Source organism: Rhinatrema bivittatum, chromosome 19 (assembly GCF_901001135.1).
Source record: "Rhinatrema bivittatum chromosome 19, aRhiBiv1.1, whole genome shotgun sequence".
Lineage (NCBI taxonomy): Eukaryota > Metazoa > Chordata > Amphibia > Gymnophiona > Rhinatrematidae > Rhinatrema > Rhinatrema bivittatum.
Genome location: NC_042633.1, coordinates 25,008,138 through 25,110,308, shown reverse-complemented (window position 1 = coordinate 25,110,308; position 102,171 = coordinate 25,008,138). Strand labels below are relative to the sequence as shown.

At 49.2% G+C, this 102,171-nt stretch overlaps 2 protein-coding genes across 11 annotated transcripts; both read left to right on the top strand.

Annotated features, from left to right (window-relative positions):
• Positions 1–28,162: 28,162 nt before the first annotated feature.
• On the top strand, positions 28,163–33,817 carry LOC115080977 (ADM-like). The gene is made up of 4 exons (XM_029585472.1): positions 28,163–28,291; positions 30,633–30,731; positions 32,037–32,171; positions 32,560–33,817. Exons 2-4 carry the CDS (start codon positions 30,646–30,648, stop codon positions 32,813–32,815), a joined length of 477 nt encoding a protein of 158 aa, XP_029441332.1. The 5' UTR covers positions 28,163–28,291; positions 30,633–30,645; the 3' UTR covers positions 32,816–33,817.
• Positions 33,818–38,389: 4,572 nt separating this feature from the next.
• On the top strand, positions 38,390–95,902 carry CPT1C (carnitine palmitoyltransferase 1C). Of its 10 annotated transcripts, none has more exons than XM_029584183.1 (20): positions 38,390–38,573; positions 41,896–41,970; positions 56,674–56,855; positions 57,174–57,313; positions 57,420–57,591; positions 57,731–57,832; positions 58,094–58,231; positions 58,497–58,574; positions 59,960–60,067; positions 60,745–60,832; positions 77,094–77,289; positions 77,581–77,769; positions 79,546–79,651; positions 79,827–79,943; positions 80,780–80,944; positions 82,704–82,838; positions 89,127–89,279; positions 90,396–90,509; positions 92,516–92,608; positions 92,782–95,902. In XM_029584183.1, the coding sequence occupies exons 3-20, from the start codon at positions 56,715–56,717 to the stop codon at positions 92,869–92,871; spliced, it is 2,325 nt and encodes a 774-aa protein (XP_029440043.1). In that variant the 5' UTR covers positions 38,390–38,573; positions 41,896–41,970; positions 56,674–56,714; the 3' UTR covers positions 92,872–95,902. The 10 variants fall into 10 exon arrangements, with proteins under 10 accessions (XP_029440043.1, XP_029440051.1, XP_029440050.1 ...); XM_029584190.1 differs by lacking the exon at positions 60,745–60,832 and adding an exon at positions 61,438–61,522 and having other exon boundaries at positions 38,391–38,573; XM_029584184.1 differs by lacking the exon at positions 38,390–38,573 and adding an exon at positions 38,725–38,804.
• Positions 95,903–102,171: the final 6,269 nt, after the last annotated feature.

Here is a 102,171-nt window from a genome sequence, read left to right as displayed (position 1 = left end):
GGGAGCCGAACCGTAACATACACTGCCCAGCAATGCCTCTTGTATATGCCCTGTTATCTCACACATCTCACCTGCAGGATCATGTTATAACACCCTGTAATTACACTGCCCAGTGATGCCCTCTTCTATATACCCGGTTATCTCACACATCTCACCTGCAGGATCTTGATATACACCCTGTAATTACACTGCCCAGTGATGCCTCTTGTATATACCACTGTTATCTCACACTTCTCACCTGCAGGATCATGATATATATCCTGTAATTACACTGCCCAGTGATGCCTCTTGTATATACCCTGTTATCTCACACATCTCACCTGCGGGATCATGTTATACACCCTGTAATTACACTGCCCAGTGACATCTCTTGTATATACCCTGTTATTTATTTATTTATTTTAGATTTTTATATACCCGGTGTTCCTATATGAAATAAAGATCACATCGGTTTACATTGAAACAGAACATGAAAATTGCCAAAAGGCATTACATAGAACAAGGTTATGAAACTTGGAACAGAGTACATAAGTTCAAAATTTAACAATAACGTTGTAACATTGATGACCAAAAGATAAAGGAAAGAAAAGAAAAAGACTTAAACAATTAAGTTGACAGGTCTTATTAAGCATAAAAATTATAACGTATAAGTGAGAAAGTCTCAAGTGTCCTGCAGCAAGAGATTAGATACCGAAGTAGGTAGTGGTATGGAAAATGGGGGTTTGTGAAGAAGATATGCTCTTGCTGGTTGGAGGGGAAAAAATGATGATCATGGTCCTAGAAAAGCTTGGCTAAAGAGCCAGGTTTTAAGTTTTTTTTTGAATGAAGAGTGGCAGAGCTCAAGCCGAATGTCTGGTGGGAGCGCATTCCATTGAATGGGGTCTGCTGTAGATATGGCACGTTTATAATGCGAGGATTTTGTTGAAGGTACATAGAGTGTGCCTTTATATGCTCCTCTGATGGGTCTAGAGGAGGAGTGAGGGCGTAGTTGGTTACATAATTGAAGAGGAGAGATATTGTGAATGGATTTATGAATTACGGTGAGTACTTTATATAGGATCCTTTGCTTATAGGCAGCCAGTGGAGGAGCTTGAGAATGGGGGTGATGTGATCTCTTTTATTCGTATTGGTAAGGATTCTGGCTGCAGAGTTCTGTAGCATTTGGAGGGGTTTGATGGATGAATATGGAAGGCCAAAGAGAAGCGAATTGCAATAGTCGACTTTTGATAGAATAATGGCTTGTAGGACCATCCGAAAATCATTGAAATAAAGAAGAGGCTTCAATTTTTTTAAGACTTGTAACTTATAAAAACAGTCTTTGGTGGTTGTGCTTATGAATTTTTTAAAATTGAGCTGATTGTCTAGCATGATACCTAGATCTCGAACATGTGGTGAGTGATTTAATATGGGAGTGGATGAGTTGAGTAGGTCAGCTGGGTTTAGAAGTTTGATGTTGATGTCTTGATTGATGATTAGGATCTCAGTTTTGTTATTGTTAAGAATGAGGCAAAGGCTGGAGAGAAGATGATTGATCTGTTGCAAACAATTGTTCCAGTGAGTCAAGGTTTTTTGTAAGGATTCTGAGATTGGGATGAGTATCTGGATGTCATCCGCGTAGAGATAGTGAGTTAGGTTTAGTTTAGTAAGTAGATGACATAGAGGTAAGAGGTAAATGTTGAAGAGGGTAGGGGAAAGGGAGGAACCCTGAGGGACCCCCCGGTTTGGAAGGGATCGGTTGTGATTCTTTGTTGTTAATCTTTACTTTGAATTGTCTATTTGCTAGGAAGGATTTGAACCAGCTGAAGACTGTTCCTTTAATGCCTATATCTGCCAGACATTTTAATAGAGATGAATGATTGACAGTGTCAAAGGTTATTTTATAACAACTACAATTGCTGTTATCTAACAGCAATTGTAGTTGTTAGTGTGTGTTTGTATTATCTGTACTAGGTATCACTTATATAGTGCAAAGCCCGCATGTTCTGCAGGTGTGGTATATCTAAATCTCTAGTGCCTCTGTGTACTGACCAGTAAAGGCCAGCAGGGGGTTTCCACCACCTTCTTTTTTTCTAGTTCCATCTGAGATGTGGCTGAAAGAACTCAGGTTATTGTGATCTTAGCTTCCAACATCCAGTACCTGTGAGACCAGGCACAGGCAGAAACCCTGTGCACCCCTGAGGAAGGCACTTAGCCTCTGCTCCAGGCTTCAGAACCGTATGAAAATGGGCCTAGAACAATAACATGCCCAGTGGTACAGAAGAGATTTGGCCTTTCTTTAAGTGCATTGGGCTAATGCTCAGACAGACAAAAGCAGTCGGTGTGGCTATGGGAAGGTCTACCCCAGGGAGGGGAGGGGGAGTAGTGAAGGTGTGTCTGGGCTGTGTCAGGGTGTTACTGTCCTTGGATACTGTCTCTCTGTTTCCCTGTGTTTATGATGATACCTGTGCAGTTGGGTTCAGCTCTGTCTTGTGGGTTTCAGCTTGGGTGTATTTTGAGTGTACCTGGGTGCCAGTGGTTGGAAGGCATGTGCTTTAGCTCATTTGTTTTTTGGGGGGTACCTGCCTGTCTGTGTTTAGGTGTGTACTTCACTCGTATGTATTTTGGGCGTATCTGGGTGCGAGTGTTTAGAAGCTGTGTGCTTCAGCTCGTATGTATTTTGGGTATATCTGGGTGCGAGTGTTTAGAAGCTGTGTGCTTCAGCTCGTATGTATTTTGGGTGTATCTGGGTGCGAGTGTTTAGAAGCTATGTGCTTCAGCTCGTATGTATTTTGGGTGTATCTGGGTGCGAGTGTTTAGAAGCTGTGTGCTTCAGCTCGTATGTATTTTGGGTGTATCTGGGTGCTAGTGTTTAGAAGCTGTGTGCTTCAGCTCATGTGTATTTTGCATGTACCTGGGTGTGAGTGTTTAGAAGCTATAAGCTTCATCTCATGTGTAAATTGGGTATATCTTGGTCCCAGTCTTTAGAAGCTGTGTGCTTCAGCTTGTGTGTATTTTGGGTGTACCTGGGTGCTAGTGTTTAGAAGTGTGTGCTTCAGCTTGTGTGTATTTTGGGTGTACCTGAGTGCTAGTGTTTAGAAGCTGTGTGCTTCAGCTTGTGTGTATTTTGGGTGTACCTGAGTGCTAGTGTTTAGAAGCTGTGTGCTTCAGCTTGTGTGTATTTTGGGTGTACCTGAGTGCTAGTATTTAGAAGCTGTGTGCTTCAGCTTGTGTGTATTTTGGGTGTACCTGAGTGCTAGTGTTTAGAAGTGTGTGCTTCAGCTTGTGTGTATTTTGGGTGTACCTGAGTGCTAGTGTTTAGAAGTGTGTGCTTCAGCTTGTGTGTATTTTGGGTGTACCTGAGTGCTAGTGTTTAGAAGTGTGTGCTTCAGCTTGTGTGTATTTTGGGTGTACCTGGGTGTTAGTGTTTAGAAGCTGTGTGCTTCAGCTCATGTGTATTTTGCATGTACCTGGGTGTGAGTGTTTAGAAGCTATAAGCTTCATCTCATGTGTAAATTGGGTATATCTTGGTCCCAGTCTTTAGAAGCTGTGTGCTTCAGCTTGTGTGTATTTTGGGTGTACCTGGGTGCTAGTGTTTAGAAGTGTGTGCTTCAGCTTGTGTGTATTTTGGGTGTACCTGAGTGCTAGTGTTTAGAAGCTGTGTGCTTCAGCTTGTGTGTATTTTGGGTGTACCTGAGTGCTAGTGTTTAGAAGCTGTGTGCTTCAGCTTGTGTGTATTTTGGGTGTACCTGAGTGCTAGTGTTTAGAAGCTGTGTGCTTCAGCTTGTGTGTATTTTGGGTGTACCTGAGTGCTAGTGTTTAGAAGCTGTGTGCTTCAGCTTGTGTGTATTTTGGGTGTACCTGAGTGCTAGTATTTAGAAGCTGTGTGCTTCAGCTTGTGTGTATTTTGGGTGTACCTGAGTGCTAGTGTTTAGAAGTGTGTGCTTCAGCTTGTGTGTATTTTGGGTGTACCTGAGTGCTAGTGTTTAGAAGTGTGTGCTTCAGCTTGTGTGTATTTTGGGTGTACCTGAGTGCTAGTGTTTAGAAGTGTGTGCTTCAGCTTGTGTGTATTTTGGGTGTACCTGGGTGTTAGTGTTTAGAAGCTGTGTGCTTCAGCTTGTGTGTATTTTGGGTGTACCTGAGTGCTAGTGTTTAGAAGTGTGTGCTTCAGTTTGTGTGTATTTTGGGTGTGCCTGGGTGCCATTGTTTAGAAGGCATGTGCTTCGACTTATTTGTATTTTGGGTGTACTTGCCTGCCGGTGTTTAGGTGTATGCTTCAGCTCATGTGTATTTTGGGTGTACCTGAGTGCTAGTGTTTAGAAGTGTGTGCTTCAGCTTGTGTGTACTTTGGGTGTACCTGGGTGTTAGTGTTTAGAAGCTGTGTGCTTCAGCTTGTGTGTATTTTGGGTGTACCTGAGTGCTAGTGTTTAGAAGTGTGTGCTTCAGCTTGTGTGTATTTTGGGTGTGCCTGGGTGCCATTGTTTAGAAGGCATGTGCTTCGACTTATTTGTATTTTGGGTGTACTTGCCTGCCGGTGTTTAGGTGTATGCTTCAGCTCATGTGTATTTTGGGTGTACCTGCGTGCCAGTTCTCATGTAATCTGCTGTTGCAGACAGCTCAGTGGAGCTGAGGGATTAGCCCTTGAGAAGCTTTTTCTTGGAATTCCTTTGTTGGGAATGCAAAGCACCTTTTGTGAGTGAATGCTTCATAGTAAGACCCTTTCAGAGTGAGCCTGCAGACAGTGGTGGCAGAGCTCAGCAGGTCAGGAGGGAGGTAGAACGTCTCGAGCTAGCTGTGGGTATCCGTGGCCATGCCTTGGTCGGCAGAGTTTATGACAGAGGTGATGTTTCTATTTCTGAATTAAACACAGCGAAGGCAGCTACCTTTTGATAGGTAGTAGTAAAGAGGAATGTCATAACACCAGGCTGTGACATCACACTTGGGTACCATAGAAACCTCAGTGATGTCAAAGAAGAGAAGAGAATTCAAGGCGTAGTGAGGGGCAAGAGTGGCAGGAAGCCACCCGGGGCATTGAGTGGCACGGTGCTTCCTCACAGCCAATAAATATTTGTATCAAACTCATCCCACATTGCAAACATATTATTTAAGGATGGATCGTTTCCCCTCCTGTTTATAGTCTACCAGGGGAACAGGATGACTGATTGCTCTCCAGCTCTGGGAAGCAGACCACCATTTTCCCAGAGCCCAAGACAAGGTTATTTGTCTCAAGAGAAACAAACTCCCCAGAAGCACAGGCCAGTGAAGCAAAGAGAGAACAGGACTCAAGGAGGAGATGGGCCGGTTCTTGGGTTAACGAATGGGGTCAGAGATGGGGGCTCTTGTTTAGGAAATAGGATCAGGGATGGGGCTTCTGGTTAGGGAATCAGGGCAGAGATGGGAGCCCCTGTTTATGGAATTGGGCGAAGATGGGGGCTCCTGGTTAGGAAATGAGGTCAGAGATGGGGGCCCCTGGGAAGCGAATGAGGGCAGAGATGGTTAGGGAACGGAGTCAGATATGGAGGCTCCTGGTTAGAGAATGGGGTCAGAGATGGAAGCCCCTGGGAAGCGAATGAGGGCAGAGATGGGAACCTCTTGATAGGGAATGGGGCTACTGATGGGGGCTCTTGGTTAGAGAATGAGGGCAGAGATGGGGGGGGGGGGGGGGTGCTCTTGGAAAGAGAATGGGGTAGAGATGGGAGCCTCTGGTTAGGGAATAAGGACAGAGATGAGGTTTCCTGGGAGGGGAATGAGGTGGTGGCAAAGCCGAGTTTGAGAAGGCGAAAGGAAGGAATTTAGCACAGAAGACCATCGCAGATGTGCGTTATCATCAGAATTGGACCCAACTAACTTCCATTCTGCAGTTCTTTAAAAAAGGACCTTCCAGAATCTGACAGCAGATGAAGATCATAAGCACCACCCTGCCGCTGCTTCAAAGTCCAAACCCTAGCTAACGTCCTGCTTTCCCCGCATAACTTCGCAAATCGCTTACTGGTAAATAAATAATCATCATCGGAAGAAGAGCTGGAATTTGGTTTTCTGCCGAGTAACCTTTCCTCTGGCTCTTCCTGGCTGATAGCACGCAGGTGTTTGATAGAAGGTCAACCCTTCAGAGCCTCTGGCTTCCTCTTGGCATCCTATGGACTTCCTCTATCTCAAGATTAGGGTTCTGGCTGGGACAAAGGCCTTCTTTGCTCCCAGAGGAAAAGTACCCTTCTCTAAAAAGGCAGCAGGGCTATGAATCACAACCGGAGACATGTGGATTTCCTTGCTACGAATTAACTCATGATTGTCCCTCGGTACGATCTGGGTACATCAGGCTTTATTCACTGCTTTTGGGGCTCTCCCCTCGCTGATTATACGAGTCCTGGATAGCCCTGGCACAGAGCCGGGCACACCGATGCTGGGGCTGCCACCTTCATGACTCCCTCCTAACTGAATACACAGGTCCTGGGACCCAGCGCACACAAGGGGGATGTTGTGCACTGTGCCTGCTGGGTCCCCTGAGACTCGGCCACTGTTTTCCCACCTGTGGAATGCCCCCTGCGCTCCCTCCCGCGTCAGCCTCCGGCCCAGTCGTTTCCTGCTCCTGCTCGCTTTGCTCATTGTTTGCAGTGCTGTGTGTATATTTGAGCCTCGCAATGTTTTTTCCTGCCTGCTCCTGCACAGCTGCCAGTAAGGAGGTGGCCCCCAAGGTCATAGAGTGAATGTCTTCAGGTAGGGCACAGCCAAGTCCCCGGGGCAGGCAGGTGGGATCCCCAGGAGACGTCTGCATACAGCCAGCCCTGTGCTTCAGACTTCACTTGGTAAAGAAGCAGGGTCCCTCAGTGTGGCCTGGCTTCTCTCCTTTTCAGGGACACCAAGTTCCAGTCTTAATTTGAATTACTTTTCTTTGCTCTAAAGCTGGGTTCCTTCAAAAGATATCCAGGAAAACTGAAGTGCAGCACTGAGAGTCAACAGCCTTCACCTTGTACATCGACAAATGTACCACAGTACCCCTTAAACCAGTTGTCCTTTCCCCTACAGACACGCATGGCACCGAATGTGCACATACACATAACGAATGCACACAAACAAGCCCTATCCTCACAACCCCACCTCACCCTGGAGGTGGCTAGAAGTCAAGGCATGGAATGGATCTGATTGGCTGCGATGTGGTTAGTCAGGATGTTAACCCCTTGAATGTCATTTTGGGGGGAGGGGGGGCAATTAAGACATGCTTCCTCCTTCATCACCGCACCTCTCTCATCACTGCATTCACCCAGGAGTGGTCCAGGAACCTCTGCCCACCTACCCCCCCCCCAGCTCCCTCTTATTTGCCCAAAGCGCGTCGCCATTTTCCAGTGCCGCCTTGATGGAGAGAGCGGCTGGGCTTGCAGGGGGGCTTTTGCAGCTTGTGAGGAGGCCCAACGAGAAGATGGCCCCCCATCCTAGGGGAGCGTGCATCCCTAGCAGGGGGAGGGTGGTCTATGAATAGCTGAGCCCTTGCTCTTCTCCTGCCGCCGTTTCCGTCAACAACCCGAGACCTTGAGCCAAAGGTGCAGGAAAGGATTTGCACAATTCAGGTCCTGTCTGTAACTGTTCGCCATTTCCTGTTGACTAAAACAAGCTGCATGGTACTAGAGAGACAAGCTGCAACCGAGATTACTCTGTGAGGGGGGCCAGGAAGTGGGGCACAGATCCTGGGGAACACTGCAGCCCACCCGAGGCAGGAAGGGGGCCCTCACAGATCCCGGGGCTGCCTGAGCTGGAACTGGGGGACGGCGCCTCAAACTCACACACAGCGGAGGCATGGAAGTGACCCTTCAACAGAGCAAAAGAGCTGAAAAGAAACGCGAAGTCTTGGCCGGGGGCTTTTTCCTGCCCCCCGCCCTAGAAGGGGACTTATTGTCGGCAGGCTGGGTTTTCCCCGATCCTGATTCCAGTTAAGTTGCCCGAGACCACGGGGAGAAGAAGGCGGCTTCCAGGCAGTGCACCTGGCGCTCTCAGGGGCCCCTGAGGTGAGCGATTCCAGTCAGTGACCGATGCTGTCACTAGCACTGCCCACACCGTAAGTGATGGAGTGTGACCAGGTGGCTCTGTGTTTCGGGGGCGGGGCGCAGAGGTTTAGCAATGGTGAATTCGGCCGGCTTGGTTGGGGTATTCCTTTCCTCGGCTTGACTCCTGGTGCTCCCCATCCAGGTCCTCACCAGGTGCAACCCTCCTCCGTCACAAAGAGCATGACCTAGGGGCGAACCAGAGTGCCATGGCAGTGCCTTCCATTGAGGCAGCGCTGGCACCTGGCCCTCAAGCAGCTTGCTGCTTCAAAGGGGCACCGCCAGGGCACTCTGATTTGTCCCTTCTCCCCCCCCCCCCCCTCTACGAACCCGCCCGTGGATGCCAAAATCTTAAATTTGACGCTGTCAGATAGCAGGGTTTTTTTTCTCTCCAAACCATTTGCTGCAGAGTCTGCTCAGGAGCAGGAAGCTGGCACTCAATGAGGACTGGAGGCCCAGGGACCTCCTGAGGGAGGGCCACCGCACAATGACTCTGTCCTAATGGAGCTGTGGGAACAGAAGGGTCAAACTGGCATGGGCCTCCTTCCCATCCAGGCCTTGAGAGCTGGGCAGACAACAAAGGGCAGTTTATTTCTGGCCAAGGGGCGGAGGAGTTCTCAAGCACAAGGGCACTTGAAGGAAGGCAGAAAAGAAAAAGCTCCGGACAATGAGCCCAAGAGCTGCACTCCAGCAGCTCCTTCCCTGCAGGGGCTTCACTTGCCGGCCCAGACAACCCCTTTTCTTCAGGCACCCTGTAATCTTGTTGCCCTTCATCCCATCTCCCTTGGTCCTGTAATCCCTTGCTCCCCTTTGCACTGGCCCTATAATCTCATTGCCCCTCACTCTTTTTCACTTGGCCCTGTAATCTCCTACTTCTCCTGGGCCCTTTAAGCCTCTGCTCCCTTTCACTGGCCTTGTAATCCCATTGTCCCTCATCCCTTTTCCTTTGGCCCTGTAAAGCACTTACCTGTAACAGGTGTTCTCTTAGGACAGCAGGATGGTAGTCCTCCCATGTGGGTGAATACCAAGCTACAGGCTGCTCCTCAATACAACAATGACCAACAGCCCCTAACTGGGTGCCAACGGGCACAAGAAACTACAGTGCTGTTGGTAACAGAGGGAGGTAGCCTGAACCCTAACAATGGGCCCTAGGAAGGGAGAGTTGGGTTTAAGGCTGGAAGAGATTGCGATGGACAAATTGGCTGAAGCTACTGTCATGCCGACCATCCTTGTCCAAGCAGTAGTGGGCAGCGAATGTGTATAAGGAACTCCACATCGCAGCCCTGCAGATTTCGCTGACGGGAACCTCCCACAAGTGGGCTACCGATACCGCCATAGCTCTCACAGAATGAACCTTGACACGGCCTCCGAGCTGAAGGCCCGCCTGCATATAGCATCAGGAGATACAATCCACTAGCCAGACAGAATTTGCTTGCCCACTGCAACTCCCAATCTATTCTTATCGAAAGATATGAAGAATTGTGTGGCCTGCCTGTGCATTCTAGGTAGAAAGCTGACGCCCTATGCAATCCAAACTGTGCAGTGACCGTTCACCCTGGTGTGAATGAGGCCTCGGAAAGAAGGTGGGCAGAATGATTGACCGATTGAGATGAAAATCAGTCATCACCTTAGGTAGGAACTTAGGATATGTACGCAGAATTACCCTATCATGAAAGTATTTCGTGTAGGGCGGATATGTAACCAGCGCCTGAAGCTCACTCACCCTGTGCACCGAAGTGACCGCCATCAGGAAGAGAACCTTCCAGGTCAGGAACTTCAGATTGAAGGAGCACAGAGGCTCGAAAGGATGTCGCATGAGCTGCGCCAATACCATGTTGAGGTCCCAGGACACAAGGGGAGGCTAGAGGGGAGGCTTCAGCTGAAGCAAACCCCGCATAAATCGCTCTACTAAGGCTGCACAGAGATAGACGTACCGGCAACACCCTGATGGTAAGCATTGATGGCACTCAGGTGTATCCTGACCAAATTTGTCTTCAATCCAGCCTCCATGAGGTGCCACAGATAGTACAGCAGATTTGGAGTGGGACGGGCGAATGGATTCAAGCCATGACCCACGCACCAGATTGAGAACCTCTTTCACTTCAGTCTGTAAGACTTCCTGGTGGAAGGCTTCCTAGAAGCAACCAGCACCTGAGACACATCGTCAGAAAGGTTGAGGGACTGCAGGACTAGCCTCTCAACATCCAGGCCATCAAAGCTAACGACCTGAGGTTCAGATGGTGCAGCCTGCCTCGATCCTGCGTGATCAGATCAGGGAAGGTTCCTAGACAGATGGGCTCTCTGACCGACAGGTCCCGCAGGAGCAAGAACCAGACTTGTCTTGGCCAATAGGAAGCCACCAGGATCATGGTCCCCTTGATCTACTGGAGCTTCATGAGAGTCTTCATTACCAGCGAAAGCAGAGGATATGCATAGAGAAGACCTTTGCCCCAATGGCAGGCGAAGGCACCCAAGGCTGGTAGTCCGTCTGCCCTGAACAGGGAGCAGAAATGGCTCACTTTGCTGTTGCAAGGGGAGGCAAAGAGGTCCACGTCCAGGGTTCCCCACAGGTGGAAGATCCGGTTCACTACTGTTTGATCCAGTGTCTGCTCGTGCGGTCGGCACACTCGACTCAGATGATCACAACCACATTCTCTGTCCCTGCTAGGTACACTGCTTGTAGGAGCATGCCTTGGGACAGAGCACAGGCCCATACCTGCACCGCCTCTTGACAAGAGGAGGAACGAACCAGTGCCCCCCCTGTTTGTTTATGTACCACATCGCCACCTGATTGTCTGTCTGGATCAGGATCGCTTTGTGGGACAAGCGATTCTGAAACGCACAAATAGCGTAGCAGATCACCCCAAGCTCCAGGAAGTTGATCTGGCATTGAGATTCTTTTTTTTTTTTTTTTTATTTAATCTTTATTAATTTTCAGCTTACATAAACAGCAAAAATTTTAAATGCATGCCAATGCAATAATTCGTATATTCATAATCAAACAAGTACTTTTCCAAATTGGATCAATTGACATAAAGAAATAATAGTGACTATGTAATATACATCTAATTTATAAAGCAATGGGAGATCCAAAATTCCACAAATTAGGCAGCAGGAAATATGTTTGTTTTAAGATAAAGAAGGAAGTATACATATTCATTGAATCTATTCCCGTGGGAAGCCTAGGTAGCATTATTTAAGGAATTATGTGAATCAAGAAAATTACGTAGGTCTTGAGGATCAAAGTACACAAATCTTTGAGTATTTAATTTAACAACACATTTACTAGGGTAACGGATCACCATATATGCGCCCAGGTTTTTAACTTCCTGAGCCATCTGTAGAAATTGTTTTCTACGGATTTGCGTTTCTCTCGTGATGTCCGGATAAACCCAAACTTTTCCACCAAGGTAAAGTTTATTCCTGTTACGGAGGAATAGCCTCAAAATAGTGTCTCTATCTGAGGAATAGACGAATCTTACACAAAGAGTTCCCCGGAATTCTATCTGTTCTTCCATAGACTGTTCGAGGGAACTCTGTTAGATTTCCCAGATCCTGTGCTTGTGCTTCTATATTTCCTTGTTCATTCCCTGGCTTTTCCCCAGATTTAATATAGAAGATCTTTTCTATAGAAGGTATAGCTTCTGAAGTAAATTGTAAATTTTCTTGTAGAAATCTTTTCAGTTGTTCCAGGGAGAGATCAGCTTTACTCGGGGAAAGTTCAAAATTCTCAAGTTTCTGTATCTAGCTTGATTCTCTATATTTTTCTGTTCTTCTTATATTATTCTTATCAGACTTTATCAATTCAGCCTGTACTTCTTTTATTTGAGTAATTTGTTCTTGTAAATTCTCAATTTTTTCAGTGTGTTGTTTCACTACCGGATCTAACTTGTACTTGATTCTGTGTGGTGAAATAATAGCTGACATGTTCACTATTGAGGTTTTCAACTCCAATAACACTGTCCATACATTCTCTAAGGTAATTTTTTGTCCTTGGTCCTCAAGAGAAGGTAAAATTATGCTTACCGGCATTTCTTGACGGCGTTGTTGCCTAACTTCTAAGGCCGCCGCCATTTCTCCCTGGCCGTCTGGCGTTGATGTTATCGGTAAGGCGCTAGATATTTTCCCTCCGTCCTCACTCAGCTGTTGTCGCCGAGGATTTTCGGAGGTCACCGTAACCAAGCCAGCCTCCACTACATTCTCCCCCTTTTCCACTCCGAAAGGCCTCCCGATACTTCCTCCGTAAGGTGAGCGTTCTGACCCAGGAGCTGGGGTTGTATGTGGGTTGGCGGTAAGGGAGCCACGGGAGCTCCGGGGCTTAAGGTGGTATTTAGGTCTAAGGCCGTTGGAATCCACTCCAGTCCAGCAGCAATCACAGACTTGCCTCCCGGAGGTCTACTTGCCAGCGTGAAGAAGCTTTCTATTGCAGGTTGAGAGAGGGCAGTAGTCGGGGTTGTCGGAGTTTCAGCTCGGACCCTGCCCTTCCTTTTCGTGTGAGGCATTCTTTGCGGAAAAACTTTCAGGAATCAAGAGCGCTTCCTCACACGACCTTCCTTCAAGACGCCATTTTGGATCTCTTTAGCCACTGCTATCTGGCATTGAGATTCTTGATTTGATCAACGACCTTGGGTATGGAGGCTGTCCACATGTGCCCCCTGGGGCGGGGGAACTTGAAATGGGACTCCTTGCTCCAGATTAGACAGGTCCTCCCACCAGGACAGGGAGACCTGGAGAAGCTGTGTAATGCAAATACGTGCACTGAGGTCCTGGGTCGCTTGCGTCCACTGAGACCGCAACGTCCACTGCACTCTGTGCATGCACAGACTGGCCAGGGGGTAGCATGGACCAATGCTGCCATGTGACCCAGAAGATTGCAGCAGAAGACGAGCCGAAACCTACCAGTGTCAGTGGACCAAACTCGCAAGGGACGATAGGGTGAGTGCTCGATCATGGGGCAGAAACACCTTGGCTTGAACTGTGTCCAGTCTAGCCCCGATGAATCCCAGGTGTGGCATTGGGATGAGATGGGATTTGGGGTAATTGATCACAAACCCCAGAGACTGCAACACTGCAATGGTCAGATTGAGAGCGCGTAGTGCACCTTGCTAAGAGGCATTCTTGACCAGCCAGTCTTCGAGGTAAGAACATAAGAACATAAGAAAATGCCATACTGGGTCAGACCAAGGGTCCATCAAGCCCAGCATCCTGTTTCCAACAGTGGCCAATCCAGGCCATAAGAACCTGGCAAGTACCCAAAAACTAAGTCTATTCCATGTAACCATTGCTAATGTTAGTGGCTATTCTCTAAGTGAACTTAATAGCAGGTAATGGACTTCTCCTCCAAGAACTTATCCAATCCTTTTTTAAACACAGCTATACTAACTGCACGAACCACATTCTCTGGCAACAAATTCCAGAGTTTAATTGTGCGTTGAGTAAAAAAGAACTTTCTCCGATTAGTTTTAAATGTGCCCCATGCTAACTTCATGGAGTGTCCCCTAGTCCTTCTACTATCCGAAAGAGTAAATAACCGATTCACATCTACCCGTTCTAGACCTCTCATGATTTTAAACACCTCTATCATATCCCCCCTCAGTCGTCTCTTCTCCAAGCTGAAAAGTCCTAACCTCTTTAGTCTTTCCTCATAGGGAGTTGTTCCATTCCCCTTATCATTTTGGTAGCCCTTCTCTGTACCTTCTCCATCGCAATTATATCTTTTTGAGATGCGGCGACCAGAATTGTACACAGTATTCAAGGTGCGGTCTCACCATGGAGCGATACAGAGGCATTATGACATTTCCGTTTTATTCATCATTCCTTTTCTAATAATTCCCAACATTCTGTTTGCTTTTTTGACTGCCGCTGCACACTGAACCGACGATTTCAATGTGTTATCCACTATGACACCTAGATCTCTTTCTTGGGTTGTAGCACCTAATATGGAACCCAACATCGTGTAAATTATAGCATGGGTTATTTTTCCCTATATGCATCGTGTACCCCCTGATGGCGGAGGTGCGCTCCCCACAACTGCCAGGCACTTGGTGAAAACACGAGGGGCTGACGCAAAGCCGAATGGCAACACTCTCTACTGGAAGTGTTCCTTGCCCATAACAAATTGGAGATACTTCCTGTGACCAGGGAAGATCTTGATGTAGGTGTAGGTGTCTTTTAAGCCGAGGGAGAAGAGCCAATCTCCTTTTTGCAGGAGTGGGATCAGGGGGCCCAAAGAGACCATCCTGAACTTTTCTCTTTGAAGAAACGTGTTCAAGGCTCTCAGGTCGAGAATAGGGTGGAGGCCCCCGTTTCTCTTTGGAATCAGGAAATACTGAGAGTAGAACCTGCATCCCTGCTGACGCAGAGGAACAGGCTCGACTGCTCCAGCTGTTAAAAGGGCGGAGAGCTCTATTGAAAGTATTTCCTGATGAGCGGACGAGGCCCACGATGGCCATGGGGGAGAGTCCACGGGGACATTGCTGAAATTTAGCCTGTACCCTTGGCGAACAATGGAGAGAACCCACTGGTCCAAGGTATCATGGGGCCAGTGTTCCGCAAAAAGACGAAGCCTGCCCCCAACTGGAGGGCAGGGCGCCGAGGGTACGGCAGTCTGGCTCATGCTCCCCCACTCCCAGACAAAACTCCATAGCAGAGCTCTGCTGGGGCGCTGGCTGAGACCTGGGGGCCCTCTGTTGCCTGGAGCGACCCCGGGAAGCCATGTGTGGCGTGGGTTGCCCTCGAAGCAGGAGGGTAATATTTCCTCTGGCGATAGAAGGACTTCCTAGAGCCCTATCACAAGGATTTTCTGACTGAGGACGGCAGGTCATAGGTACTGGCTGAAACGTGCTGAAGTGTCTCATGGTGGTCCTTCAGCTGGACCACTGTGTCCCTGATCTTATCCCTGAAGAGATTCTCTCCCGTGCAGGGAAGATCTGCCAGCTTCTCCTGGACCTCCGGCCGAAGGTCTGAGGCACGGAGCCAGGTCATCCTGCCGGCGCCAATGCCAGCTGCGGCCACCCTGGCTGCCGTCTCAAAAAACATCGTAGGTGGATCTCACCTCGTGTTTATCCACCTCCAGACACTGCTGTACCACCGTTGAAAGTGTGTCCTGCTGCTGCGGGCAATGAGCAAAGTGCCCTGTAGACCTTCTTACCCAGATCATCCAAAGCCCAATGCTCCTGACCTGGAGGAGCAGAGGCATGGGTGCGGGAGCACTTGGCTTTCTTGAGGGCAGACTCCACCACCACAAATTGATGCGGGAGGTGTCGCCTCTCAAACCCCAACACTTGTTTGCACTAAGTAAATTGCATCCCCTTCCAATGGTGATCCTGAGGAGTAGCTCCTTGAAAATGTCATGGACTGGGACCACCACTATTTCCTTTGGGGCATCCACAAACTGGTGGACTACCAGCATTTTGTGCCAGGCATCCTCCTCAGTGAGGAGCCGAAATGGGTCTAGCCTCCGCCATCGCCCAGACAAAGCCCGCAAAGGAAAGGTCTTTCGGTGGAGGGACCTAAGCCTCTCGTCTGGCGGAGATGGTTCTGAGAGAAGGTCGCCTGAGTCATCTGAAGATGACTCGGAGCTATCATCTCCCCTCCTCCTCGCTAAGGCCCTGGGGGCTGACTTGGAGGATCCCTGCCCAAGCCTTTTGGTTCAGGCATCGAGGGCACTGATGGCCTCACAGCCCCCGAAGACCCGGGGCCGGAATCGGGGAATTGCGACCACAGAACTAGCGCCCTTGCAGTCGTCGTTGGCTGCATCGATTCTTCCTCCTCGGTAGAGCCGATGATGGGAATCGCTCCAGAGGAGGGCTTCGGTAGCTGCTGGGGCACAGATGGTACCCCGGGCACCGGCTGCATCGGAAGTGCGGCCCAAAGGATGTCTAAACGCTTGAGCAGGGGCGCCAAGAGAGACGCATGCCCCATACCCCACAAGGCTCGTAGCACTGCTAGTTGAATCCTGCGATCCAACTCCTCTTGAGAGTCCGCTGAAGAAATAACGGGACTGAGGAGGAGGGAGGAGGAGGAGGCTTGGTGCCCAGCACTGACACTGGTGGGGAACGCCTGGGACTCCTGGGTCTGATAGAGGCCGAGGCTTCTTCTCCATGGGGGTCGCTTCGGTGTCCGGGACAAGACAGACGCCATTGCCGCACCTGACCCGGTGCCATGTAAAGACGGCAAACTGGTGACGATGCTTGCGGGACTTTCCCTCGGTGCTCGGCCCAGTCCTTCCCTGGCGCCGAGGAAGGCAAAGATCCCAATGTCTTGGAATGCGAGGACACCAGAGATGGCCTATCTCCGGCCCATCTCTCTCTCGAGAGGGTCCCGATGGAGGCGTGGAGAAGGACAGCGTATCTAGCGGCTCCCCGCGGCCTCCTGGTGTTGACACCCCTGAAGCCGGAATAGATGGGTCAGACTTTTTGTGCCAAAAATCTTTTCCATTTTGTCCAGCCGGGTGTGATGGCCTTTGGGGGTCATTTGATCGCAAAAAGCGCACCCCCCCAGACGTCGTGCGACGCTCCCAGGCAAAGGATACAAATCTCATGCGGATCAGTGACAGACATGGTCCGCGGGCACTGGGGGCATGGTCAAAAACTGGACAGCTGGCTAGTGGTCGATGGCTGGCGGCCACTGAGAAGCGACACGGAGAAAGGTTCATCCTACCACGCCGCCAGGAAGGACACCGACCGAGGAGAAGAGGGACCTGGCGTAGAAAACCGCCGGAAAAAAAAATGACAGAAAGATTTGAAAAAAGAAAGAAAGAGCAGAGCTCCGCTACTGCGAGGCAAACACTTCACGGAAAAAAAAGACTGAAAAGGGACCCAGCGTGGACATGCGGATAGTGGCATTCTGGGCATGCTCAGTGTGCCAGCCAAAGTTTCTGATGATGTCACTCACATGAGGACTACCATCCTGCTTGTCCTAGGAGAATCCCCTGCTCCCCTTCACCCCTCTGCACTTCATCCCCCTTCCCTTGGCCCTGGAAGCCCCTGCTTGCACCTCATGCGTCTCCCCTTGGCTCTGGTATTGCCTGTTTCCCATTCATCCCTCCCACTGGTCCTGTAATGCCTGCTGTCTTTGCCCTGAAATACTCTGATAGCCCTTGTTCCTTTCCTTTCTCATGGAGCTCTTTCCTCTAAGGCCTCTGGCCCCACCAAAAGGGGGTTTTGCCGAGCAGACCGTCAGCTCACCTCATCCAGGACCTGTCCCCAGCCTCTTCTGTTTGAGAAAGCCGTCGGGTGGATGGGAGAGGAAGCTGGAGGACAGGACAAAAGCCAGGTCATAATGAGCGATTCTGGGAAGTGGGGATTATTTTCCCTTACAATGGGCTAATTATAAAGTCCAAAAGTTCAAAACCTAAGCCAGGGACGTTTGGGCAAACATTTGGGCAGACAGCACCACAGCAAGTAAGAAGACGAGAACAAGGTCAGGCCGTGTAGGCGGTGTCCCAGTTACACAGGACAGACATGCGTGGGGGTGCATGCCAAGCACTTACAGATGTCCCTGGTACCTCAGGACTGTTACACAGGGGTGCAGTAAGCAAGAAGGGAGCAAAACAGCCCTCTGAGGAGTTTCAGTCACTCCTGCCCTGCCAATACACCTCACTGTCCCCGCTACCCCGAAGTACTGAGACCCTCACCTTCCAAAGCACAGGCACACAGCGCTCCTCTACTTTGATCCGATTTGGTTGTATGGAAGGTCGAGGCCCCCTTGCATGCTAGATCTGCTGCGGCAGCCGCCCAGGCTCCATCCCCACCCCCATCATAAATAGATGGGGGGGGGGGGGGAAAAGGCAAACACCGCTACAGGTGGAGGAAAGATTAGACAGCTGAGCGGAGTGTAATTGTATCCCTGCCTTTAAATTCTAATTATAGGGCCTCCTCCCCTTCAGGCCACATTCCAGCCCCTCTGACACAGGTTCCACCGTTTCTAAAGCAGATCTGTGAATTTATCGTTTGTTTAAGGTCAGAGGGAAGAAGAGCCCATCCCTCTCTGCTGGCACAGATCAGACTGTTGCAGTGCCCCGTCAGCTGCAGGCAAGAGAGTAGTCCAGGTCTGAAGCAAAGGTCAGTGGTAGGCAAGAGAGTAATCTAGGTCTGAAGCAAACGTCAGTGGTAGGCAAGAGGGTAGTCCAGGTCTGAAGCAAAGGTCAGTGGTAGGCAAGAGAGTAGTCTAGGTCTGAAGCAAAGGTTCAGTGGTAGGCAAGAGAGTAATTCTAGGTCTGAAGCAAACGTCAGTGGTAGGCAAGAGGGTAGTCCAGTGTCTGAAGCAAAGGTCAGTGGTAGGCAAGAGAGTAGTCTAGTGTCTGAAGCAAAGGTCAGTGGTAGGCAAGAGAGTAGTCCAGGTCTGAAGCAAAGGTCAGTGGTAGGCAAAGAGAGTAATCTAGGTCTGAAGCAAATGTCAGTGGTAGGCAAGAGGGTAGTCCAGGTCTAAAGCAAAGGTCAGTGGTAGGCAAGAGAGTAGTCTAGGTCTGAAGCAAAGGTCAGTGCTAGGCAAGAGAGTAGTCCAGGTCTGAAGCAAAGGTCAGTGGTAGGCAAGAGAGTAGTCCAGGTCTGAAGCAAAGGTCAGTGGTAGGCAAGAGGGTAGTCCAGGTCTGAAGTAAGAGTCAAATCCGAAAGAGCAAGCCAAGGCAAGGTAGGAGGCGAGGCAGGGAAGTCAGGGCAGGTCGAGGCTGGACAAGGCAAGGCAGACGTGGTCGAGCACCACGGCAAGGGTACAGGAACACAGCAGGAACAAGATCGGGATTAGAAAGACGCCAACACGCACTGCAAGACACGTAGGAAGAACCTGCTGCTGAGGCATCAACGGAGCGACGGGTTGGCACTTAAGCAGGGAAGCCACTGATGTCATTCGGGGAGAGGCGCTCCAGCAGGCTTTCCCCGTCGCGGAGCCATCTTATGCCGGCGCGCAGTGCATGCCCCACCTAGAGGCCAGCGCCGGCGGGGAAGGAGGGCAGCGACTGCGGGGAAGGAGGGCAGCGGACTGGCGGCATTCGAACCACCGAAGAGTTTACTTGGTGTCCGTGCCGCATCAGGGGGTCTGATGGCGCTGCAGGGTGAGTGCTTGCTGACCCCGCAACCAGCAAAACGTTGCAGATTGTGAGGAGTTACAGAAGGAGCTTGGGAGAGCAGGAGAGGGGGCTTTGAAATGGCAGAAAAAATTTAATATAGAAAAGTGCAAAATGATGCACATAGAGAAAATCGACTCCCAGCTCCAGGGACATGAGGCTGGGTGTTCTATTGGGGTGTCACCGCCTAAGAGAACGTTCCCAGAGTCCTGTAGGTATTGGACAATTTATTGGAAGCCTCGGCTCAGTGTGCAGTGGGAGGTTCAAAGAATGATCAGGAAAGGACTGGAGAAATAAAACATAATATTATGTTGCTTAGTATCGAGGCCATTGGTGCAAGCACACCATGGGGCGGATTTTAAAAGGCGCGCGAATAGCCTACTTTTGTTTGCGCTCCAGGCGCAAACAAAAGTACGCTGGTTTAGTAGATACGCGCGGAGCCCGCGCGTATCTGCTAAAAACCTAGATCGGCGCGCGCAAGGCTATCGATTTTGTATAGCCGGCGCGCGCCAAGCCGCGCAGCCTACCCCCGTTCCCTCCAAGGCCGCTCTGAAATCGGAGGCGGCCTTGTGAGGGAATCCTCTAACGCCCTCCCCCTCACCTTCCCCTCCCTTCCTCTACCTAACCCACCCCCGCCGGCCCTGTCTACACCCCCCCTTACCTTTCTCTGGGGATTTACGCCTCCCGGAGGGAGAAGTAAATCCCCGCGCGCGAGCGGGCCTCCTGCGCGCCGGGCCGCAACCTGGGGGCGGGTACGAAGGGCGTGGCCACACCCCCGGACCGCCCCGGGCCGTAGCCACGCCCCCGTACCCGCCCCCAAAACGCTGCCGACACGCCCCCGAAACGCCGCGACGACTGGGCCCCCCCCCCCCCGACACGCCCCCGGCACGCCCCCCTCGGAGAACCCCGGGACTTACGCGAGTCCCGGGGCTCTGCGCGCGCCGGGAGGCCTATGTAAAATAGGCTTCCCGGCGCGCAGGGCCCTGCTCGCGTAAATCCGCCCGGGTTTTGGGCGGATTTACGCGAGCAGGGCTTCTGAAAATCCGCCCCCTTGAGTATTGAGTGCAGTTCTGGTCGCCCATCTCAAAAAAGAGACACAGTGAGATAGAAAAGGTGCAGAGGAGGGCGACAGAAATGATAAAGGGTATGGAGCATCTCTCCTATGATGAGAGGCTACGCAGTTAAGGACTCTTCCGCTTGGAAAAGTGACGGCTGAGAGGGGACATGAGAGAAGTTTATAAAATCAGAAGGGGGGTGGAACAGGTTAATAAGGAAAGGTTATTTACCCTCTCAAATAATACACCCCATGAAACTAACAACCAGCAGATTTAAAACAAATCGTAAAGTACTTTTCACTCAGCGCACTATCAAGCTGTGGAATCTGCTGCCAGAGGATGTGATAAGGTGTCGAGCATAGCGGGCTTTAAAAGAGGTTTGGAGAAGTTCCCTGGAGGAAAAGTCCATAACACATTAGTAGCCAGGTAGATTCAAGAAAGCCATCGCTATCCCTGGGAGTGAGTAACAGGAATTAGATCTACTTTATGGGGTCTGCCAGGTACTTATGACTCGGACTGGTCACTGTCGGAGACAGGATGCTGGCCTTGATGGATGCAGTAGGGCCCTTTCCATGTTCTTGCTCTCCAGATATTTCATCTGCCAGGCCAATGCTGTATCCTGGCAGTTAATACCTGGCTGCAGTAAGTACATTTTATGTGCTGCGAATAAAATGTACTTACTGCTATTCCAGTCTTTTCCTGCTTCCTAGCACTGACTATTGCAGCACGGGTCTATCTGGGACTGCCAGAATTTTTTCTGCGAGAGCTTCAGTTCATCCCGAAGGCTGCAGCCTGGCTGATTAGGCAGTTGCGGTCTCTGGGATCTGATTATTCCAGACTTGCAGAGCCTCCACTAGCTACCGCAATTACATCTAAAAAAGCCACATTTGGTGTTCAAAGTAATGAAAGGAGAGAGCCCTGGCTATCTTAAAGACGTTTTGAAGCATCGTGCGGCCACGCACGTATGGCACTGCTCTGGGGAAATCGCCTGGTCCATACCTGGGATCGGGCCTTCTCACTTGAGGCATGGAGCTTCAGCTGAACGGGCTTACAGTTTTACAGTGTTTATTTATCTCTGTTTCTGTGTTTTTATTCTGTTTGATGGCTCTCTAGGTTTATCTTTTTATGTTAAGATGTAATTGGCTTAGGCCTTTCGTTTGGATGTGCGGAATATATAAATGCATGTGAATAATAAATAAATAGCAGAATGGCTCAGAAGCATGGCCTGCACAGGTTTACTGACTGCTCCTCAGGATGAGCTGGCCCTGATGGGGGTGGGGGAAAAGGAGGGGAGAAAAGTGGCGTGCAGCGGAACAAGGACAAACCATCCCATGAATGACCTTCCCATGGGCAGAGTACTTGATCTTGTTTCGGCAGTACCGCCTTCCCTCTCTCACATGACTCTGCATGAGTCAAGCCTCCGGCCCCATGCAAGCATCCAAACCGGCACGTCTCCAGTTCCCCCCCCCCCCCCCCATTGTCTTCTGCCTTTTCATGTGCCAGCGGTATTAATACATGGCCTTCTTTCCTTTTTTATCTCAGGGTTATTTCTGTCTGGTCCCTGTGAGGACCCTGACCAGGGGTGCAGCCATGGGATGAAGAGGTTTACTGTCCTTCTGCATATTTGGCAGGAAAAGTTTCCTACTGTACAAGCAAGGAGCATGTGTGGCCTCTGCTAGAGATTCATGGACTTGTACGAACTCACAGATGGCAGAAGTAAAAGAGATTGCAGGAAATAAAGAAAAGGTTTCTGCATGTTGGATCCCTGCCCCCAAACTCCATCCAGAACCAGAGGTTTACAAAAAAGGATTTAAACAAATAACCATTTTAAACAAGGTAGGGGTGCACAGAGAAAGGAACAGTGGACACAGGGCAGCATGTACACAGGAAGGTACAGTAGTCACAGTGTGGCATGTACAGAGAGGGATGGCGGTCACAGAGCAGCATGTTCACAGAAGTAAGCAGTCACAGCATGGCATGTACAGAGATTGGGACGAGGGTTACAGAGCAGCATGTACACAGAAGTACAGCAGTCACAGCATGGTGTGTACAGAGAGTGGGACAAAGGTCATAGCATGGCATGTACAGAGAAAGGGATGGCATGGACACAGAGAAAATACAGCAGTAATAGCATATTGTGAACAGAAAGACAAGGTGGTTACAGGGCAGGATATACACAGAGAAGTACATAATTCACAGCGTGGTGTGCACAGAGAGAAGGACAGCGGTCACAAGGCAGCATGTCCACATAGAAGTATAGCAGTGAAGGGAGATATAGCAATCACAGCATGGCATGTACAGAAAGGAATGGCAGTCACAGAGCAGCAGGTACACAGAAGTACAGCAGTCACAGCATGGCATGTACAGAGAGGAATGGCAGTCACAGAGCAGCAGGGTACACAGAAGTACAGCAGTCACAGTGTGGCATGTACAGAGATAGGGACGGTGGTCACAGCGCTGCATGTACACAGAATTATAGCAGTCTTAGTGTGGCGTGTACAGAGAGAGAGAGATTGGAGGCACAGCACTGCATGTACACAGAAGTACAACATTCTCAGCATGGCAGGTACAGAGAGAGGGACAGTGGTTGCAGGGCCGCATGTACACAGGAAGGTAGAGCAGTCACAGCTGGCAGCTACAAAGAGGTACAGCAGTCATAGCATGGCATATACAGAGAGGTACAGCAGTCACAGTGTGGCATGTACAGAGAGAGGGACAGTGGTCACAGGGCTGCATGTACACAGGGAGGTACAGCAGGCACAGCGTGGCACGTACAGAGAGAGGGACAGTGGTTGCAGGGCTGCATGTATACAGGGAGGTACAGCAGTTACAGCGTGGCATGTACAGAGAGGTACAGCAGTCACAGTGTGGCATGTACAGAGAGAGGGACAGTTGTCGCAGGGCTGCATGTACACAGGGAGGTACAGCAGTCACAGTGTGGCATGCACAGAGAGGAACAGCAGTCACAACTTTGCATGCACAGAGAGGGACGGCAGTCACAGCGTGGTATGATTAGAGGGTAGGATGACAGTGCTCACAGCGTAACATGTACTAGGGAAGGAATTGCGGTCACGCTGTTCTGTGTTGTGTCTTTCTCAGAAGACAAGCTAGTGCCTGTAGTCCGTGAGTCAGCACTCCTGTGTGAACCCCGCTTCCTTCTTGTGCGGGCTAGATAAAGAGGCCACTCGTTCGCGCTCTCTGTCAGAAGCGAGTCCAGCATCCCGTGGATGCTTCTGCCCTCTGATAACAATTGCTTCAGAACCAGAGCTGCCTCCTCTGCTCTGAATGGATTTGTACCATATAAGGCCTGACCCTCTGCTTAGACAGAAAAGTTTACGAGATGTAAAATCTTTTACATGCAACATCTGGCTTAAACATGGAAGATGCCCCATACTGCTGTTCACCAGAGACGCTCCTCTCCCAGTAATGCTGCTCCACACTGGGCACTCACTAGAAAGCCTCCTCACCTATGAACATAATCTAGGAACTGCCACTAGGTCAGCCCAAAGGTCCATCAAGCCCAATATCCTGCTTCCAACAGTGGCCAATTCAGGTCACAAGTACCCGGCAGGATCCGATATAGTACCAAGAGTAAGCAATGGCTTTCCCCAAGTCTACCTGGTTAATAAGTTTATGGACTTTTCCACCAAGAACTTGTTCAAACCTTTTTACATCCTAGCGCTGACTGCCTTTATCACATCCTCCAGCAATGAATTCTAGAGCTTAACTGTGTTTGAATGAAAAAGAATTGTCTCCACTTTCCTTTAAATGTGCTACTTCATAATTTCATGGAGCGTCTCCTAGTCTATTTATTTTTTGAAAGCGTGATTTTATAGACCTCTATCCTATCTCCCCTCAGCCGTCTCTTCTCCAAGCTGAAGAGTCCTAACCTCTTTAGCCTTTCTTCATAGGGGAATTGTTCCATCCCCTTTATCATCTTGGTCGCCCTTCTCTGTACCTTTTCTAATTCTGCTATATCTTCCATGAGATGTGGTGACCAGAACTGTACACAATACTCAAGATGAGGTCGCACCATGGAGCGCTACAGAGGCATTATGATATTCTCTGTTTTATTCTCCATTTCTTTCCTAATAATCCTGAGCATTCTGTCTGCTTTTTTGTCTGCTGTCACACAGGACCAGATTTAGGCATAGGCCACACAGACACATGCTTTGGGGACAAATTTTGAAGGCACCCAAAAACTTGGACTCCATTTGCTGCTGTCCAATTTCTGTAGGTAAAATCTCCTACCCCTGGTCCTGTGCCCAGAGCACCGTGATCTTAACTCCAGCCTTGCCACCACACACTAAGCAGAGGATTTTAACGTACTGTCCATGATGAAGCCCACGTCCCTTTCCTGCGTGGTGACTCTCAATATGGAACCTAACATCGTGTAACTACAGTGTGGATTACTTTTCCCTATGTGCATCACTTTGCACTTGTACAGATTAAGTTTCATCTGCCATTTGGATGCCCAATCTTCCAGTCTTGTAAGGTCCTCCTGCAATGTCTCACAATCCACTGCTGTTTTAACAACTTGGAATAATTTTGCGTCACCTGCAAATCTGATCACCTCACTCACGTTCCCATTTCCAGATCATTTATAAATGTATTAAAAAGCACCGGTCCAAGTACAGATCCCTGAGGCACTCCACTGTTTATCCCTTTCCACTAAGAAAATTGACCATTTAATCCTACTCTCTATTTCCTGCTTTTTAACCAGTTTGCAATCCACGAAAGGACAATGCCTCCTATCTCATGACTTTTTAGTTTTCTTAGAAGCCTCTCATGAGGGACTTTGTCAAACGCCTTCTTAAAATCCAAATACACCACATCTACAGGTTCACCTTTATCCACGTTTATTCACCACTTCAAAAAAATGTAGGAGATTTGTGAGGCAAGACTTCCCTTGGGTAAATCCATGCTGACTGTGTTCCATTAAACCATGGCTTTCTATATGCTCTGTGCTTTTGATCTTTAGAATAGTTTCCACTATTTTTCCCAGCACTGAAGTCAGGCTCACTGGTCTATAGTTTCCGAATTCCTTTTTTTACCACATATATTTAGTCAAAATATATGGAAATCTACACATATAGGGGCGGATTTTAAAAGGCGCGCGAATAGCCTACTTTTGTTTGCGCTCCAGGCGCAAACAAAAGTACGCTGGATTTTAGTAGATACGCGCGGAGCCGCGCGTATCCGCTAAAATCCTGGATCGGCGCGCGCAAGGCTATCGATTTCGTATAGCCGGCGCGCGCCGAGCCGCGCAGCCTACCCCCGTTCCCTCCAAGGCCGCTCCGAAATCGGAGCGGCCTCGGAGGGAACTTTCCTTTGCCCTCCCCTCACCTTCCCCTCCCTTCCCCTACCTAACCCACCCGCCCGGCCCTGTCTAAAACCCCCCCCTTACCTTTGTCGGGGGATTTACGCCTCCCTCTGGGAGGCGTAAATCCCCGCGCGTCAGCGGGCCTCCTGCGCGCCGGGACGCGACCTGGGGGCGGGTCCGGAGGGCGCGGCCACGCCCCCGGGCTGCCCCGGGCCGTAGCCACGCCCCCGGGCCCGCCCCCGGAACACTCCCGACACGCCCCGAAAACGCCGCGCGGTTCGGGCCCGCCCCCGACACGCCCCCTCCGAAAACCCCGGGACTTACGCGAGTCCCGGGGCTCTGCGCGCGCCGGTAGGCCTATGTAAAATAGGCTTCCCGGCGCGCAGGGCCCTGCTCGCGTAAATCCGCCCGGTTTTGGGCGGATTTACGCGAGCAGGGCTCTGAAAATCCGCCCCATATTGTACAAATAAATCTTCAGGAACAATACATGGCCACCTACCAATCTTCAGATACACAGACAATTTTAATGATAGGTTACAAATTACTATTAGTTATGGGTTTGACAGTTGCTAGGTTTTGATTGTAAATATTACTACCCTTAACATGGTTTACTAAAATTTATATACCGTAACATAAAATTTCACAGCGGTTTACAAAACAGAACAAACACACATAATAAAAAATAACAGCACAAATATATAAAATCAAATAACAATTAGGAGGAGTCAAAATCTACTCAATCAAAAATGACTTTCTTAAAAAGAAATGTTTGCAGAGCCCCTTTGTAAGCCTTAAAAGAAGGCTCAGGGGGTAACCTGCACGGAGTGGCAGTTACTACCCTTAACAGAAACATGGGGTAACCTGCACGGAGTGGCAGTTACTGCCCTTAACAGAAACATGGGGTAACCTGCACGGAGTGGCAGTTACTACCCTTAACAGAAACATGGGGTAACCTGCACGGAGTGGCAGTTACTACCCTTAACAGAAACATGGGGTAACCTGCACGGAGTGGCAGTTACTACCCTTAACAGAAACATGGGGTAACCTGCACGGAGTGGCAGTTACTACCCTTAACAGAAACATGGGGGTAACCTGCATGGAGCAGCAGTTATGACCCTTAACAGAAACATGGGGTAACCTGCACGGAGTGGCAGTTACTACCCTTAACAGAAACATGGGGGTAACCTACATGGAGCAGCAGTTATGACCCTTAACAGAAACATGGGGGTAACCTGCATGGAGCAGCAGTTATGACCCTTAACAGAAACATGGGGTAACCTGCACGGAGTGGCAGTTACTACCCTTAACAGAAACATGGGGGTAACCTGCATGGAGCAGCAGTTATGACCCTTAACAGAAACATGGGAGTAACCTGCACTGAGCGGCAGTTACTACCCTTAACAGAAACATGGGGGTAACCTGCATGGAGCAGCAGTTATGACCCTTAACAGAAACATGGGGTAGCCTGCATGGAGAGGCAGTTACTAACATAATAAACTTGCTGGGTAGATTGGATGGACCATTTGGTCTTTTTCTGCCATCATTGCTATGTTACTATGGATGTTATTAGTAATATGTCTGCAATTCCATATTTCAGTTCTTTCAGAACTCTCAGGGTTATACCATCTGGTCCAGGTGATTTGCGACTCTTTAGTTTGTCAATTTATCCTAGTATATCTTCTAGCTTCACTGTGATTTGTTTCACTTCCTTCAAATCATCATCAATAAATATCACTTCTAGCTTGGGTATCAAGCTAGTATCCTCTTCTGTAAACACCAAAGCAAAAATTCATTTAGTCTTTCCACTATGGCCTTGCCTTTCCTATGTGCTCCTTTTACCCCCTTGATTATCTTACTCCCTCACAGGCTTCCAGCTTTGGATGCATTTGAAAAAGCTTTTATTATTAGTTTTTGCCTCTACAACATTACAGCCCTCCTGCAGCCTCACCTGACACTTGTTTCCCACTGCATTTCCACCCTGAGCATCCCCAAGAGAGTCTGCTCACTCTCAACACCAAAAGCCTCTTCACCTGGCACTCCTCTCCCTTGCAGACCCAGGTCTACTGGCCTAACCCACACTGAGAAGTCACCAGAGAGCCTCCTGCCCCAGAACTGCTCTTCCTGCAGCCCTGCCTCCGTCACACCTCCGCACCCAACACTGCTCCCCCCCCCCCTGCTGCAGACCCACTTCCTAGGAGCCTCCTGCCAGCTCACACCGGGTGCTTGCTGGCATCCTCCTGGGAGAGAGTCTGGGCCTTTAGCTGGAGTGTTAGGCTAAAGTTTTCTGAGCAGCAGGGACCCTTGTCTTTCATCACGGGGGACTGCTATGGTGATCCCCAGCTCTGAGGGGGGTCAGGATAGTCCTGTTGATACACCTTGCTGTGAAAAAGCACGGACGCGCAGGCACGCACGCACACACACACACACACCCCTCCACTTTTCTTGGGTCCACTGTATTGTTTGCGCCAGAGAAGCATTTATTCTGGGTCACCTCTGCTGACAATATTCTCATTCTTGCCTCTGGTTTCCCAGCTGCACGGGGCGGGCTTTTCTCCTGACTCACCGCTCTTATTCTTCTGTTTTAGTTTTGTTTGGGTTGTTTTGTTTTTTTTTTTCTTCTGTGTGCTTTGATTAGGATTTGTAACCAGTGCTTACATCACCCCAGCAGTCACGCTTCTCCCCCCCCCCCCCCTCATCCCCCGCTCCACTCCCAACTCCTCCCTGGACAGACAGGATAAAAGGAGGCGCCCAGAGCTGCAGGCAAACCTGAGAGCAGCCCAAGCTGGAGACCTGCCACCACTTCTGAGGCAGCAGCAGCACCACCCACGCCTGCAGACAGGTAAGGACCTGGAGGATCTGGCAGAGACAACGCAGGTGGGGTTATTTCTGGTTTACAGAAATCGAGCATTGAGGGTGGGAAATCTGCAGTCTGGCATGGGGGTCTGTGGTCAAAAAAAAAAAATATTAGAAAGAGAAAGAGACAAGTGATCATTCCTCGATGACCCAAGAAGGCGGCAAGAAGAGAGTCCACTGATGAGCAGATTCTAGAAAGAGATTAGAGAGGGTCCATCACTGTATAGATACCAGGAGGGGAGGGGAGACAGATAAGGAAAAGTAGACTGTCCCTCAAAGGGGAGATACTGTCCAGCCATGAAAAGAGACTGGACGAGGAACTAGAAGGCGAGGCAAAACTTTTAACCAACCCATATCCGAGTGCAAGCATGCCAATCAATGAAAGAGGTTAGAAAAAAAAGACGAGCTTTGTAAAGAATGTCAGCCCATGAATAGCTCTTAGACCGTTCAGCTGTCATATTCTAAGACAGACAATGGACGAATAAATGGTAGCGAGAGAGCTGGATATTAGACACCACATGGATGAGCAGAGAGCTGCTAGAACCAGAGATGCTCCCCCTTGACCTCTCTAGGGAACCTGCTCGCTGGCTTCTCTGCGGCTGGTGGTGACCACTTGCTACCTACTGAGGATTTTCTGATGCAACGTGAGCCATGGCTTGCGGTGTCCTTGCATTGCTCCTGACACCGCTCTGGGCAGCCTCCATGAGTCAGCGAAGGCTTTGCAAGCCATGATGCTGGGAGTGGTATTTAGGGATTATGGCCCCCACCTCCAGCACTTCTATAAATAGTTACATACCCAGGCACGTTTCCTGGGTTACACACACACCTCCTCCAGCCCTACCCACACCTAGGTCTTCGTTTAGCGGACATTTTGGGATCTGATGTGTCCAGCACGGATACGGGCTCCTTCCTGACTATCTCACTCTTCCTTTATCTCTGGCATTCTAGTTGGGCTACCACGGGATCTTAAAGTGTTTTCCAAGCGGCCAACTCTTGTGACTGCTTCCAGCAGCTGCCATCCTGCAGGGACAGAGAGGGAGGCTCAGAGCTCTTTCCACTGGGAGTGCTCAGTGCAGGGAGGGGAAGGGGGCTCACAGGTCTCTCCTCTGGGAGTGCTCAGTGCAAGGAGGGGAAGGGAGCCCACAGGTCTCTCCTCTGGGAGTGCTCAGTGCAGGGAGGGGAAGGGGGCTCACAGGTCTCTCCTCTGGGAGTGCTCAGTGCAGGGAGGGGAAGGGGGCTCACAGGTCTCTCCTCTGGGAGTGCTCAGTGCAGGGAGGGGAAGGGGGCTCACAGGTCTCTCCTCTGGGAGTGCTCAGTGCAGGGAGTGGAAGGGAGCCCACAGGTCGCTCCTCTGGGAGTGCTCAGTGCAGGGAGGGGAAGGGGGCTCACAGGTCTGGGAGTGCTCAGTGCAGGGAGGGAAAGGGGGCTCACAGGTCTCTCCTCTGGGAGTGCTCAGTGCAGGGAGGGGAAGGGAGCCCACAGGTCTCTCCTCTGGGAGTGCTCAGTGCAGGGAGGGGAAGGGGGCTCACAGGTCTCTCCTCTGGGAGTGCTCAGTGCAAGGAGGGGAAGGGAGCCCACAGGTCTCTCCTCTGGGAGTGCTCAGTGCAGGGAGGGGAAGGGGGCTCACAGGTCTCTCCTCTGGGAGTGCTCAGTGCAGGGAGTGGAAGGGGGCTCACAGGTCTCTCTTCTGGGAGTGCTCAGTGCAGGGAGGGGAAGGGGGCTCACAGGTCTGGGAGTGCTCAGTGCAGGGAGGGGAAGGGAGCCCACAGGTCTCTCCTCTGGGAGTGCTCAGTGCAGGGAGGGGAACACAGGTTTCTCCCTTTCTCTGGATTTAAGGCGCGATTCTGCTGCTTATGGTGATGGGTCCTACCGCCAGCAGGGGAAGGGGATCCCAACACCGTTTTCCTTGTGACTCATTTTCCCAATTTATAAACAGTCTACCTCCTCTCAGGTACGGGGGACTTATCCCAAGGCAACGTTTTGGCTTCTACGGGGCCACAGTGAACTGTAGCTGAAACCCTTGTGGGTAGACAGGCTTTGGAAGCATTGCTTTTCTTTTGGTATTCCTGCTGCTGCTGCTGGCTCTTGTTATGTTCCTTGTTTTTGATAGCATTGTTGACATTTAATTTAGATTAATGTTTTATTTAATGGAAGTTTAGGAATGTGCCATTGTACATTGCCTAGCATGTCATGCTTAAGCAATTTTAATAAACAGAAAGACAGGGGCAGGTAGAGAATTTGATTAAGCTAGAGCCAGAGCCAGAAGGCAGGATAAGCTCTTTCCCAGTTCAGGTACAGGGTAATCTCATGCTCATTCCCTCTTCCAGGTGCTGTGAGACCATGACTCCCACGCAGCTGCTCCCTGTGCTGTTCTGTGTGCTGACAACAGCTCTCTGCAACTCTCCGAGAGAAAAGGACAAAGACAGGTGAGAAAACCAAACCCAGAGACAGACGGACTCTCGCTGGGCACAGCCCACCTCCTGCCAGAGACTGCCCCTCACGGGGAGCAGCCCACCTCCTGCCAGAGACTGCCCCTCACGGAGAGCAGCCCACCTCCTGCCAGAGACTGCCCCTCACGGGGAGCAGCCCACCTCCTGTCAGAGACTGCCCCTCACGGAGAGCAGCCCACCTCCTGCCAGAGACTGCCCCTCACGGGGAGCAGGCACCTCCTGTCAGAGACTGCCCCTCACGGGGAGCAGCCCACCTCCTGCCAGAGACTGCCCCTCACGGGGAGCAGCCCACCTCCTGTCAGAGACTGCCCCTCACGGGGAGCAGCCCACCTCCTGTCAGAGACTGCCCCTCACGGGGAGCAGCCCACCTCCTGTCAGAGACTGCCCCTCACGGGGAGCAGGCACCTCCTGTCAGAGACTGCCCCTCACAGGGAGCAGCCCACCTCCTGTCAGAGACTGCCCCTCACGGGGAGCAGCCCACCTCCTGCCAGAGACTGCCCCTCACGGGGAGCAGCCCACCTCCTGCCAGAGACTGCCCCTCACGGGGAGCAGCCCACCTCCTGCCAGAGACTGCCCCTCACGGAGAGCAGCCCACCTCCTGCCAGAGACTGCCCCTCACGGGGAGCAGGCACCTCCTGTCAGAGACTGCCCCTCACGGGGAGCAGCCCACCTCCTGCCAGAGACTGCCCCTCACGGGGAGCAGGCACCTCCTGTCAGAGACTGCCCCTCACGGGGAGCAGCCCACCTCCTGTCAGAGACTGCCCCTCACGGGGAGCAGCCCACCTCCTGTCAGAGACTGCTCCTCACGGGGAGCAGCCCACCTCCTGCCAGAGACTGCCCCTCACGGGGAGCAGGCACCTCCTGTCAGAGACTGCCCCTCACGGGGAGCAGCCCACCTCCTGTCAGAGACTGCCCCTCACGGAGAGCAGCCCACCTCCTGCCAGAGACTGCCCCTCACGGGGAGCAGGCACCTCCTGTCAGAGACTGCCCCTCACGGGGAGCAGCCCACCTCCTGTCAGAGACTGCCCCTCACAGGCAGATCACGACTTCCTCCCAGACTGCCCCTCATGGGGAGCTCACTACCCCTCCCAGAGACTGCCCGTCACAGGGAGATCACAGGGAGATTGCCCCTCATGTGGTGTCTGCCACCTCATCCCAGAGCCTGCCCTTTATTGGGAGGAAGGCAGGGAAGGGAAGTGGTGCAGGAGAAGCCCCAACACACCGACGAGCAGGCACCAGCTTGCAATGATGGCTAATCTTGGCTCCCTTTACTTGTTTTAGACCCTTGCCTCCTTCCACGGTTTCCTTTCTGGAGAGACTAAAGAGCCTGCGGTCACCCTCCGCCCTGCAGGAAGCAGGGAGTCTCCCCTATGTGAGGCCCGAGGAAGTCCAGGAACGCAGCGGTGCTCCCGCCAGGTAAGGTTAGCCTCCGGGCGCCCCGCAGCCTGAACTGGGGACAATAAAGAAAGGTGACTATCCAGGCATGAGGTTCCCAGCGGCGTGCTCTTTGCTCTCGAGGTTCACAATGTCACCAAAACCTCTTAGGTGCTGCGTGCAGCCTTATCATCATCCAGTTTTGGAAGGTACTGAGTAAAAGTGATAGTGTGTCTGGCTGACGCCAGCAGCTAAAAACGCAAATAGCCAAATTGATTCCCCCCCTCTGGTAAAAGCAGTGAAGACTCCGCCTGGTGCCATACCTGGTGTGGTGCTCTCCCCCGGCCTCCCCCCTCCCCCCCCCCCCCCTTCTTGCGCCGATGCAACAAGTCCCTTCCTGACTGTCTCTCTTCCTTCCTCTGCCCTGCAGGCCCCTGCCTCGCCGGAGGGAGAAGCGCCACGTCGCCCCGGGCATCGCCATGCGAGGGTGCCACCTGGGCACCTGCCAGCTCCAGAACCTTGCCAGCACGCTCTACCGCCTCGGCAACAACACCGGGAAAAATGGCTCCAACCGGAACACCAAGGACCCGAGGGGCTATGGCCGCAGGCGCCGCTCTTTGGCCAGGAAGAAACAGCACAGTCCTGCCCGGAGGATCGCTGTGGCTCAGCGACGGCTTGCCACCTAGGACCATGCCACCTCCTGTTCCGCCGCGCCCAACGCAAGAGAAGGGAGGCAACAGTTTTTCCGCACGTTGCGGACAACCCCTAGAGCTGAAGCCAGCACTCTTTGGCCTTCCTGTGGAGCAAGCCCAGAGACCTAGCTCAGAGTAGCTTCCAGCTGGGACCACCAGGCAAATACTGTCAGTGGCCATGAACCTAAAAGGGCCATGTCGAGCGAGGACTGATGCTTGCATACTGCTGGATTGGCCACAGCCAACAGAGAAAGGAAGGATGGGCATGCGTGTGTTTATGTTAACACTTGAGATCGATGTGCACAGGGCAGCTGGCTGCAGCACCGCAAGTACCTTCTACCCCCTCCAGCACTTATTCCCTGCATCCCTGGCCTGTCTGGGAGCTGCAGCAAGTACATCCAGGGCTGCTGGAGGGTGGAGGACAAGCAGCCCTGCAAATCAAGGCTTTTGAACCCCCCCCCCCCCCCCCCCCCCGTTTTTGCTGTAGCTCCCAGACAAGAAAGCACATTCCACAGCAGAGGAGACGTGAGGGGTGCACAACTGGCCAGATTCAACAAGGGCCTCAAAGAGGTCATTGGCCGGAGCTTGAGCTGCGCGGCGGGACACCAAGGGCAGGGAATGGGGCAGGGGCGGCAGAGTATGTCAGCAGGGCCAGGCAGGCGCTCGCCTTGGGAGTTCTAATCCCCGTTCCGAAGTTTCTAGTACGAAGGAATCTAGAACTGTAAACTCCAAACATGGTTATGATGGGAAGCAGAACTCAAGCTCATGTGAGTGAATGTCTGTGCAACCTCTCCCAACGCTCGGCCCTTAGATACACTGGGTCCCCCACCCCAACGCTCAGCCTCTCAGATACCGCACATCCCTGGGCCTCCTCCCCCTCTACATATTACTATATAAGAATCGAAACAATATATTTATAGTTTGTAATGTTTAATGTACACATTTTTATACTGGATCATATTTAAGTTAATGTAAATAAAGGACTGGATAACTCTCTGGCTTGAAGGCTGAAATGTTAAACCTGCTCGACCAATTTGCTTTCAGACCCTGCTATGTTTATTCTCAAAGCCCCAACCTGTAGCTCTTCCCTCCCAGGTAGGAACCCTGTCAGTCTCAGAGGTCTGGCCTCCCAGTGCAGGCTGGGTTTTGTAGTCTCCTGAGCAAGGATGACAGCCACAGCCCGAAGCCAGCCAAGCACTCACCACCATTCCCCTGCCAGCCATCACATTGCCCCTCTTTCGGCACCAGAATCCCCCCTCGGGCTAAGAGCAGCCGGCAGGGCTGGTGTTGGGTGCAATTGCCGGGGACCCCCTTGATGAGGCAGAGCTTCGGGGCGCCTGGCACTTTGTTTCTTCCTGAGGGCACTTGGTGAATCTGACTCCGACCCTGAGTTCCAACTTGAACCCCCGCCCCTGCTGACCTCATCATCTGTTCTGTTAGAAACGAAAGAAACAAAGCCCAAGGAGGAAACCAGCACTGGCCGAAGAGCTTACCCGTGGGTGCAGGGAATCCTTACGGACTGGGCCTCTGCTCTGGGATGGCAGAGCAACGTTCAGCCGGGGAACAAAGAGAGAATCCTGGAACCGCAAAAAAAAAAAAACAACCCAGGAAAAGGTCATCTCACGCCAGCCGACTAGAGCAAGAGCGGTGCCATTAGACTGGCTGAGAAAAACCCTAGCTAAAATCTAAACCTGCAAAATGCAGGAAAAGGTGGGCATGATGATGAACCTGGGCACCTTTCCTCAAAAAGCCCATTTGTGCAGCTAAAGCAGCATTATGGCCCGCGCCAGGCACGAGCGAAGTCTCAAGCGCAGCCACGAGATGGGGGCCCCCACATGGCTTCAGGCACGCTCGTCACTCCTTCAGCCGGCCTGACTGAAGGCCTGGAAATTAAGACAGCGCATAGGTTAGGAACGTGGCCCGTTATTATAGAGCATAAGATAACTGAACGGAGGAGGCAATATATTGGCGATACAAGCAACAGGGACGGGAAGCGGCCAGAGATTGGTCTCTTCAGGGAAACCCACTCTCCTGGCTGCCCACAGGGATGGGACGGAGGACGGTAAAAAGGTTAGGAACAGCTCAGGGCCTCGTGCTTCTGTTCCCAATGCTGGGGTGCGCTTCGTGGCTGGGACTTCGTAGTACAGGCACGCTGGCGGGCCTTACGTCGGCGCCCGGGATTTCAGAGAGCACGATTTAAGAGTTTTATCAGTTGCCTTCAAGGCACCGGGCAGGTGGAGCTCCAGAATGTTTTAAATCTGTTCTGATGCAAATACCTACAGTACCAGAATGTAATCCACTCGGCAGTGTCTAAAAGGCAGAATATAAAGCAAATTAAAGCAAACAAGCCAACCCAGGGACCTCTCTCTTCAGGTTTTTATTTGATTTTTTCCAGGGAATTTCAACATTATCCCAAAAAATTATCAGTGGAAAAATGACTTTTCCACTGATTTTTCTCCTATAACAAACCCATTTTTTGTTCACTGATAAATATTTTTCTTTTATTAGAACACTGAAATTCCCATGAAAAATGAAAGAAAAACTGATACCGGAGGTCCCTGCTGGTATCCCCAGTGATCCATGACTGCACGGGTTCATAACAGCTGCAATCCTTTAAAAAGCTTTCACGAGACGGGAACCAGAGCAATGGGCGTTCTCAGTAACTACACCGTCACTCCGGGATGTTCTGCCTCAGGAGCCACAGATGTCTTCCCTTCCCTAAGAACCTGCTTAGTCCTCGTAGAGGGCTTTCAACTCTTGATATCATTTCTATTTTTGATTGGTGTACCGTTTTATTTATTTAAGAGCATTTCTCACCCACCTCTCCAAAGATCGAGGTGAGTCACTGTATTTAAAGCTTACATCGCAATTTTGGTCACACAGAAACTGAAAATAAAATCACAACAATAAAATAACAGACAAGCAGTGTCTCCTGCTTGATATGTCTCAAACGTGCTGCTTAAGCTGCAGATATTCACATGGGATGCTCAGGATATCCTACAATCAGCTGGAAGAAGCCAGGTTTTTTAAAAATTCTTTTGTGTCAGCTTTCTTATGTTGTGCTCCCCTGAGATCTTATTTGGGCTGATGGAATATAAATAACAGTAAATAAGTAAATAAGGCTGACCTGCCAGAGACGGGAGGTTTCAGAGAAGAAATGGGACATTCCCAGGTCCCTGTCCCTCCTTCTGCGCCGGGCCTGATGAAGGAAGCATTGAAAAATGATTGCGAATGAGCCCAAGAAAACGGTCTCACTTACCGTTTGTCTACTGGCCCTTACTCCAATGTAGAGCAGTGCCTCCTCTCATTTATACATGTGCAGTAAAAACAAAAACGCCATCCCTAGAGGGCAAAAGTGAAACTGGCAGCAGGAAAGACAGACAGCGCATTCTTCAGAGAAGAAACTCCCAGTAAGTGAGGGGCAGGAGGGGATGGGGGATGAGTTGTCACATATTGAGGTGGGGGGTGAGGGGATGGGGGAATCAGTACCCACACTGAGATGGGGGGGTGAGGGGATAGAGGAATCAGTGCTCACACATTAAGGTGGGGGGTGAGGGGAATGAGTGTTCACACTGAGATTGGGGGTGAGGGGAGGAGGAAGGGATGGGGGAATCAGTGCTCACACTGAGATGGGGGGTGAGGGGAGGGAGGAATGAGTGCTCACACTGAGATTGGGGGTGAGGGGAGGAGGAAGGGATGGGGGAATCAGTGCTCACACTGAGATGGGGGGTGAGGGGAGGGAGGAATGAGTGCTCACACTGAGATTGGGGGTGAGGGGAGGAGGAAGGGATGGGGGAATCAGTGCTCACACAATACGATGGGGTGAGGAGCTAGAGGAATCAGTGCTCACAGATTGAGATGGGGGATGAGGGGAATCAGTGCTCACATTGAGGTGTGGGGGTGAGAGGAGGAGGAAGGGATGGGGGAATCAGTGCTTACATTGAGGTGTGGAGGTAAGGGGGGAGAAGGAGGGGATGGGAGAATCAGTGCTCACACTGAGGTCAGGGAGTAGGGGGAGAGGGAATCAGTGCTCACACAATATGGTGAGGAGAGGAGGAGATGGGGAAATTAGTGCTCACACATTGAGGTCTGGGGATGAGGGGAGGAGGAAGGGATGGGGGAATCAGTGCTCACACACAATAAGGTAGGGGCGAGGAGATAGAGGAATCAGTACTCACATTGAGATGAGGGATGGGGGAATCAGTTGTCACACAGGCCGATACAGTAAAATCGGCGGGAGAGCCGGCGCTCCGAGGCGAGCGCCCGCTCTCCCAACGTGCGCCCAGGCCACTCTTCTGGGCATGCGATCCAGTATTTAAATGAGGGCCTGCGGTGAAAAGAGGCGCTAGGGAGACTAGCTCGTCCCTAGCGCCTCCTTTTTTGACAGGAGCGGCAGCTGTCTGTTTGACAGCCAACGCTCAATTTTGCCGGCGTCGGTTCTCAAACCCGCTGATAGCCACAGGTTCGGAAAACGGACACCGGCATAATTGAGCGTCCGTCTTCCGACCTGCGGGCCGATTTTTAATTATTTTTTTTTTAATTTTTGATTTTTTTTATAATTTTGGGGCCTCCGACTTAATATCGCTATGATATTAAGTCGGAGGGTGTACAGAAAAGCAGTTTTTTCTGCTTTTCTGTACACTTTCCCGCTGCCGGCAGAAATTAACGCACTGTTAGCCCGGGTTTGGACGCGCGTTTGAGACAAGCTAGCTTTACCCCTTACACAGTAAGGCGCGCGCCGGGAGAGCAGGCGAATGCCCGCTCTCCCGGCGCGCGCACAGGCCACTCGCCTGTGTGCACGATACAGTATTTAAATGAGGCCCGGCGGTAGAAACGGGCAAACCCTCCTTTTTGTCAGGAGGGTTTGACAGCTGACGCTCAATTTTGCCGGCGTCGGTTCTCGAGCCCACTGACAGCCACGGGCTCGGAAACCAGACGCCGGCAAAACTGAGCGTCCGGTTTTCGACCCAACAGCCACCAGCCGACTTCAATTTTTTTTTTCTTTATTTTTACTTTTTTTACTCTTCGGGACCTCGGACTTAATATCGCCATGATATTAAGTCGGAGGGTGCACGGGAAAGCAGTTTTTCCTGCTTTTCTGTGCACTTTCCCGGTGCCGGAAGAAATTAGCCCTACTTTTGGGTAGGCGCTAATTTCTGAAAGTAACATGTGCGGCTTGGCTGCACATTTTACTTACTGAATCGCGCGCGAATTCCTAATAGGACCTTCAACATGCATTTGCATGAGCGCACTGTACTGTATCGGCCGGATATTGAGGTGGGAGAATGAAGAGAGCAGGAGGGGACAGGGGACGGGGGAAAGGGGAGGGATTGAGCACGTGTTGTCTCGCTTTCCCTAATCCCCTCCCCGCTGACTTCCCAGCCTTTCAGGGCTCACCTCCAGCGCTTCCGCCGTCTCCCAGACAACGTGTGGGCGGCTGCTGCGTCCTGGTCACGTGCCGGGGGCTGGGGCGGAGGCTCGCCTGGGGACTTGTTTCCGGCGCCAGGGACCTCGTGGCTGAGGCGGCGCGCAACGCAGGGAGGCGGAAAACGTAATCAGCGCTCTGCGCATGTGCGGCGGGCGTGGGCGGGCGCGCGGGTGTTACTGGTGGCGGTGTGGGTTACCGGCGCGTGAGGCAGGCCGAGACTCCTCCCCGAGGGGAGTTCCGCCGGGCTAGAAGACAGCGGTCCATGGGGGCGGGCAGAGCCGGCCGAGTCTGAGCCCGGGACTGCTATCTCTGCCGGTCTTCCAGGTGAGTCCGGGCCTGTTTTGAGGGAGGGGCCTTGGGATGGGGAGGAGCCCGGTTCTAGTTTTGGAGGAAGGGGATGGGCTCTGGTCTGTCTCTGGGGAAGGGGCGGTTCTGGTTCGGGAGGAAGGGGTTGAACCCTGGTCTGGTCTGGTTGTGGGAGTGGGGAAGGACCTCTGTTCTAGTTGAGGGGGCAGGGATTTTTCCTTGATGATTGGAGTTGTCTGGATGCTACAGGTAGGAAGGAGGGAGGCTCATTCGAGAGCTGGGTGGAAAGTGGGGATTGTCCCTTCCTCCTCTTCAGGTCTCTCTGCACAGGAGTGCTGCTGTCTTCCTCCCTCTGGTGCAAGGTAGAGATATTGTGCTAGGTACCCTAAATAGTTTACAGTATGTCTGATCATAGATTGCCGAGCCAGTGGGTGCGTGTATCTTTGAATTAGATTGGGGGGGGGGGATGCTGGACTCATTACTGACCCAGTGAAGATAATGTCACTGCGGGGCGGCTGTATTATCTCTGCGTACTTGCGTGAAGAGAGAGCTGCCTTTGGCAGGCTCAGGACCTCTTTCGACAAGGACTGCGTGCACTTTGCCAATTAGCAGCCTTAAAGCCGCGACTTTCCCTGAATACTTTTAAATGGAAGGTCATGAGTGAGCTCCCCTAGGACTCCGATTAATAGTGCTGTGGTGAGAGGCTGGCATCTAACTGGATAGAGGCTTTCTGTAATTAATGCCTTGCTTAGCACAAAGGCCTCCTTAAAAAAGAATGATCAGTGCCATTTTTGTTACTAATGTGTAAGGAACACTGTCAACAGTGGTCTAAAATTATAGTATGTTGACTAAGTACATCATCTTAATGAACAGGGAAAAGGAACACTGGTGTGCATAAACAAAACAGGATTTGTGTTCTGAGACTCCTTTCTGGTAAAGTAAGCAAAATTTGAAGTCTAGTTTCCAGAGGTAAAATGGAGAATGCCTTTTTTTTTTTGTCTGACCTTTCCTTGTGGGAGAAAGAAGCCTTTGCAGGAATAGGGGAGTACATCCAATCACCCTAGCAGTGCTTGGGATTCTTGATGAACATGTCTGTATGGGAAGATGGTAAGGGTGCAGACAGCAGCCCCATGGTGGCATGCTGTTCTGCTCACCTAGGTCACAGGAACAGGGCAAGTCAGAATAGCTTGCGTTCTCTCCTAGTTTGGCTTAGTAGCTGTAGTTGCTTGCTTCTTATGTTTATTCTCATGCATGTACACATGTGCTTTTGAGATCTGTGTACTGCACCATCTTCAAGGTACACAGTGGCCCTGATCACATGCATGTTGCTGCAGAAATTGCAATGGCAGGAAGCTGGTTCAGTTGTAGCAAGGACCATAGTAATGCACAGTTCATCTCCACAATCACCACAGAAGGCTCTTATTGAGCAGCAGTCTTTATGTACTATAAACTACTGTCACACAGTGTTTTCACTTTTTACCCATCTCTTTAGGGAGCAGAAATCTAGTGATAACTTGACTGCTGGCAACCATGAAATTAATTGGCCACCGATTTTGGTCAGGTAGTGTTTTTGGTGCTGTAGTCACTGTTTGAAAATTGTAAAGATAACATAGTAATGACGGCAGAAAAAAGACTAAATGGTCCATCTAGTCCCAGCAAGTTTCTTATTGCAGTAACTGCTGTTCTACTAGCAACGTTGTTATGGGCTGAGCAGCCTTAATTCAGTCAATGCTGCTTGAATGTGCTTTGCTTTTGGACTTGGTTTCCCTAATGTCTGCGTATCAGTACCCTGAACTGTAAAAGTCAGGGCCCAGTGTGGGCTGTTGTCTGAATCCAGTTCCTCAGCAAGATGTTGCGCAGGTAAATTATCCAGCTATAAATTAGTTGTATAACTTGCCCTGGATAGTCAATAGGATAAATGTCTTACTGAATATCCCTGATGAAAGTTATCTAGCTAACTGTAGCCGGATAGCTTTCAACCTAACCGGGCAGATTGTGAATATAACCAGTTATAAAGTTATCTAGCTATAATTAGCTGAATAACTTTTTGAATATAACCAGTTAAGACTAAAGCTATCCGGGAACATGTTCCCGGATAACTTTAGACCTGCTCTCGGGCATGTCTGTGTATAAGCAGATAACCTATCAGCCTAACTCCTAATATCGGAAATAGACGATTAAGTTCTTTGTCTAACTCTGCCTCTTTCCTGGAACGTCCTCAACCTGCTCCTTTCTTATTCGGCTAGTTCTGAGCCGGATACAGACTTATCCAGCTGTCTTCTAGCCGGATAAGAAACGGGAATATTAAAAACTAGCCATTTAAACGGATAACTCACAAGTTATCTGTGTAAATGGCTTTGAATACTGACCCCATTATGTTTGTTTATAATTTTTTAATATACCGCTTATTACAGAAAAACCGTGCTAGGCAGTTTACAATATTGCATAAAACTTAATATCAAATACAATAAACATGATAAAAACAAGCACAATATCAGTAATAACATAAGCATTATGCAAACAAGCATAAGTGAAAACTGCACATAAAAATTCAAGGAAATGCCAGCTGAAAGTAGTGTGCTTTTAACTTTTCCCTAAAGCACTTGTAGTCATTAATTTGCCTGCGTTCTGCAGGTAATGCATCCCACAAAGTAGGGAGATACTTCACTAGCTTATCGGCCGAGTAAGCAGGGGCACCTGCTGGAAGTCCCCAATGTAAACTGGATCCTATACGGAATGGGAAGCCAGGGGAGTTGCCGGAGCACAGGGGTAATATGGAACAGGACCCCGATGAGCCGCGCTGCTGCGTTGTGCAGCAATTGAAGGGCCCTTATCAGCTTCGTTGGGAGCCCACTGTAAAGAGAGCTGCGGTCGTTGAGCGTGGTTAAGATTATCGCCTGGACCACAGTAATAAAATCATAGGCAAGAGATGTTTTAAAGGACAAAGGGCTCAAAGTTTAAAAAAAGATTTAAAAAAAATTTTTTTTTATAACTGCTCGGAGTTGTGGCTTGAGACTGAAACTGGGATCAATTAAAAATCCCAAGTCACGAGTAACCTTGGTGAATGTAACAGGGGCACCTTCCCCAGTGATGTTTGGCAGCTCGGAGGGATATGGTTGCCTAGAGAGCCACATGTTGCATACAATTTCTTTTTAAAAGAGCCATATGTAGCTTAGGGTTCCTTTTGCTAGTCACATGGCGAAGTGTGACTGTGATTTATGATTCCTGCCCCCTGTTTGGGCCTTTCCCTTTTACCCACATAATGGGGTGGAATATGTTTCATTGTAATGGCCTGTCTGTAAGATTGTTCTCTTACACTACCTATTTTTCTTTTTTGTAGCTGATTATTGTATTGAAAAGCAGCCAACCCCTCAACCCTGCACCAGCAAAGAGCCAGAAGAATTGTTTGTTCAAGGTTGGTTCATTCTTTTCACAGATTAACTTTCTAGTTACCCATCAAGGAACTCGCCAAGCATTTTATTCCCAGAAAGGATGTTGCCTTTCTAAGAACCAGGTTTGCAGCTGTTATCCATGCTTGCTCGGGGATGCCAAAGACATCTAGGGCTCTTTCTGTGTGAGGCCACTGTGGTTAGATTTCCACAGTGGGGAGGGCAAGATGGAAGAACTCCCGAGACACAGATTTATCATGTAGCCACTATGCTCGGGGGAGAGGATGTAAGAGGGCCACTGGTGTCACCCCCAAACATGTTATACTGTGGACCTTTCAACGAAGGATGTAAGCAGGGAGAACAGCACAGTGGAGGACGTGAGAGGGTAAGGCAAGGGAAGGGGAGAGAGCAAAGGAAGGAGGAGGACTTATAGTGGAGAATGTGAGGGGAAGGGGAAAGCCCTTTATTCACAGTTTTTAAAGCTATGCATGCAGGTAAATAGTGATCTGAAGCTTGCCTTCTCTCAGCATGGCCACAGGTTATGTGCGTCGTTCCACATTTAGTGGAGGTGTTCCCAGCACACATTTCGGTCAGGCTGGATAACAGCACCCGCAGGTTACATTTTCAACCTTACAGGGGTTACTTTCCTTGCACAAAGAGCAGGTGCAAAGTTTGAGTGGGCTGTGTCCCAGGGCGGCGTGGACTTTCCCCAAATAAGTGCCTCCAGATGTCCGTCTGTATCCAGTTGCTGCCTGACGTTGTGTTTGCATTTTGAATGAGATTTCTTGGATGAAACGTCCGGTCAGGAAGATGCCATTAAATAGCACTGAAGGGGCTGCATTACTCCTAGCTCTCCCAGCAGCTGCAGTGCCCGCTCCCTGCTGGGACTGGGATGCCAGAACTCTCTCCTCACCTGTGCCTTTTACCCTCATTCCCTGCTTTTAGTGTTGCTCCCGCCAAGGCGTTCGCTGCGTTGTCCTAAACATGTTGGACCTGTTCAGAGGTATTGCAAAACTTGGCCTCTCCCTTGCAGCGCTGGGGGGGGGGGGGGGTAATAGAGAGCAGTGGTGTCTGCCCTCACAGCATTGCAGAGGAATGGTGCTGAAACCCAGAGGCACCTTCTGTCGTAAGGGAAGGGTATTTGGGCCCAGACTCTGTTAATTAAGCTGGGAGAACACTTCTGGGATCAGGCAGCCAGTTCTTTCCCTGCACGTACCCAGATCAGTCCAGACTCCTGGGTTTTGCCTGCCTTCCAGCAGATTGAGACAGAGCAAGTTTCACTGACACTGGCATATAACCACGTGTGCCGCCTGCAGTCCCTCAGTATTCCTCTGTCTCCAGCAGATGGAAGGTGGTACAAAACCTGCAGTCTGAAAATTAGTTTAAAAAAGAAAAAGTATAGTTAGGAATTAGGCGAGAAGAGTTCCTCCCAGAAGCTTGACAGGTCCTGGTGGGGCCATCCATGAAGTTAGCATGTAGCACATTTAAAGCTAATTGGAGAAAATACTTTTTCACTCAACGCACAATTATGTTCTGGAATTTGTTGCCAGAGGATGTGGTTAGTGCAGCTGGGTTTAAAAATGGTTTGGATAAATTCTTGGAGAAGTCCATTAACTGCTATTAATCGCTAACTTAGAAAATAGTTACTGCTATTACTGGCATCAGTAGCATGGGATAGACTTAGTTTTTGGGTACTTGCCAGGTTCTTATGGCCCGGATTGGCCTCTGTTGGAAACAGGATGCTGGGCTTGATGGACCCTTGGTCTGACCCAGTCTGGCATGTTGTTATGTTTCTTATGTATCCCTTCTGGTTTTGATGTGGACGAGCTGGGGTTGGAGACACTTTTTGGCTTGGTCCTTTTCGCCATCGGGGGTGGAAAACTGGTGGTGCCAGCTCTCTCCCCCCCCCCCCCCCCAAGGAGGATGCCCAGTACCTGTTGCCCGGCTTCAGGAAGTGCTCTAAAGTTTGAACGCTTTAAAAAAAGAAAAAAGTTTCTTTTCTTTTCTTGTAACGTCGTGTTCATTCCGCGGGACAGATCGCAGGCGGCCCGGCAAGCATCCTTGAAGCTGCGTCCAAGCTGCGTGCGAGCGTTCCGGCGGGAGCCATGCCGCTCGGCAGCCAGTGCTCAGCGTGTGGGGAGGTGCCACGTGCCTGTCTCAAACCGGCCTTTGTTCCCGCTACCTCTTCTGTGGTTAACCTTGGAAAGGTCCGTTCCCATTAGGGGGTTTTCCACGTGTTATGTGGGGATATATTAATTTTAGGTTCAGTGGTATCTTGGCTTGGGTACAGGTCGGTACTGAGGGACTGCAGGCGGCTCACCAGCTTTATATGCCAGTGTCAGCGAAACTCTCTCAGTTTCCATCTGCTGGAAGGGAGGCAAAACCCAGGCGTCTGGCCTGATCTGTGGTACTACAGGAACGAAAATCAGCAGGTAAGAGCCAATTTTCCTTTAGTGCCATGGTCTCTCTGGGCTATATCTATCAAGGAGTCAGTTTTTCAAAAGTATTTTAGGGTCTTGTACATGTGAAAAGAGGAGGTAAGCGTGTAAATTGTAAAGGGATTTACAGCCACCAAATTAGACGCCTGTCCGTTAATGGTGTGCACAAGTTTAGCTGCTGCGGAGTAAGGGCAGAAGAGAGTTGTAGTCACACTATGGATTTATGTGTGTAATTTTAATTTTGCTAAATTATGCACTTAAAACAGCATGCTATTGATGCTTTGCTACATATAAAGTTGCACATGTAAGTTTAACTCACTTTATGTGCGTATCTTATGTTGGAAAATCAGAATTTTTATGTGTTTCAAATTAACATATGTAACTTGGCAGTTAGATGCACTATAGAAAATGTACTCAGTATGTCCTGCTTCTGCCCAATTGCTTGTCTGTCTCTGCTGGTGTTTGCCCGTCTGGTTGTGTTTTGCTTTAGGATTTGCCCTTCTGGTATTTCATCTTTATCATGCTTAGCTGTACTCAAAGCTAGCTTAGGCATTCTCCTGCCTGTATTATTGCTATTGGCATTCTGCTCTGCAAGGTTGAATTTTTCTGGGCATCAGCAGTAGGTTTGAGGATTTCTGTATTTGATGGATTATCAGGCAGTCCCGTGCACCCCTGTGCTTCCTGCTCTTCCCTTTCACCTGCAATTTATGCAGTTCGCTGTGCTGCCAAAGATTGCGATCAGACTGTGTTCAGTTCTGATCATCACATCTCAAGAAAGATATAGCGGAATTAGAAAAGGTACAGAGAAGGGCTACCAAAATGAGAGAGGGGATGGAACGATTCCCCTATGAGCGAAGGCTAAAGAGGTTAGCATTCTTCAGGTTGGAGAAGAGACAGCTGAGGGGAGATAGGATAGAGGTCTATAAAGTAATGCGTGGAATGGAAGGAGTAAGCGTTAATCAGTTGTTTACTCTTTCAAAAAGTACAAAGACACATAATGAAGTTACTGGATAATACATATAAAACTAATAAGAGAAAATATTTTTTTTACTCAATGCATAATTAAGCTGTGGGTGGACCCAGGACCAATGGGTTATGCTCCCCTGCCAGCACATTATTATTATTATTTTTAGATTTTTATATACCGGTGTTCCTATATGAAATAAAGATCACATCGGTTTACATTGAAACAGAACATGAAAATTGCCAAAAGGCATTACATAGAACAAGGTTATGAAACTTGGAACAGTGTACATAAGTTCAAAATTTAACAATAACGTTGTAACATTGATGACCAAAAGATAAAGGAGAAAAAAAAAAAAAAAAGACTTAAACAATTAAGTTGACAGGTCTTATTGAGCATAAAAATTATAACGTATAAGTGAGAAAGTCTCAAGTGTCCTGCACATGGAGATGGAGTCGGATTTCAAAGCTGATATCACCCTGCAGTGATCTCAGCTCTTCGGTATTTCTCCGTCCCCAGTAGATAGATACATCCTGGACCTCAAGAGCATCAACTGACATCTACGAGTGAATCATTTCTGCATGGAAACCCTATGCTCTGTGATAATTGTCGTACAATCAGGAGAGTTCTTAACCTCCATGGACCTATCCAAGGCCTACCTACATCTATCTATCTATCTATTTATTTATTTATTTATTTGAGTTTTTTTCTTTACCGGCATTCGTGATAAGTATCACATCATGCCGGTTTACAATAAACAGGGGGGTGTGATAATAGGTTACAATAAAAAAGAACAAATAACAAGTGCTGAGCGAAAATAATTGCAGTTACAATAAAACAGGGAAATGTACAACTAGGAGCAGAGAAAGGCGATAGGAATTTAACAGAACACATTTTACCAAACTTTAACAAAAAACATTTACAGAATTTATGGCAATTGCTGGGTTGTGTCATTTGCAATGTTATAATTTTCTGCGTAAGGGTAATGACTGGAAATTGGTTAGTAGTGCGTTAAGATTCATTCATTGTCCGGAAAGGCTTTTTTAAATAGCCACGTTTTGAGTCTTTTCCTGAATGTTGGGAGGCAGGGTTCCTGTCATAGATCTGGTGGGATGGAGTTCCATTGAGGAGGTCCTGCTGTGGAGAATGCCCTGTCTCTGAAGGTTATATGATGGGAGGTTTTGGAGTGACATATTCCAGTCCATCAAGAACACCAGTGTTTCTTACGCTTTGCAGTACTGGGTCACCATTATCAGTTCCGGGTACTGCCCTTTGGCCTTGCCACTGCCCCAGAACATTTTCCAAGATTATGGTGGTCATAGAGGCAGCATTGAGAAAAGAGAGAATCCTGGCGCACCTGTACATAGACGACTGATTGATCTAGGCCAAGTCCGTGGAAGAGAGTCTCCGGGTGATCATCAGGGTGACCTCCTCCTTGCTTCAGGAACTCAGTTGGATAGTAAATCTGGACAAAAGCAGTCTCAAGCCCTCCCAGTCCTTGGAATATCTGGGAGTCTGGTTTGACACCAAGCAGGGCAAGGTCTTCCTTCCGACCATGCGGATAAGGAAGTTGATGTCCCAAGTGATTGTGTGGCGCTATCTCCACGTTCTCGGTTTGATGGTGGCAACCCTGGAGGTTGTGGACGAGGGCACACATGCGACCACTTCAGCGTGCACTATTGTCATGTTGGAACCCACAGTCTCGACTATTCGATTCGCCTCCGCTTACCAATGGGAGTATGCTCTCTGCTTCAGTGGTGGCTACAGGAAGCTCATTTGAGCAGGGGTGTACCCCTGTCCTCTCTGAACTAGCTGGTCCTCACAACAGACTCGAGCCTCCGGGGCTGGCGAGCTCACTGTCAAGAACTGAAGGCCCAGAGACATTGGACCGAGGAAGACGCCCTCTGGAACATCAACTGCCTGGAAGCCAGGCGGTCAGATTGGCGTGTCTACAATTCAGCCACAGACTCCAGGGTCAAGCAGTCTGTGTGATATCAGTCAACGCAACGACCATAGCCTACATCAACTGCTAGGGTGGAACCAAGAGCCAGCAAGTGCCACAGGAGATAGATCTCCTTATGGAATGGGTGGAAATACATCTGCAGATCTCAACCTCCCACATCATAGGAAACGACAACGTCCGAGCAGACTTTCTAAGCATGGAGAGTCTGGATCCAGAAGAGTGGGCATTGTTGGCCAAAGCCTTTCAGCTGACAGTAGATCACTGGGATCTCCCATCCATCGACCTGCTGGCCACATCTCACAATGCGAAGGCTCCCCGATTCTTCAGTCGCAGAAGAGATCAATGTTCCCTGGGGATTGACGCTCTCGTTCAGACCTGGCTGGAAGAAGAGTTGCTTTATGCCTTCCCTCTGTGGCCCCTGCTGGGCAGGTTTATTTGCAGAATTGAACACCACAGGGGATTAGTCCTACTAGTAGCTCCAGATTGGCCCAGGCGTCCGTGGTATGTGGACATGCGGAGACTCCTGGTGGAGACCCCCCTGTGCCTCCCACCGCACAGGGGCCTGCTACAGCAGGGACCTGTCCTTCACAAGGATCCAACTTGATTCTGTCTTGCGGTCTGGCACTTGAGAGGGCTCTCCTGATGAAGCGAGGATATTCTGCGGCAGTAATAGCCACCTTACTCCATGCTCGGAAGTTCTCTATGTCCCTAGCGTATGTGCGGGTCTGGAGAGTATTTATTTGAGGTCTGGTGCAAAGAGCACAGTGTCCCCCCCCCCCCTTGGGAGGTCAAAATCCCGCTAATTTTGTAATTTTTGCAGGGCGGCTTGAATAAAGGTTTGATCCTTAACTACTTGAAGGTCCAGGTAGCGGCTCTCTCCTATTTCAGGAGTGAGTTTACGGAACCCGCCTGTTGGCTCATCCAGATGTGGGGTTTTTTTCTGAACTGGCCCCTACGGTGGCCGGTTCCCTTGTAGAATCTTAATCTAGTATTAGAATTTTTGTCAGGGCCCTCCATTTGGCCCATGCGCAGTCTTTTCTTGCATTTATTAGCCTTGAAAATGGTGTTCCTGGCATATAGATGCTCAGCACATCGTATCTCTGAACTTCAGGCATTGTCGTGTCGGGTACCGTTCCTTTGGATGACTCAGGAGCGTTACATCTTCGTACTGTTCCATCCTTCTTGCCCAAGGTAGTCTCGGAGTTTCATTTGAATCGGTCCATTTCATTACCATCCCTAGATAAGCACAAGGATGCGAAAGAATGCTGCCTCCTCCGTCGTTTGAATGTCAGTAGACTTTTGGTGCGGTATCTGGAAGTTTCAGAACTGGTCCGAAAGACAGACCGCCTGTTTGTCCTTCACGGTGTAAGGAAGCAGGGCGAACCAGCTTCATGGGCTACCATAGCTCGCTGGATTGAGGAGGTGGTCACAGGAGCCCATGTGGAGGATGGAAAGCCATTACCCCTTCAGGTTAAAGCTCATTCCACCAGGGCTTAGGCGGTCTCATGGGCGGAAGTTAGACTGCTGTCTCCTGTCGCTATCTGCCGAGCGGTGACGAGGTCCTCCTTGTACACCTTCTCCAGGTTCTATCACCTGGACGTTCAGGCCCGAGAGGACGCAGCCTTTGCAAGGGCGGTGTTATCCTGACCGCGGGCAGCCTCCCACCCAGATCGGGAGTAGCTTTTGTACATCCCATTGGTCCTGAGTCCATCTGCTACACGCTAGGAAATGGAGAAATTACTTACCTGATAAATTCATTTTCCTTAATGTAGACAGATGGACTCGGCATCCCGCCAAGGATTCGCCCATGGAGTGGATATCGATTGCAAGAGATTACAGGTACACCATCATCCAATCCCTAGATCAGGGCATCTAAATTCTTACTGGGGTTCAGTGTTTGGTTGAGTAAAGTTATGGTTATCCATTTTTAATCATATTTTAATATGATTAGTATGTCCATAATGGTTTTTGAAGAGAATACAAGGGCTGAGGTCACTGCAGGGGTGTATCTAGGGTGAGGTCAGCTTTGAAATCTGCCTCCGTCTCCGTCTGCTGGCAGGGGAACATAACCCAATGATCCTGAGTCCATCTGTCTACACCAGTGTCGTGAGGTCCTGGGAGGTGTGTCGCAGGACCAGCAGACTGCTGCCTCCTTATCAGCCCGGGTGGGAGTTGGTTGACTTCTCTTATATTGGGCCTGATGGGAGGCTCCTCTCTCATCCTTCTCTTTTTTTCTGGCCCAGTGGGAGGCTGTTTCCTCCTTCACTTAGATCAGAGCGAGACCTTGCCAGCTCCTGCTGTTCTGGGCCTGATGGGACGCAAGCTTTACCTTCCCCTGCTGAGTCTGGGAGTGAAGCTGCTGCTGATCTGAGGTTGGGGATGCTGGAAAGATGAAGGTGGAACGGAGAGGGAGTGTGGGGGCTGCTGAGCAGGAAAGGGAGGGAAACGGGGTCAGGATAGCTGGGCAGGCAGGGAGATATGGGGGGGGGGGATGAAGGGGGGGGGTAGGGAAAGTCAAGCTGGGGAGAGGATATGGGGGGTCAGGAATGCTGGGCAGGGATATGAGTGTGAGGGGATGACTGAAAGGGAGTAATTGGGAAAAGTGAAGTATGATGGAGCCATGGAGGGGGAGTGACGGGATACGAGAGCCATAATGTGTCAGTTTTGGGAAGGTGCATTTCCTCTGCCTTTGTACTTTGCTTAGTGTAGGAGGAGATGTATTTCTGTTTCTAGCTCTCCAGCTTTGCACTGCATGCAGTGTGGCTTTTTGAGGTTTCCACATTTGTAATTTGTGGTCTTTTATTCTGTATTTGGTGACAGTCTGATCTGTATGTGTGACTGGGGTGAGGTGTTTTCCTAGTAGGTAGGGATTTGTATCAATCTTCGTTGCGTTTTCTCATTCTCAACAGGCCATGCATTGGTGCTGCACTGCTGCTATTGCTGTTTGAGTTCTTGGAATTAGTGTTGCAATGGTATGGAGGGTTTGCTACATATGTGCTAAGTGGGTTTCTTTTTGTATTTTTACAATGCGCCTGGTAGTAAGGGAGTTTGTGTTTCTGTTTATCTAGCGAGTGGTATTTGAAATATCCTAGTTCTGCTCTGCATCCATTGTTTGGGGATGGGTGGGTTCCTCTGGATGCAGAGCATATGTTTGCATTTAGCCCCGTGATGGTCAAGCGTTCGGCGTGTCCCGCCTGTAAGCATGATCTGCCAGGTGCGTCCCAATAGAAAAAAGGTTGAGAGCCACTGGTGTGCACCAAGGAAAAGCGAAATGATCGGCTTAAGTAATTTCTCCGCTGGACAAGCTCCTGGAGGAAAAGTCCATTAAGAATTAAAGAAATCCGCTGCCTATTCTCGGGATCTTCTCCGCCCCTTGGGATCCTGCCAGGTACTTGTGATCCTTGATTGATTGGCCACTGTGGGAAACAGGATCCTGGGCTCGATGGACCGTTTTGGTCTGACACCAAGTATGGCATGTTCTTACGACCGTTCGCGCCAAGCAGCCGCCCCACCTCAAGAGGATCACTGCGAAGGAATTGGATGTCCCAGGAGGTTAGCTGTGCAGGGAAGAGGGGCGGGGGGGTGCTTGCCTGGTAACTATTTTGCAGCATTCCTTGGAATTCAGCGGCAAACCTGTCCAACCTGTCCTGGCAGCCTTGGAAACAGGTTGGATCACTTCTGCTTTAGATAGCCTGCAGCACTCGGGCATCGTTGGCAGTGTAGCTTGGTAACATCCCACTTCACATGCATGAGCGCAGGGAAGGAGCAGCCGCCATCAGAAGAAGTCCCTGCTTCTTACAGAGACGCCTCTCGTCCATTGGTGCCGACCATCAAGCTTCAGGTACAGAGAGCAGAGGTTTCGCAGAGCAGTGTCGTCGGCCCTGTGCCCTTCCTGTGGGCAGGGCGCCAGCATTTACGTAGCTCCCTGCAGCTTTGGCTCTCATCTCTTGCTCTGACCTTTCCCCTAGATTCCCGATCACGTTGCTAGGAGTTTGGGCATTTTTGACGGCAGAATAAGCAACCTTTTCTAGGCCATCCGCATGCTCCTGGCCGTCTCACGTCCCCAGCCGTGTAGTGCTTTTGACACACAGGGTGGTGCTGCTGCCCCCTTTTTATATCACGTGGAAGGAGAGGGGTAGGGGTTGTGATTTGCCAGCTATGCCGCCACCGCAGTTTGCTGGTCGTTTGGCAGCCATTACCGGGTCAGCATGTCTTCTCCGTCAAGTCCTGTCTGTGCTTCCCGCTGCCCTCGGTACAGCCTTCTGATGAAGCACCTGGAAAATGGGTGCCTTCATGTCCAGACTTGGCCCGTGCCGGAACGACAGGCTTCAAGCCTTGAGTGGTAACTTGGGAGAGCAGGAAAGAAAATGCAGCAGTTTCTCGCGTGCTGCCAGCCACGTTGCCTCTTGGATCCTTACATAGCCGGGATGTGGAGGCACCAGACCGAGATCTAGTAACATCATTTTATTTTTTTTAAGGGTAGAAAACGCCACTCTGTGCAGGTTACCTCTTTTTTTCTTTCCATCCTTTAGCCACTAGGGATCCTCTGTGTTTGTCCCACACCCCTTTGAATTCCACCTTTTCCAGGAGGGCACTGTCCTGTCTGGGAAGAAATATCTCCTGATATTGTTCCTGATTCTACCCCTCACTTGGAGTTTCATGTCACGATCTTTCGTCCTACAGGTTCCTTTCCATCAGAAAAGGTTTGATTCTTGTGCATCTTAAAAACCTTTCAGGTCTTTAAAAGTCTATATCAGATCTCCCCTGCATTTCCTCTCCTCCAGGGGATGCATGTTCAGGACCTTCAGTCTCATCTGATACGGCCTTTGATGCAGACCCCACACCATTTTTTTTTGCCTTTCTCTGGACCACTTCCATTCTGTCCTTATCCTTTTTGAGAGAGAGATTCTCCAGAACTGAACACAGTACTGATAAGGCTTCGCCAAAGCCCTGTATGACTGCGTTGCTCATCGTCTTGCCCAGATCAATCCAGGCAAATGGGATTTGTCCCCCTACCAGCTGATGGAGGCAGAGAACAGGCTGATCTGACCTGGCGTTCCTCCCTATATATTCTGGTACAGCAGGGAAGGCTTCACTAGTTCTCTGCCTCCAGCAGATGCAGCAGGACGATGGCGCTTGGGGCAACAGCCTTAACGTCGGGCTGATTTCTGCAGTGGGAGCCTTGCTTGAGTCAGGACGGCACTCAGAAGGGTGGCTGCTCTTCCTCCCCCAGGGCAGTCTGGGGCAAGATCCCTGTATTTGTCTTTTCCTGCTCAAAGGCCCTGTTGTGCTCTAAGCCTTTATGAAGCTTGAAAACAAACAAACAAACAAAAAAACCAAACCACGCTGCAGGAGAGAAGGCACAGCCCAAGGCTGACTTGGCCTGTTGTGCATTCTCCCTTCCTCCAGAGCAGGTATGGAGTGGGGTTGGAAGTGTGTCAGATGCGGGACCTGGCGTGGGCCGTTTCGCAGGAGCTGCGACGGGGATGAAGCTAAATGCAGCACAAACAAGGGGGGGGGGGGGGGGGGGGGGGGGTGCAAGAAGAGCAGAGCGCCCGGAGCAGCACTTTCCTCCTCTTTTTGGGGGGACGAGTAAGACACTCCTCCACAGTTTCGGAGCCTTTGCTGGGTGGCCCGCAGGGCTCAGCGGAGAAGTAGGAATCAGTTTGTTTTGGTAATATGCAAAGCGTTCTGTCAGTTAAAAGGGAAGAACAGGCAAGAGGCTAGTAATGCCAGAAAGCCCCAAAGCAAGGAACCGGGACAGGAGGAAGCCCGCCTATCAGGTAAAGACGTGGAGGGGGAGGGGGAGAGGGAGAGCTGGCAGAGTTAGAGGATTCAGAACCGAATGAGGATCAGCCGGAGAAGGAAGGACCCAGAGGGCATCCGGTTCTCTCAAGCAAGAACTAGAGAAGTTGGTGAAGGGCCCGGGGGGGGGGGGGGGGGGGGAATCAAAAGCCACAGAATCTACCGGAGGGCAAAAGCAGATCTAGAGGAGGGCTGAGCAGGGCCAGCCAGAGGAGACTAGGGAGGCCACATGGCAATTTGCAACGTTCAGGCACTTCTCCGGATAAAAGCCGGCGTTCTGGCGCTGTTTCTTGTAGGAGTTTAGTTAGCCTTCACAGTAGGTCTAAAATGACCCTGCCTTATGTGGCTGGATACCTCGCTGCTGCTTCTCCGGCTTTCTTCTGGGTAATTAGCACTGTTTGAGGGGGGAGGGGGGAATGTAAAAGGGCCTCCTTCCCCCACAAAATGTCATATGCAGCCCCACCTATCGACCCCCTCTAAAGGAGTAAATACTGTCCCGGGACCTTTCCCCTATTGTCAGACATCAGCCTGGACCCCCCTCGCCACCCCAATACCTGCTGAAAGACTTTTTTTTTTTCATTTTGTTCCCGAGCCTCCTGTGTGGGACAGGTTCAGAACAAAACCCAGGCAATTCACCTCAAGGGCTTCATCCTCTCTCATTCTCTGGCCACCCAATCAGAAACACCCATTGGATTTGTTTGATCTGAGCCCTGGATGGTAGATCGTTCGCTCCTCTTTCCATTCAGCTTAACCGGCCTTTCCTTCTCACCCCACCGGACCAGTCCAGAGCACGTGGGTCTTACTCCTCCTACAGCGCGTGGCAGAGTTGTAAAGCTTGCAGCTCGCACTTTTCTGGACACTGGTGCCCTGCCGGCCTGTAGTTTTCAGCTATCGTTTTAGTGAGCACCGAGCTGGTTTACTATTTTTTGCTATTTCTTCATTTTTCTCCAGCTCTCGCTTCTTGTCTCCTTTCAGTACCACCTATGAGAGCCAGGTCTGTCAGTAGTTCACTGGCCAGATGGACTTTGGTTTCTCCACCTCTGACGTCTTGGAGAGAGCCACATAAAAACCCTGAGCTCGGTGGACCATTGGTCTGACCTAGCAGGGTCTGCCTTAGGTTCTGCTATCCCCCCCCCCCCCCCCCCCCCTGTCTCTGGCCTGATTCTGCCCAGGACTGCTACAAATGCTGGTTTCGGTGTTAATTGGGTGCGAGGACGCTGGAACCCAGGGGCCATCTGAGGACAGTCCCAGAGTATGACAGGCGTAGCTTGCCTGGGCAGGAAGGAGAATGCGCCCTGATGCAGTGAGAGTGTTTTTATTAAAAGCCTGCCACGGCTCTGAAACGGTGCTTGTGGGACAGGGCTGACTGCATGACAGGGCCTGTCCGCTCTTCCACGCGCCGCTGGCCTCTCTCGGAGAGAATGTGACCATGTGCCTTGAGGGACGCAGCTAGAAAACCGACTGGTAATTTTAGAAAGGGGCTCTTAATTTCATTTTGTAAGTTTGTATTTTATTGAGTTTGTCAGTGCGCGGTTATGAATCTTTACTGGATGGTTGGCGTGGAAGCCGTGGAACATAAGAATGTACAAATCAATAAAACACGGTTAATGGGACTTCCTCTTGTCCTGGCTGGCCAGAGACAGTCTGTGGCTAGTTATCAGAGTGGCACAAGGTACACGCTGTCCTTTTTTTTTTTTTTTTTTTTCTGAGAAGCTGTACAATGTCTGACAGAGAAGTGTAGAAAAAAACGCCATGTTCACAAACATGTTTGCTGAAAGCACAGAGGGAACAGTTCGGTTTGCTTTCTGGGTTTTGCACATGTGAAGAGGCTGAAAACGTGGGCTTCCCAGGTGTGTCGAATTTGAATTAGTGGGGGGGAAAAAACCCTTTCTGGTGCTGCCCTATTCTATTACCCCTCCCGGCACTTCTTTTACTGGTCTGGTGTGCCCTGGATGCCAGTCCAGTTGCTGCTAGGTGCCCCTCCCTCTCTCTCTCTCTCTCTCTCTCTCTCTCTCTCTCTCCAGTTGATCCTTCTTTGGGTTCAGCCTGGCTTTGCCTCCTTATCGGGGCAGGTGGGGTGGAGGCTAGGAACGTAGCGCCAGCACTTGCATCTGGCCCTTAGGGCCAGATGTCCTGGGCACTTTTCCCTTAGCCCTTTAGAGAGAGCTGAATGTGGCACTGGTAAGAAGTATTAAAAATCCCTTCTCGCCGTCGGAAGCTTTCCCATTCACTGTGCATCTGATTAGTCCATGTCTATGGTTTAAGGCAGCAGTTCTCAACAGGTGTGTCTGGAAATATTGGGGTGTCGCAAGGTCCTGGGCGGGAGTCGGCCAACTTCCTCTTCATCAGGCCCAACGGGCAGCTGCTCTCGCTTCCTTCTCCTCTTCCTGGCCCAGTGGAAGGCTGTTCCCCCCCCCCCCCCCTCCTCCCCCACCCAGCTCAGAGCGAGGCCTTGCCAACTCCTGCTCGCCTGGGCCTGGTGGGCCCACCAGCTTTCTCTTCCCCTGCTGGGCCTGGAAGTGATGCTGCTGCTGTTCTCTTCACCCCACGAGGCGCGGACGTGATAGAGACAGGAACATATGAGAGAGAGAGGCAAGTTCTCTACACGCACAGGGCCACTGCTGACGTTTGCTGCTACCTCTTCCTCCTCTCCCCAGTGCTTCTTGCCTTCATCTGCTGCTGATAAGGAGGGAGAACCTGAACTGGACTGGGAGCCAGGAGGAGGGTAAAATGTAGATGCTGCTAAGCAGTAGGAGTGGGGGAGAAGGTGTGGGGGCTGCTAGGCGTGGAGGGAGAGGGTGCGGGGGCTGCTAGGCGTGGAGGGAGAGGGTACGGGGGCTGCTAGGCAGGTAGGGGTGGGGGAGAAAGGGAATCAATTTCATGGATGGTGTGGGGGAAAGAGGATCAGGAGAGGAGGGGGGAGACGGGATTTAGGGGTTTAGGAGTCTGCTGGGCAGGAAGTTATGGGGAGATAGAGGGTTGGGGTTGCTGGGCAGGCAGTAGTGGAGGAGAGGGGGTGTGGGGAGAATGATGGGGATGTGAGAAGGGAGTTCATAGGGTTGTTGAGCAGGGAGACGTGGTGGGACATGCTGGGAGTGGGAGGCGATGACTGACTGACAGGGAGTAAGGAGGTGCAAGCACCATTTCCTGTGTTTCTGTTTCTAGTTCTCCAGCTGTGGGCTGCATGCTCCCTTTTTTGTCTCTGCATTTGTAATTGGTGGTCTTTCATTCTGTATTTGGTGAAGGTTCTGTCAGTGCGACCGAGGGGACGTAGGAATCTGCATCGGTTTCTCAGTCCCAGGTGCTCGTGCTGCTGTGGTATGGCAGGTTTACTACACGTGTGTGGAATGTGTTTGATTTTTTTTTCAGGTTTTGTATTATTTTACAGCGTGCTTAGTAGTAGAGAGAGTTTGTGTTAGACCCAGCAAATCCTTTTTTTTTTTGTGTAGCGGGATGTAAGGTGCAGCCGTTGTAAACCCAAAGTCCCCCGGCCTTCTCGTAAGCGTGACGGGCGCCACACACACCCCTTTCTCACCATTTGTCTCCATTTCTTTCTCAGGTCGAGTGCCAACATCTCAGGTCTGAGCAAAGTGTGCCAAGATGGCCGAAGCCCACCAAGCTGTGGCCTTTCAGTTTACAGTCACCCCGGATGGCATTGACCTCCAGCTTAGCCATGAGGCCCTCAAGCAAGTCTACCTGTCTGGACTGCGCTCCTGGAAGAAGAAGTTTGCCAGGATCAAGGTGAGCTTGGTTAGAGTGTACCGTTCCAGTGGCTCCCACGCTCCCTTTAGATGGTAAGGCCTGACTGGGGGCTGTGCATGCGCTCTCCATGCTTTTTCTTTTGCTGTATGTTTCTGAATGTCACCTGTGAAGCTGTAAAGTCACTTTTTTTTTAAAGCTTGAGCCACAGCCCACCCCCCCAAAGAAGTGCAAACTGTTGTATAACTGATGGCACTGTTTAAATGTATTGTGAGCTCATCAGTAGCCCCCCCCCCGGGGTCGGTCTGTCCTGAGAGATGAGCTCTGATAATGCTGACTCCCTGCTTGTCTTGTACACAGAATAGCTTTATTACCGGGGTGTACCCTGCCAGCCCCTCCAGCTGGCTCTTTGTTGTCATCGCCATCATAGGAACGATGTATACCCGGGTGGACCCGTCCATGGGCATGATCGGGAAGATTAAGGAGCATCTCCCTCTCAGGTATCTGGAGCCCTCTTTTTTTTCTCTGACTGAATGGCTTTCTCGCCCCCCCCCCTTCCTCGGTGTGCCAGTAATCCGCTCCCGCCGTCTCCTCTCTCTCCTGCAGCGGCTATCTCTCCCATCAAGCGCAGAGCATTGTCAGTGCTCTGCTCTTCTCCACGGTGCTCTGGCTCGCTCTCATTATGACCATGAGGTACATTCTGAAGCAGCTGCTTTCCTACCACGGCTGGATGTACGAGCAGCACGGAAAGATGTCTGCCTCCACCAAGATCTGGCTGGTATGTGCCTTCTGGTTAATGGGGAGACTGGCAGGGGGGCTCTGCTTCTGCTAATCCTCCCAGTCACAGCAGTGAACTGCAGTGGGGCCTGGTTCTTTTCTTTGTAGCACTGCACTGACATTTTGCTTTGTCCCTCCAGACTATGGTGAAGATTTTCTCAGGTCGGAAGCCCATGCTGTACAGTTACCAAGCATCCCTACCTCGCCTTCCTGTCCCAGCCATCAGTGACACAATGCGCAGGGTGAGTAGTGATCTGTTCACTTGAGGCCATGCCTTAATAGTGCACCACAAAGATGTTCTGCGGCTCCTTTTTTTATTTTTTTCTCCTCCCCTTCATGCTTGATTTGTGGTGTATGAAGTGAGTGAGTGTGTGTATGAGAGAGAGAGAGAGCATTGGGCCCTGGTGTGTGTGCTTGACAGCACTGCGCTCTTTGGTTCTGGCTCTGTGGCACCTGCCGAGCTCTGGGGTGGGCCCACTGAGATGCAGCTTCTTGTTTTCTAGTACTTGGACTCTGTGAGACCTCTGATGAATGATCAAGAATTCAAACGGATGACAGCCCTGGCCAAGGACTTCGAAGTGAACCTGGCACCACGGCTGCAGTGGTACCTGAAGCTTAAAGCTCTGTGGGCATCCAACTATGTAAGAAATCATGAAACCCACTCTGTTATTTATTGGCTTTCCCTGCTGCATCCGCATTCTGCTTTTCTCTGCATTCACTTCATTTTGCGTCTTCTCTCCTCTCCTGCCACCCGCCCTTTTTTCCTCGCTGTCCTCTCCCCTTTCCCTCTCTCTCTCTGTGTATTCTCCACTTTACTTTGTCCTCAGTTTCTTATCTGTGGTGTGTCTGAGACTGCTGCTGTAACTAATAGAGCCTTCACCCCCCCACCCTCCCCATCTGTCCCAGGTAAGCGACTGGTGGGAAGAGTATATCTATCTGCGAGGGCGGAGTCCCCTCATGGTGAACAGCAACTATTACGCCATGGTGAGTGCTGCTGTCTAGATCTTAGTCGGAGCCGCGGGTGATGGCCCTGGTCCTCAGCAGTGCAACCTGACCAGCTTTTCCAAGTACCAGTCTGTGGTTCTCAAAAGAAATACCTGCATTTATGCTTGATGGATATTAAGAATGTGCATTCGTTGCGCCATTTGTTTTGGTGATAACGTGCGTATCAGACAAATGGATAGTAGGTGCACCAAATCAGATGGTGTGCACGTATGTACACACCAACTACTTATGTACACGCCATTAGTTTTGGCGTGCCTACTATCCATTTGTCAGATACATGCACCGAAACGAATGAAACGAATGGAGCAACAAATGCACATCCCTAATGGATATTCCTGAACATACCCAGATCAGTCCAGATGAGTGGGTTTTGCCTCCCTATCAGCAGATGGAGTCGGAGAAACAAAACTTTGAGGCACTGCTACATAAGAGTGCCACCTGCAGTCTCCTCAGTATTGACCTGTACCCCAGCCAAGATGTACCCCCACAACCCCTTTTTCAGGCTAACAGGGAAAACTATAGGCTTGGAAATCCCCCAAAAACTGGAGCCCAAAACACTCCCAAAAACGAAATGTGAAAAACCCAAACCGTGATCAACAGCTGCCCAAATACCCTGAAAGGCAAACCAACCTGATCCACCAGTTGGCAAAAAACCATAGTCTTTCGGCAGTGACGGGATGGATCGCTGGACTGATCCGTGGTATTACAGGAACACAAATTAGCAGGCAAGAACCAGTTTTCCTTTCCTTGAGGATACCCTGAAAACTAGGTCTGTTTGCGGTAGTCTAGGACCGACGTTGTGCCCCTTTGGTAGAAGAGCCATTGCCTTGTACTGGATGACAATAAGGGAGTGACTTTTATTTTGTACCATAAGAATATCTTGATAAGCTCTAGGGAAATATGAGCCATGAACTGTTAATCCCCTCTGTCAAGGATCATCCCACAACCAGCAGGTAAGCAAGCCCACACTGTCCGTTCTAGGTCAGCTTTGACGACTGCAAAGTTCCTTTCACGTTTAGATGTGCTTTATTAGTTTGTTGCTTTGTTTGAAATTAAAGACCAAAAAGAAATGGAAATAATCTCTTCTTTAGGAGCCGAGTCCAGATACAGAGCAGGATGCAGAAGTCTCCACCCCCCCTCCCCCCCCCCCCCCCCCATGCACTAAGCATCTCACCCCAGTGCTTTGCAATGGTTCAGCCTTGGTCTGTGAGAGAGTTTGTGCCTTCCCCCCCCCCCCCCCCCCCCCCCCCCCCCCCCCCATGTACTAAGCATCTCTCCTCAGTGCTGTATAATGGTACGGGCTATGCATATGAAAGTCTTTGCCCCTTCACTGCTGTACACTAAGCACCTTTTTCACTTGCCAGGATTTTCTGTACGTTACTCCGACTCCCGTTCAGGCTGCACGGGCTGGCAACACTGTGCACGCCATCCTGCTATATCGCCGCAGGCTGAGCCGCGAGGAACTGAAGCCGGTAAGCAGTGCTGCCTCTGTGTTAAGTGGCTGAGGAGGGGCAGAGAGAGTGATTAGCAACCGTCACAAAATCAGTCCAGATAGGACTAGCACTAGCTCAGAGTTCTTCTTCACCAGGAGACAGGCGCGGGCATTCGGTTACGGATGCCGCATGTCCATTGCTCTGAATAGTCTCACGTTGCTTGTTTACTTTGAAAGAGTACTGTGCCCTAGAGATGCTGTTTATTCAGATATCCTCCTGGCAGACCCAGGAATTTTAAGTTGTGATCATGAGACTAGCAGAGCATCCAGGGAATAAAGCTATGACGCCATGACTTGTTGTCTAGAAATTGTTTCCTTATCACCTGCAATGTGAGATCCTGTAGATTAGATAGAGTGGCTGATCTGGTGGGATGCTGCACGGTGGAGGGGATCGTCTTTGTACCGGATGGAGGCATGGGGAAAGGAGACGCCCTGCAAATGGAAAGAGTAGTGTCTGACTGCTTTTGTTGTATGTGTGGCTGGGGGGGGGGGGGGGGGGAGGTGAAGGGGGGGGGGGGGGGGGGGGGGGTTGAATTTGAGCCACATATCAACTCTTGCGTTCTGTTGTTATCTCCCTTCCATGAAACCTCTCTGACCCTGTGGCACCCTGGCTGGTGCTCGCTCACGTGCCGCCTCCTCCCCTCTTTCTGAGCACAGAGCAGGGTCCCTGGATCCATTATCCCGCTGTGTTCATCCCAGTGGGAGCGAACCTTTAACACCACACGCATCCCTGGAATGGAGACGGGTGAGTTTCCTGGGTGAGCCAGAAATGGGCTCGAACGGTGACCGGGGGTCTGAAAAGAACCCAGCTTTCCTCTTCCTTCCTTCTCATCCCTTGTCTAAGGTTTGCTCACTTGCTCTGGGGCTTTTTCCATGGCCGCCTGAGGTCGCTCAGTTCGTGGTGGCTTTGCAGGAAGTACACAGCTGGATGCTTTCAGCTAAACTGTCACGGTGTCTCGTCTCCTTTCACTTGCGCCAGAATATCACAGCATCTGTTGAGGGCTTTTAAAAGAAACTCCACTGCCAGTGTGCAAACCTGAAGAAAAGGCCGTGGTAATGACCTCCTAAGCCAAGGTGAAGGGCTGCTTGTATGTGTGTGTGGGGGAGTCGTCTGGGATCTAACTTTCAGGTCTGATTGATCTCTTCCAGGCTGCTCTTACTGATCGTTATCCCTTTGCCTCCCTTTCTTCCCTTCTGCATCTTTACCTGTCTTTTTTTTTTTTGTTTTGTTTTGTTTTTTTCTTTCCTGGTTCTGTCTCTGTCTGGATTTGTTTTCTTGCTGGCCCTTCCTTCCTTTGTCCCTCTCTCTGTCCCCTTCCCCGTCCCTCTGCCCTTCTTCTCTTCTCACAGCTGATGATCCAGAGCACCTTACCCATGTGCTCCGCTCAGTACGAGCGCATGTTTAATACGAGTCGCATCCCAGGGTTGGACACAGGTAGGACATCGCCCTGTCCAGATCCCCCTTTAGGAGTAGTGCTCATGTTTCACCCTTTCAAGAGCAGAAAGCCATACATAGGGGGAGGGAAGAGATCAAACCTAGCACTTCTAGCACACAGGGAGTCTGAGACAGTGCAGAACAGGATGGCATCTGACCCCTGTGACATCCTTAGAGAGAGAGAGGGACTGAGAGACAGAGAAAGGGAAATCTGCAGGGAATACCCACAGGGAGTCTGAGACAGTGCAGAACAGGATGGCTTGTGACCCCTGTGACATCCTTAGAGAGAGAGAGGGACTGAGAGACACAGAAAGGGAAATCTGCTATAGAGAGAGAGAGAAACAGGGAACTCCTGCAGGGAATACGCACAGGGGGCTGAGATGAGAGCCCTGTAAAATCTTTATTGGGACTAAGGGGAGGCTGTAGAAGATGCAGTGACTTCTGCATCAGAGGACAGAGTAGCTGGTTAGCAGCAGGCATGGTTTCTTTTTTTTGACCCTAGACACAAAAGTGCACCACCTCCCCAATAAAACAGAGGTGTAAGGAACATCAATAATCTGTTTACCTGTAAAATTTCATTTTAATTTTGTATTATATATTCCTATTATATATTAATTTTTTTATTTATGTTTTACAATAATTTCAAGATAAACTTGAACAGAAAATTTCAAGAGTATATCACAAACAAAATTATATGAAACGTGTATTACAATCAGGAAACAAAACCTTTTAACCTACTCTCTCTACAAAGTCCTCAATTTGGGGGAGGGGGACGGATTTACTCCACCTAAAGAAATAATAGTATATTATCTATAGAGGAAATTTCCAGACTATTAAACAGCGACTAATTCAATCTATGAGAGACCTATATATTTATTTTTGTAGAGAGATGTGGTATCAGAGAATCAAGGTGTATAGATTTAATCCACTGTCTCTTGCCTGCAATGGGCTTCAGGCAGTATCAGCGTTGAAGCACCGGCAAATCAAATCATTTACTATAAACTCTATATTATTATCAAAAAAAAAAATCCTTTATTTTTATTACTCAATTGTTTTATTTTTACCAAATCCCAAATTCCTTTAAATTATAAGAACAAATCTTATATATCCTCACAAAATGGCTGCCGAAAAGTACTTAGCTTAACTTCCCTGAACGCCAGAAAGCCATATTTCCTGTTCATACTCGGATCAGTCCAGACAAGTGGGTTATGCACCCCTACCAGCAGATGGAGGCAGAGAACAAAACCTTTGAGGCACTGCTACATAACCTCGTGTGCCACCTGCAGTCCCTCAGTATTTCTCTGTCTCCAGCAGATGGTAGAGGTGCAAACCTGCAGTCTGACTAGTTTCAGTTTAAAAAAAAAAGAGAGGAATTTTGGATTTGTCTCGTCGCTCCCTGAGGTGTTAGGCACCTTGGTGGGCCATTAGAGTTGTGTGACTGGGGGGGGGTTAACCCCTGCCTGTTTGTAGCCCTTTGGTGCTGATGGCCCTGATAGCCAGGGGACTGGCTCCCTCCTGGCCTCTGAAGCCGCCTCCTGCTTGCCGTTGTCCCCACAAAGGGACGTAATCCTGTCTTTCCTAGCATGTAGCCAGATGGACTCAGGACCAGTGGGTTTTCTGCTCCCCTGCTAGCAGATGGAGACAGAGTCAGGTTTCAAAGCTGGAGAATATTTGAGGCCTGGTGCGAGGAACGCAGGGTGCCCCCTCGGATGACCAAGATCCCCATGATTCTGGAATTTTTACAGGACTATCCTGTAAGAAGGACTCCTTGAAGGTCCAGGTGGCGGCTCTCTCCTGTTTCAGAGGCGAGGTGAATGGAGCCTGCCTGTCGACACATCCGGACTTGGCCCATTTCCTAAAACGAGTTAAACACCTCCGACCACCCTTAAAGTGGGCAGTCCCCCTATGGAACCTCAATCTTGTATTGGACTTCTTAGCAGGGCCTTCCTTTCGGCCGCTGCGTGCTCTTGTCTCTACGCCTGTTAATGCTGAAGACTGTGTTCTTGGTGGCTATATGCTCGACTCGTTCCATCTCTGAACTACAGGCACTGTCATGTCGGGAGCCGTTCCTCTGGTTGACTCCAGGAATATTGCAGCTTCGCACCGTCCCTTCCTTCTTGCCAAAGGTAGTCTCGGAGTTTCACCTGAACAGTCCATTTCCTTACCGTCCCTAGATAGACACAAGGACTCTGAAGACTACCGCCTCCTACACCACGTAAATGTCAGGCTGTTAGTATGGTTTCTAGAATGTACGGAGCTGGTGCGCAAGATGGGCTGCTTCTTTGTTCTTCATGGGGGAAGAAAACAAGGCGAAGCAGCTTCGCGAGCTACCATAGCTCGCTGGATCAAGGAAGTGATCACAGGAGCTTATGTAGAGGCAGGTAAGCCTTTACCCATTCAGGTTAAAGCTCATTCCACTAGGGCCCAGGCAGTATCCTGGGCAGAAGCTAAGCTACTGTCTCCTGTCCACATCTGCCAAGCAGCGACGTGGTCTTCCTTGACACCTTCTCCAGGTTCTATCGCCTGGATGTCCAAGCCTGAGAAGACGTATCCTTTGTGAGGGCTGTGCTAACTGGACCATGGACAGCCTCCTGCCCCGTTCAGGAGTAGCTTTTGTACATCCCATTGGTCCTGAGTCCATCTGGCTACACTAAGAAAACAAAATTATCAGGTAAGTAATTTCTCCATTTTTGTGCTTTTGATTAAGTTTAAAACAAACAAAAAAAAAAGTAAAAGAGCAACAGAAAAACTAGGAGTTTCAGTTTGCAGGTTATCCGGCAGGGCGCCTTCCACAGCAGGGGCTGTCGGCGCCGGGTGCAGATAGGGAGGGGTAAGCCTGTTGCTATTTTCTCTGCCAGAGGATCCTAGCGGTTGGAGGGGCTTGTTCCTGTGTGCTATTCGCCATGGCTCGGCTGCATGTGAGGGCTGACTTCCAACCAAGTATGTGGCCTGTGTGTTCTGACATCTCTGCTCCTTCGCGAGTTTTTGGCGGCCGCGTGGGAATGGCGCCAAAACCACACATGGCAGCCTGCAAGACTTGCAGCCTTTGATCAGCCCGACTCAATTCCTGCTCCCTTTGCACTGGGTGTGCTGCAGGGGAGGAGGGAACCTCCTCTAGTGCAGTGGGAGACTGGAGGTTCTTGAGATCGTTGGGGGCCGTGGCTGTGGTCCCGGGGGGGGGGGGGGCGCAATTGCAGCAGCTGGATCGTCAGAGGATTGCGGGCAGTAGCCAGCGGGGCCTCAGGAGGCCAGTGATTCCCCTCGTCCGCTCTCCCCTATGACTCGGGTACCTGTAGAGGATCAGCATGGAGGAGGGGAATCCGAAGGTAACTTGTCTGATCATAGCACTGTGGATCCAGAGGAGTTTTCCCCAGAGTTTGTACTCCTCATCCATAAGGCCTTTCTGGCGAGAAATGGCGCAGGGGGGATGCGTCCCAGCGAGAAGGTTCCCGGTCGCTTGGCTAAAAAGCAGAAGGTGGGATCTTCTGGTGACTTGGGGGATCTTCTGAGGCGGTTGGGTCTCAGACGCACAAGGGTCGAGAAAGTTCCTGAAAATTGGGGGGACTCCTATGATATGCAGGAGGATTCTGCAGATCTTCCGTGAGCGGACCCAGATATGGCTGCTGATCTGGATCCAAATACCAATCCTGATGGGAATGTAGATGAATTGGATCTGGATGATTTTCCCATGACTGAGGGGGATGACCCCAGAGTAGATCGACTGTTCAAGAAGGAGGAGTTGCGGCACCTCATTCCCCAGGTTCTGGAGGAACTGGGGTGAAAGGTACCCCTGGAAGAGTCGGATAGCAAAGGGGTGAACCCAGTCCCGGATGGCCTGCGGGGGCCCCCTAGTGTCTTTCTACTGCCTAAGAAGATCCGTAAGCTGGTAAACCTGGAAACAGGCTTGAAGGTCGGTCGCGCAATGGCGAAGCTGTATCCATTGAATGAAGAGATTCTGGATCTTCTAACGGTTCCAAAGATGGATGCAGCAGTGTCCGCCGTTACCAAGAAGACGACGATTCCAGTGGTGGGGGCTGCCACTTTGAAGGATCTTCAGGACCGCAAATTGGATATCCATTTGAAGCTGATGTTGGAAGGCTCTGCCTTAAGCCTGAGGACGGTGATCTGTGGCAGTATGATGCAGAGGGCCTGTTTGTGCTGGGTCCAGAAAGCTCAGGAGCAGGCTTCGTCTGGGGCGTTTAGCACCATACGGTCTGCACGGCTAGAAGCTGGAGTGTGGCTTACGTGGCGGGTGTGCTCTATGACTTGATGCACACTGCAGCCAGGAGCATGGCCTGTAGGCTTTTGTGGTTGCGCAATTGGTCGGCAGACGTGGTCCAAGTCCCAGTTAGGTAATCCCCTTTTTAAGGGGAAGCTCTTGTTTGGGGAGGATTTGGATCAATTGATGATAACTTTGGGTGAGTCCAAAGGAAATAAGCTGCCAGAACATAAGAGTGGCAAGAAGGTTTTCCATCCCTGGTCCAGTTTTCGGAAATCAAGGCGGCTTCATTCTGGCAAAGAGTTACCTCTGTGCTGGGACCGAAGCAGAGTCTTGGCAGGCAGCAGTCCTTTTGAGGGGCCCGCAGATCCGCCGGGGACTGGTGGCAGCAAGTCGTCCCAATGATGCCAGAGGTACCCCTTCCTCCATGGAACCGGTAGGGGGCGGAATGGGCCAAGATTACCCCAGATCAGTGGAGGTGGTAAAAGACGGTTACACTTTAGAATTTTTGCACCCGATCAGGGAGGCCTTTCTAGAGTCCCACTGCGGGTCTCGAAGCAAGCGGGAAGCAGTAAAGAGGGCTCTGCAAAGGTTACTAATGCTGGATGCCATAGTTCTGGTCTCCTTCATCGAATGGGGTCAGTGGAGGTACTCCATTCGTTTATTTCATGGTTCCCAAGAAGGAGGGCTCCTGTCGGCCCTTTCTGGCCTTACAAAAGGTGAATGCATCCTTACGGCTTCCGTGTTTTCAGATGGAGACGTTGCGCGCAGTGATAGCAGCTGTTCGCAAAAGAGAGTTTTGGGCGTCATTGGACCTAACAGAGGCCTACCTCCATATTCCCGTTCGAAGGGACCATCAGAAGTTTCTTCAGTTCCTGGTGCTGGGTCAACATTTTCAGTTACAAGCTCTTCCCTTCAGTTTAGCCACGGCGTCACGCACCTTCACGAAAGTCGTGGTAGTAGTGGCAGTGGCTTTACAGCGAGAGGGGATTTTGGTACATCCATATCTGGACTATTTATTTTATTTATTTGAGTTTTTCTATACCGGCATTCACGGAGATTCGTATCATGTCGGTTTACATAAAACAGGGGTGATCAATACATTATAAACGTGTATAAATATAACATGAGTATACATTTTATATATTTACAAATTATAACAAGTTATAACAGTGCGCAGAAAAAATCAGTTACAATAAAACAAGGATGGTTCTAACTGGGAAAAGAAGAAGAATAAGACGATAGAAATTTAACAAGAATAAGAACGTGTAGTGTTTGGTATGTCCGTATCAGTTTAGTGGGAGATAGACCGTCTTTCTGTATTTGGTGAGATCATCAGTCAGAGTCCGGAAAGGCTTTCTTGAACAGCCATGTCTTAAGTCTCTTTCTAAAGGTTGGAAGACATGGTTCCTGTCGTAATTCTAAGGGGATTGAGTTCCATAGTGGGGGGGCCTGCTGTAGAGAAGGCCCTGTCTCTCAGGGTTATGTGTTGGGTGGTATTGGCGTGTGGTACCTGTAGAAGTTCTCTGTACACTTCTCTAGTGGGTCTGTTGGAGGAGTGTTTTTTAAGTGCTATTTGTAGATGGAGTGGAGCTAGTCCATGGATATTTTTGAAGATTGTGGTTAGGGATTTATGGATTATCCTGAAGTGGATTGGCAGCCAGTGAAGGTCTTTAAGGACCGGCGTGATGTGATCTCTTCTTTTCTTGTTAGTTAGGATTCTTGCTGCCGTGTTTTGAATCATTTGGAGAGGTTTGGTATGGGATGATGGGAGGCCTAGTAGTATAGCGTTGCAATAATCTATTTTCGCAAAGATTATTGCTTGGAGCACTGTTCTATAATCATGGAAATGAAATAGGGGTTTTATTCTTTTTAATGTGTGTAGTTTGTGGAAGCAGTCTTTAGTTGTTTGCTTAATAAATGCTTTTAGGTTTAGTCTGTTGTCTATGGATACTCCTAGATCTCTTACTTTTGATATTTGTAAGTTGGCTGGCGGGTTCGTAGTGATTTTGCAGTTATCCGGTGAGATTAGCAGGAATTCACTTTTTGATTGGTTTAGAATTAGGTTTAAGCTGGATAGGAGGTCATTAATTTCTTTGAAACAGTTTTCCCACAGTTTTAGAGTTTTATTAATGGATTCTTGGAGGGGGATCACAATCTGGACGTCGTCGGCATAAATAAAGTGTTTTAGATTCAATTTGTTTAGAAGTTGGCAAAGTGGGAGAAGGTATAGATTGAAGAGTGTAGGTGAGCGAGAGGAGCCCTGAGGAACTCCTTGTGATGATGGGTATCTATGGGATTCTTTGTTCAGGATTTTGACTTTGAAACCTCTGTTTTCTAGAAAAGTCTTAAACCAAGTCAGCGCTGATCCTGCAATACCGATGTTAGCCAGTTGGTTTAGTAATATGGCGTGGTTTACAGTGTCAAAAGCTGCAGATAGATCTAATAAAATCAAAAGGAAGGCCTGTCCTTTGTCAAGGCCCAAAGTCAGGTAGTCCGTCAGTGATATGAGTAGTGATTCGGTATTTGAGGCTTTTCTGAAACCGAATTGAGTAGGGAATAGAATTTTGAGTTCTTCTATGTAATCCGATAGTTGCGTATTTGCTAGTTTCTCCATCACCTTGGCAATGAAAGGAAGATTGGAAATTGGACGGTAACTATTAGGATCTTTGGGGTCCAAGTTTGGTTTCTTGAGAAGCGGTTTGATTGAAGCTAGTTTAAGGTCATCGGGGTAGTGACCCTGGGAGAATGAGCAATTTATGATGTCTGCAAGAGTTTTGTTTATGGTGTCCGGGATTAGAAGTAGTAGTTTAGATGGGATTTGGTCGAAGGGATGGGAAGAGGGTTTCATTTTCTTCAGAAGTGTTTGGATCTCTGCGGATGTGGCGAGTTCAAAAGATTGGAGGGTTATTTCCTTGTTGTGGAGTACGTATGTGCTGGCTGTTGTGCTTGTACTGGGCTTAAGTTATGTTAGAAGGTTCGTGATTTTATTACTAAAAAAGAGTGCTAGCTCATCCGCTCTTGATTGAGCTAGGTTAGATGGTATGTCCGGTGTATTTGCCTGAGTTAAATTGGAGACGAGAGTGAAAAGCGCTTTGGGGTCGTAGATGATGTCATGAATCTTGTGTGCGTAATAGTCTCTTTTTGTTTTTAAGGTGGAACTCTTTGTGGTAAATTTTGAATGGAAGTATTGAGGCTTCTACCCTTAGCAGAATTTAAAACCAGGGAATCCTGCCTGGATAAAATATCCCACTTCCACTTCTATTTCCCTACCCTTTCTGCCTTGAGACAAAAAGTTTACTTTCAGAGGTGTGTTCGAATCTACCACAGAAATTTTTTATTAACCTTTAATTCTTGCAGCACATCATGCATAAATAAACCAGTCAGTTTATTGTAAAAATATTTTCTTTATTTCACAGATACAGAAAGGCATAAATAAATATCTCTAAATGACTAAGAATCACTTTTATGTTCAAATCTTAACTTTACCAGAGTATATCCTACAATCAATGCAAGAGCCATTAATAAGGAAATTGAAATTATTAATATCAAATAAATGTCTATTAATGTCATCTTTTTAGAAATTAATACATTTCTAATACATCTGCCAATGTAGAAACAATAGCAATTTAAAGGTTCTCATATACTTGAATAAAAAATTATATTTACCAATTATCTGAAGCACCCCGCTTGTGTCTCTCTCAATCACGTGCGAAGAAAGTCTAAGTAGCACCTCTCCCTCTCCCTCAAACTGCCACTGTTTTATACACTTAAGACCCTTTGATCCAGGGTCGCTGTTACACTTCCATCAACACATCTATATTTTAGCCTTTGAAGAAGACCTTGACTATGGTTCAATCAATTTTTCATATCAGAACAGTAAAATATAGGATTTATTCTTATTCTGTTTATAGCTTCGCCCATTTTTGATTTTTAATTGGATTTCTTTTGTAGTTCTAAGAGAAAATCTTTTTCACTCCCTTCTGTCACAAGAGTCACGCTTAATTTATTGGCCATCTGTTTTTAGGGTGGTCAATCATGCCACCTGCGTTAGGATGCTCAATGTCATAAAATGCAGGTGTTTTCTTACTTGAGATAAGAGAAAGTGGTAAACAACTGTACTCTCAAAGTCTGAAAGTGGGACAAAGGTGAAATCTTGAGGTTTTAAGTAGGGGAAAGGTGAAAGCTATGTGCTGGAGCTTTTTCAGCACAGCCATGACCGATGTCATGGCTTTTAAAAGTAAAAGGCTTATGGGTATTAAATGCTAACATGTTTCTTTATGGCTAATTGATTACTGACTTCACTAAATATAAGTAATTATCAATAAAGCACAAAATATTAAGATATTTTCTGACATCTTGTATGAGTGGAGGGCGAGTTTGTAGATAGAGAGTGTAGCAGCGGAAGGGGCCTTACGCCATTTACTTTCTTTCTGACGTAAATTAAGTTTAAGGGTTTTTAGTTCGTTTGTAAACCAAGGCTGTCTTTTTGTCGCACCTTGTTTGACTTTTTTTGTTATCAGTGGACATAGTTTGTTTGCCACTGTTTCCGTTATGGTTGACCAGGAATTTATCGCTGAATTAGGTGTCGTATAGTCTATGCGTAAGAGATCTGTGATTAGATGATTGCTGAGTTCGTCAGATGAGCATACTTTTCTGTAGATAAATGAGTGTTGAGGTGGTTGTTTGTTGCTCGTTTGGGTCATCGACAAGGTTGTGGAGATTAGTAAATGGTCCGACCAGGGAACTGGTTTACATGTGTGGTGTGCTGAATTTGTTATACCTGAGTTCAGAAAGATAAGGTCCAGTGTGTGACCTGCCTTGTGTGTAGGTTCATTGATTATTTGTCTGAATCCCATTGCGGACATAGCGGTAAGGAATGTTTCGCAGCTGGTTGAGAGTGTGGGGTTGTCTACGTGTAAGTTAAAGTCTCCTAGGATTATCGTTGGGGAGTCTGGTTTGAGATAAGATGCTATAATTTCTAGGATAGGCGAAGCGTCTGCTTCTAGGAGGCCTGGAGGGGCGTATACTAGAAGGATTTGGAGAGTGTCTGATGTGAACAGGCCTGTTTCTAGTTTTGAGTCCGATTTAATTGGGTGGTGTGTGAGTCTAAAATCTTTTTTAGCTGCTAGGAGAATGCCCCCACCCCTTTTCTTCTGTCGGGGAATGGAGAAAAAGTCGTATGTTTCAGTTGGTAGCTGGTTAATCAAAGCTATATCTGTAGATTTAAGCCATGTTTCTGTTATAGCACAGAGGTCTGGATTTGAATCTAGGAGAAGGTCATTTAAGATCAGTGATTTCTTGGAAAGTGATTGTGCATTAAATAGCATCAGTGAGAAAAGAGCACATCCTAGAAGTTGGGTGATTGGGGTAATCATGATAGGTATAAGGGATTTGTAGGAGCGTTGATTGTAGAGTATTGTTGATGATTTATCTGTGAGTAGCGTTCGATGATGGAGAATCGGTATTGGGAGACCGTGGCAGATTGTTTGCATTATTCGAAGTGTTGGTGGTGTTTGTAAGTAGACGTTGGGTTGTCTGAGTTGTGGCGTCTGGAAGTTGTTGTCTGAGTTGTTGTCTAAGTTGTGGCGTCTGGAAGTTGTTGTCTGAGTTGTGGCGTCTGGAAGTTGTTGTCTGAGTTGTTGTCTGAATTGTGGCATCTGGAAGTTGTTGTCTGAGTTGTTGTCTGAGTTGTGGCGTCTGGGGGTTGTTGTCTGGAGGTTGTTGTTTGAGTTGATGTCTGAGTTGAGGGGTCTGGACGTTTCGTTTGGTTAGTTTAGTTGTCTATTTGTGCTGTACTGGTCATGTATATGATTAATGTTTGGTGTGGCTGTACTGTGTGTGCCAATTTGAGGTTGAACGTTGAAACTCGCTGGTGGGAGCTAGAGGACGGGCTGGAGTACTTTTGCTTAGCGCTGTGGAGGTCTACTCCGCTCTTAGGGGGCGCACGAAGGGGCGCACAAAGGGGCAGGCCCCTTTGTCGCGCTCCTTCGTGCGGCTCATCCGGGCACTTCTGGGTATAAACAGGAAAAGAAAATTGGTTCTTACCTGCTAAATTTCGTTCCTGTAATACCACGGATCAGTCCAGGGACCCACCTGTTGTGATTGCCGAAAGACTAAATATCCTGGTATGAGTTGCAGAAATTTACACATTGTAAATAAGTTGATTTGAGTATCTGTTTGTTTTTTTTCTGGAAGCATGGAGGGCTCCAGGTCAGGGATTCCCTGTTCGCCCTGAAAGCTAGGGTGATAGGCACTACTCTTTAGCTTGGGTACAGTTCAATACTGAGGGACTGCAGGTGACACTCTCCGTTATGTAGCAGTGCCTCAAAGTTTTGTTTTCTGCCTCCATCTGCTGGTAAGGAGGCAAAACCTCCTTACCAGCAGATGGAGGTTTTCATTCCTGGAATAGTACAGATCAGCCCTGGTCTGGGCTGATCTGTACTATTCCAGGAATGAAAATTAGCAGAAAAGAACCAATTTTCCTTTCACAATAAATAAATAAAATAAATAAATGTACACAACTCATTCAAGTAAATGATTTGCCGGTACTTCTACACTGATACTGCTGGACAGTGGCTTAAATCTATGCACCTTAATTCTCTGATACCACATCTCTGTACAAAAATAAATATATAATTAAAATGAAATTTTAAAGGTAAACTTGATTATTCATTTTCCTTTTTTGACTTGCATCTCTGCTGGTTTTTAGTCTCTGGCTTTTGTGTTTTGCAGTAGGTTTCTTGGAGGATTTGGCTCTCTGGCTGACATGATGCATTGTCACTAACCTGTGTATACCTGTGAATCTGCTTATGTTTGTCCCATATGTTGGGGAATCTTTATGCTGTATCCTGGGATTGCTTCCTGTGTTAGTGTTCTTTCTGCTGTCAGTTCCTTTCTGCCCAGCCATCTTGTGTGGCACCCAACTGATTCTGAGCCTTCTGCGCGTTCTGCTATGGTAGATGGTTTATGTATTGCCTGAACTGACTTTGGGAGGGCAGTTTACAAAAGCCATTCCTCTAAATCCAGTCAGACCAGTCCATCACGTGCAGGAAAAGTAGGTGGGCTCAAAGGCAGGGTAGGATTAGGGGAGGCAGCAATATGTGAAGTTTTATATTTTTAGAGCTACATGCGTTTTTTTTGGGTCTTTTTGTCGTTAAGCAGGCTGAATTATTCATTATATATGGGTGATGTCATCCAGTTGCGCCAAATGGACTCTATCTCCAAGATAGAAGGGCTGGTTCACATCAATCACGCCACAGCCCAAGGACTCGCACTCTGTGACATGCAAGGGATATGGGTTAGGGAAGAAGCATTATGAGCTGTTCTTTTTTTTTTTTTTTAAGAAGATGGTGCTTCCATTTACATTGGTGTGGTCTACAGGCCTCCATTTCATACAGAAGAACTGGACAGAGATCTGGTTGAAGACATCCAAAAGATGGGATTGAAGGGAGATGTGGTGTTCATTGGAGATTTTAATCTGCCGGATGTGGATTGGTGTATCCCTTCTGCAGAATCTACAAGAAGTAGAGAAACAGTGGATGCCCTTCAAGGGGCTCTGCTCAAACAAATGGCAATGGAACCCACAAGGGAGGATGTGATACTCAACACAATTGGTTTCATTCTTATCTTTCCTGACATACTCAACAAGTCATGATTGGTTCTCATCATTCTACATGGTATCCTCTTTCATCTGGTGTAACCCAAGGCTCAGCCTTGTCAGCCACCTTATTTAACATCTACCTTACTCCCCTTTGTCATCTACTTGCTAGCCTTGGGGTAAACTATCGACTATATTTAGATGATATTCAGTTTTTCTTTCCTCTGAAATCATCATGGGACCATACTCAAAAAAATTGCACCTCTTGTATCTCTTCAATCCAACACTGGCTTTGTTCTAATAAACTTTACTCAGGCTCAATAAAACTGAAATTCTTAGTTTCTCAAAGTTTCCATCTTCCTCTATCCCCCCCATTTATCACACTTGATGACTGTCAATACTTATTTCTAATACAGTGTGCAATCTTGTTATCTTGACTGACCCATCACTTTCCATGCAGGCTCATGTTGACTCATTGTCTCGTTCTGTTCTCTTTAAACTATGACTACTACCTGTAAAAGACACATGGGGGTAACCTGCATGAAGTATCAGTTATTGCCCTTAACATAAGGCATCAGGGGTAACCTGCCGTCCTTATGATACTATGTTATAAACTGCGGGAGATCGTAGTACAGATCAAAGATCAGAATGTCGCTTTACAATCCCTTTCAACAGGCCTCAAACAGCCATCAGTATCATGAAGGCCCTTCTATCTTTAGAAGTGGACATTTTCCCACAAATGTCCTTTCTGGGCCTATCATCAATACCATCCTCAGTCACTCCCAACTCAGCATCAGCAACCTCTTATCACAAGGCCTAAAGAAGGGTAACGCAGGCAGCAAAAATTGAGTCAGTCGGCCCAAGCTAGAGGAGCCTCATTTTGATTCCATCACTCAATCTACACCCTCTGTTCTGGTTGGGGGCAGGATCCAAATTTTTTCTGGAAAGGTGGTGCCTTGTCACCAATAACCTTCGGGTGCTGCTTGCATTTCTCACCTGCCATTTTTCCCACACTGTTCTGTGCTGCAGCTGGATCCGTCCCATCTCCTGCAACTGTGTCTGGAAGTTCAGACACTTATCATTGCAGCAGGTAATAGAACCTCTGCCTATGTTCCAATATGCCCAGAGGCTTTATTCCTCTTATTTCTTCATCCCCAAGAAATCGAGGTGTTTATGGCCTATTCTGGACCTGAGGCACCTGCTTCAAGAGAAATTCACAATAAACTCCCTCAACCCAATACTCTCCTAAATTCAGATGTGTGCATTGGACCTCAAGGATGCTTACTTGCACATACCCATTCACATTGACGCTACCTTCCATTCAAAGTGTATTCTACCCATTACCAATACAGGGTGCTTCCGTTTTGGCCTCTCAGCTGCCCGAGAGTGTCCATCAAGTTCTTATTGGCAGTAACAGCTTATCTATGACATCAGGGAATCCAAATTTTCTCTTACCTGGACATGGTATGCATATCTCATGCAACTTTCCAGCAATTCTCCCATCCTGTTAGATCAAATATGACACTGCTAACTCAAGAAAGCAGAACTTTTTTATCATCCCAATCTCATTGCCCTTAACAGCGTGGCGGTTGAACCCTTGATGATGGAAGATCTCGATCTACCTACAGAAATTGTCGATATCTTAATCTCATCTAGAAAACTATCAACTAGGTGCAGCTATACCTTCAAGTGAAATAGATATTCTAAGTAGTGTTTACAAAAAACATTTGACCCTTTCTCATGTCAGCTGCAGCATCTATTACAATACCTTCTTCATCTTTTGAACTCAGGTCTTGCTACATCTTCGGTGCAAGTGCGCTTCAGCATCATAGCAATCTACCATGACACATTGGACAGTAAATTGATATCTATTCATCCACTAATACCTCGATTCATGAAAGAACTGTTGTGTGTCAGAGCCCCAGTTCAAAAACCTCGTGTACCGTGAGATCTTAATGTTGTCCTTTCACAGCTGAGGGAGCCTCTGTGCCTATATAATCGGTTTTACTAAAATTTATGACTTAAATGATTTTTTTTGTTGCTATCATGTCATCAAGAAGGATCAGCGAATTCCAGGCTCTTGTTCACTGTCCTCTTTATCTGTAGTTCTTTCATAACAGGGTGGTTCTCTGAAATTACCCCAAGATTCTGCCAAAGATGGTCTCCACTTTTCATTAATCAATCCATTGTGCTGCTTACATTTTTCCCAAGGCCGCATGTTCATGATGGCAAGAAAGCCCTTCATACTTTTAGACTGCAAACGTACTTTGGCATACTACAAACGAAGAACTCTGCTCCATCATCAAACCAATCAGCTTTTCGTATTCTACAATCTGAATCATTTGGGAGCTGCAGTCGCCAAGCGAACCTTATGAATTTGGTTGGCTGAATGTATCCAACACTGATATCACTTAGCAGGATTACAACTCACAGATTCAGCTAAAGCTTATCAAGTAAGAGCTGTGGCCTTCTCTGTAGGTCATCTTTATAAATTGTCCATTGAGGATATCTGCAAAGCTGCAGCTTGGTCTTCTATTCATACCTTTTATGTCCAACTACTTTCTGGATAGCTTCTTGAGAGTTGACAGTAAATTTGGACAGTCAGCTTTGCGTAACCTATTGTCTCTATAGTCACTGTCCATGGTGGAGAACAGGTTGCTTACTAAATAAATACTCCATTGCAACCCTTAGCTTGGGATGCCCCACATACAATGGCTAATTTAACCTGCTTATGAATGAAAAAAGCAAGATTGCTTACGATAAATGGTGTTTTCCATAGATAGGATGAATTAGACAGTGGGTTCCTGGAGCTCTCTCGCCCTGAAGGGCAGTGCTCTTGTGACAACAGACAGGTGATCACATTTTCAGATGTCACACAATTATTCAGAGTTGTTAAGTCCCAAGCGAGTTGTGATAAATTGCAAGCAGACCTTGAGAGTCTGGAAGATTGGGCGTCCATATGGCAGATGAAATTTAATGTGGACAAGTGCAAAGTGATGCAGATAGGGAAAAATAATCCATGCTGTAGTTAAACAATGTTAGGAGTTACCACCCAAGAAAAAGATCTGGGTATCATAGTTGATATTAGATTTGAAATCGTCAGCTCAATGTGCTGTGGCGGTCAAAAAAGCAAACAAATTATCGGAAAGGGAATGGCGAATAAAATGGAGGATGTCATAATGCCTCTGTATCGCTCCATGGTTAGACTGCACCTTGAATACTGTGTGCAATTCTGGAATTCATTGCCAGAGGATGTGGTTAAGGCAGTTAGTGTAGCTGAGTTTAAAAAAGGTTCAGATAAGTTCCTGGAGAAGTCCATAAATTGCCATTAATCAATAGGGAATAGTCACTTTTTGTTGCCAGCATTAGTAGCATGGGATCTATTTAATGTTTGGGTACTTACCAGGTACTTGTGACTTGAATTGGCCACTGTTGGAGATAGGATACTGGGCTTGAAAGACCCTTGGTCTGATCCAGTATGGCATATCTTATATTAGTGTGTATTCTTGGGCTGGTCATTGGATCTCTGGGGCTCTGTCATCGAGAGGGTCAGTGTTGTTGGGCTGGTCAGTGGGTCTCTGGTGCTCTCGCCCTGAGGGGCAGTGTTCTTAGGCTGATCAAGTAGGTTTCTGGAGCTCTCTTGTCCTGAGGCGTAGTGCTCTCGGGACAGCAGACGTGTTCGTGGGCTGGTCTCTGGGGCTCTTAGAATGGCGTGCACATATTCTGCTTTTTCTTTCTATCTTTTGGCACAGATACCATCCAGCACTACCAAGATAGCAAACACATTGTGGTATACCACAAGGGGCGCTTTTTCCGGGTATGGGTTTACCACGGTGGCCGTCTGCTGAAGCCCAAGGAGCTGGAGCTGCAGTTTCAGCGCATCTTGGATGACGAATCCCCTCCGCTTCTGGGTGAGATGAAGCTAGCAGCTCTGACTGCAGGCAACAGGTAAGAGCAGAGAGGGGAGCCCTGCAAGCATTGGGCGATACTCGTCAGCAGAGTAAAATGTCTTTTTGGGGGGGCTGCACAAAGGACTTGCACGCTGCCCTTTTTGGGGTTTTTTTTTCATAGTCCCTGTTGGGTTTTTACAACATTGAATAAGAGAGCTCAGTTTATGGCTGGCATTTGGGATTATACAGAATTTAGAAATGAACGTAGGAAAGGCACAGCAGTCTCATCGGCACAGAGCAGACCATTTTCTGAGGAGACATGCATGCAGTGATGATCCTTTTGTTGCAGGACCGCCTGGGCCAAGGCACGAAAGGCCTTCTTCCGCAATGGGAAGAGTGGACAGTCCCTGGAGCTGGTGGAGAAAGCAGCTTTCTTTGTCACCCTTGACGACTGCGAGCAGGGGCTGAATCCCAAGGACCCTGTGAAATCCCTGGATGCTTATGCCAAGTCCTTGTTACATGGGAAGTGCTATGACAGGTTAGTGTGTACCACTTGAGTTCCTAGCCGCTTCTCAGTGCAAGCAGCAGCAGCAGCAAGGTGAACTCGGCCGTGCTTACCCTATCTCAGGGCCCAGTCACCACTTGGGGCAGAAGGTGCTGTGCATACCATATCCTGGGTCCCAGTCACTGCTCGGGGCAAAATGTGAGGTGCTGAGTTCATCCGTGTGTACCCTATCCTGAGCCCCAGTCACTCTCTGGGCAGAAGGTGACGTGCTCAGCTCAGCCAGGTGTACCCTATCCTGAGTCCCAGTCACTCTCGGGGCAGAAGGTGACGTGCTGAGCTCACCCAGGTGTACCCTATCCTGGGTCCCAGTCACTGCTCGGGGCAAAATGTGAGGTGCTGAGTTCATCCGTGTGTACCCTATCCTGAGTCCCAGTCACTCTCTGGGCAGAAGGTGAGGTGCTGAGCTCAGCCAGGTGTACCCTATCCTGAGCCCCAGTCACTCTCTGGGCAGAAGGTGACGTGCTGAGCTCACCCAGGTGTACCCTATCCTGAGTCCCAGTCACTCTCTGGGCAGAAGGTGACGTGCTGAGCTCAGCCAGGTGTACCCTATCCTGAGCCCCAGTCACTCTCTGGGCAGAAGGTGACGTGCTGAGCTCACCCAGGTGTACCCTATCCTGAGTCCCAGTCACTCTCTGGGCAGAAGGTGACGTGCTGAGCTCAGCCAGGTGTACCCTATCCTGAGTCCCAGTCACTCTCGGGGCAGAAGGTGACGTGCTGAGCTCACCCAGGTGTACCCTATCCTGAGTCCCAGTCACTCTCTGGGCAGAAGGTGAGGTGCTGAGCTCAGCCAGGTGTACCCTATCCTGAGCCCCAGTCACTCTCTGGGCAGAAGGTGAGGTGCTGAGCTCAGCCAGGTGTACCCTATCCTGAGCCCCAGTCACTCTCTGGGCAGAAGGTGACGTGCTGAGCTCACCCAGGTGTACCCTATCCTGAGTCCCAGTCACTCTCTGGGCAGAAGGTGACGTGCTGAGCTCAGCCAGGTGTACCCTATCCTGAGCCCCAGTCACTCTCGGGGCAGAAGGTGACGTGCTGAGCTCACCCAGGTGTACCCTATCCTGAGTCCCAGTCACTCTCTGGGCAGAAGGTGACGTGCTGAGCTCAGCCAGGTGTACCCTATCCTGAGTCCCAGTCACTCTCTGGGCAGAAGGTGACGTGCTGAGCTCAGCCAGGTGTACCCTATCCTGAGCCCCAGTCACTCTCTGGGCAGAAGGTGACGTGCTGAGCTCAGCCAGGTGTACCCTATCCTGAGTCCCAGTCACTCTCTGGGCAGAAGGTGACGTGCTGAGCTCACCCAGGTGTACCCTATCCTGAGCCCCAGTCACTGCTCAGAGCAGGAAGAGATGTGCTGAGCTCACCCAGGTGTACCCTATCCTGAGCCCCAGTCACTGCTCAGAGCAGGCAGAGATGTGCTGAGCTCACCCAGGTGTACCCTATCCTGAGTCCCAGTCACTCTCTGGGCAGAAGGTGACGTGCTGAGCTCACCCAGGTGTACCCTATCCTGAGTCCCAGTCACTCTCGGGGCAGAAGGTGACGTGCTGAGCTCACCCAGGTGTACCCTATCCTGAGTCCCAGTCACTCTCGGGGCAGAAGGTGACGTGCTGAGCTCACCCAGGTGTACCCTATCCTGAGCCCCAGTCACTACTCAGAGCAGGCAGAGATGTGCTGAGATAGCCATGTGTGGATGGAGACAATTGCCGCTTCTTTCCTGCCGTCCCTTAAGGTCTGTTTCTCTCCCCGCTTTTATTGTAGGTGGTTCGATAAGTCATTCACATTCATCGTATTCAAGAATGGGAAGATTGGGCTGAACGCCGAGCACTCGTGGGCCGACGCACCCATCGTTGGACATCTCTGGGAGGTAAGGAGAAAGGCAAAGTGCTGTTGCCTTTTCCTGTCCTGTGCCCGGGCAGCCTGGCGATGCCTTCTGTCCACAGCTAGTGCTCCTGGTACAGTGAGATTGCACGCCCCCCTCCCCTCCCAGCAAGCAACTTGTGTACCCATCTCATTCTCTGTTCTTTCCCTCCACTCATTAGTCTGTCCTCGCAACAGACTGTTTCCAGCTGGGATATAATGCGGAAGGGCACTGCAAAGGGGAAGCTGACCCCATGTTACCAGTACCACAGAGGATGCAGTGGGAGATATCCAAAGAGGTGAGTGTCACATGCCCGGCTCCAGAGAGAGTTTCTGCTCTTGTGTCGCGGGATTCTGAGATTGTTTGTTTGAGCCGCGATTCTGTATTTAAATGAGGCCCGGCGATAGAAATGGGCAAAAGGAGGCGCTAGGGACACTAGCGCGTCTCTAGTGCCTCCTTTTGGCCCGGAGCGGTGGCTGTCAGCGGGTTTGACAGCCGACGCTCAATTTTGGCGGCGTCTGTTCTCGGACCCGCTGACAGCCACGGGCTCGGAAACCGGACGCTGGCAAAATTAAGTGTCCGGTATTTGGCCCGACAGCCGCCAACCCAATTTAAATTTTTTTTTCTTTTTTTTGTTTTACTTTTTACACTCTTCGGGACCTCCGACTTAATATCGCTATGATATTAAGTCAGAGGGTGCACAGAAAATCAGTTTTTACTGCTTTTCTGTGCACTTTCCCGGTGCCTTTGGGTCGGCGCTAATTTCTGAAAGTAAAATGTGGGGCTTGGCTGCACATTTTGTTTTCTGTATCCCGCGCGCATACCTAATAGGGCCATCAACATGCATTTGCATGTTGAGGGCGCTATTAGGTGCCGCGGGTTGGACGCGCGTTTTCCGCCCCTTACTGAATAAGGGGAAAGGGAAAACGGGCGTCCAAGGGCAGGTTAACAGTGCGCTCTGTTAGCCTGAAGGAGTGGGAAGTCAGACAGCCAGCAACATCGCCTCCCATCTGCCAAGGTCAGTTCCAGCTGCAGGTGACCTGGTCTTGCTGCGGGGGGCCAGAATGAAATCTCCTGCAGGCTGATGTTTACCTGCCTCCTAAGCCCGGTGACTTTCTTCCTTTCCCCGTGTAGTGCCAGGAGATGATAGACAGCTCCCTCCAGGAGGCCCAGGCTCTGGCAGATGATGTTGACTTCCACTCCTTTCCTTTTAAAGACTTTGGCAAAGGTCTGATCAAGAAGTGTAGAACTAGTCCGGATGCATTTATCCAAATCGCTTTGCAGCTGGCACATTTCAGGGTAAGTCTCACTGCTCTCCTTCCGTCTCAGATTTCTCTCCTCTGCCCCCAGGTTTCGACTTCGTTCTCCATTTTTTGTCTTTGCATGTTGGGCAACAAAGAGGGGATGAGAGCAATGTTGCATGCAAATTAGGAATCCCTGATACCTGTGAGGCCTTCTGTTTCTGAGGCAGCCTTCCCCCCCCCCCCCCCCCCCCAGATATGACGAGGAGAAAAATCCAGATCACGTCAGGTCACCAGAATAAACTGCAAATCTCTGGGATTCCTTTTTTTTTTTGGCCCCCATAGTTTCTCCCAAGTCATTCAAAATCACAGCTGTGATCCTGGCCCCATGATTCTTTATTCATAACGCTGGTCATGGTGGTGGGCGGGGGTCCCTATTTTAACCCTCCCCTCTGTTCCGTCTGATCATTGCAGCAGTAGTCCTGATGCCGGGAACCATGTGGAGCGCTGCGTCATAAGTCTCTCTGGCTAACTGTAAGACAAGTCTATGGGATGATAACTTATCTGGCTCCTCCCAGTTGCACCCTTGCTCTGTCCACCACTTAGCAGGCTAACTATTTATCCAGAAAAGTAGCTAAGTGGCTGCTGCTGATCCCGGGCAGATGGACCTTTGTGATTCTATTTGTGAGGCCTCTTCCTGAGGACAAGGAGACGGTGATCTTGTAATTAATTTATCCATCACTCCCTAAAGGCCAAACATAAAAATTGCAAAGCATATCCTGTGACCATCACTCCACGGATGCGATGGTAATTGGAAATTGGTGTAGTAATCTCAGAATTATTGGGTCTCTGGTGCCATCTAACAGATTTGAATTTGTATTTATTGATATGTATATACTGCTAACGCACAGAGTCATGAATAATAACATCTTATATAAATAAAACAGCAGCAAACCAGAAAACCGAGCACAAAACACTGCCATCAGGATTGTAGTGTTTCAGGAGCGCAAAGAAATGCTTGTCTTTGCAAGGTAGGCTTTTAGCATTGTCTGAAAAGATTTTGTACATGAAAGCAGCCTTCATTCCTGTGGACGAGTTCCATAATTCTGGTGCTGCACGGAAAAAGCTCTCTCCCTTGTAATTGCCAAGCAAGCATGACGCATCTAAGGGGCATCCAGTAGACCTAGTTGTGGTGATCGTAGACTGTGAGCAGGCTGGTAAATCCGTAATATTTTGGTCAGTCCAAGGAAAGGACTCAAGCGACAGCAGATTAGGGATCAACACCGTAGTTTTATATTTCTGAACAGCAGTTGAAATAAAATTAAACATAGGGCTGAATCTAACTGGACACCTAGTGAAGGCCCTACTGATTTTAATGGAATAGGAGTTCCCGACATAATCGGAGGCATGTCCGGACCAGCACAGATGCTCATCTGTCTCCGTCTTCTGGCCATAACCCATTTGTCTGGGCTGGTCCGGACTCAAAAGAGAGGAAATTATCAGGTAAAATTAAGTCTCCTTTTCTCAGTTTGTCTCTTATTGCACCAGTCCGTTTCTTCCTTCCCTGGGTGGATCTGCAGAAATGTTCCTCTGATCAATAAAGGCTCTTATCTGGGCCATCCTTTGCCAGACTAAGAATTCACAAATCCCAGCCACTGCTTCACTGTAGGGAGGATCCCAATTTCTGCAATCCATGTCCCCAGTAATAGTTTTAGAGGGTATTTCTCATTGCACCTCGCTGCTCTCTGTCTCCAGGCTAATGTTTTTGTCTCCTCTATCCTCTGCTTCTAACTTGTATCTCCTTTCCTTGCTACCAGGACAAAGGCAAGTTCTGTTTAACTTACGAGGCATCCATGACCCGGCTATTCCGAGAGGGCAGAACCGAGACTGTTCGTTCCTGCACAGTGGAGAGCTTTAATTTCGTGAAGGCTATGGTGGATGGCAAGGAGACGGTGAGTTTCGGCAGGGGTCAGGGGCTACCGCATGCAGAGACTGTGCGGGTACCCTCTGCTTGGAGAGCTGTACAAGTCCACCACCTGCACTGCAACTTGGTGCTTGCCTTTCTAGTGTGCATAGGGTTCAACTCCCCCCCCCCCCCCTTCCCCCCCCCCCCAAACGTTCCACCTCACACTCTCCCTGAGAGAGGAGTGTAACATATCCTGACCCCCGCCTCCCTTTTATTCTCTGCCTCCATCTGCTGGTAGATGTCCAGACAAGTGGGTTTATGCATCCCTGCCAGCCGATGGATGAAGAGAACAAAAACCTTTCTGACACTGCTACATAAGCTAGAATGCCACCTGCAGACCCTCAGTACTGACCTGTACCCAGGCCAAGATCTCCACTCTGAAAACCAAACCCCCCCCCAACTAGGGCAAGCAGAGAAACCCAGTTGGAGCCCCCTAGCCTGGAGCCCCGTATATAGGAGGGACATGAAAACCTTCAACATATATACAAGACATCTAAAGATCAGCATACTCCGTATAGAGCAGCAACAAAGGTCGTTCGGACTCTAAGGGGATGGGCTTCTGAACTGATCTGTGGTATTCCAGGAACAAAAATGAGCAGGAAAGAACCCATTTTCCTCTCACATAAAGCCCTGCACAGACATCAGCTTGCCAGTATTCTCTGTCTCCAGCAGATGGTGGACATGCATTCTCATGTGGAAATGAGCCCGCCTGGTGTGATAGCAAGGTCTCCCTTCCTCAGTTGAGTAGCCAGAGGAAGCCCACTATATTTAAAAATAAAGACGAAGAGGATAGCAATACTGGGAGATTTGGTGAGGTGAAGGCTGGTGGCCCTCTCCCTCACTGTTTGCCGGCTGCAATTGCATAGGGTTAAGGAAGCCTTAGGCTCAGTCCTTTTCTCTCTTTCTCTTCCTTATCCTGGCTGTTTTTCCACCTCTTTTGTGAAGCTCACAAGCGTCGGACTCGTGGGGGAAGGCATTGGAGCTGCACGGCCGACTGAGAAAGTTTAGTTAAACAGAAGAAAGCACTGCATTCACATGCTTGGAGCAGAATAATTCCCAATGGCTGGGGAGGTCGGCAGCCTGTGAACAATCATTTTTTTTGGTGGCATTTGGAGGAGTTGAGCGCAGCGAGGCAGACACGTGGCAGGCACAATTACTGCAGCGGTACGCAGACCGCTTATAAGCAAGGCTCTCAAAAAATGGTGCCAAGCAGCCAGCGCGGGAAACGGCTCCCATTATGTGCTGCTTGTCACATGAGGGCAGTTAGTCCCAAAGTGTCCCTCAGCTTGGGCCATACGTGTTTGGAGGCACAGAGAGACGTGCCTGCAGGAGAGTTTACCCCTGTGTGGGGGGGGGGGTCCCAGGTGCGAGAGCAAGTCGGCCACTCAGGGGAGAAGGATTTAGCTGCTCCTCTGGTGGGAGAGGAGCTCACTCCTCCTCCACTACAGCCTTTTTCTCATATTCCCACAGGAAGGGGGTTTGGAAGAGGTTTTGCCTGTCTTCCCTGCTGCCGGGCATGGAACTGTCAGCCCTATCAAGGGTTACATTTTTTTAAGGGTCTGCAGTTGTTTTGCAAGGGGCAGGGCGATTCATGTTCGGGTGCCCGTGGGCGGTCTTGCGCCAAGTTGCCCTCGCACAGCGGCAAACAAACGGCCCTGGCTTCTTCTCCATCCAAGCTTACTAAGCGGAAGAAAGGATTGAGGGAGGACCAATGAGAAGATGAGGAGGAGGACAGAGATCTGTCTGAGGACATTTGGGAGGAGTCTGGTTCCTCTATGGCAGACGCCACGGAGGTGGCATTGGAGCAGGGTGAGATTCCCATGGACATGATGCCGCATTGAACTATGTTGTCACTCTTTCATCGGGAAGAGCTCTCCGGGCTGATTTCGCAGACGCTAAAGGCGTTGGGCTGCAATGGAACAGCTCCAGTTACAGGCAAGATGCAAAAAAAAGTTGGTCCACTTGCGGATGGCTTCTTGTTTTTTTTCCCCTCTGCACGAAGTGGTGCAAGAGCGGTGGAGTGCTCCCGAGGCAAATTTTAAAGGGGGATGATCTTTGGCAGGTATTTATCCCCTGGACCCTAAGGTGCGGGACCAGTTAAGTTTCCCGAAGGTGGATGCACTGGTGTACGCAATGACAAAAAGGACCACCATATTGGTAGAAGGTGGAGCAGCTTTGAAGAATGTCCAGGATTTGGAAGACTGAGACTATTCTGAAACGGGCCTAGGAAATGATGGTCATGAATTTGCGGATTTCTGCTTGCTGTTATATGGTAGCACAAGCCAGTTTGCATTTGACCCAGGAGGCTCAGGAAGTGTTGGGAGACAGTGGCCCTTACTTAGAACTAGGGGCTGCATTCCTGGCAGATGCTGGTTATGATTTGATGTATACAGTGGCTCGGGAAGTTGCTTCAGTAATAGTGGCTAGACGCCTACTTTAGCTGCGGAACTGGTCAGCTGATACCATTTCCAAATTGAATCTCACAAAGTTACCCTTCAAGGGTCACCTATTGTTTCTTGACAGGTTAGAAAAGAAGGCAAATCAGTGGGGAGATTCCAAGATTCCTCGGTTGCCAGAGAGGATAAGAAGCTGGATCCCCGCTTCTCCTACTCGAGGGGGTGGTTTCATGACTTGCATCGGATTCGACTGTCCAGAGGTTCTGGAAGCCATAGATCTTGATCTTTCTGATGGATCTAGTCCTTTCGATCAAAGAAGCCTGATAAAGACGGAAGCTCCAGTTTGGGGGCTGCCTGTTCTTTGTAATGAAGTTTTGGGGGTCCTTCCTTTGGTGCTGGAGATAGGCGACTGTCTGTTTTATCGACGCCGGGTCTAATTCACTCTCGACCAATGGGTGTTGGAGGTAGTGAGAGTCGGGTATGCATTGGAGCTTATCTGACCACTTAAACGCTTTTATGGTTTCCCCTTGCAACTCCCCCGATAAAAGAGCTTTGCAGCAGCTGATCATGTTGAAATCTGGTTCCAGAGGAACAGGAAGGTACAGGTCATTATTCCATTTTCTTCTTGGTTCCCAAAAAGGAGGGGTCATTTCGTCCCATTTTGGATCTGAAAGGGGTCAATTGGTTTCTTTGGGTGACTCACTCAGGATGGGGGACCTTGCGTTCAGTGATCATGGCGGTTCTGAAGGGAAAGTTTTTCTCATGTCAATCGATTCTGACAGAGGCCACAGCACCCAGACCCTTTTCCAAGATGATGGCAGGTGGTGGCCACAGCTCTTCACAAGGAAGGCATCTTAGTTCATCCATATCTAGATGACTAGCTAATTAGGGCAAAGTCAATAGCAGAGAGCCATTTAGTGTCTTGCGAAGTAGTCCAACTGATGCAGGAGCTGGCATGGGTGGTAAATTTAGCCAAGAACAGGCTGCACCCCTCTCAGGTTCTGGAGTATCTAGGTGTATGGCTTGATAGGGCTCAGGGCAAAGTATTTCTCCCGGAACAGCCTACCCAAAAGACTTGAGAGCAAGTTGGGGCTCTGTGGGCAACGCATTATCTGACAGTGTAGACATACCTACAGACGTTGTGCTAGATGACAGCAATGCTAGAGGTAGTCCCGTGGGTGAGGACATACATGTGCCCGCCTCCAAATGTCTTTGCTGGCCAGGTGAAGTTCTCAGTCTCAGGGGTATGGTATACGGCTTTCTGTGTCATCAGAGGTGAAACAGAAGTTGCTCTGATGGATGTAGAGGGTTCATCTCAGCAAAGGGGTGGACTTGGAAGTTCCCGATTTGGATAGTGGTCATGACAGATGCGAGCCTCCAGGGCTGGGTAGCTCACTGCCAGGAGTTAGTTACTCTGGGACAGTGGTCTCCCGAGGAGTTGGTGTGGTCCATCAGTTGACTGGAGGCTTGGGCAATTCAACTGGCATTCTTGAGGTATGCATATCGGCTGACCCGGAAAACAGTGCGAGTGATGTCGGATAACGCTATGGCGATAGCCTACATGAATCAAGGAGGGACACGGAGTCAACAGGTCTCTCTGTAGATGGATGTGCTGCCGCTTTGGGAAGAGTAGCATCTTCAGGCCCTGTCGACCTCCCATATTGCAGGGGTCAAAAATTTTGGGCAGACTATCTCAGCCGACATACATTAGACTCAGGAGAATGGGAGCTGGCTCATGAAGCATTTCAGCTCATAGTTTCTCAATGGGAACGGCCTTACCTGGATCTGATGGCAATTTGAGTGAATGCAAACATGGATCGTTTTACGATTGCAGGAGGGATGCTCTATGTGTTTCCTTCATGGCCCATGATAACCCAGTTGCTGCAGAAAGTGGCTCTGCATCCAGGCTTGGTGCTGATGGTGGCCCCGGATTGGCGTACCACAGCTTTCACAGCCGATCTTCAGCAGCTTCTGGAAGGCAAATTATTGATGCTGTCACGCAGGGCTCTTCTTCGGCAGGGTCCAATCCTTCACGAAGAACCGGCTCAGTTTTGTCTTCTGGTTTGGTTCTTGAGGGGGCTCATCTCTTGAAGCGAGGTTATTCGTTGGCCATAATAAGCACTTTGCTGCGAGCACGTAAATTTTCTTCTACTTTGGCTTACATTTGAGACTGGCGGATTTTTGAAAATTGGTGCCGAGTGGTCCTGTCTTCCCTTGAAAGCATCTATTCCATTAATATTGGAATTTCTTTAGGAAGGTCTGGATAAGGGACTGGCGTTGAATACGCTAAAACTGCAAATGGTGCCATTGGTGTGTTGGGGCCGTGTGCAAGAGAGACCTTTCTTCTTATCCAGATGTTGCTCGATTTTTGAGGGGAGTGAAGCATATTCAGTCGCCATTACAGTATTCCAGTACTCCTTTGGGATTTGAATCTGGTGCTGTATTTTTTGGCTGGTCCCATCTTTCACCCACTTCGGCGCCTTTCCTTACGATTACTGACCATGAAAACAGTGTTCCAGGTCGCGATTTGTTCGGAGCGGAAAGATTTTGGAACTGCAGGCTCTGTCATGTAGAGGTCCCTTCTTGGATCAAATGCAGATTGGAATTGTGCCTTCCTTCTTCCCGAAGGTGGTTAAGGATTTTCGCTTGAATCAGTCCATTTCCTTACCATCTTTGGATAGGGATTTGGATGCGCAGGAATTTCAGGTTCTGCATCCTTTGGATGTGCATCAGCATCTGTTGCAGTATCTTAAGGTTACTAACTATTTTTGTAAATCGGACCTGCTTTTTCTCCTTCATGGAGGCATTAAAAAGTGGCTTGTTGGGTTAAGGATGTGGTGACCGCAGCCTATGTGGATGCAGGGAAGCCTTTTCTGAAGCAAGTTAAGGCACATTCTACCCAAGCATAGGCTGTGTTTTGGGCAGAATTGAGGTTGGTCTCTCCGGCAGAGATCTGTCAGAACGATGCATCAGAACGATGGGAGCACAGGCAGCCTCCCACCTTTCTGGGGAGTAGCTTTGGTATAACCCACTTGTGTGGACTATCCTGCTTGTCTGAAGAGGAAGGTGAAATTACTTCTTACATGATGATTTCCTTTCCTCTAGGACAGGTAGGCCAGTCCACACTCCCTCCCGAGACTGCCTTGTTGTAGTCTGGTCTATTTTCTTTGGTAAGTCCTTAGAAGTATTCGTTAAGGCAGATTGAGGATCTATGAGACCTTTTAGTTCTCTGCGAGATCTGATAAGTGTATACCTTTGGCAGAGTTTAAAAAAAACGTTTTCTTCTTGTACTTTTCCTACTGAGACCAGCGCTTCCAGTCATCCTGGACAAAAAAAAGTTATATAACAGTTTGCATGAATGATATTTGAAGTTTGAGTTGTTCAGTTGTCCATAGTTGGCTTTTGCAGGAATACTGGCAGGCTGATGTGGTGCAGGGCTGTATGTAGGAGTGATGCCAGCGACTTGGTGTTCTCCGTCTCCATCTGCTGGTTGGAGTGTGTAACCCCATTTGTGTGGACTGGCCTGCCTATCCTAGAGGAAAGGAACTTATCAGGTAAGAAGTAATTTCAGCATCATAAACCGCTATGGAGAGAGCGTTATATAGAAACTTTGGGGGGGAGGGAAAGAAAAGCAGCTCTGTTACAACAGATGAATCCATTCTTAGGGGGCTGTTTCTGTCCGGTGCTCAGTTTAGTCCGCTCTCATCTCTGAGAGGACAAAAACTGAATCCCCGTTCCTCAAAAATGCCGGAGGAAGCATGAGGCTTGAATTAGGCTAATGCAAGAAGCCCTCTGCTATCTCGTAGTGCAGCATGCAGGAGACGGAAGACCCGTTGCTCGCCACCAGTGAAACTAACGGTCTGATATTCTTTCCGCAGGACGAGCAGCGGCTGAAGCTCTTTAAGATAGCAGCAGAGAAGCACCAGTTGCTCTACCGGAATGCCATGACTGGAGCGGGCATTGATCGGCACCTCTTCTGCCTCTACATCGTTTCCAAATATCTGGGGAAAGATTCCCCCTTCCTGAAGGAGGTACAGAAAAAAGGGCCATCCCTCTTTACTCGTGCAGGCAGTAAAGCCAAGCTCCATAGTTTGTCGCTCTGGTAGTCGCTAAGCACCCGAGGCCACCGAATCGTGGGGTGTGTGTGTCTGGGAGCCCGAGCTGCCATGCTATCTACTGGAATCTGAATGTCCCTACTTAAATGGCATTTTTCTCAAATTTCAGGGGGTCCACTTTTTAGCCGGCTAACTTTAGGACAGCCTGACCAAAGTTAGCCATACAAGTTAAGTGGCTTAACTCCGAATAACCACTTAACTTATGCGGCGTAACTCCGCTGCTCCTCGGAATCCCTCTTGCCTACCCACAAAATTCCCCCTTCTTATCCAGCTAAATTCTAGCTGAGTAACTAAACGGCTTTTGAATATGGACCTCTCCCTGTCTACAAAATGTGTGGAATTTTATTAAAAAAAAACAAACCCCAAACCACCTGACCTGGTTTTGCTAACAGATTATTATGGACAAAGAGTTCCTGTCTTCTGCAGGAATGGAAGAAATGTAGAGAATAGACTTGTAGCCTCTGTTAGCTGAAGACGGGCTGTGACTTCTTTTTTTTTTCTCTCTTGGGAATAGATGTGTAACATAGAAGTCTCTAATATGAAGATAGGTAAAGAATAACCTAAGGTTTGCCATACTGGGTCAGGCCAAAGGTCCATCAAACCCAGCATCCTATTTCCAGCAGTGGCCAACCCAGGTCACAAGTGCCTGGCAATGTCCCAGGCCCATCCATTCTTGGCTGGTTTTACTGCAGACCCTGTTTGATTTATAGCTTTACCCACTACTGTGGATCCTTTGCCATTCCAAGGTTTGCCCATCGCCCTACTGCTGTCCCAGGCACCTTTCTCCTCGAGTCTTTGCCTCTCTTTCCTCCATCGCTGAGGAAAGATCTATAGGCAATATGGGGGGATACATGGCACTAGGAACAAATAGACCCACCTCATTTGTTTGAAAGAGGCAGTCAAGTGAGGGGGGAAGGTTGTGCTGAAGTGGCTGGAAGTCCTCTCTGGAATTTAGCCTCACTCTGCATAAATCTGCCGTGATTACACTTTGATGTTTAACATTTTACTCCCTCGTTTTCATCTGTCTGACAGGTGCTGTCGGAGCCTTGGCGTCTGTCCACCAGCCAGACACCCATCCAGCAAGTGGAGCTGTTTGACTTAATGAACCATCCAGAGTATGTCTCGTGTGGAGGTGGCTTTGGACCAGTGAGTAAAGGTTCATCGCCTTCACCTCTTTGATCTGTAGGCTTTCTGCTGTTATTCAGTCTCCCTTTATGAATGATTAAAGTGTACCCATCTCCCAGGCTAATTCCATTCTAGGCGGGCCAGTTCACGTAAGTGGAATATGCAATCCCACCAGCAGATGGAGCTGGAGGTCACTAACTCGCTGACATCACTACTATATATAGTCCAGCAGATGGTGGACATAGACAGGCCTCTCAAGAGTGAGACAGGTTTCGGACAGCTCCTGAGGTCATAGTATGTCTCCCTTCCTGTCCTTGAGCCAGTTTTGGAGCTCAGTGGTAAAAGCTTTTAGCCCCTCTCCCTGTGGGCTCAGAAGTTGCTTCCAGCGCAGGTAGGAAGCTTTGGGCTCAGTCTTCTCTGTTCCTGTTCATACCCCAGATCAGTCCAGACTCCTGGGTTTTACTTCCCTGCCAGCAGATGGGAGACTGAGAAGAAAAGCTTTACTGATACTGCTATTTAACCTAGAGTGCCATCTACAGTTCCTCAGTATTTCTCTGTTTCCAGCAGATGGTTGAGGTGCAAAACCTGCAGTCTGGAGTATATTTAAAAAAAAAAAAAAGGAAGGAAAAGATAGTTTTGGAATCCTCCCAAGGAGTTGTTAGGTCCTGGTGGGGCCAACCGAATTGCAAGCTCTTTCATGTCAGGAGCCTTTTTGTGGTGATTACCAGGGACACGGTTCAAATTAGGACGATGCCTTCTTTTTTGCCAAAGGTGTTTTCAGACTTTCATTTAAATCAGTTCATTTCCTTACCATCATTGGACAGATCGTGCAATGAGCAAGATTATCATGTTTTGCGTCCCTTGGACGTTAGGAGACATGTTACGATATCTCAAGGTCACTAGCCCCTTCCGGACAACGGACCATTTATTTGTCCTGTATAGTGGGGATAAGAAAGGGGGAGCCGCTTCTCGGGCCACGGTTGCACGTTAGATTAAAGAGATCATAACAGTGGCCTATGTGGCAGAGGAGAAGTCTTTGCCCAGGCAAATTAGGGGGCATTCAACTAGAGAGCAGGCTGTTTCCTGGGAGTAAATAAAGTTGGTATCCCCATTTGGAGATTTGTAGAGCTGCGACATGGTCTTCCTTACATATCTTCTCCAGTCACTATCGTTTGGATGTTCAGGCACAGGAGGACGCGTCTTTTGCTGTTGGGAGCGCGGGCAGCCTCCCACCCCTCTGGGGAGTAGCTTTGGTACATCCCGCTTGGTGGACTGGCCTGCCTAGAAGATAAGGAAGGAGAAATTACTTCTTACCTGATAATTTCCCTCCCTTTAGGATAGGCAGACCAGTCCACACTCCGCCCAGGGCTGCAGCTACTCTTACTGTCTTGGGACAGCAGATATTTGGAAACCATTAAAGGTGCCGGATTATTGAAGTTTTCTGGGTAAATTACAAATTTGTACTCTGTTTTCTGTGGCTGTTAATGGATTTTCTTTTCTTGAGCCCAGTACGTTTGGTCTCCTGGAAGTGTTAAAAATAAATAAATAAATAAATAAATTTGGGTTCAGGATATATTGATTCTTTCTATTTAAGTGTTGTTTAGTTGTCCACAGTTGGCTTTTCCAGGAATACTGGCAGGCTGATGTGGTGCAGGACTATAAATAGGAGTGACGTCAGCAAGAGGGTGTTCTCTGTCTCCATCTGCTGGCAGGATTGCATGTCGCGCTTGTGTGGACTGGCCTGCCGGTCCTAGAGGAAAGGAAATTATCAGGTAAGAAGTAATTTCACCTTTATTGTGGGAAGAGAGGCAGGAAATGAAAGAAAAATATGGTTTTTGATCACAAGAGCCTTCTGCCGAAAGCACAGTGAGAAGTTTGGGGTGGGGGAACCTAGGGAGATTAGATGGGGGAGGTAAGAGGTGTGGTAACAGTGTTTCCATATTCCTTGTGTCTGTACTCAGTCTATGGAAGCAGGAAAGAGAAAGGGAGAAGTTCACTGACTCCATTACAACTTGATCCTCTTCCAGGTGGCTGACGATGGCTATGGAGTCTCTTATATCATTGTTGGAGAAAATCTCATCAACTTCCACGTGTCCTGCAAGCATTCCAGCCATGAAACAGTGAGTGAATGTAGAACCTTTCAACTCCCCTTCCTCTTTGTGTGCTATGCATGCCAAACATTTTCTGGGTCAGGCTGAACTGTCCCTCTATCCCTCCCTCTCAGCCCAGTTCAGCGATGGCTGCTTCTCGCCCTGTCCTTTTTCTAAGCCACTCCTCTCTGGGGTCTTCACAGGATGCTCATCGATTTGGTGCCCATATTCAACGTGCTCTCCTGGATATCTTGGCCTTGTTCAAGTTGGACAAGAAGGACGTCAAGAAGTAGGACCACTGCTGGCTGCCTGCTGTCTGCACTCAGGAGAGTCTGTTCCAAGGAAGAGCTAAGACATCCCAGGAAGGCCAGGGCTCACCACCTCATTTTCAGTACAGACAGAGCATGTACAATCTCTGCAGAGCAGCTGCACACACTGCACCACATGCAGTGCAGTTTTAATCAGGGAGCTGTGTGTGCCCACTCACTCTCTCACACATACACATATTGGACAATCCATGGAGCTGGTTGTGTACACACACACTCACACTCTCTCACTCCACAGAGCAGCTTTAACCAGGGAGCTGTGTGTGCCCACACACACACACTGCACAGAACAGATTCAGCTAGGGAACTGTGTGCCCACTCACTCTCTCTTACACACACACACTCTCACACACTGCATAATCCACTGAGCAGCTTTAAGCATGGAGCTGTGTGCCCACTCACTCACACTCTCCTCACATACACACACTGCACAATCCACAGAGCAGCTTTAACCAGGGAGCTGTGTGTGCCCACTCACTCACACTGCACAGAACAGATTCAGCTAGGGAACTGTGTGCCCACTCACTCTCTCTTATACACACACACACACACACACTCTCACACACTGCATAATCCACCAAGCAGCTTTAACCACGGAGCTGTGTGCCCACTCACTCTCTCTTATACACACACTCTCTCACACACTGCATAATCCACCGAGCAGCTTTAACCATGGAGCTGTGTGCCCACTCACTCACACTCTCTCTCACATACACACACTGCACAATCCACAGAGCAGCTTTAACCAGGGAGCTGCATGTGTGCTCTTTCTCTCTCACATACTACACAATCCACAGACAAGCTTTAACTGGGGAGCTGCATGTGCCCCACTCACTGTCTCACACGCTGCACAAACTAAGGGGCTGCATGTGTGCGCTGCCTTTCTCTCACACATTGTACATTCCACAGAGCAGCTTTAATCAGGGGGCTGTACATGTTCTCTCTCTCTCACGCACTCACTCACATTCACTCACGCACTCACATTCACTCACACACTCATTCACATTCACGCACACACACAGCACAATCCAGGGAACTGTACATGTGCGCTCACTCTCTCACATACACACACACACACACATTACACAATCCACAAAGCAGCTTTAAGCAGGCCTCTGCACATGCAGTCTCTCTCACACACACAATCCATAGAGTAGCTTTAATCAGGAGGCTGTATATGTGCACTCACTCTCTCTCACGTGCACATACATTGCACAATCCACAGAGCAGCTTTAAGCAGGGCACTGCACATGCACTCTCTCTCTCTTTCATATACACACCCATACTACAACACTGCACAGTCCACAGAGCAGCTTTAATCAGGGAGCTGTGCAATCACACTGTGACCCACACATACCCACGTATATTGTACAATCCACAGAGCAGCTTTAAGCAGGGAGACGACCACACAGAAGCTGCTGATTTATTTACACTTCCATGCACTGCCTAGTCTCCTTAACACTGTATCTCCTCTATGCAGTGAAGGAGCCGTTTACTTTGTCTCTCTCTCTCACACACACACACACACACACAGCATATTCTCTGCTTCGCCTTAGATTTTTAAACTGCATTGAATTAGGTCTCTGAAAAAGAAAATTCTCATTTTGACGTAGCCCCAGTGTGTACGCACACGCCCTCCAAGCCGCGCCTCTTCATACACATGCAGCTCGGCGTTACATACCTTGGAGTGTGTGTATGTAGAAGTAACGGAATCCTCAACAGGATGAAGCAGCTCGCTTGGCAGCTCTGCCTGGCTGCCATTAGTTTCCTTCCCTTTGTGGAGTGTGTGGGCATACAGGTGTAAATGCAATTTCAGCTAGCGCTTTTCCGTGCCTGGTGTCATCTGTCAGATCATGGCTGCTGGCTCTACATGTTTCAGGGACCAGGAGCTTCTGGGGCATCTGTTGGCCTGCTGTGGGTGGAGTTACTCCGTGCTGCTGTGCAGGAACCCTGGCCAAAAAACCCATTTGTTTCCCTTCTCTCTGGGCTCCCAGCTGGAATATGACATGTTGGTCCCATTTAGCTACTAGCATCTTGGGCACAAGTGCGGGAGAGCAAGGTGTGTCACTCTGGCAAGCCAAGGGGGGTGGGAGACTCTTACTCCAGAACATTCACCCAGCTCATGTTGTCCAGAGCGATGGCATCGCTCTCTCTGCCTGTCTGACTCCCATTGGTTGCTTAAATAGCGAGTGAGTTGTCACCTCTGAGGGGACTCTGGGGATGTGGTGGTAAAGGATGGGACAAAGACGCAGAGCCTTGTTGCTGAAGGACGAGTGCTGTAAAGACTGTTTCCGCTGCACCAGACTTCAGCAGTACTAGACACAAAGACGCTGGGCGGCACAGCCAAATGCTTTCAGACGGAAAACTGCAGCGGCTATCACCAGCTACCCAGGAAAGGGGTGGTTTGGCCTTTCAGCAGGATGTCTGCCCTTTGGGAGTGGAGAGCCGGAAACCAAAGTCCGCCAGATACAGCAAACACCAGGTTTGACCCACTCTTGAGCCCAGGCGAGGCAGTCTGATTTCATGCCTGCTCTGACCTAGGCCCTCCCTCTTCAGGCAGCGGGGCTCGCTCGTGCCATGCCTTGAAGATGCAGGACACCCAAGCGCGCGACATGGTCCTGTGCTGGATTTTTATGACCGAAAAGCCCTAGCATCTTGTGTTCATCCAGAGTTGTCCAATCCCTGTTTTCCTTTGTTGAAGGAAAGGTCCGTCCCGCACACAGCTGTGTAGAACCAGCTGTGCTATTGTCCAGTGGGAAGGAGGGCCCCGGTGCCACGCTCTGAGCAGTGTATTCCTTCTCTTTTATTGCTGTCCCGCAGAACGCACGGGGGGTGGGGGGGGGGGGACGGGACTTGCCTCATGGGCTTCCCTCCTGCTTCTGATATTTTGCCTTCTTTCCTTTGTTCAGTGTCTTTGATTACTATTCTTGCCGTTATCAATGCAATTTCTATATTGAGGAAAACTTGAGGGCCATTAAAAGCCATTATTTAAAACGTGCTGGGTGTCTGCTTTAAATTTGTTTTTTTTAAATTGTCTTATATAACTCAGACTAGGTGTCTTAAAATGTAAAATGGCTTAGAGGCATCACTTGAACTGAACTGCTAGGTATCCCTGGCATAGAGCCAGCACACTGCAGCTTGATACTGCTATCTTGGAAAAACTGAGCATCTGAATGGCAGATGCAACTTAATGGGGACAAATGCGAATCCCAACTCTGGGTATGTGCTTCTGGGTTCTGTATTAGGAGTCACCACCCAGGAAAAGGTGGTGGACAAAATATTGAAATCATCAGCTTGGTGTGCGGTGGCAATTTAAAAGAAAAAAAAAAGCAAATAGAATGTTAGGAATATTTGGAAAGAAATGCAGAATAAAATGGAAGCTATGTTGCTTCCGTATCAATCCTTGATGCAACCACACCTTTAGTTTTGTGACATCACAGCACCTTGAATACTGTGTACAGTTCTGGTTGCCGCATCTCAAAAAAGATATAGTTGCGATGGAGAAGGTACAGAGAAGGGCAACCAAAATGATAAAGGGAATGGAACATCTCCCCTATGAGGAAAGACTAAAGAGGTTAGGGCTGTTCAGCTTGGAGAAGAGACGGCTGAGGGGGGATATGATAGAGGTCTTTAAGATCATGAGAGGTCTTGAACGAGTAGATGTGACTCTATTATTTACACTTTCAGATATAATAGAAGGACTAGGGGGCATTCCATGAAGTTAGCAAGTAGCACATTTAAGACTAATCGGAGAAAGTTCTTTTCACTCAACACACAATTAAGCTCTGGAATTTGTTGCCAGAGGATGTGGTTAGTGCAGTTAGTGTAGCATGGGATCATCTTAGTGTTTGGGTAATTGCCAGGTTCTTATGGCCTGGTTTTGGCCTCTGTTGGAAACAGGATGCTGGGCCTGATGGACCCTTGGTCTGACCCAGCATGGCAATTTCTTATGTTCTTACTTAGGAGGTGGTGCCAGCCGCAGGAATCCACTATTTTCTGCCTCCAGCAGATGGTAAGACTGGGATGGTACAGCAGCCCAGTGGTGGATTTGCGATCAGATGCCTAGGGGCCAGGCCACTGGTGTTCTAGCCAGCAGTGTGAGTGAGCCCTTTGTACAGCTCCCAGCCCCTGGGGAGGGGGGGTGTGCCAGGTTGAGCTTGACAGGAGCAGCAAAATGTTTTACAAAAGAGAGAGCAGAACTGCTCTACGGATCAATCGTTTTTCTTCTTTTCCTCCTCTTGAGAGAAGATTCCCTGTTCCCGAGTCTTTCTGCCCCTCTTTTGGTTTTATTTGTCTTTTTTATTCTGGGCCTTTTCTTCCTCCCCCCTCCCACGCCCTATTTGCCTTTTGTCGGTCACTGGAAAAGAAAAAAGCAAGCAACAGGCCTCCAGTTTTGGTGTTTGCCAGTTGTGGGCAGGAGCAGGGGGAGACATTAGGTGGTCTGTCCAGGGTGAGTGCCAGCATGTCTGATCGTGGGGAAGGATGGTGTGTCAGCATGGTTGGTGTTTGAAGCTGCATGGCTTAATGGATTGGGCAGCTCGTTCCCACCACTGTGAGGCCTGCAAGGTTCTTCAGGCCGCAGCCGAGAGGGGCCTTATCTGTCTGGCATGTGCCCTGTCAGGGGATAGTCCAGGTGCGTGCTCTGTCAAAGGATTAGCTCCCGCCTCACCTCCTAGTAGTTTTTTTTGGTGTGCCGACTCGAGGCTTCTGCCACGCAGTCGACTGCGAGGGCTACAGAGTTGGCAGCCATTTTGAATTTGCCCGGGCAATCAGCCCTAGATGACAGCGACGCTGTGGGTACCAGCGGGGGGAGCTCAATTCGCCTCCAGTGTGGTTTCCTGCAATAGTCCTAGGGGGGTAGGTGTCTCCTTTGGAGGGTGCCTCTGCTATGGTATCAGGGTTCAGGGGAGATTTTTCCCTGGAGTTTTTCTGTTTTCTTCACCAGGCCTTCTGTGCCTTTACTAAGCTGGGGGTGCCATGCGGGGCCACTACAAAGGCATTGGCAGGACTCTTCATCAGTTCCCTCTCTTCAGGTTCCAGCTAAGAGGTCATGGCTGGCCATTTAAATGTTGGGGCACTCTTGGAGAATCCTGGCTTTGTTTATTTACTTATTTGTTAGGCTTTTATATACCGATGTTTGGCATTACCGTCACATTGAGGAGCCCGGGGATGCAGATAGTGCGGCGTCCTTGGGAGGAGGGGTAGGTTCACCCTGGTTCTGAGGATGACTCTGTTATTCGTCTCATTCACAGGGATGAGATGGGGTATCTGATTGAGCAGGTGATTTCTTGCCTCCAACTGGAGGAGTCATATGCTCAGGATGCTCCAGTGTGGGATTCGATCATTCAAGGAAAGCATAAGATCACTGTTGCTTTCTCACTCCACCTGGAGGAAGAGGAGATGATGTTGGTCAAGTGAGACTCCCCAAACTCAAGCTTGAGAGGTGTTGATTTCCTGCCATGATTGAATCCTCTTTCATCGGCTTCTGTGCACAAGTTTTTCCAGGTTCTGGTCATGGACGCCCTGGTCATGGCAGTGACCCTGTGTACCACTATTCCTATGGAGGGAGTAGCGTCTCTCAAAGATCCACAGATACCTATTTGTCTGGCTGTGGTGGTCTGAGCTCTCCAGGAGATTCAACAGCTTCTGGAGAGCAAAGAAGTGGCCAGAATAGAGTCCACCGCAGCTTTTTGGCGGACGATCTGTATGACTTGTTAGGGAGCTCCTCCCGGTCAGGAGCCCTTTCGGTTGCATTACGTCTGCTTCTGTGGCTCCGCAATTGGGCAGTTGACTCTTGGTCTAAAACCCACCTGGGGAAGTTGCCCTTTAAGGGAAAGTTGCTGTTCGCAGAGGATCTGGACCAGTTGGTGAAAATTCTTGGTGATCGTAAGCCCCAGGGCTGCTTTTTGTTTTTTTCTCTAATAGAGGCAGAAGTCTGTGGAAATTTTGGGCCTTGAGGCAGTACCAGCCGGGTAGGCAATTTTTTTGTTGCTTCCTCTGCCACGTTTTCAGGGTCGTGGGACCAGGGTTAGGCCTTTTGTGGAGCCAGAAGACAGCAGGCTGATTCCAGTCCACCCCCCCTCGGGGGCCGGTAGGACCTCCTCATGAGATTCCACGGGTTTGCTCCCTACTGACTCTTGTTGGGAAACATCTGCAGGAGTTCCACAGGGAGTGGATCCACCCTACATCTGACCAGTGGATGTTGGAAATCATTCGGTCAGGTTAAGCCTTGGACCTGCATTGTCCCATATGAGATGTTTTATGGTATCTGAACTCAGATTACAGAGTAATCTCAAAACTTTTAAGAAAAATTTAAAAACATGGCTCTTTAAAAAAGCCTTCACTAAAGAATCTGGAGTGTAGAGAATGAAAGTACAGGGTAATGCAGATGAGAATGAATTTACTCAATCCTACATTTAAGAAGTAATATCTCAAAGAGATAGTAACTCAATAATATACCTGGACTTGACCAACATTACTCAAATAATGACTTTATTTATGAAATTGTAACCGAACTTTATTGGCACCTGTTAGAATGTACGATATCCTACACTTACTTACCTTAGTCTATGTGCCTATTTGTAAACCGTTGCGATGGTAGATAACTTAGCGACGGTATAGAAAAGTTTTAAAATAAATAAATAAATAAATCTTCCTGCTCCTCTCCAGCATCAGGCAGTCCGCACGACCTTGTTGAAACTGCAGCTCTTACAGGCAGTGGTCCCAGTGCCTTCGACAGAGTGGGGTTCCAGCAATTATTCCATTTATTTTGTGGTGCTCAAGAAGGGACAGTTCCTTTCGTCCCATTCTGGATCTCAAGGGCGTGAACCACAGTTTGTGGGTGCCACATTTTTGCATGGAAATGCTACAGTCCATTCTCGCTGTGGTTCGCCAGGGAGAGTACCTGGGTTTGTTGGATCTGTTGAAAGCCTACCTGCATATTCCCATTTGGGACAGGGATCAAAGGTACTGTATCTGCATTTCTGTGTATTGCTTGAGCATTTTCACTTCCGAACGCTACCTTTCTGTCTAGTGACTGCTCCACAAGTATTCACTTGTGATGGCTCTCCACTGGTGGTGGCTCTCCAGCATGAGGGAATTACTGTCCACTCATATCTCGATGATTGGTTGATCCGAGCATCATCCCACAAAGAGTCAGAGCATGTGGCTTGTGGAGTGGTCCAACTCTTAGACGGCTTGACTGGGTAGTCATTTTGCCAAGCATACTCTACAGCCAACGCAGTCCCTGGAGTGTTTAGGGGCATGGTTCGACCCTCGGGTAGGACAAGTGTTTCTCACTGAGGCGAAAGTGCGCAAGCTTCTCAGTCAGATTCAGGGTTTCCTGGAATTACAGCTCCCCCTCCGTGTGGGATTATTTGCAGGTGCTCGGTCTGATGGCAGCAATTCTGGATTTGGTAGTGTGAGCTCTGGCCCACTTGTGCACTCTCCAGGCATCACTTCTGATGCATTGGTCCCCACAGTCACAAGACTACGGGGTTCAACTCCCTCTGAGCCAGTCAATGCACCAGTTGCTTCTCTGGTGGCTGGTTCCTTAACATTTATTGAAGGGAGTCTGTCTTTCCACGCCTTCCTGGGTTTTGGCCACGATGGGCATGAGTCTCTCGGGTTGGGAGGCTCATTGTCAGGATCAGATGGCTCAGGAAAGAGGCTCTCTCTGGAGGAAGCCTCGTGGTCCATCAAACCGACTGAAGACCAGAGCAATTCACCTGGCCCTTCTCCATTTCCTCCTGCTACTTCAGGGGAGAGTCCTTCGGGTCCTCTTAGACAACACTACCCAGGTGGCGTATGTCAATCAGCAGGGTTGAATCAGGCATTGCGGAGTTTCACTGGAAACATCACTCCTTTTCCCATAGTTGGAGAAGAATCTCCAGCTGTTTTTGGCAGTGCACATCGCCAGCCAGGAAAATGTCCATTCTGACTTTCTCAGCCAGAATCTGCTGGAACCCGTGGAATGGGAGCTGAGCTTGGATGCCTTTCACAGGATTTGTTGTAAGTGGAGTCATTCTCAGGTGGATTTGATGGCGACTCAGCAGAACATAAAGGTAGGCCATATCTTCAGCCAAAGAAGGGAGCAGGGAACAATGGCGATTGATGCCCTAGTGTAGCCCTGGCCGGAGTGGGAACTTCTGTATGTTTTTCCTCTGTGGGTGCTCGTAGGCCAACTATTACAGCAGATAGAGCTGGAGCACAACCGAATCATACTGGTTGTGCCAGACTGGCTGTGCAGGCCTTGGTATGTGGATCTTCTCCAGCTTCAGGTGGGCCAGCCCTTACGCCTCCCAAGAGCGCAGGGTCTCTTGACTCTGGTCCGTGGTCATGGAGGATCCAGCTCCATTCTGTCTTACGACCTGGCTTTTGAACGGAAACAGCTTCTTAAGAAAGGGTATTCTTCAGCGGTGATTTCCACGCTACTAAAGTCTTGGAAATGGTCCACTTCTTTGGCTTATATTCAAATCTGGTGTCTGAGCAGTTCTGTAAGTCCAGGTTGAAGTCTCCCTGGAGACCTGCTGTTTCCCTGTATGTTGGCTTTTCTTCAGGATGGTCTGGATAAAGGACTTGCCCTGAATTCCTTATGGGTGCAGCTGGCAGCTATGTCTTGCTACCGGGGCCCCTTAGCAGGTGTCTCTATAAAGGCTCACCCGGATGTGTCCTGCTTCTTGAAGGGCGTGAAAGGGTTGTGGTCACCTTTCCGGCCCGTGGAAGCTCAATCTAGTGTTGAGAACTCTTATGGGAGGCTCCTTTTTAGCTTTGAAACAGAGTTCCTTGAAAGACAGGTGTCAAGTGGCACCTTATAGACTAATTTATTAAAGCATGAGCTTTTGAGAACAGAGTCCACTTCATCAGATGCATGAAGTGATGTGCAAGAGATGGGTAAAATATATACAGAACAAAGGTAAGGCATTGGATTAGGCAGGGCTTGGTGTGGAGAGAGTGTCAATAGCATTGTAGTATAGCCTCCTAACAACAGAGGTAGGTGTGAAAAGACCGAATGAGCCGAGAACAGTTAACTTCATAGACGTTTGTAGTGAGTCATGAAGCCATTGTTTCTGTTGACCTAGGGTGATGGTATTAATTTTTTTGATGAGTCCCAATTCAGCAGTTTCACGCTGGAGTGCACCTTCGAAGTTTCTTTGTAGGAGTGTGGCAACTTTAAGGTCAGATAGAAGGCTTTGTTGGTGAAAATGGCATTTGTGGTTGCGGTTTGCTCCGCATGGCGGGTCTTGAAGCTTCCAGCTCTTTCTTGCC

What these genes read in the sequence shown, in the direction of transcription:
- LOC115080977 (XM_029585472.1), top strand. Translation starts at nt 30,646, where the DNA reads ATGACTCCCACGCAGCTGCTCCCTGTGCTGTTCTGTGTGCTGACAACA. An exon ending in AGAGAAAAGGACAAAGACAG is followed by an intron (nt 30,732 to 32,036) that starts GTGAGAAAACCA and finishes TACTTGTTTTAG; the next exon opens with ACCCTTGCCTCCTTCCACGG. An exon ending in CGCAGCGGTGCTCCCGCCAG is followed by an intron (nt 32,172 to 32,559) that starts GTAAGGTTAGCC and finishes TCTGCCCTGCAG; the next exon opens with GCCCCTGCCTCGCCGGAGGG.
- CPT1C (XM_029584183.1), top strand. Translation starts at nt 56,715, where the DNA reads ATGGCCGAAGCCCACCAAGCTGTGGCCTTTCAGTTTACAGTCACCCCG. An exon ending in GCCGCGAGGAACTGAAGCCG is followed by an intron (nt 60,068 to 60,744) that starts GTAAGCAGTGCT and finishes TTCTGAGCACAG; the next exon opens with AGCAGGGTCCCTGGATCCAT. An exon ending in GCTCTGACTGCAGGCAACAG is followed by an intron (nt 77,290 to 77,580) that starts GTAAGAGCAGAG and finishes CTTTTGTTGCAG; the next exon opens with GACCGCCTGGGCCAAGGCAC.